This window comes from Musa acuminata, chromosome BXJ1-4 (assembly GCF_036884655.1).
Source record: "Musa acuminata AAA Group cultivar baxijiao chromosome BXJ1-4, Cavendish_Baxijiao_AAA, whole genome shotgun sequence".
NCBI lineage: Eukaryota > Viridiplantae > Streptophyta > Magnoliopsida > Zingiberales > Musaceae > Musa > Musa acuminata.
The window spans coordinates 30720334-30862542 of record NC_088330.1 but is presented as its reverse complement, the minus strand read 5'-3'; the positions used below and the strand labels follow the sequence as shown (position 1 = coordinate 30862542).

The window sequence follows — 142209 nt, the reverse complement described above, 5'->3', positions numbered from 1 at the left end:
ATACAACCAATAAAGACATTATCATATATCATCCCATTCTGTGGCATGGGCAAGATTTTATCTACCTCCCTCTATCCTTCCTCAAGCTGTGTTATCAAATAAAATTAATAGATACTTGTGTTCATCACCAAAAAAAGACCTTTACTGCAGAAGTTCCTTTGCAACAAAATAACAGACACATGACAGTAAAAGACCAAAGATTAAATGAAACTGGAAAAAGAATCTAGTAACAATAGTACAGTAGAGTCTATAGGACAAAGTTAGTCATATGTTTTACCCTAAGTGAAGGCCAAGGTTTGACTTGGGGAGATTATATAGTAACTTCTAAGGCAAGTTTTTGGCATTACTTATTGTTCTTATTATGTTTATAAAATAACAACATAAAAAATTGTAACAAATATTTTTTTTTTCAAAGTTACAGAAGTAGAAAGTTTCTATGTCTACAATTGCTTACCTTACCATCTAATATTCCTAATGAGAAATAATAAGATTGCACTCCCAACGAACTTTCTGAGAAAACACAAATGAAACATACACCATGCAAAACACAACCTAGTATTACTTCTCTAAGATGTCAATATTCTTTTATTTAAACATACTGACAAACATTAAACCATTACCATCTCATATCAGGCCAACTCAATGCTGAAGCAGGACAGGCAGACATTCAGGTATAGCCCAGTATATATAACTGTGTGTTTTTATTTAAGCTATGTATAATCACCAATAGATGGTACTTAGAAGTGATCTAGCATGTCGTGTCCTGATCCTTGTTTGGACATGCTTGATGTACCACAATATTTTTTAGTGCATAGATGTTGATGACATTTAATAACATATCATGTAGATATTCTTTGTTTAGCCATCTGACATAGTATCATCACTTTTTCTATGTTACTAATACAACAATGTCCATAAATATTCCAGTACATCAAAAAGCAAATACAGAAGAACACACACAGCAAAGAAATTCATATGTAATACTAATTTCTCGAACTGCTAAAAGAACAAAATGCTGATACTACATTTGCGAACTGTTGAAAGAAAAACATGCTGATAATTAAAGACAACCAGATGACAAACCACAGAATGTGGATAAAAGTGTCATAGCCAAATAACAGCATAAGGTACGGATACCTCAGAAGTTTCCATGATAAAAAAAAATGCTAATATAAAAAGGTAAAAAGAGTATGATCACTCTCCAATTAAATCCTTTCAGGAAGGGTTGATTCCTTCCTTCGCATTTGTTTCTCTTAAAGCCTCTCCTTTTTGGGACCATATCAAGAAAAAATTCTAATTTGCTGAGACTAGTCAACCATTCAGTTTTACTAGTCAGCTTAAAAGCTCCATACTCCAAATTACCAGTATTTTTTAACCGATCAAGAACAAAATCCATAGGAAGTCTATTGCTCTCTCTGTTGTACCAATCAAATAACATCGAACTCGAGGCAAACTTTTATCCAACCAGGTACTCCCTATTGCCTATAACTACTTACAATTGCCCATTTAATGAACGTGTACCCAATAAAGATCGTAGTGCATCAAATTAAATGACAAACAAAGAGAAGAAAAAATTGAAGATCTAACTTACTTCCAACAAGAATCCTTAAAATAAACAGATCATATCAATAGAAAACAAAACTTAAACAATGAGAGAAGAAAGCATCGGACAGAGACCTCACATAAGAGATCAAGAGATAGATCAAAGAACAAAATCTACCGAATCAACCTCAGCAAACTAGATCCGAGCAAAACCGCCAGTTCAGGCAAGAAAGCATCACCAGAAAACGCCTCCAAAAGAAACAAAACGAGCTCATCAGATCACCCATAGGCGACCAACACAACAAGAGAGCAAAATTCATTAAGTCCTGGTCTCTATAGCCAAATACCCCCAAATTTAGAAAGCCCGGAACAATAGAAAAACCAAGAGAAACCCACAAACGAAACGCGTCAAAAGAATTGAAAGAAAAACGGAGAAACTGCAGATCCAAATAAGACAAGCAAAAGATCAATAAGTAGGAGGAAAAGAAAAGAAGGGAAAGAAAGCGAGGGAGACTGAGATTACTCCTGGTAAGCGGAGAGGAGGAAGACGGACGCGAATAGAACCCTCCCAGCGAAGGAAACAAACCCCATCTCCGATCCGAAAAGGGCAGGAGAACAAAAATCTCCGATCCAAAAGGGGATGGAGAGAGATGGGAAGGGATCACTGTCTCGGTCTCTTGCTCCGATCCGCCGATTCTCGGAGGCGCAGCGAAGGATCGCAAGGCTAAATAGAGGGAGATCGCTCGGGTCCTCACCTACCTCTTTGAAAGGCCACAAGTCCATTTGCTGACGCCCAGTACTCGATCTGGACCGTCCATTCCGGTAGACTCCGCGCACGGAGCGTCCATCTAGATCATGCGCGGCGCAGGTTACTGCAGAGGGCGAGGACGATTCAAAATGCCGTGTTTGCTATGCAATCGCCCAGAAACTTCAAGGAAATATCCGCATTGCCTCTCCGGTCTACCCCAAGTCTTCTACCGCATGTTCTATCTTATGCGACACTTCACTGGCCGTCCGATTCGTTCTAGGGAGGTTGAGATAGACAGTGCTCGTGCGGACTCGTGCGTGTATGAACAGTTCGGTCGGAGTTATTCGAAATTTGAATGGATGCATCTCTAGCCGTCGGATCATATGATCGAGAGGAGCGATGACGGTGGAGATCAGCCGATGTAAGTCACGCGGCGCCATAAATTGGTGTTACGGGTTGCAGCGTCCTTAAATCGCAGTGCTACTGACCAACCTGCATCGATGGAGCCTAATTTATTAGTACAAAAGGGTTGAAAAGGTGTCTAAATGACAAAAATATCCTTTCCATGCATTTCCTACCTTTAACCGCCATTATAAATGTAAAAACATCGCGAGAAGGCCCATCCATGAACGAAGCCAGCTTCCACAACTACCATATCAATGGCGTCATTGCCGGCGTTCCGAGTTCTCGTCATTACCATATCAATAGCTGAATCCACTTTGCCCCTCACCTTCTTCGACTTAGCATGGGTAAACGCTGGAGCGGTGGAACGAGTTTTCTTCTACCAAATCCCCCACTCCACCTCCGACTTCTTCGACTCCATCCTCACCTTCTTCGCTTGCCGGCAAGATCTGCCACCCCCTCGACAAGTACGAGATCCACTACGCCGACGGCGGCGACTCTGTCCCATTCACGGTGGCGGAGTACGAGGCGGACTTCGAGGATATCTCCGGCACCCATGCACGTGACATCAACGTGCTGCGACCCTTGGTTCCCCAGCTACCCAAGTCTGACGACGGCCGAGTGCCGCCGCTGGCCTTGCAGGTGACAGTATTCCCAAACCAAGGCGCGGCCATCGGCGTGGCTGTGCACCACGCCGCATGCGACGGCTTAAGCTCCACGCGGTTCATGTCTTCTTGGGCCTCGACACGCGCGCGGTCCAAAGGCTTGGCGGGGGCCTTAGCGTCGCCGCCCGTCTTCGACAGGAGTATGATTGCAAGATCTCTTCGAGACCGTCACTCATATCATGTGGATATAAACTATGGATTCAGGGAAAAGATTGAAAGATTCTTGACAAACATGTGTGTTTGGCAGTAAAGTTGCAGTTTCATTTGAGAACAAGTTGACAAGTCAAAAAGTCAGCATTGAGCAGGAAACAGTAGATGGACATGCTAGTTAAACATTATTATAGAATTTTAGGTATTTGAATCCATCAACTGCATCAGCAGCTGCACAGTCCAAGATAAGCTCTACCAGGTCCAGTATGATCTTGGTCATCATACAAGTCACCAAGTTATGGTGGATGAGTAGTACAAGTCTGCAATACAAGGACTGGTGTGTTTCTCAGCCCTCTTCCTTGCACAGAACCTCTTCCAAGAGAAGTATACTTGTACCAAAACCAACTAGGAAAGGGCAACACTAAAATTTACCCTCGACGAAACTCAACTGTCATCAATATCACAAATATAGACTGACCCGTATGATATATTTGTACAGAGATCCAGCAAGATTGGTTTTCTTCTCGGATAAGCTTGATCGCCGCATCTTATTGAGCCACAAAAGCCATGTAAATTCTTTAGGTTCAGAGTATCAGTTTTCTCAATTCCAAATATCAATGTTTGGAATGAAGGAAACTAAGGACCAAGCAATTCGTCAAACAAACTTTAGTCAATGATGGTAGTTGTCCGATACGGATTTCTCATCAATGATATTCCATAAATTTTTTATATCAAACGCTTTGTCATAATTAGCGAGTTTTGTCTATCTCATAATATTTAAATATATTTTTTTAATAGACAAGCAATATTACTCACATCTTACTATGAGAGACGTAAATATACTACACATAAAATGATTGTTGAATTTTAGATTTTGATAATAAAATTAATTAATGAGTTTATCATATTAACATGTTTTTGAAATGAATAATGCATGAAATACTTCAATCATGGACTCGGACCACCAAGGGTTGAACATTGTGTTGGGAAATTATTGTGTCGAAAATTAAACGTCAAGCCAGAGAATTGGTCGACATACAAAAATCAAACTTTATGCTAGAGGTTCGAGCATCGTGTCAGAAGAATCAAATATTGTGTTGAAAGACAAATATTGTGTTGAAAGACTGGATGTCATAAAAAATTTGATATCCCGATGAAATAAACGATATGTCGAAAGAAAGGACGATATGTTGGATATTCGAACAAAATACCGGAACATCGAATGACACGCTGGAATAACGTATAATGTGTCGAAAGCTTTGTAAATGTGTCATATGTGTGGTTGATTTGTCAAAGTTTTGATTGAAGTCACTATGAGTCAATTTGAGTTGGTATTGGGCTTAAATTATTCTAACTTATCAAGGAAGTCATCGAGCTTAAATCAAGATCAAATTGAGCATATTAGAAGGTCAAACCAGTGGTCTAAACCAAGCCTGGGCCATAGTATTACTAGGCCCAAGCGATAGTATCGTCTAAGTCAATTGACAAGTATTGCATATACTTTATCGACGTTTTCCAATAATGGTAACATCTAGTTCGAAGGTAGTATTGCCTAGGCCAATAATAGTATCGCCAGAGCCAATATTTGCAATCTGGTTATAGCGGTAGTATCGGCCAATGTCAATGGTAGTACCGCTTGCACTTCGAAATTTTGGGGATTTGAATTTTTGACTAAATCTTAAAGCCTTTTGAGACATATAAATATCCCACTCAGGCTTAGTTGATGGAGTATTTATTCCCGAGCAAAAAATATATTGTAAACTCTCATTTTGAGCATAGTTTGAGTCTCCTCCTCCTCTTGAGTTTGATCATAATTCTAAGTTAGAGATTTTATATAAAAAAAATATGAATGTTATCTAAAAAGAAAAAACACTTAACAAGAGCCATTAAAAAATAAGATCGATAATAAAAGTAAATAGTTTTGAAAAAAGAGAAATCAGAAATAGATGTAGGTCAAGAAAACTGAACCATGATAAATTAATTTGCTTAAAAGATCGATAATAAAAGTGACCATGATAAATTAGTTTGTCGAGAAAATCGAACCATGATAAATTAGTTTGTCTCTTCCTACTTGTTCTTTACTTGTGTCATAATTTTATTTTCTTTACTTATAATTTTAATTTGTTCAATCGAAATTTTAAAATATATTAATTTATCGATCAAATTTTAAAATTAATTAAAAAATATTATTATACTAATTTACCCTGTCTCTCTGTCATTAAGTTCTTGGTATGGTAAAGCAGACATCTATAATCCATCGATTCATTTTAGAAGACAGAAATGTGAGAAAACAATAAATAGATTACCCTTTTAACAATATGCAAGAACGAATGTGTCTCTCCCCGACATAATGCATTCATCATCAGGCTAATTGGCTGTAAAATTTCATGAATCGCATCAAAAGAAATAGCATAGTCAGAATGCAATCATTGTTCTGCTGATGAGCAAACACATGAATCTCAAGAACTCGAGAAATGGTTGATGAGACAGAGCACTAGCCCTTCAGTTCCAATTGGCCATAGTCGATTCCAAAAGCACAATTCATCGGATTCTTGAGATCTCGAAACCCTAACCCTAATTCCAAGCCAATCGAGAAGGGAGAGGAGGAAGATTTTGGAGATTTGGGCGAGGCGAAGCTTTCGAATATATAACAAAAGATTTATAAGTTTCGCTTAAGCCTTTATTAAAGTGAAATATATAACAAAATTAAAATGGCAACTTTCAGTCAGTTTATATATTAAAAATTCCTTATTGTGACTAATTAAACCTATTTCCGCTAAGAGGTATTCACTGCATATAATGAATCAAATGCTCATTATTACGATTGAAATAAAATTAGCTTAGCTAGAAAGCATAGTTTATTATGATGAGATCCAAAAGTCTTAACGCAAGAGAAATATTTTATAGTTATGACGAAGTCCAAAAAGATCGTTCAGAATTTTCGTTCAAGTCAAAACGAAATAATAAATAATAAATAAAGTATTGGAACGGAAAAAGGGTGCAGACTATTTTATTTATCATAGGGTGGGACCCTTTTGTATGGACTCGTCATTCAATATCTTTTTAATGTAGTCAAAGGAATCTATTAATGCATTAACGTGTGACCCATCATAGACAATGGGACTATGCAACGAGATATGCACAATCGATGAGACCATATGTGCGCACTCGAGAGATTGTGTGATATGACTTAATACTAATTGGATGGATATTGGCAACCTTTTAACGCCTTAAACATGTAAGCAACACTTGTAGGAATGTATATATTAAAAGCCATACACGAGAGAAGAATAGATTTGTGGAATTTTGATATCAACTATTTAAATATATTGTCATCGTCAGAAGAATAATATTTTTATCGAATAGGTTTGCCACTGAATACAAAAGTAGACACGCCAAATAAAGTAGATCATGATCTTTGAACTTTCAGATTGCCGATACCGAGGCAAAACCAACTTGAATTCCTCGAGAGTTCTGGACTCAGAATGTTCTGAAACCACTCCTCGTCTCCCCACCCCTCTCCAGGAAGCTTCCTCAAAGCTTGCAAACCCAGCTTCACCTACCCTTCACCTTGGTGGGGCGGGGGGGGGGGGGGGGGGTGTCAGCAACAAGCTCTGTGGGACCTCGATGGTGAGGGGTGGCACAAGAACAAGCGGTGCAAGGAGATGGCCTGGTTCACCGCACTTGGGAAGGCGGGCTCTGCTGCCTGCCACATGTTCAAAGCATGTCCTGCTTCAGACAGTGACATGGTAGGAATTCTCACAGTGTGTCTACAGAAGCGGTGGCAGCTCAGTTCCTGATCTCGGTTTCGTTTGCTTGCCTTTGTGTTGCATCGCCACGGTCGAACATGAGGTGATGACGAGATGAAGGCGATTGGGAGCATATTCCTGTTTTACAACTCGAGTGCGGCACGTAATTGCCACTGATTTGGATTGATGTCTTCCGATTACATCACCGGGTGTCCCATCACACAGTCTTCTTCTGCAAACAAGCTCCTCTACCTTATTGCCAAGCAATATATCAAGCTAGCTTTTGCTTAGCTTGGATGCACCATTGATTTTTCACTCACAAAATATGAGAGAGAGAGAGAGAGAGAGAGAGAGAGAGAGAGAGAAGAAGAAGAATAAAAAGAAAAGTAGATGGACTCATTGAATTGCTAAGTAGACCATGAATATTTTACTACCTAGCCATGTTGAAACGTAGAAGGTAGTCAAAAATGTCAATAGCCTGGTTTGACAGGGGACTTCACACCTGTAGCTCCACTTTCATCCCTCATATTCTTTTAGGTGTGTCTTTGTGCAGACCAACTCTGCCGATTGCTTGCAAAAATCTCACAGTGAGATGTGATTTCGTATCCCTCTTTCTGAAACACTTTGGTCACCTTGATTTGTTTCTGGAGCAGAAGCAGCAGCAGCAGCTCTGCAAAAGTTGCTTCTCTTGAAGCAGAAGAAGAAGCTTCAGTTGATTACTATCTTCTCCAAAGGTTACATGGAACATGAACTGACAACATACTACAGACATATGTTTTGGCATATGAACAATGGGAACTAAGCATGATGATGCAAAATTTGCCGTGCAAACTCTGTGCTGTGCTGTCAGCTGATCCTGCCAGCTCAGTATCAATACCAGTGGAGTCAGATGGAGAAATCACCAAGAGTTATTGTGACATTCCATCCCTCTGCTCCACTAGCTTGTCGTGGTCCTTTACACACCACACTTCCCAGGATTGAAGCCTTCCCAAACCACTACTCCTGTTCAATATATATGTCTACATATATAGAAAGAGATAGCGAGAGGAAAGGCTGATCTCACATAGAGTTGTTTGTTATTGGGCCCAGTGGTGTGGGATGCTCTTCTCTGACCCGGCCGCCGTGCGAGATTGACTCACGTGCTCTTTTTAGTCATTCCAGGGGCGAGGGGGCCACCTCCTCCCACCTGGGCCCCAGCATGCGATGCCTTCGATTCGCACAAGTCCAAGTGGCCCCTCTTTTGTCCGATCCGTTCCCTCCCGCTCTCATCTCCTTCAAGTATAAGAGGAGGCGGGCTCCAGCCGTCCTTACGATCAAGCTTAGCAGTTGCACTGATACTACTGAGACAAGCGGAAGGCAGAAGCGATCTCTATCTTGTCTTCCTCTTCGATGGATTACTCTCTCTCCTTTCACTCCCATAACCAGGAACACTCATCCGAGTCCTCCACGTACTCGCCCAGGTCCTCGGCAACCGACGGCTTCGGGCTCGTCTGCCCTGACAAGCCCCTTCCGTTCGACGAGAACGACTCCGAGGAGATGCTGCTGCTTAGCATGCTCGCAGAGGCCTCAGGCAAGGCGGCGTCGTCGTCCTCGTCGGAGGTCCTTGACAGCCGCAGTTCACCCCGACCCAAGGAAGAAGAGGTGGAATCGAGAAGCAAGGTGGGTCATGACACAAAGGGAGAGAAGCCCTACCGCGGGGTGAGACGGCGGCCGTGGGGGAAGTTCGCCGCCGAGATAAGAGACTCAACGCGGCGCGGGATTCGCGTGTGGCTGGGAACGTTCGACAGCGCGGAGGCAGCTGCGCTGGCTTACGACCAGGCGGCGTTCTCGATGCGGGGGACGACGGCGGTGCTCAATTTCCCGGTGGAGAGAGTTCGGGAGTCGCTGCGGGGCGTGAAGTACGAGGAGGCGGAGATTGGGCTGTCGCCCGTGGTGGCGCTCAAGCGGAGGAATACCCTGAGGAGGAAGTCGACGAGCAAGAAGGCCAAAGGCCGGGAGGTGAGGACGGCGGAGAGTGTGGTGGAGTTGGAGGACCTGGGAGCAGAGTACTTGGAGGAGCTCTTGAGCACCTCAGGGTTTGCCAGGCCGTGGTGAACCGCAACTCTCAATCCTCGAGACCATGTTCTCTGTATACCTTTCTTGTTTCCTTTCTTCTTTCCTTCGTTCAATTGTTCCAATCCTGCAGCACAAAGAAGCTCTAAGAATTCTACTTCTTTCTCTGTTCCAGTGTAAAAGCGTTCGTGTTATGATCAGAGCTCGCAATCACAACATATCTATCATCAAAATCCTAAAAAAGATCAGCATTACAGTAAATTTTCATGAATCTAACTATTTTTTTTATTTAATATCATTAAAAACATATTTCTCCCATATAAAATATGGATTCAAACCTGAGACTTATTGCTTTTGAAATAATATACTGATCAACTCGAATGTCTCAACCTGAAACCTCTCGACAGAAACATGTAATTACTTAAAGCTACTCTTTCAATTGGAATCCGATCCATCTAGTTTCATCGAGTGTGAATAATCTAGGATCGGCTCGTGCATGCCAGTCTATAATGGTTGGCGTTCCTACTGCAATCTTTTTCTACCATAGTTTCAAAAGCAATCTTCTGCTGGTTCATGAGAAAGCCAGGTGCCCTCTGACCCACAAGGATCAGGGCACCACCACTCCAAGTCATCATCTGTTGATGGCTATGGCTGCTGTGAAGGAGATGGTGGTGTTGTCCAAGGGGGATGCATTGCCAAATTCTTGGAGTCATGGGTCATTGTCTCTACTTGTCATTTTCCATGCGTGCTGCTTCATGGAAGCTTCCCCTGCCCATTTATCCGCTGATGATTTGAATAACATTGTGGAGCGACGAAGAGTTGTGTAGGTCAAGTTGACCAGTCAAATTCAAGGTTTTTGTGCTTGCTTTGCCTGTTCCTCATTTAAATAACCTTTTCGTGCAAGCTCTTGGATTAAGCCTTGCAGAACGCAGGCGTTGAATCCCATCCATCATCAAGTAATGCTTTATATATCCAATATAAAATATATTGTTCTATATTATGCTTGATCCAGTTCATTAATTCCCTCGAGAACTACGATACTCTTCTCTTCCTCAGCTCTGAGTTCTTCTATCAGGAGAAGATACTTGACTTCAAATCCTCTCGATGCTTCTGCAAAAGCTGAGAACGTGAGATGAAAGCCTCCAGTAGTAGCCAGGATCGTACAGGGCTGCAGTCTAATATTAATACTTCCAATGATGTGAAAAAAACACAATATATCAAGGTATTTAAAGCTGCGTATGATCCAACATTAACCAAATAGAACAAAAAAAAACACAAAGTCGAACAATTAAGGGCCATATGCTTGCTTGAACATACCAAATATATTTATTTTCTTTTACAGAAATCAAGAACATATACAAAGATATATTTGATGCATAAACAAATATATATATATATATATATATATATATATTTATGTTTAATGCTTGCTGAATATTCTACTGAAATAAAGAAAAAGTTGATCGACTCAGAAAGAAAATCTAGCCAGGATCATGATCACTTCATTCTCTCTGCGTAAGCTCACTTGAAGTGACAGCCAAGTGCAAGAAAGAAAGAAAGAAAAAAAGAAAGAAAATAAAAGAATGATAAGTGCGTTCTTTCGTGGAGGGAGGCTCATAAGAACGATAATTCAAGACCAGAGACAAACAAGATATCGTCCATTGGTTGTTTTGGAGAGTCTCATTTGTTTGTTCCTTTGAGAGAACTCTCACTATAACTTTTATCTCCGGAGTTGTCTTTTCGTGCCAACTCAAGAGCAATTCTGGGGAGGTTCTTCCAAAGACTAGCCCTGTTGGATGGGCATGATTCAGTTCCCGGCTTACGTCGCAACTTAGCTTACGACACTTGGGAAGCATTTTCTTTATTGGCAACCAAAAGCATTTTTGTTTTATGTTGTTTTGCATTTGAAAATAAAATTCTACGTTATTCTATCTAAAAACTTCAATTAACATATTCCTCTCAAACATGATTAATATATAGTTTTGTTCATGAATCTTCGATTAATCAGGATATATATTGAACAAAAAATTGATCATAAAATCTTTATTTTTTTATTAATGTAATTCTATCTTAAAACTTAAGACATAATATATCATACTATGTGTATTTTATCATCGACAAACATTTTATATGACAAAACTAAGGGAACTTCATAGGGCAGTTTATCAAAAAAAAACCCCACTATTTGTTTTTTTTACTAGATTGCACCCCTTATTTGAACCTCCTAATGAATCATTTAATTTAGATTAAATTTATATAAATCGAGTCTATATATATATATATAAATGTATGCATGTAAAGTTAGGGTGGTGGACACAAAGATTATTGAATATGTAAGAGGTTATATATTAGTATTGGTGGTATGGTCTAATTTATTAGTATATATAAATTAGTTTATAGAATATTTTTGAATAACAAGCAAATAACAATATCATTTCAAAATTTGTGTTTATAATATATTTTTGTAAAACTCTTTTAAGCTCTGAATATCTTTAAATATCTATGGAACATGAAGAAATTAAGTGTCAAATATCACAAATATATTATTATATAGAACATTATCATATCAAAAATTTTAGATTTCACAATTTCATACCTGTTCAATGTATAAAGTTCAACTTCATCTAAATAAACCATAGTATTAAAGTCATATTCTTCTATAACTTTTTCCTCTAACATATTTCAGATATTTACCAATAACATCATGGGCATTATGTATATTATAATCCATATCTTGTTCAACCTTTTTTTGTTATTCTTTGCTCCACCCATTCTTATTCAAATATTTTATAGCTATCTTCATTCTCAACCATTACAAAAATCCTATTCAAATCAAAGTTAGAAAGTAGTAATTATGTCAAAGTATATCCTTCAATTTGATCTTGAACTTATTACGACTTCCCAAACAAAGTTTAAAGTTGTATGAAAATAGATCCTTCAATTTGGTCTAATATCTCATGACTTCTTTTCAAATCAAAATTAAAAGTTTGAAGTTAGGTAGAAGTGTATCATTCAATCCAACATGTATCTCATGGCGTTGTGTTTGATTGAAATTCTCTATCTCAACTTAAATATTAAATATTTCATTTCAAAAAGAATCATCCCAAATATTAAATATTGACATTGAAAATATATAATATTAAACAAATATGAGTGTTTAATATTATAAGGGATGAATGTATCAAGTTGATAAAACAAACCCAAACAACATCTCAAACCATGACTTCTGCAAATTTAGATTAACAACACCTCTCACCGCATGACCTACTTTGTGACGAACCTTTACCTTAACGAATGGGCTGCTTAGTCATAGGGAAGATGAGTTCCATGACCGTCACAATGGGAATCCATGCTTCCACGATCGATCAACATCGTCTAACGAATGAATGCTTTGGCGATGCAGCGAAGGCTTCAGCAACCCAATTACACTTAGCATCGTAGCTAGGTCAAGAGGAAGACGAGTTGCATGATCTCCACACCAAGAATCCAACCTTCGACGATCGGCGTCATCTAACGGATGCTTCGGTGACAGTGAAGGCTTTTGACGTCCCAGTTACACTCAAAGATAGCGAAAGAATTTGACGATGCAACCATGGCTTCGGTGACGTAGCCATGAAGTCTTCCACGAATGGATTGGCAACGTAGCAACGATGCCGTCCACAAATGCTTAGCAAACGTAGTAAAGAAGCCTTCCACGAATGCGTCGAAGCCTTTGATGTCGATGTAGCGAAGGATTTGACAACATAGCAGCGAAGCTATCCATGAGTGCTTCATTGACAAAGCTTCTCCACATTGGGTTGCTTCCTCACGTGAATGAGCATTTTGGTGAACTTTGCCTATCTGATAAAAAAATAATAATAATAGTGAGACCGCTTTCCAGTAAAATGCCCCTCTCTCTCTCTCTCTCTCTCTCTCTCTATATATATATATATATATATATATATATATATATATATATATATATATATATATATATAAGGGAATTAAACTACTGCACTTCTTGGAACCTAATTTTTTTGGAAATTGAGATCTCTCTAATTAGAGTTTCATAAAGTAAAAAATAATAATAGGGGTCAATATAAACATAAAAAGTTTAAATATAATATATTTTTTATTATAAAATATAAATATAGTATAAATTAGTCTGAGTTAAAAAAGAATATAAATTAAAACTTTATTAAAATTTTTTGATATTATTACAAAAACAACTTTTTTTGAAGGTATCTTTAAGAACATATCAGTTCGTATGATGATATGTGTGTTCTTTTTTTATTTTATATCATAGTATATAATTTTGAATGGTATCACTCGGTACGGGTGGTACATACCGGTCCGATGACATATTGGTACGTGGACCGTTCGTTACCGGACGGACCGTGCTACAGTGCTACGGTGTTACACTATAGCAGTACTACAGTGCTATAGAAAGAGAAAATCGTTCGATAAATCTTGGTGTATCGTTCTGTACGTTGTGGTGTACCGCTCGATACATCGATATCGTATCATGAGCCAACCTCGAAACATCGGTATGATATGATATTATATACCTTACTCTACATAAATGCAAATCGATCCAAAAGTTCAAATTCTCGCATTATATATATATATATATATATATATATATATATATATATATATATATATATATATATATATATATATATATATATATATATATATATATATATATATATATATATATATATATATATATATATACTATACTATACTATAAGTAGGGTGCATTGTAAGATTTATCCTTAGGTTCACACGCACAACGTATGAAGTCATCGTAGTTACTATTTATTATATGACAGCGAGGGACATATCATTCTGGCTGGTTTGTAAGATATGTGACGTGTATGTCCAATTCACCTCATAACAAGCATACTTTATCATATGATATGGGTTTTAAAGTGTCACACTGTGTTTTGGAAACATACTTATATTTTTAATATACAATTGAAAAAATTTAAGTGAATATATTGTTATAAAATACTTTGAATATTTAATAAATAATCGATAAATTTAACTAAACTTTAGATGTGCATTCATATAAGTGTTATTTGATAAAATTATATTTTAAAATTTTATTGAATATTTTTATAATAAATTTATATTTTAATATTTATTTAAAAGTGAATATATATTTAAATACAATAAATAAATAAATGTAATCTTATAAAAATTTTGATGGCCCAAATATATAATAACTAAAAAATATAATCATATAAATAAATATAAAATAATTTTAAAAAATAAATAACTAAAATTTCACTCTATAAAAAATATAAATTATATTAGTTTCTCATTAAATTATTTTGATAATTTTAGATAAAATTATGAAGTACATTTGAAAATTAAAAAAATATATTAATATTCCTTAAATATTGAGATGCTAATACTATCCTAAGAAGACATCAGTATAGAACATTTTTAATATAACATCTAAGTCAAATATAATAAAAAAAATTGTTAAATATTAATTTATATTTAAAAAATATATATTAGATCCTCGATACATATTTTAAATTTGATTTCAAATTTATCCCTAGTCTTGGAGACTTCAAATTATATTATATTGCTCATGTGAGTGACTAGTGTTCAATACCCTCTAAATTTGACTTGTGTCAGATACGGGTTGAATCTTGGCATGGATTCTTCCTGGTGCTGCTGACTCAGATTCGTACCCTTTGCAGACATCGGATGCCCCACACGACCTACCCACGTACTCCCCTACCTCGATCTGACGGTCTGGATCAGATCACTAGTCTCCCTTCTGTGTCTGTTGCGAAGCTTCAGCCGTCAGATCCTTGATGACCGGTCTTGGCTACTCGACCTTTCAATTCGACGGGAAAAAAAAGCTCTTTTTGCACCCAGAAAGAAGTGGATAGAGAGGAGTGAGTGGAAATCGATGTGACGAAGGAAAGAGAAACCCTACTGTATCGGGGAAGAGAGGGCGGTTCTCGAAATGGAAGAAAATTCGGAGGCGATGGGGCTGCGGAGTCTTGAAATCTCGCGATATGGGTTTCACAGCGACTTTGGGGGGTGGGTTCGAAGGGAAAGGTGGTCTTTTTAGGTGTTCTTGCGTTATCTTGTTTTCGTGGTGATCTTTTTGGCAGTTTTTGGTTTTGAGAGGGAAAAAAAGAGGGTTACTATTCCCGCTTCGTGGGGATGGATCGGAGGGCGCTGGATGATATCATCCGGCGGCTGCTGGAAGTTAGAGGGAGTCGACCGGGGAAGCAGGTGCAGCTGTCGGAGGCGGAGATCCGGCAACTGTGTGTTGTATCGAAGGATATATTTATGCAACAGCCCAACCTTTTAGAGCTCGAGGCGCCTATTAAGATCTGCGGTAAATTCTTATCATTTCTTTGATCCTGTTTATGTTTTGTACATGGACTGATTTGATAGCTCTGGTTTTTTTGAGGAAAATGTTATGATTATTAGTCAAATATGCTTCAGAGGAAAAAAGAGATTTTTTATTTCATGCCGTCGGTTGTTCGAGCTCTCCGAATCGGCAAAAAGGTTTAGAAATTTGGAAGCTTGCAGTTTAATTTATTTTTATTTCGCCTATTATCTGCTTTTCTAGCACTAGCTATGAGATTGCTACAAATTAGAGACATTTCAGTTAGTTAATTTTCTACCCTTGTCTTACCTGCTTATAGATTGATGGATTTTTTTTTATGTGCTAAATGGTAGCTAGTTTAAGTAGGACAATATCAGTATCTAAGAATGATTATTCGGAAGTAATGTATAGTGATATTGAAAGATAAAACTTTTACAAAGGGTTGATGATGTTTCCATAAAAAGGAAGTGGACATGGTCTTATCTATTGGGACTAGGATTTTTCTGTATGCACTAAAAATATTATTTCTGCAGTGTTGAGACACACGAGTTGTGTTTCTGTTTAAGTGGGAATAATGAAATATTTAGTTGGTCTAAATTCGAATTTATGACAATTTGTCATCTGATCTTTTTAGGAATCCTGTCTAATTGTATTTTGTATGTTTCTAGGCGGCTATCGATAGGTTCTTATGACAAATTATGGGGCTTGTACTTTGTAGCACCACATTTTGTCTTTGTAATTAATGACAGATGGTGATATTAGTCATCCACCTTATGATCCTTGAAATCCTTTGATCTGCCCAAAATGGCTTGCTTGTACCTTTATACACTGTTTGAATTTTCATGTCAGGATAACCATAGCAGTATTCTGGAATCTGCTCTGAATTCTTACTTAAGAATTATGCTTTATATATAGCCTAGCCCATAGCAGTTGTAGAATTGTTGGAGTACTAGGCATTAGAACAGTCATCTTTAAAAGAAATAACCAGTGGTAAAATAACATTTTAAGAGGCGACATCTAGTATGATGCTGATTTCAGTTATAGATGGTTAAGAGTAACTAAAGATTACCTTCTAGTTGCATCTTTTATTGATTCACCTACACTGGAGATGTGAAAAAATTAAAAAAATTGCTGCATAAACAATATTCTCTGCCTCCACACTCTTATCTTTTGTTACACTTGAATGGCGAGCAGTTTATGAAGTTTTTGTTTTGGTATTTACAATTCCAAACCCGTGGAAATTGATTATTCAATGTAGATGAAAGTATTTGTTAGCTATTGGCACCTATCTTTTCATGCCAAACTGCTCAAGGTTAGACCTGCTAGATTAACTCAGATCATATTCAGAGAATTTGATATGGTAACAAAACATGTTTTGGTTTTGATGTGTAACATTGAATATCTTTGTCTAGTTATTCTGATATTTGACACGCTTAGATTTATTTCTGTTTGATGTATCAATAGCGTACTCGTTGATTTGAGACTTTGATTACTTAATTTTTAAATGTTGTATTGAATGAGAGCATGGTAAATTGGCCTATCGGTATGTGGACACTAGGGGCCTTGCTTCTATCTGGCTTTGTGAAGCACAAACAGCTCTGCGCATGATTTGAGTCGAAAAGCTTTTGTACATGCTGTTTTTCCTAGTTATCTAATTTCTAGGTTCTTTCAGTGTCCTTGTTCTGTTGGCTAAACATATGTGCCGTTCTTTCATTTTGAAAACAGGTGATATTCATGGCCAGTATTCTGATCTTTTGAGGCTTTTTGAATATGGTGGGTTGCCACCTCAAGCCAATTACTTGTTCTTAGGTGACTATGTAGATCGAGGGAAACAAAGCCTAGAGACCATATGCCTACTTTTGGCCTATAAGATTAAGTATCCAGAGAACTTCTTTCTTTTGAGGGGCAATCATGAATGTGCATCTATAAACCGTATTTATGGGTTTTACGATGAATGCAAGCGCAGATTCAATGTGAGGCTCTGGAAGGTCTTCACAGATTGTTTTAATTGCCTACCCGTGGCAGCTCTTATTGATGAAAAGATTCTCTGCATGCATGGTGGTCTCTCTCCGGACTTGCATGATTTGGATCAAATTCGAAATTTAGCATGCCCTACTGATGTGCCAGACACTGGGTTGCTTTGTGATCTTTTATGGTCAGATCCTAGTAATGAGATTCAAGGTTGGGGAATGAATGATAGAGGAGTATCTTATACTTTTGGGCCTGATAGAGTGACTGAGTTTCTTCAGAAGCATGATCTGGATCTGATCTGCCGTGCTCACCAGGTTACGATTAACCCTCTCTTCTTTTTTCTTCCCTATATTATTTTGAAAAAACATCTGTACTTCTAATCTTACTTCTCTTCCTAGGTGGTAGAGGATGGATACGAGTTCTTTGCTGACAGGCAACTTGTGACAATTTTCTCTGCCCCAAATTACTGTGGGGAATTTGACAATTCTGGTGCCATGATGAGTGTAGATGAAACCTTGATGTGCTCATTCCAGATTTTGAAACCTGCAGAAAAGAAGGCAAAGTTTGGGTTTGGTGGTATGCCTGCAGCTAAAACTGGAACCCCTCCCTCTGGCACTAAGGTATGATGTATCTTTTTCTCAATAGTTATTTTTATTTCCTAACATATATTAGAATCAATGTTTGATTTTGTTGATAAAAACCACATCTGACTTTAATTGCCACTAGTTCCAATCCTGAGTAACTCTAGTTGCATAAATCATGAAAAGCTCCAGATTTATCATTGCTGTTAAGTTCCTTCTGTATCAGCAAAACATAGAAAAAAACTTGGGTATATTATATGTCCTCTTTGATGAATATATGAACATAGGAGGACAGAAATTTAAAATTTATAGGTTTGGTTACAAGTACTGAAACAAGAAGTACGTGAGGCATCAATAGGCATGATTATTCTATCAAGATTGGCATGCAGATATTTCATCTTTTGAGGAGGCTTGTTTGACATTTTAATTAGTTTTGCACTAGTTTGCCTTTAGAGTTAAATATATCAGTGAGAACGGTATCACTGGGATTTAGTCTACCTTCTTTTTTTTATTTAAATTTATGCTCAATTATTTTAGTAACTACTCTGATGCGCTTGACTGTACTTTTATGGTATATCCTGATCCACATGGCATCTTTATTTAGATCCTGTAACAAATTTGTCTACACCTTTTCAATGAGTTGTAGCACATAAATTTCTTAATGAGTGAATTCATGTAACTTAAGTACATACCCATAGGGAGACGAGTGTCTAGAAAGGTAGCGGTGGATATTGGCTCTAATGATGAAGACTCGGTACCAATCTGATGTAGAACAACTAGGAGGAAGAGAGGAGAGAAATTGGAGGGTAGAAGTGGACAGTGTAGGAAGCTCTTGAGCAGTAGAGAGACACAGAGGAGAATAATATTAATCATTTTCATTTCAAATCATCTCATGTTGATAAATCCTCTACTTGCAGAACCCAAATCATCATGAGTCTCAAAAACTACATTAATTTAACTCACAATTCCAACAAGTTAATCTCAAGTTCCAAGACTACAGAAATGAACACCTATTCCCTAGTCTTTAGGTCTTCTGCCAAGAGTAAATCTTTTGGAAAATTCTAGTTGGGTCTCCATGCAAAGTAGATCAGGAATTCTGTTTTTTTAAGCTCTCAGAGTTTAATTTATGCAATTGGATGTGATGTTTTACCTGGTTTTTCTAACTGATCTGGCATTTTTAATCTTCATGATTTCTGTTGCTTGATCTAACGTATGGCCATTTCTTGAACATAGTAGGAAGGAGTGTAAAGCGACTGTTGTTAAGAACCATTCAGTTAATTCTTCCTCATCAACTGACTTCTTTTTTGCAGTCTTCTCTTGGTGCAATGAACAATCTTTGAGAACTAGTCATGGCATGCTGCCCACTGGTCACTCTTTCAAAAAGATTCTGAACAGCGTATATGATGACCAACTGTAAAATATTCCAATTAGAACCTTTTTCCGTTTACATTGGCACATGTCTTGATGACTATGTACAATTGAATGTAACACAAACATATGGAGTTAACTTGACGCATGGCAATGAATGTGGTTGGATCGGAACAAAGGTGGAGTTGGCGCTTGAGGTAAAAAAGATAACAACCCTAGTTGCTTTCTAAGCTTGTGTATGGTGGACGCTAGTCACATGTCCTCTGAAGGAACACCATTTTGTTTCCTTTTACTTTTTTGCTTACGTGATATTCTCTGTTGCATGCTATTGTGATGTTTGTCAAAATCTCTGGAGTTATGTAAGTTTTCATTTTGATGATAATTAAAACCTGATGCATCTAATGGTCATTTAGAGCAACTAAAATTTCAATGGTGCACTGCAACCACAATGTGTCCTTGTTGCTAAAAGTTGAAGATGCATCCTGGAAGCAGTAATGTATGTCTCAAATATATCTTTCCATGTTGTTATTTTTTAATCCTAATTCTTGCACGAACTTGGGTGGAAATTATGACAATAATGCTATGAGTAGTGTCTGTGGTGGTAGATGCTGAATTTGGAGTTTCTTTGGTAACATGTTTAAGAAGGTTAATGGTATGTTTTATCATGGCAGTAAGTACTCATAAGATCATTACTAGCTTGGAGAAAGGAAAATTAAATTTCAGAATGATAATATCTGTAGTTCTTTGTATCTAGTTAACTGGACTCAAGCAGGCAAAGGTTTTAATGCACTCAGCATTTCGCAAAGCTCTTAATGATTATTTCTAATGCTGAAAAAATGGAGAATTTTCATCTTCTTTAGTGTCCCTAATAATGATGACTGTTTGGAGGACACACTCAAACTGGGATCCTATCCCAGATTGTGAAGTTTGTGTGCTGAAATTTTTTGTGATTACAATCTCTCCAGTTCAAATCTCACTCTTCTTTGGTACAAGATTTTTGGAAACCCCATCTGCTGTGACTGCAGGAGTTTATGCTGTAATCAGTCTACAGGATATAGTGCATTTCATGAGATAACACATTATTGTTGTGTCCTGTAAATTCAAGAGAAGCCTTTTTTCCACCCTAGATTGTTTGTTGTGCTTCTCTGCTGCTTGCTGTTCTTACCTTTTACGTACTAAAAGTATTTGTACTTGAAGCATGGCTGCAAACATGAGAGATTCATGGTCTCTTTTACTGCATCAAGATGACAAATTGTGATGCGGTTAAGATAAAAAGTATTTTTCCCTACTTGATTTCTCATAAGTGCATCTGGTTTCCATCAAAACCTCATTATATGCAATCCATTAGTTACATGATGCTCCTTCTGTCATGAGTTGCAGTAAAATATCCAGCAAACTCCTTATCTGTGGTCTTGGGTTGTAGTTCTTGTATCCAAAAGTTGGCTCATTTTATTGATGATTTTGGAGCACATCAACAGGGAAAATGACAGTGCTTTCAAGTTGTGGTTCTTGTATCTAAAAGGTTGAAAAAGAAGAGACTTGGATCATTTTATTGATGATTTTGGAGCACATTGACAAGGAAAATGACAGTGGCAAGCAATCTTTTCTTGAATCTCCTCAGCATGGGTCAGCCACAGGGAACAAACTCTTAAAGCGGTCTCTTCACTGTCCCATGCCTAACCTAATATTCCCCTTCGGTATCACCCTTGAGCAGAGGTCAAAGGTCAGTGAGACAACATTGTTCAGCTTTGTTGATGCTGCTCTCTACATCTTTCCAGATCTCACCAACCGACCTATTCATTCTTCACCACTTTGGATTGGAATACATCGAAACACATAATTGGTTCTGCTAATAACGTCAACATTACTTCCCCAGTTCAGCTTATAGTTGGTGTGTAGGTTTTTATAGTTTCATAGATTCTCATCATGTTTGTTTACTAATGATTTATCCTTTACTAATGCTTTAGTTTCTGAGTTTTGATGGTAACACAAATTTGATTCCTTCAAGTAGTAATGGTGATATTTGGGTCAGCATAGATAGATGCCTTCATAACATGGTCGAATGTTCTTATTTGCCACGTAGGTGTGCATCTCCCATGCAGAATTATGACGCTTTGATGGTCGTGCACGTCAAGCCAACTGCAGTCCATGTAGTTTGCTCAGTCTCCATTCTGATAACCTGTGTCAGATAAATGCAACATTATCATACCAGATGAGGACATTATTCTTTAGGCTTTCCGTGTCCCTTGAAAGGTACTTTGGTGCACTACATTGGACCAGTTTCTACAGTGTTCCCTTGGGAGTATGACCCATGAATGCAGCTGCAAACTTTGCAGGTATAGGATGTGAAACGAGTATTCTTTCAAAGCAGCTCAACTGCGGAGCCGGGTGTCAAGATCTTGCTAAGAACAGTGCCAGCAGATTCCAATACAATAGCTTTGATAAGCAACTCCTTATTCCACATTCACTCCCTTTTCATGAACGAGCTGCCATGTCTAAGACACGCATATCATCAGGTATGGGGTGGGGAGAAGAGAAACGGAAGGGTGGAATCTTCTCCTGTAGAGTAAACAATTGGAAGCAAGAAACTTTGGTTTTTATTTCTTTGGAGTTCTCTTGTTAGAACAGCAGTACTATGACAAGGAAAGCAGTTGCCAACCTTTTTGCATGAGGATGTGAGAGACAAAAAACTCATGGCAACATTGGAAGGTGGCAAACTCGACACGGTTCAGTTTGCTGAAGGTGTCAAAGATTCTGTTCTTCCTTCCAATCTCTTAGTCAATTACGAAGGAGATCTGCTTAATGTTTACTAACTGTTGCAAACCTTAGATCTGGATGCTTTTAAAAGTATGGTGTCATCATGAAATATTTGCAATTTCTCTTTCGTCTCACGATTCATCAAAACCACTGAATTGTCATCAATGGTTGCTCATCAGTGATCAACTAAATATGTGCCTTATTCTTATCGAGGGTCATTGTGCTATAATCCTTTTATTCTCTTGTTGCACCCAAATAAAACCCAATAAAAGAATGATTACTCTAAAGAAACATGATCAAGAATGCTTAAGAAATGCACACAATAGACCAATGATTAAATGAAAATCTTGATATCTTAGCATTGATGAACAGAGGCCACATCAGGAATCCTCACCCTATGGTTCAATCTAACAACTTTGTTCATCTAGATCTTCATTTCTTCATATATATCATTAGCTAAAGCAATAAAGATCAAATGCATCCTTTTATTTCTATATAGAAATCAAACTTGAAAATGACAATATTATCTATAAAAAACGTATTCTAAATCTAAACACATTCTATTGTCTAATATATTTAAAATTTTTGAAAAATCTTCGTGTCTCTAAATGAGTCTACAAAGTTTGTTTTGAGATTAAGTAATTTAGATCACATATCTTCTTAATAGGTCAATTATGCCATCAAATTGGATTATTAATTGTTATCAAAATATATCTAATAGCATGGGTCCCTAAACTAGAATGGGAAAAATGAAGATAATTTATATATAGTATTGGCAGAGTATCATTAAGGGTCACTTCTATTAACAATACATATGATTAACAGATTGTAAGAACAATGCATTTCTAATGGTTCATAATGTTGTTTTCTTCATCTATGTTGAATAGATTGCATACATGAGTCTACCAAAATCACATCAAGAATAATGCTCTATGCTCCAAAGTAGTGTTCTAATTAAGTTTCTCATATGACATTGATCTCTCATAGTTTTGACTTATGACCACATGTTAAGGAACATGTGATATGGAACACATGTTAAGTTTCTATTATGTTATTGATTTCATTATTGGTGTTTGTGAGAAGAACTAAATTAACATATAAATATAACAAAATGCTTAATAAGAACCATGTTAAAAGGAATAAGGACAAGTATGCCAAATAAATATTATACCAAACAAAATTAAAAATATAAAAAAACTATAATTAATTATGAATTACTTAGCATAAATCATCGTAAAAATTTAAATAACAACACATAATTTGAATATAACATGCTTCAAATAAATTTAAACTCATTCAATTGTGTCATCAATATGACATATTTGAACATACTTCTCATACTTTAATATCTCAATAGACCGAGACTAGATGAATTTGATTTCAAAGCTTTATTCATCTTGATCTTTGGTTTTTCATATTTATCATCAGCTAAAGCAATACGGATAGTATCTCTCATTTTCTTTCTTGATAAGAATCTAAGGTTAAAAGTTTAATAGTATGCAAAAAGAATAAATTCTAGCCGAACACAATATAATGTTTGATATATTTATAAATTATGTGAAATTACTCATGTCCCTCAGGAAAATAAATGATTATCCAATCAAATATCCTATAAAATAATGTCATGAATAAATTTTAGGGATTGCAACAATAGTGTAGCTATTCCTGTACAATTCAGGAGTACTTCCACTGTCATATAGTTTAGGTTCGTCCTTTTTTATTATTATTATATTTCCATAAAGATATATGTCGTTTCAATCATCATGGAATATATCATACTAACATAGTCTCACCAATAGAATTCAAGTTGTCCATTTCTTCAATTCAATTGATACCGGATTTAGCACTCCCTCTTGTTGGCTCAAAATGAATCATGGGGTTCCCAAGTCTAGATTATGTTCCAAACGGGAGAATGTGCTAACTACGAAGTATGAGATGGAATATATATATATATATATATATATATATATATATATATATATATATATATATATATATATATATATATATATATATATATTAGTGACTCGATTAATGACGCATTGTCACAACAATTATATTATTGCACAACCTTGGAATCAACAAAGAATAACAAGTACATTAATACACCAACACTTACTCACCATCAGATATCTTGAAACATCGAAAGCAAACCAAATTCTCCCGTAGAAAAGAGAGATAACTAACACGCACGTCGAACACCATACTTGACGACCTTCACATGAACGGAAAAGATATAGAGATGACGGAGACGATGGGTGACGGGCTCAAGGGCACTGGAACTCCTTGGGGACGTCCTTGCCACAGTAGTTGAGGAGCAGGCTGAGGTCGATGGGGACGTTGAGGTTGATGCCGAGGATGTTGGCCTTGAGGGCGGTGCAAAGGCAGACGGCGGCCTCGAGGTCAAGGAGGCCGCCGATGAGAGTACAGCACTCGCACGGCTGCTTGGGGAACTTGCCGATGCCGATGGTGATGAGGCCGTTGAGCACGTTGGCGCAGGCGGCCAGTTTCAGGGTGTCGATGGGGCATTTACCGTAGGACGGCTTCGGGGTGGGTGTGGGGCAGGTGGTACCGCAGGCACTGGTGAGTGCGAAGAAGAAGAGGTTGAGGGCAAAAAAGAGGCCAAGCGGAGCTGAGGCTTTGGACGCCATGGCTTCTCAGAAACAACTCACTAGGAACACTTGCAAGTGGTTGTGATGGATAGCTTGGAGGTGGAGTGCCGAGGTATTTATAGAGAAGAAGCTGCTGCATGTGGACATTACTTAATGCTTGGTGCAGCTGTTGCAGGGGAAGATGACAAAGGAAGCCATGTGGATGATGAAATGGATGGGCAAGGAGTTTTAGCTGGCAATCATTCTGGTGATCCGAAGGAAGCAAGTTGCATGTCGACTTGTTACCTACCTCTCATGCGGCAGTGAACACCAGTAAGTGCTTGCTTCTTCTTCTTCGTTTAGTCTTTGCATCTTCATCAGTAATAGACATGGAAATCACGTGGCCTTATTAAATTCTGAAACTTAAACTACGAAAAATAGAGAGAGTCTTTGCGTTATACAATGCTACATGTCACCCTCGATCTTCATGCTGTATCTCATGTCACGTATTTCAACCTCAACTTCTACATAGCAAGATACATATCGATACGAGTGAAGCTCCCAGTAACGACTATTTATTTCACCATGCTTTGGCCATACATGTAGCGGCAGTGGGAAACACCCGTGCGTACGTAAAGGTTTAAAGCAAGCATCAGTTGACTTTCCCAGCTCATTTTCTGTATCGATACAAACAACATACAGGACGGTAAGCAAGCATACATGATTGTGAGATCATCGTCAAAGACTTTTTTTTATTTATGTTGTTGTAGATAATAGTGATTATCCCCACAATATTTAGACTAAAACCTAACCCTACTCAAACTACGAAGCCTATAGTTTTTGCCCCCTACAAGTGAAATAAACAACAAATGCTTATAGCGGCCAACTCTCACGAAGAATATGATGATCCTGCATGCGTTTGATGCGTATTCTTCACGTACTTACTGTACAATCTAAAGATAAAACTTTGGAAAATCTTCGTGCAGTCACCATCAACGTACGTGTGAAAATTACTATCCTAAAGATTGTTTCTTGGAAATGCTCGTCCGACCTCTTGATCATATGCATCTTTCCTTTGCTGCATGGAAGAGCAGATATGTCGCAGTGGACGACAGTGACGACGTGACACATCAATTGAAGACAAAATCGTTAGTAATCCAATCAACAAACAACGCAGACTAATTGGATGGTTGATCCGGAATTATTTGAACATATATAACCGGGCTCCACATGGGGAGTACCCACCGGTGTGAACAGCGGAAAAGCCGAGGATTGGCACCGGCAACGAGACTCGGAAGCAATCCCCAATGAGGTTATTAAATGGGGTCGTACGACTCTCGTGACACCACCACAGCTTATGAATCGAGTTGTTATTTTGCTTCCCTGTGCATGGTTCCAGGAAACCACCCCGTGATGCATGGCGACAAGTAGATCGATGTCGATCCGGTTTGCATACATGCATGCATGAATGACCCTGTTAACGGACTGGACGATCTTGCAAATGAGAGGTCTCCGTCAGTTGTGATGCAGTGGGATGGAGTGGTGGACAACCTTGCAAATGAGCCGAGGTCCATCAATGTATTGATCTGGCATGCATTTAGTGCCTGTTTTAAAAAGGTCAGGTTGATGTAATGAATAATAATAATCCTGCATAAGATCCAGAATTCCAAGATGGAGTATTCCAACATTCCCTATAATAAAAGGAAGAGAAAAGAAGGGAACAAACTTTGGTATTCTGTTTCCTGATCCAATGGCTATGCGCGCTGCGAATTCATCATCAACGAGAATGGGCACAGCTTAGAAGAGAGAGCTCTCGTCCATGTCAGGAAAAGAACAAATAACACAAAAGCAGCATTCAAAAGGAACATTTTGGGTGATGGAACCGAAGTAACCACGTATCAGCAGTTCAGCTATTCATCTTGTAGTTCTCACAGGACTTGGAATAATATCTTAGGGTTCCCCACCGAGCTCCTCACGTTGATTGCCATATGTGTGACCGCATGCAGATATGCACCATACTAGGAAGTAAAAGTAAAACCAGATGTGCCAGTGTTTTTTTTTTTATCAACTCATTGCACACCTCTAGCTACAAGAACCCTAATCCACAACAATATGTTTATCGAGGATAGTGAAAGCATGCAGATGATAGATATTAAAGCATGTAATCATTATTCTTGAAAATCACTAGACTTGCAATTACATAATGTGGTGGCTTTATTTACATGTATCAATTCTACAAATTCTGGATAACAAATGGTAGCATAGTTCGACTATGCTTTAAAAGCATGTTCTGGGTATTTTTATTGCTCCTATCGAGCTTTGCTGATCTATCCTTCAATAGTATTCTTGGTATCCATGCGATAGATTTATGCACTGGCACACAAATTTATAGAGCTTCTGGTGTACTAACTTTTGGTACTAGTGATAGTTTACTAATAACAAGTGATACCAAATCTAAAGCCCCTGCTTGTCAGCTCTAGAGAGAATAAATAGGTTATAGTCACTATATTGTCAAAAGAAAATTAGAGATAAAAGAAAGGGAAGTATTGGTCCACTTCTTAATTAGAGATAAATCAAACCTTTTGCTTTTATCTATAAATAAATAAGATTGGACTTAACATGAATAAGTGGATACTGATGTTATTGAGAGATTAGTGATATGAATAAGTGGATACACGAAGTAATAATTATTGAGAGATTACTAATCTTCTCTATCTTGGTCACATGAAATTATTGAGAGTTCATATATTTTCTCGCTTCTCTTTTTAATTCACAATTCATCTCTCATAGCGGTTTTGGAAAAAATAGGGAGAGAAGAAAACGAGTCTAGCTTTCGTTACATATCGATATCTTTACAATTTTCAAATATGATAATAATGCATCTATAAATTAGATAAAAAAATTTTAAGCATCATCGAAAATAAACATCATAAATTTTGATATATTGTGCTAGTAAGAGTAGAGGCCCAAGATCTAGACAATAGTGCACCAATTTTAACAAAGTCGGTGGATTTTGGGAGCTACTAGGCGACAAATTATCATAGAGCTGTGTTTTGTCTAGGTGTGACCAAAGAGTAGGTCGATGAATGTTAATTGCCAAAGGAGCGAACACAATCGAAGGTAGAAGAGGCTATGTGATGTATTGGCAAAGACCACATATGGAGGGATCATAATCTGAGTTCATCCCACAAGAATAAGAATGCAATGGAGATGTCACCAGGAGGCGAAATGGTGCAGCGGGTTGTGGTGGAACATTTTATGGTAATGCAATACACACGAATCTAGTCCTACAAGAAACTATATCATATAGAGGTATAATCGGGAGCTATTGGGAGCTCCACTTCGGTGAACAACACGATGATAAGAAGGGCTATGGATTCAAGGAGTGAAAGTCATGGTACTGTAGAGGCGAGTCTTCCATGCATGCATCGAATTTTGCATCGGATGAAAGCCTTCGTCATTAGCATATGGGGGCTGTGTGCCACTGAGTGAAAAGTTTGAATGCAAGTACTAGTGAGTCTCATGGGAGGAACTTGATCATGCAGAGGTATGATCAGAACGACTGAAGAGTTAGACTGCTCTAGAGCCCATATTCGCTTAAGGGAGCCCGGCAAGTCAGAGGACAAGGCCAAGTAAGCGAACGTTACTACCAAGGAAGCTAAGGAGAACAAAATCGGTGTGAACCCTGTAACATGATGGCAGAGGCTATGCATGGGAGTTGCAGTTTATCTTTTCATCGACTAAAGGGAACTGCTCGAAAAACACAAAGGTGTTTAAGTAAGGGTCGAAAGGGGAGAGGAAGCGACGACGAGTTCAGAGGGGCTTAGCTACCCAGAACAAAGCATCGGTTAGAATGGAGGTGGACTCGGAGGAGTGCCATAGTGCCACAAAGACAGATCTACCGATTGCGAAGAAAGGGACGCAGCTACCAGGCGACTGACAGTAAGGGCATGGGCATGGTAGCGTCATGGTATCGCAGAGGCGGGACTTTCGTGACGTTATCGATCCCTTGTTCTCATGGAGGGAGAACGCTTGATCGTGAAAGGGGCCGAAGAGGTGGAGAATGTAGAGGCAAACTCCAAGTACCGAGACAAGACTGAAGGGCAAAGGCTAGAAAACTTCATAAGACTGGTATCAATGAGCTTATCATTAAGATAACCATAAGTGAAGGTCTTCAGGTCGATGCAAGAGTGCACAACCAAGGAATGAAGTAAGCAGTACGTGGTACTGTACCTTTGCTACTCAGTGGAGTAGGCATCAGAGATGATGGAGAAGACAATACAATCCAAGAGGTGACCAAAACTACTAGAGACTTGCTCCAAGTTAGAGTGAACTTCTTGCATTTCAGAAGTTTGATGATATTGAGAAGGTGAATCACAATAGCTAACTCAACACAAGGAGTGCAAACACTTCGAGTGCTTTAGAAGTGTGAGCAAAGAGCGGGCGAAGACTAGTAACCAGCTCGATGCATGGAGTACAACCCTCGAGGAGGTGGGCAAAGTCAAGTAACCTTTGACTTCTCAACTCTTAAGATAATTGACGAAACCAAGTATTCCAATTCTCCTATATATCTAACAGAGAAGCTTTGCAAAGGTTCAAAGACCTTTCGAAGAAACCGAATGGAAGACAATAATTATCAAATTCTTACCAATGGTGATCAGTACTACTGAGAGTAGATTATCCGCTTCATTTCCTAACAGAATGCCAATCAAAAGCAGAAGTAATGCAAACATACTTGGAAGTGATAACTAAGTGAAAAGAAGAATCGATGGACAAATTTTATGGAGGAATAACCCAAAAACTTCAAAAGTTTGTGAGATGTTGCTTGTTAAAACTCCAACAAGCATCCATCTAGTTCAAGAAGCATGAGATATTTGAGAGATTGATACATATCAAGGATGATCTTTTCCTTCATCTGAAGGATATGCAAGAATCAATAGTGATCAACACAACTCAGCCAACCCTACACTTTAGCGAGTTGAAGTAGCATGACAGATCAAAAGTTCGACTACTCAACAACAGCGGTAGTGAGCAGTTGAGAGCTAAGAGGCGCATTACAATTAGAGCAGAAGATTAAAGACTCAACAAAGACGAGGAGTTGTAGTGTCGGCAAAGGCTTCGACGAGGACGTCGAAGGAATAAGTGAGGGAGAATGTCATGGACAGAATTATAAACAGAGTGTTCGATGTAATGCTTATGTATGTCCATATCTTTTGGTTTGTCCATGCTTTGTACAACATATAGAGGGACGATCGAAGGCTTAACAATCCCATTTTAGTTAGGTTTGATGGTCATTTTAGGCATGTAAATAAATATTATATCACGTGGACACTTGTGGGGGATTTCGGTTCATAGTGGATCATTTTGGACCATTTGTTGTGCAATCGTTCAAAGTTTGTAAAGTCTGTTTATAATTTGCATTGACTATGAATTGTTTAATGAAATGATTTCTTGTGGATCCAGAGTGAGATGTTTTCTCTAACCCGTTTTCTCTTTTGTAGGTCATAAGGGACCATAGGAGGTTTCGGGAAGGCTGACCCTTATGGACGGACACACAAGAGTGCTGCACGACTTAGGCAAAACTAGCTAAGTGCGTGACATTATGGTGAGAATGTCCTTTGATTTTAGTTTAGTTTTGTGTGTGTTTTTAATGTCAAGCTTGTTGAATCTCGGATTTTGATGATAACAATCAATTGATGGGTTAATTGATCTAATCCATATTATTGAGTTAAGTGTGCAAGATTAACTACGATAACCAGAAAACACAAAGCAAGAATATCGGAGTCAAGTTCGATGGACGTTTAAGAGTCCGAAGAATCGTCGGAGATGCTGCCGGAACCAACCGAGAAGAAATCGGGAACCTGTCGGAATTTTCGAAAGTTCGCCGAAGAGGTCATCGGAGGTTCACGGAGATCACCGAGAAGGCTCAGCTACTCGTTAAAGTCATCACAAGTTCGGGAGCTTGCTGGGAGTCCGTCGGAAGAAGTTCGTCGGAAAGCTCGCCGGAACAAGACTCGACGTTCGCGGTTGAAAACTTGCTTAGGATGTTTTTGTGTTATGTAGTTCACTTGTAATTAGGATTATGATTAAGAGATAATCCTATATCCTGGTTAGGGGCCAACTGGGCCCAAATTTAGAGTTGGTTTGGGCTAAATTTGAAGCCCAACCAGTGAACCGAAGGGTCTGGCGGTGGCACGGCCAGACTGGGCGGTTGCACCGCCCAGCACCCGAGAGCCAGGCGGTGGCACCGCCCAGCGCCCGAGAGCTAGGCCGTGGCACCGCTTGGCTGGGCGGTGGCACCGCCAGCATCGGGAACCCAACGAGAATTCAAATTTGGAGCCCAAATTTGAATCCTCTTGAGGCCTATAAATACCTCTCAAATCTCAACTGAGATTACAACTTTTTGAGAAGCAATTGATTGAGAGAAAGGTCTTAGAAAAGTCTTTGCTAGTCTTGTTTTCAATTTGCTAGTGTTCACCTCCTTCTTTCTTGCTGAAAATCTGTAAGAGAGTGAACCTCTTGTAAAAGTTGTAAGAGGGGTATTTACCCTTCCCTTTCAAGAGATTTGCTAGTGGAAGGTGGGAGCCTCATCGAAGAGGGGCCTCGCAAGTGGATGTAGGTCATTTGACCGAACCATTATAAAATCGGCGTGATCTCTGGTTTGCATTTACTTATTGTCATTTATATTACTGCAAACCATTTGCACTTTAATGCTATACTGCTTTGTCTCTGTCTTACTTATCCCCTCAAGTTAAAACGCAATCGAAACGGTTTTAAACGAAAACGTTGCTTTTATCGTATGAAGTTTCCGAAAAGTGTTTAAATCGTGAAAAGTTTATCGTACTTTACCGCTGCACCAATTCACCTCCCCCCCTCTTAGTGCCGCTCCGATCCTAACAAAGCTAATACTGTAGACACTCAAGCCTCCAAATCTAATTCTTGTAATAGATCATGAAAAGAGTCGGTGCAATGCTTTCTCTCCGACCCTTCGTAAGCTAAGCTGATTAGATGTGATAGTATGAACATTAGTAAGTTAAAACTCTTTCTTATGTCTCAACAAAAGAAATAAAGTAGGAATCCCAGGATTTGATCTCATTACCAAGTTTGCCTGTACTGTTGATATTGTCTTCTTGAGTAAACAGTGACTGCACAAGTTAAAAATACCCCTTTTTTTTTGTCTCTTTCGGTTTGCATATATTTGTTCTCACTTGTATCCATACATTCACTTTACCATAAGATAGTTCTCCATTTCCTATAAAATGTTATATAGTAATCGTTAGTTTGGCAAGTTCCATAGTCCTACATCAAGAAAATCAAGCTTATTATCTCCTATTGAAATTATAAATAAGGGTCTGAGTTTTGAAGTCAGATGCACCACAAGAAAAACCTAAGTGTTTGTTTTGGGTTTAAGTCCACACTCAGTTAAATAGTTTGGGCTTATAGTTTGAGTTTTTCTTGTTTAATAGATTCGGGTGTTTTATGATCTAGGAACATCTTCCTAAGGCATTTATAATAGTCCATCTTTTATAGTAGTGATTTGCTCCTCTTTTATCCGTGGATGTAGGTCAAGGTCAATTGACCGAACCACGTAAATATGCTGTTCTTGTCGCTTTTATTCTTTCTGCTTTATTGTCTTTGTTAGGTTTCCAAAATTATCCTTTGGTAAATTTCCTGGGGCTAGCTCTAACAAACTGGTATCAGAGCTTGGTTTCGGGATCTTTGGGCAATAATGACAATAACAAAGATCGTTGTCGAGAAATTCAACAGAAATATCAACTTCGGCATGTGACAACTCAAGATGGAGGCAATTCTGGTTCAAGACAGAGTTGATTTGGCACTACAGGGAGCTGAGAACATTTAAAATGGTACGTCAAAGGAATATTTTATGAGTATGGATAAGAAGGCCCGATCCAGCATTATTCTAAATCTCTCTAATGAGGTTTTACGGGAGGTAGCTACGGAGACTGCGGCTAAGAGCATGTGGGACAAGTTTAAAGCCTTGTATATGAAGAGGACAGTAGAGAATCGTCTCTACTTAAAGTATAGTTTGTATATGTTGGGGAATCTTCGGGGCGACATCACATGCGCAGCGGAAGAACAAGAAAATAAAATCCCCGATTCTCAAAGAGATGTTTGTCGTCGTGCGAAGATTGATGCGCAAAATTCGTGAAACTTAAAACTGCGTATAGTGTAGATTATGTTACCTAGGGAGATCGTATATCCCTGTTTCCTTGCAGATCTTTAGGAGAGGGTGAAGGAGGTCAAGCGTCCTCCTCTCTAGCGGTGATCCACACAGCAGGGCTGCGACGACGCTCCTCAAAACTCCAAGCCTGCTCTGATGTGGAGAGGGGGAGGAGAATAGGAGAGGCAAGCAAAGGCTCTAGCCTATGAGGCTCTGAATCCCTCCTATTTATAGAGGTCCCCTATCAAACCCTAATGGGTCCTCCCCTAGTGGGTATTGGATCTGTATCCAATAAGACAAGGGCTCCGTCGGATATCTCATATCCGAACCTCTACTAATCGCAATGCCTACGATATGTGTGTGACCCTTTAGGCCCAATATCAAGCTGGCCGTGAGTCATACCTATCAGAACTCCTTCTAACTCAATGAATTATTATCTCTGTAATAATTCACTTGACTCATCGACTACGGACGTACTAGGCCACTACGCCGTAGTCCCCGGACGATATAGGGGAATCCAATCCATTGGACCTGTCTGTCCTCAGTTACCGTGTACCTATAATCCCTCATCCATCTAATATCCTAGAGACCGTATATCGAGCATGGTGCTATCAGACCCATACGGTTTCTACTCGAGTCTCACTCTAATCGGATTCTCCTGGAGAAACCTTTCTCTCTCAACCCGAATGACCCTGGCCAGGGATTTGTCTGAGCAAGAACACATGGGATATTCCTCTCATGACGCCGAGAGTGGATGATCCTCTATCGACACTCAATAGCCCTCGTAAGGTCGACTACCACTCCCAATGACCAGCTGTACTAGATCTGGGACAGCCAAACCTATTAGTCTGGTATCAAAGAGTGGAGCACTCATATAGGATATCCTTGGTGTCTCAAGTCTAAGGACCAGATCCACCACTAGGACTACGTAATCGTTGTCTGACAATAAGGCATCATCAACCATCCAACATTCCGTAAGCAGATCAATCAGTGAACTCATTCTCCAATGAGCACCTATACTGTATCCCTATTGTCCCTACACGAGCAGCTATGAGACCAACTACATCCATCATATGGACGGGTATACAGCACACCAGTCTGTCCGGTTATCACAATGTCCCTCTCGAGTAACCTATGACCGGGATTATTTATGATCTGTGTTTAAAGGTGAATCGATCTCATTATCATGATCTCATCACGATCCGATTCCCATCGCATAAATCCAAGGACATCACAATATATATATGCATATATGCAATAGTTATAAAGTGATATACGCCAAAATATAATAAGCAAAAAGATTCTGTATCAAGTCACACGTGTCGTCACTCACGTGATTGGCTTGCTAGGCACCTATGACTAGCAATCTCCCACTTGACCTAAAGCCAATCACTTATGTGTCTGATCCCCATCAGACCCCTGTGACGCTCAAAGACAATATGAGACAATGGCTTTGTTAGTGGATCTGCAATGTTATCTTCTGATGGAACTCTTTCCACTACTACAGCTCCTCGGGTTACGATCTCTTTGATAAGCTGGAACCTCCTCAGAACACTTCTGATGAGACCCGGGTTCCCTTATTTGAGTAATCGCCCTATAGTTGTCGCAATATAAGGAAGTCGGCTCCTTGCTACTCGGCACAACTCCCAAATCTGTGATGAACTTCTTCACCCAGACTCCCTCCTTTGCTGCATCTGATGCAGCAATGTACTCCGCCTCTGTGGTCGAGTTAACAATGGTATCTTGCTTGGAACTCTTCCAGCACACTGCTCCTTCATTCAAGGTGTACACATACCCTAAATTCGACTTGCTATCATCGACATTAGACTGAAAACTTGAGTCCGTGTAGCCTTCAACCTTAAGGCTATTACCTCCATATACTAGTAAAAGATTTTTAGTCCTTCTCAAATACTTAAGAATACACTTTATTGTTTTTCTGTGCTCCGCTTGATACTTGCTCGTGACACTCAGAGCATGCGCTATATCAGGCTTAGTACATAGTATGGCATACATGATAGACCCTATTGCTGAGGCATAAGGTATCATATCCATGTTCACCCTTTCTTTTGGAGTCTTTGGGGACATACTTGTAGAAAGCAATATCCCATGTCTCATCGGTATGAGACCTCTCTTGGAATTTTCCATGCCAAACCTTTTACAATGGTTTCTATGTACCTGGATTGGGATAAGTCAAGTATCCTTTTGGATCTATCTCTATAGATTCGAATCCCCAAGATATAGGATGCTTCCCCTAAGTCCTTCATGGAGAAGTGTCTAGATAACCAAGTCTTTACTGTGGATAGCATTCCTACGTTATTCCCAATGATCAGGATGTCATCCACATATAACACCAAAAAGTGATAGCGCTCCCACTTACCTTCCTGTACACACAAGGCTCATCTTCGTTCTTAACGAAATCATAAGATCTGATTGCCTCATCAAATCTTATGTTCCAACTTCGGGAAGCTTCTTTTAGTCCATAAATGGATCTAAGCAACCTACACACCTTATCTGGGCAGTTCTTGGACACGAATCCCTCAAGTTGCATCATATACACCTCCTCCTCAAGGTTCTCATTGAGGAATGCAGTTTTTACATCCATCTGCCAGATCTCATAATCATAGTGTGCTGCAATAGCCAATAGAATTCTGATGGAATTTAGCATTGCTACGGGTGAGAAGGTTTCGTCGTAGTCAACACCTTGCCTTTGACGATACCCCTTAGCCACTAGTCTTGCTTTATAGGTCTCTACCTTTCCATCTACTCCGATCTTTTTCTTAAAGATCCACTTGAAACCGATGGGTACAATACTTTCGGGCATATCAACTAGGTTCCAAACCTTGTTAGAGTACATAGAATCCATCTCAGAATTATTGGCTTCTTGCCACTTCCCGGAGTCTATACTCATAATAGCCTCCTCGTAGGTCTGAGGATCAATATCCTCTCCTCTAATATGTCCCACATATCTCATAGGAGGATGAGATACTCTATCAGACCTGCGTAAAGTTGAAACTTGTGTATTAGGTACCTGAACAGACTCGGGCTGTAGAGTGGTGCTTGAGCTTGGTTCTCCAACCTCGCTCAACTCTATCATTCTCCCACTATCTTCGCCAAGAATATGTTCCTTCTCAAGGAACACTGCTCTCTTAGCTACAAAGATCTTTTGGTCCTCGAGATGATAGAAATAATACCCATAAGTTTCCTTGGGGTATCCCACAAATTTGCATTGCTTTGTCTTTGATTCTAACTTATCGGGGTTGTGTCTTTTAACGTGGGTAGGGTAACCCCAAATCTTAACAACCTTAAGATTATGCTTCTTCCCTTTCCATATCTCATATGGTGTAGACACTACCGACTTAGTTGAAACTCTGTTCAGAAGGTAAGCTGCGGTTTCTAGGGCATATCCCCAGAATGAGATGGGTAGGTCAGCGAAACTCATCATGGACCGTACCATGTCTAATAACGTACGATTTCTCCTTTTATAGACACCATTGAGCTGAGGTGTATAAGGAGGTGTTCATTGGGATAATATCCCATGGTCCTTGAGGAACCGAGTAAACTCTGTACTTAAGTACTCACCTCCTCGATTTGATCGAAGAGTTTTGTTACTCTTTCCAGTCTAGTTCTCCACCTCATTCTTATACTCTCCGAATTTCTCAAAAGCCTCGAACTTGTACTTCATTAAGCACATATATCCATACATTGAGAAATCATCAATAAAGGTAATGAAGTAGGAGTAACCACCAATGGCATGAGTTGACATGGATCCACATACATCACTATGTATGAGTTCCAACAGCTCAGTGGCTCTCTCTCCAGTTCCACTAAATGGAGAGTTAGTTAGTTTTCCACGAAGGCAAGGCTCACAAGTTGCATATGACACATAGTCGAATGGATCTAAATATCCATCATTTAGTAACTTTTGAATCATTCCCTCATGGATGTGACCTAGCTTACAATGCCATAGGTATGCACTGTTCACCTCATCTCGTTTCCTCTTAGACACACTTACATTCATGATATGTGGAGTAGTGTCTAGCATAAACAAACCTTTATGCAATATTCCTCTCACCAATCTCCCCTCGGCTTTGCTAGAATTTACAATAAATTATAGATGTGATAAGCAATACTGGTATCCAATACCAATGCACTATCACAAAAATCTAACAATTAGAGATTGATCATGAATGTACTTGAAGCTTATCCAAGCTTCTATTTCGCCCTCTCTGCAAGGTACTCTTTGCAGTTCCTCAGTGCTCATCTTTACCATAGTGGAAGCACTGGCCTTTGTCCTTTGCTGGGTCTTTTTTTTTAGCAACCTTTGCTTTACCTGGTCTGCCCTTGCCCTTTCCCTTCTTAAGGGACCTTTCTGCTTTCCTTTTCTTTCTGGTCTCACCAGTGTAGAGAACTGGCTTCTCTTTCTTAATAGTACTCTCTACCTCCCTCAACATATTGAGGAGCTATGGGAGAGTCATCTCAAGCTTGTTCATATTAAAATTCATTATGAACTGTGAAAAGGAATCTGGTAGGGACTGAAGCACAATATTCATACACAAGTTATCCTCTAGGACCATTCCTAGACCTGTGAGTTTCTCTATCCACTTAATCATCTTTAGGACATGGTTCTGAACCGGTGTCCCCTTAGTCATCCTAGCGCGGAAGACGCTCTTGGATATCTCATATCGCTGAGTCCTTCCCTATTCCTCAAACAATTTACGGACATGTAGGAGAATGGATCTGGCATCCATCTTTTCATGTTGTCTCTGTAACTCAGGAGTCATAGAGCCCAACATATAGCACTGAGCAAGGGTGGAGTCATCAATGTACTTCACGTAGCGAGCGATCTCATCCTTGCTTGCCCCTTCTTCGGGCGTAGGCATCACTGTATCAAGGATGTACACGATTTTCTTCGCTGTGAGAACAATTCTCAAGTTACGGAGCCAATCCGTATAATTTGGACCAGTGAGGCGGTTGACATCAAGTATGCCATGTAAGGGATTTGAAAGCGACATTTTCTGAAAATAAAGATGCAGCAGAAATGAATAACATGCAGATTTTGCAAGAAATAAACTATCAAGATATGAACTTCTATCTTAAAATGCTCCCACTATTTTACTAACGAGTCACGCGACACCCTCAGCTCGTGAAATGGAAGTCTCCGGCAGACTTCTAGTGGGGATCAGGATCCAATCAGCATCTTAGTGTAACCTCGAGGGACTCGACCAATCACACTAAGCCTAAAAGGTAGGCAACTCTTATCGATCACAACTCCTTGTGATTCCCATCCTGTTCGGCCTCCGAATCACCATGGTCTCGAGGGACTCGACCAACAATGATGCTCGGTTAAGTCAACACCTTCTTTACAAGATGAGTATGATTTGATGATATACCCTCGAGGGACTCGACCAAGCATACTATGCTCTCAGGTCACCGGTGACATCTCTATGTCGTAAGCAAGATAGCGAATCGCGATATAGGTGAGTCTCGAGGGACTCGACTAACTCAACCTACACCGGGAATCGGTTCCTACTTATAACGATGGAAGGCCTCGTGGATCAATCTAATTGCCTCACGTTTACCGACTTAATATTATCGAGAGAGATGTTTCTATGATTTGGTCTCCTAATATGACATGTCACACATATAAATATTTAATATATATCTACATCGCATGCAAATATATATACATATTTAGTATGTGTATAAGCAATCACACCAGATGATCATGGACCACAACCTAATATGATTAGGCCTGAGCCAGTAGGCCTAATCACTCACATCAAGATCTATGTGTGCAACGGTGCATCTCCATGCCCTATGATCGTCCATCTCGTCCTCATCGGTTCCGTCAACATCTTGATGCATCTTCATGCATCGCGATTGTCTGTCTCGTGGGTCCCGCTATCACATCCACGCTCCTGTTGTGCTTCCTCATGTGATTACAACTTAATCATAGGCACGCAAGCCCAACAATAAATGAGAAATATAATGGAGGCTCGCAGACCTCAATAATAATAATCACAAGTACACACATCACACGGTCCATGATCATCCGTTCACACACCATACATTACATGTATAAATAATCATCATGATGTAGGACTACTAGATAATGATAAAAAATAATAATCAACTAAACCTTTTAATTAATTAGTATTTTATGAAATCAGGGACATATAGGGAATTTATGAATGCATAGGGGTATTTTCGTAATTTAGATAAAAGACATAAACTTGAATTTCTCAAATTCCGAGAGGCAAAACTGTCTTTTGCCCAGAAAACCATAGTGCCCTACTCCCCTTTGTTGTGGTGGGGCGGGGCGTTGCCCTCGCTTGCAAGCGGCACGCCTGCTGGCGGCGCTGCCGCTGCGGGCGGGCGCCCCCACGGGCGGTTCTGCCGGTGGGGCAACGCCCGCAGGCGGTGCTGCCCCTACAGGTTGGCGCCCCTACGGGCGCCGCCGCCTCAGCGGGCGGTTCTGCCCATGGGGCAACGCCCACAGGCAGTGCTGTCCCGCCGGGCAGCCACCCTTGTGGGGGGGTTTCCACCCGCGGGAGCAGCGACGGCAGGCGCCGCTGCCCATGGGCTGCCAGCCCCGCCAGACACAAGCCTGCTGCAAGCAGGCCGTCGGTTGGTTGTTGCAGACGCAGCCTCTGTGCTTCTTGCCTTCGGCTGCGCTGCACGCACGCAGCAACAGTTGTTGCCCTTCCTTGTTTTTACGTCAACGATTTTGATATCAAAATTCTTCCTAAACACAACACACGCAGTTCAAAACCAATCATTCGCACGAACAACCTGACTCTGATACCACTGTTGGGAAATCTTGGGGGCGACATCGCATGCGCCGCGGAAGAACAAGAAAACAAAATCCCCGATTCCCAAAGAGATGTTTGTCGTCGTGCGAAGATTGATGCGCAAAATTCGCGAAACTTAAAACTGCGTATAGAATAGATTGTGTTACCTAGGGAGATTGTATATTCCTGTTTCCTTGTAGATCTTTAGGAGAGGGTGAAGGAGGTCAAGCGTCCTCCTCTCTAGCGGTGATCCACACAACAGGGTTGCGACGACGCTCCTCAAAACTCCAAGCCTACTCTGAGGTGGAGAGGGGGAGGAGAATAGGAGAGGCAAGCAAAGGCTCTAGCCTATGAGGCTCTGAATCCCTCCTATTTATAGAGGTCCCCTGTCAAACCCTAATGGGTCCTCCCCTAGTGGGTATTGGATCTGCATCCAATAAGACAAGGGCTCCATCAGATATCTCATATCCGAACTTCTACTCATCGCAATGCCTATCATATGTGTGTGACCCTCTAGGCCCAATATCGAGCTGGCCATGAGTCATACCTGTCAGATTATTATGTGATGTATGATGTGTGGACGGATGATCATGGACCGTGTGATGTGTGTATTTGTGATTATTATTTTTGAGGTCTGCGAGTCTCCATTATATTTCTCGTTTATTGTCGGGCCTGCGTGACTATGATTAAGTTGTAATCACATGAGGAGGCGCAGCGGGAGCGTGGATGCGATAGCGGGACCCACGAGAAGGACGATCGCGATGTATGAAGATGCATCACGATGTCGACGGAACCGATGAAGACGAGATGGACGATCACAGGGCATGGAGATGCACCGTTGCACACATAGATCTTGATGTGAGTGATTAGGCCTACTGGCTCGGGCCTAATCACATTAGGTTGTGGTCCATGATCATCTGGTGTAATTGATTATACACATACTATATAAGTATATATATTTGCATGCGATGTAGATATATATTAAACATGTATATGTGTGACATGTCATATTAGGAGACCAAATCTTAGAAACATCTCTCGATAATATTAAGTCGGTAAACGTGAGGCAATTAGATTGACCCACGTGGCCTTCCATCGTTATGAGTAGGAACCGATTCCCGGTGTAGGTTGAGTTGGTCGAGTCCCTCGAGACTCACCTATATCGCGATTTGCTATTTTGCTTACGACATAGAGAAGTCACCGGTGACCTGAGGGCATGGTATACTTGGTCGAGTCCCTCGAGGGTATATCATCAAATCAGACTCATCTTGTAACGAAGGTGTTGACTTAACCAAGCATCATGGTTGGTCGAGTCCCTCGAGGCCATGGTGATTCGGAGGCCGAACAGGACGGGAATCACAAGGAGTTGTGATCGGCAAGAGTTGCCTACCTTTTAGGCTTAGTGTGATTGGTCGAGTCCCTCGAGGTTACACTAAGACGCTGATTGGATCCTGATCCCCACTATAAGTCTGCCGGAGACTTCCGTTTCACGTGCTGAGAGTGTCGCGTGACTCGTTAGTAAAATAGTGGGAGCATATTAAGATAGAAGTCCATATCTTGATAGTTTATTTCTTGCAAAATCTGCATGTTATTCATTTTTGCTGCATCTTTATTTTCAGAAAATGTCGCTTTCAAATCCCTTACGTGGCATACTTGATGTCAACCGCCTCACTGGTCCAAATTATACGGATTGGCTCCATAACTTGAGATTTGTTCTCACAGCGGAGAAAATCGTGTACGTCCTTGATACAGTGATACCTACGCCCGAAAAAGGGGCAAACGAGGATGAGATCGCTCGCTACGTGAAGTACATTGATGACTCCACTCTTGCTCAGTGCTATATGTTGGGCTCTATGACTCCTGAGTTACAGAGATAACATGAAAAGATGGATGCCAGATCCATTCTCCTACATGTCCGCAAATTGTTTGAGGAACAGGGAAGGACTCAACGATATGAGATATCCAAGAGCCTTTTCCGCGCTAGGATGACTGAGCGGACACCGGTTCAGAACCATGTCCTAAAGATGATTGAGTGGATAGAGAAACTCACAGGTCTAGGAATGGTCCTAGAGGATAACTTGTGTGTGGACATTGTGCTTCAGTCCCTACCAGATTCCTTTTCACAGTTCATAATGAATTTTAATATGAACAAGCTTGAGGTGACTCTCCCAGAGCTCCTCAATATGTCGAGGGAGGCAGAGAGTACTATTAAGAAAGAGAAGTCAGTTCTCTACACTGGTGAGACCAGAAAGAAAAGGAAAGCAGAAAGGTCCCTTAAGAAGGGAAAGGGCAAGGGCAGACCAGGTAAAGCAAAGGTTGCTAAGAAAGACCCAGTAAAGGACAAACGCCAATGCTTCCACTGTGGTAAAGATGGGCACTGGAAGAGGAACTGCAAATAGTACCTTGCAGAAAGGGCGAAACAAAAGCTTGATGAAGCTTCAAGTACATTCATGATCAGTCTCCATTTGTCTGACTCTTATGATAACACATAGGTATTGGATACCGGTAGTGCTTATCATATATGCAATTCGTTGCAGGTTCTGGCAAGGCCTAGGAGACTAGAGAGAGGCGAGATGGACCTTAAGATGGGTAATGGAGCAAAAGTTACTGTAGTAGTTGTTGGCGAGGTCGCCCTACATCTGCTTAGTGGAGCTTTTATTGCATTAGATGCATGTTATTTTGTTCCTTCTATTATCAAAAACATTACCTCCATTTCATGTTTAACAGTTAGTGGATATAAATTTGTTTTTGAGAACAATGGTTGTTCGATATTATTAGATGATAAGATCATCACGAAAGAAACATTGCATAATGGTTTATTTATGTTAGACACTACTCCACATATCATGAATGTAAATGTGTCTAAGAGGAAACGAGATGAGGTAAACAGTGCATACCTGTGGCATTGTAGGCTAGGTCACATCCATGAAAGAAGGATTCAAAAGTTACTAAATGATGGATATCTAGATCCATTCGACTATGTGTCATATGCAACTTGCGAGCCTTGCCTTCGTGGAAAATTGACCAACTCTCCATTTAGTGGAACTGGAGAGAGAGCCACTGAGTTGTTGGAACTCATACATAGTGATGTATGTGGACCCATGTCAACTCATGCCATTGGAGGTTACTCCTACTTCATTACATTTACTGATGATTTCTCAAAGTATGGATATGTGTACTTAATGAAGTACAAGTCTGAGGCCTTTGAGAAATTCAGAGAGTATAAGAATGAGGTGGAGAACCAGACTGGAAAGAGTATCAAAACTCTTCGATCAGATCGAGGAGGTGAGTACTTAAGTACATAGTTTACTCAGTTCCTCAAGGACCATGGGATATTATCCCAATGGACACCTCCTTACACACCTCAGCTCAATGGTGTCTCTGAAAGGAGAAATCGTACGTTATTAGATATGGTACGGTCCATGATGAGTTTCGCTGACCTACCCATCTCATTCTGGGGATATGCCCTAGAAACCGCAGCTTACCTTCTGAACAGAATTCCAACTAAGTTGGTAGTGTCTACACCATATGAGATATGGAAAGGGAAGAAGCATGATCTTAAAGTTGTTAAGATTTGGGGTTGCCCTGCCCATGTTAAAAGACACAACCTCGATAAGTTAGAATCAAGGACAGAGCGATGCAAATTTGTGGGATACCCCAAGGAAACTTGTGGGTATTATTTCTATCATCTCGAGGACCAAAAGGTCTTTGTAGCTAAGAGAGCAGTGTTCCTTGAGAAGGAACACATTCTTGGCGGAGACAGTGGGAGAATGATAGAGTTGAGCGAGGTTGGAGAACCAAGCTCAAGCACCACTCTACAGCCCGAGTCTGTTCAGGTACCTAATACACAAGTATCAACTTTACGCAGGTCTGATAGAGTATCCCATCCTCCTGAGAGATATGTGGGACATATTAGAGGAGAGGATGTAGAGGATATTGATCCTCAGACCTACGAGGAGGCTATTATGAGTATAGACTCCGGGAAGTGGCAAGAAGCCATGAATTCTGAGATGGATTCTATGTACTCCAATAAGGTTTGGAACCTAGTTGATGCGCCCGAAGGTATTATACCCATCGGTTGCAAGTGGATCTTTAAGAAAAAGATCGGAGTAGATGGAAAGGTAGAGACCTCTAAAGCAAGGCTAGTGGCTAAGGGGTATCGTCAAAGGCAAGGTGTTGACTACGACGAAACCTTCTCACCCGTAACAATGCTAAAATCCATCAGAATTCTATTGGCTATTGCAACACACTATGATTATGAGATCTGGCAGATGGATGTGAAAACCGCATTCCTCAATGGGAACCTCGAGGAGGAGGTGTATATGATGCAACTTGAGGGATTCGTGTCCAAGAACTGCCCAGATAAGGTGTGTAGGTTGCTTATATCCATTTATGGACTAAAGCAAGCTTCCCGAAGTTGGAACATAAGATTTGATGAGGCAATCAGATCTTATGACTTCGTTAAGAACGAAGATGAGCCTTGTGTGTACAGGAAAGTAAGTGGGAGCGCTATCACCTTTTTGGTGTTATATGTGGATGACATCCTCATCCTTGGGAATGATGTAGGAATGCTATCCACAGTAAAGACTTGTTATCTAGACACTTCTCCATGAAGGACTTAGGGGAAGCATCCTATATCTTGAGGATTAGAATCTATAGAGATAGATCCAAAAGGATGCTTGGCTTGTCCTAGTCCAGGTACATAGAAACCATTGTCAAAAGGTTTGGCATGGAAAATTCCAAGAGAGGTCTCATACCGATGAGACATGGGATATCGCTTTCTACGAGTATGTCCCCAAAGACTCCAGAAGAAAGGGCAAACATGAATATGATACCTTATGCCTCAGCAATAGGGTCTATCATGTATGCCATGCTATGTACTAGGCCTGATATAGCGCATGCTCTGAGTGTCACGAGCAGGTATCAGGCGGATCCAGGCTTGGAGCACTGGAAAGCAGTAAAGTGTATCCTTAAGTACTTGAGAAGGACTAAGGATCTTTTACTAGTATATGGAGGTAATAGCCTTAAGATTTAAGGCTACACTGACTCAAGTTTTCAGTCTGATGTCGATGATAGCAAATCGAATTCAGGGTATGTGTACACCTTGAATAGAGGAGCAGTTTGCTGGAAGAGTTCCAAGCAAGATACCACTGCTGACTCGACCACAGAGGCGGAGTACATTGCTGCATCAGATGCAGCAAAGGAGGGAGTCTGGTTGAAGAAGTTCATTACAGATTTGGGAGTCGTGCTGGGTAGCGAGGAGTCGATCTCCCTATATTGCGACAACAACGGGGCGATTGCTCAAGCAAAGGAACCTAGGTCTCATCAGAAATCTAAGCATGTTCTGAGGAGGTTCCACCTTATCAGAGAGACCGTAGCCCGAGGAGATGTAGCAGTGGAAAGAGTTTCATTCGAAGATAACATTGCAGATCCACTGACAAAGTCGTTGTCTCAGATTGTCTTTGAGCATCACAGGGGTCTGATGGGGATCAGACACATAGGTGATTGGCTTTAGGTCAAGTGGGAGATTGCTAGTCATAGGTGCCCAGCAAACCAATCACGTGAGTGATGGCACGTGTGACTTGATACAGAATCTTTTTGCTTATTATATTTTGGCGTATATCACTTTATAACTATTGCATAAATGCATACATATATTGTGATGTCCTTGGATTTGTGCAATGAGAATCGGATCGTGATGAGATCACGATAATGAGATCGATTCACCTTTAAACACAAATCCTAAATAATCCCGGTCATAGGTTACTCGAGAGGGACATCGTGATAACCGGATAGACTGGTGTGCTGTATACCCGTCCATATGATGGATGCAGCTGGTCTCATAGCTGCTCGTGTAGGGACACTAGGGATACAGTACAAGTGCTCATTGGAGAATGAGTTCACTGATTGATCCGCTTACGGAATGTTGGATCGTTGATGATGCCTTATTGTCAGATAGCGATTCCGTAGTCCTAGTGGTATATATGGTCCTTAGACTTGAGACACCAAAGATGTCCTGTATGAGTGCTCCACTCTTTGATATCAGACTTATAGGTTTGGCTGTCCTAGATCTAGTACAGCTGGTCATTGGGAGTGGTAGTCGACCTTACGAGGGCTATTGAGTGTCGATAGAGGATCATCCACTCTCGGCGTCATGAGAGGAATATCCCATGTGTTCTTGCTCAGACAAATCCCTGGCCAGGGTCATTCGGGTTGAGAGAGAAAGGTTTCTCCAGGAGAATCCGATTAGAGTGAGACTCGAGTAGAAACCGTATGGGTCTGATAGCACCATGCTCGATATACGGTCTCTGGGATATTAGATGGATGAGAGATTATAGGTACACGGTAACTGAGGACAGACAGGTCCAATGGATTGGATTCCCCTATATCGTCCGGGGACTACGGCGTAGTGGCCTAGTACGTCCGTAGTCGATGAGTCAAGTGAATTATTACAGAGATAATAATTCATTGAGTTAGAAGGAGTTCTGATAGGTATGACTCACGGCCAGCTTAATATTGGGCCTAAAGGGTCACACACATATGGTAGGCATTGCGATTAGTAGAGGTTCGGATATGGGATATCCGACGGAGCCCTTGTCTTATTGGATACAGATCCAATACCCACTAGGGGAGGACCCATTAGGGTTTGACAGGGGACCTCTATAAATAGGAGGGATTCAGAGCCTCATAGGCTAGAGCCTTTGCTTGCCTTTCCTATTCTCCTCTTCCTCTCCACCTCAGAGCAGGCCTGGAGTCTTGAGGAGCGTCGTCGTAACCCTGTTGTGTGGATCACCACTAGAGAGGAGGACGCTTGACCTCATTCACCCTCTCCTAAGGATATGCAAGGAAACAGGGATATACGATCTCCCTAGGTAACACAATCTACTCTATACGTAGTTTTATGTTTCGCGGATTTTTCGCACCAATCTTTGCACGACGACGAACATCTTTTTGGGAATCGGGGATTTTGTTTTCTTGTTCTTCCGCTGCGCATGTGATGTCGCCCCCAAGATTTCCCAACAGTATATGCTTCGGATGACTGAAGGTACATCTATACTCTCACATTTGATAAATTTGATTCATTGGTTATGGATTTGGAGAATATAGATGCAAAAATTGATGATGACGATAAGGCCCTATTACTTTTATGTTCTCTTCACCAATATTTTAAGCATTTCCGTGATACTATGATTTATGGAAAAGAAAAATTTCGTATCAGAAAATTAAATATGCACTAAAATCTAAGGAGCAGATAGACAAGGATATCACTCGGGAAAGTAGAGGGAATCAGGCTGAGGGTCTGGTTGTCAAGGGTAGAATGAATAAAAGAGAATTTGACAGTAGTAGATCTAAATCCAGACATAGAAATTTGGAATGTAGATATTGTCATAAAATGTGGCACATTAAGGCTGATTGCTTTAAATTGAAAAATAAATTAAAACAAAAGAAAAAAATTGTTGAGAAAACTATTGAATCCGCTGAAGCTAGTGTAGCAACTGATGAGAATTATGGAAATATTTTCTTTGCTATTGATGACAGGACGAGGTTTAAAAATGAATGGATTTTAGATTCGGGTTGTTCTTATCACATGTGTCCTAATAGAGATTTGTTTTCCACATATGAATCTTGTAATGGTGGAATTGTTTTGATGGGCAATAATACAACATGTGATATTGTTGGTAGAGGAACAATCCGAATTAAAATGCATGATGGTATTGTGAGGACGCTCACTAATGTTAGACATGTTCCTGATTTAAAAAAGAATCTCATTTCTTTAGGCACCCTAGAGACCCTTAGGTGTAAATACACAGCTGAAGGTGGAGTTATGAAAGTTTCTAGAAGTTCCCTTGTTGTTATGAAAGCTTGTAGGTCTGGTAGCTTGTATATTTTGCAGGGAACTACTGTCACAAGCTCAGTTGCAGTCTCGTCATCATCATTGTCTGATTCTGACATCACCAAATTATGGCATATGCGTTTGGGTCATATGAGTGAAAAATGTTTGAGCATATTGAGCAAAAGGGGGTCTACTTTGCGGACAAAGTATTGGGCCATTGGATTTTTGTGAATAGTACATTTTTGGAAAGCAGAAAAGAGTCAGCTTCAATTCTCCGACAGTTCACAAAACGAAAGGTACTCTTGACTATATTCATTCAGACCTTTGGGGTCCAACTCATATTCAGTCTAAGGGTGGTGCCAGGTATATGTTGACTTTCATTGACAATTATTCCAAAAAAGTTTGAGTTTATTTTCTGAAGCATAAAAATGATATTTTTCTAACCTTTAAACAATGGAAGACTTTGATTGAGAAGCAAACAGGTAAACAAATTAAGCGGCTTCGAATAGATAATGGCATGGAATTTTGTGAAAGTGACTTTAATGAATTCTGCAAAAATGAAGGAATTGTTCAGCATCACACTGTTAGGATGATGCCTCAACAAAATGGTGTGGCCGAACGTATGAACAGAACACTCTTAGAGAGAGCAAGGTGCATGATCTCAAATGCAGGGTTGACAAAGGACTTTTGGGCAGAGGCGATTAATACAGCCTGTTACATTATCAATCGTGCTCCGTCTATAACACTTAACTTTAAAACTCCGGAGGAAGTTTGGTCAGGTACTCCTACTGATTACTCTGATTTAAAATTTTTTGGGTATCCAGCATATATGCATATAAATGAAGGAAAAATAGAGCCTTGAGCTAAAAAATGTATTTTCCTTGGGTATGCTTCTAGGGTGAAAGGATACAGATTATGGTATTCTGATCCCAAATCCCCAAAATTTATAATCAGTAGAGATGTTACTTTTGATGAATTGTCTATGTTATCTTCCAAAGAGGAATCTACTAGTTGTACAAATGATAGTGCGCAGAAGCAGGTGGAGCTTGAGATTGATAGTTCAAATTCTTTTCAATCAAACTCTTCTACTCAAAGAATGCCAGTAGATGGTCCCGAGTCTACTGACGCAGATGATCCAGAGGAAGAGCAATATTCCATAGCCAAGGATAGACCACGGAGAAATATTCGACCACCACAAAGATATGCAAATTTGGTTGCATATGCTTTATCTGTTGTAGAAGAAACAAGTGAAGTTAGTAAGCCTACTTCCTACTCAGATGCAGTTTCTTGTGATAATTCCACTAAGTGGTTGATCACGATGAATGAAGAAATTGAATCTCTCCATTAGAATAGAACTTGGGATCTTGTGAAGCCACCTTCGGGTAAGAAAATTATTGGATGCAAATGAGACACTATTGCGGAGGGAAAGGTCATTGTTTAGAAAATTCATACGAAAGACAATCTAGTTGATATGCTTACGAAGCCTCTTCTGGTTTACAAGTTCAAGCAGTGCTTGGACTTTGTTGGTATTCATTGTTGGTGATTGCCCATTGGGGCATTTGTGAAGAAGGTGGAGCAAGTTTTGTTGGGACATGCCAAAGTGGAGATTTGTTAGTTTGGCAAGTCCCATAGTCCCACATCGAGAAAATCAGGCTTGTTATCTCCTATTGGAACTATAAATTAGGGTCTTAGCTTTAAAGTTAAATGCACCATAAGTAAAACCTAAGTGTTTGCTTTGGGTTTAAGTCCACACTTGGTTAAATAGTTTGGGCTTATAGTATGGGTTTTTATTGTTTAATAAATTCTGGTGTTTTATGACCTAGAAACATCTATCGAACCAACCATGTAAATCTGATACAGTAACCATAAGAAACGCAACATTACCACCATAAGAAATAACATTACCGTGCCGTAAGATGTTTGCCAAAGCATGGGTGGGTGCATGCAGGACAGGAGACGAGGTTTTTCTTAATCCCGAATCCTACCTTAATAATCCTCAATTTATGCACTTATTATCTCGAGCTTAAAAGTGTTTCCACAGCATGGCTTCTAATATATTAGTTGCAGGTAATAAATATTAGCTCATTTAAATTTTGGATCACAAAAGAAGAATTCTTGAACATTGACATCATTTAGCATAGCCACAGCTTGATAGGTCATCAAGTTTTTTATTCTTTTTCTTTTGGCACATACATAGGTTATATGGTTGACTTAAAACAATCTCTCGCTTTGACTCTCGGGCATTGAATCTAAGACTGCTGAAGAAGGCACTGTAGTAGAGCCAATCTTGCATCACCTTCTTGGGTAACATACAAAGGTAGATGTTTTCGACTTACCATGTTGGAGGAGCTTATAGTTTGACTGACCCCCATTAATTTCACTTGCGATAAACATCAAGGATAAACCTCGATCAAGGAACGCAATCCCATACCTTTGATCGTGTAGCTCGAAAAACCAGCGTCCGTAAAGATCTTACGCCATTCGTGTTCCTCCCTTTGCATCCCTCCACTGACTACCATCATCAGCATGTCTAAGAACAACTGTGACTCCCTCGACTTATCACACCTGCTGGCTTCGTCTCCCTGGAGAACAATGTCGATTACGATGACTTTGCCTCCGTTTTGCTTGGATGGTATTGCCTCCCTGCAGCGTTTTAATATCTTCACACATTCCGCATCTTTCCAGTCGTGCAGGATCCACTGCAGCGTATAAAGTTTGATCGATACATAAGCTTATACAGTCTTTCTCCTGATGCATTAATCTTCTACTGCATAACACTAGTAGTAGCTGCTTTCATTCTTGACTAAAGAGCAAAGACAAACTGTCAACTGTGAATTGCCATAATCTTCTACTGCATAACACAGTAGCTGCTTTCATTCTTGACTAAAGACCAAAGACAAACTGTCAACTGTGAATTGCCATAATCTTCTACTGCATAACACTACTAGTAGCTGCTTTCATTCTTGACTAAAGAGCAAAGACAAACTGTTAACTGTGAACTAAAAAACAAGGAACAAAAAATTCCTAACTTGTTCTCATGTTTTCTTCCCAACTAAGTGATTCCCTTCCCTTTTGACAAATCTATTCTAGGATAAACTCGATTTCTAAATAAATCAAATTAACAAATAAATATATCGAAATGCTTTTATTTTACTGTGTTTTCTGTTTTCTAGAGAAAGCTGTAGAACACACAATATATATGACATGTGTTGCTTCAGAAGAATTAGGAATTGGAAAGTTTGCTGTAGTGTTGCGCGTACCTTGAGTAACATAATGTCAGCCGATGGTATATGGTCGAACATGTTTCCCCCAACAACAACCATGTTGTTCGGCGTGCGGGCGGTCGCGGCCGCGGCCACGACGTGGGGCAAGTCGAGGACGGTGCACTTCATTTGCGGGAAGGCCTCGGCCACGATCGCCGCAAGGGTGCCCGTGCCGCCACCCACGTCCACCATGGACCGCGCTCCCTCCAACACCTCCGCATGCTTCTTTACCAACACCTGTCCCACCAGCCGACAGTCGCTCGCCATCGCCTCGTTGAAGACGGCCGCGAACCCCGGCTGCTCGCGTGCCGTCTCGAAGATCCCCTTCCCGTGGGTCGCGGCGAAGGGCGTGGGCGCCCTCCCGTGGAACCACGTCCCCAGCGAGTGCCACGACTGGACCACGAGCGGGTGGAGCATCCCCACCACGAACGGGGCCGCCGCGGTGTGCTCGGAGCTCACCAGGAGCCTCGACCATGGCGTGAGGGCGTATACATCGTCTTCCTGCTTGGCGAAGCAGCCGGTGTGGACCAGCATGCGCATGAGGCGTCGGAGGTCGGCGACCCTGGCGGGAGGGAGGCTGAGGGCGGCGGCCAGCTGAGGGAGAGTTGCGGCGCCGCCGTGGGCGTGAATGGCGTCGGGGACGCCGAGCTCCACCGCGCACTTGACGGACATGGAGGTGATGAATCTAAACGTGTGGTTCCACACCTCGCTCTGGGCCTCAAGCTCCTCCATGATGCCCACAGCAACAGGGTTCTCCATGCTCTTCGGTACAGGGCTCTCCACTCTCCACGATGCTCCCTTATCCTCGGACCAATAATGTGATAGAAATAATAGAAGATAAGAACAATTATTGAAAAAGTTTTATTGAAAAAGTGAAGAAGTTTAAATACAGGATACCAATCTTGGATCGATGCAAAGAATGATTTACAAGCGAGAAGCTTCATGAGTAGGACAAGAGCAGATTGCTGCTATTGCAATTGCTGTTGTTGTGAGAGCACAAGCGTTCCCTTTGTTCTCCTTAAGTCCGCTCTTCGTTCTCTTTAAGTGCGTCGACTGTTGACAGATCAGCGAAGGCTACCGATTTACAAGCGAGAGGCTTCATGAGTAGGGCAAGAGCAGATTGCTGCTACTGTTGCAATTGGGCGAGCTCAGCGACGTTGGTCGATAGCCAAAGACAAGAGCGAAGCTTCTTCACTTTTCTCACTGCTCTGATACCATGATAGAAATAATAGAAGATAAAAATAATTATTGAAGAAGCTTTATTGAAGAAGTGAAAAGTTTAAATACATGTTTTCTCACCTATTTATATAGATTATGAGAAAAGATTTTTCTCGATTTTCCTCAACAAAATAGAGAGATTTCCTTGAAAAATCTTATCTTCTAATGCAAATACATACTTACGTAAGTTATCCTTGCAGCAGCCCAAAATGTAGAAAATGATTGCGTGCAGAACACGAAGTGACTCTATAATGGAACAAATGTGCGTTTAAACAATAGGGAACGTAACATTTCCGTCATCGTTCGTATCCGACTTTGGCATATTCGATGACCCCAAATGCACGGAGTCCATGAACAGCTAATTGGGTACCACAAATTTTGTTGCGAGAAATGGCCCTCGAGAAGACTTTTCTGTCTTCGGATTGATTCCACCCAGACGAATCATCGGTTCAAACGAGTGGTGGGGTGACTCCGACGAAAAGAAAGCCACGCATCTCCGGCGCAGATGGAAATGACACGATTTCACCTTAATATATTTGTCATATTGCCTGCATTTACTCGGTCGAGTTGATTGATTTATCATCATTTACTTACTCACGTAGTCTAATTAACGGCATCTGTCTTATCGTTGATGATAAATCGAATTTAGATAGCTAGACAATCGGGTTTGGATTTGTATTTGGATATCATTCGCTTACCCGACCCGTTTCCATCGCTGAGCGATCGTTCTCAGTCTGGCACTGCAACCGTAAGCAGAGCGAAATTAATTCGGCAGCAGAAATTTCACGTCCGTAGTCGCCTCCGACGATCTTCACCTCAATCGCGGTTTCTAGTCGGTGGATCGCACGGGTTTTAGTGCTACGTGCACACGAGAAGCCAATCTGAGGGGAGAGGGAGAGAGATGACCAAATCAGCAACGGACGAGAGGAGGGTTCATAGGATTAGTCAATTTTAATTCTGTGTTTAATCTTGAAAGCCTTGATTTCTGAAAGCCAAGGGGATGCAGTTGATGACAGTCAACCGTGACCAATTGGATTCAGTGAGACTGCTTATCATAGGCTAATTCTTGATGGCCTGACACAAAATGGGTCTACCAGTTCCCCATCTTACATTCCCATGAAATATATCCTAGTCGATTTTAGATGATTTTTTGCTCATCTTACGGTTGCAAGGTCAGGGTTTGATGGTTTCATATGCTTGATCTTCCTGTGGAGTGGTCAGTTCAGGATGACTCCAAACGAACCTCTCTTAGATCTCTAGATCCTAATCTGAGACTATATCATCATCTCCAATTTAAGTCTTACGGTGCCGAGCTTTCGTGAAACAAAAAAACTAAGGTCACACGCCTTATTATTTTATAAGAAGAAAGCACGAATGTTCTGAAGAGGGTCACACACATGTGACATCACATACACTTATTTTGCTTATTATATTATTTGGTATTTTATCACTTAATATTGTTGTTTATGGATCTTTGCAATGAGAATCGAATCGTGATGAGATCACGATAATGAAATTGTTTCATCTTTAAACACAGACTTTAAATAATTCTAGTCATAGGTTACTCAATAGGGACATCGAGATAACCGGACGGACTGGTGTATTATATATCACTCCATATGATGGAGATCGTTGGTCTCATAGCTGTTCGTGTGGTAACATTAGGGATATAGTGCAAGTGCTCAATAGAGAATGAGTTCATCGATTGATCCACTCACGGAATGCGGGATGGTTGATGATGTCTTATTCTCAGACAGTGATTCCATAGTTCTAGTGGAATATATGTTCCTTAGACTTGGGACACTAAGGATGTTCTGTATGAGTACTCTACTATTTGATATTAGACTCATATGCTTGAAAGTTCCAAATCTAGCATAGTCGGTCATCAAGAGTGGTAGCCAACCTTACAAGGGCTATTGAGTATCGATATAAGATCATCCGCTCTCAATGTCATGGGAGAAATATTCCATGTGTTCTTACTCAGACAAATCCCTAGATAGGGTTATTCGGATTTAGAGAGAGAGTTCTCCGGAAGAATCCGATTAGAACGAGACTTGAGTAGAAACCGTATGGGCTTGATAGCACCAAACCCGGTATACAATCTCTAGGGTATTAGATGGATGAGAGACTATAGATATATGGTAACTAAGGATAGACATGTCCAATGGATTGGATTCCCCTATATCGTTTGGGGACTACGGCGTCGTGGCATAGTACGTCTGTAGTCGATGAGTTGAGTAAATTATTATAGAGATAAAAATTCATTGAGTCAAAAGGAGTTTTGACAGGTATGACTCATAGTCAGCTCATTACTAGGCCTAGAGGGTCACACACATATGGTAGGTGCTACGATGAGTAGAGGTTCGAATATGAGATATCTGTTGGAGCCCATATCTTATTGGATATCCAATAAGCCCCTGAATTATTGGATCCTATGAATGAGATCTAATAAGAGCCAATGAGAGATTATTGGGTAGAGACCCACTAATCTAAGTAGCATGGGTAGTTGAATGGAGATCTAATACCAAATATGGTAGGATCTATTAATGTTAAGTTAATAGGGGGTCTCTATAAATAGGAGGGAACCAAAGGGTCATAGGCTATGTTCTTTTTGGTTGACACCTCCTATTCTCCTCTCTCCCTCTCCTCCTCATACTATAGCTCATATTTGGGACATATGGACTGTCACCTCCTATTCTCCTCTCTCCCTCTCCTCCTCATACTATTACCTATATTTGGGACATGTGGACAGCAAAAAGGGGTAACCCCTTCTTGATTGTATAGTGCACGTAACGATGAGGAATATGCAGTGATTTGATGAGCGTTTTCGCAATCCTTTCATGTGGATCACCACTAGAGAGGAGGACAGTTAACCTCCTTCATCCTCTTCCATAAATCTATAGATTTTCAGGGATATACAATCTCCCTATATAATATAATCTCCCTTGTACGTGTATTTTTTCAGTTTTATGGATTTTTACGTACCATTTGAAAGACGATGAAACTTTATTTTCTATGAAAAACCTATGATTTTTATTTCTGTTCTTCAACTGTGCATGTGATGTACACTTAATTTCATTTTATCGAACATTCTCGTTAACTTAACTCTGTCTCTTTTATAAGGGATAGAAACGTGTTAATCGTAGCAAAATGATCATACAAAGGAGAGCAACTGCTGAGCAATGGTATTTGTTCATTTTTGAGCTAGAAATGCCAATTCTGGTTTGATCGAGGAGAAGGCTAACCCCAAAAAAAAAAAAAAAAGGAAAAAAATAATATATTTATGACAAACTATTCAGTTAGCATAGGGTAGATTAAGATGGGATGAAAGTAAAAAAAATCGATTGCCAAGCCGTACATGATAGGAAACTCTAAGTACATACCTAGTTGTTTACCTTTCTTCTAGAATGTGCTACTTTTGGGGTGCTAACGTGAGTTTTTAGTTGAGAGTATGATATTTGATTTATATAAGATCCATATGTTTAGATATTATCTTATACATCTACAAAGTCATATGCTTTGGAAGAAACTTATACAGTTTAAGAAGGGATTTTTATTACTAAAAGGATTTGGATCTGGGACCTATGAATGAAGATATTCTTGATACTCACAAAGAAAAGGAAAAGTGACTTAGACAAAAAGAAAAGTGACTTGGAAGTTATCATGTAATAGAACTCCGCAGATCATCTGTCAAGTGGCTTACGCTCCTCGTCAAGTGGCCATCCTCTGAATGAACTAGACATGATAATTTGTCATCATCCGACTCGAGCAACCATGCCTTCAAAGTTGCATTTTTCTCATTCCACAAAGATCTTGGAAATAGATGATGGACCACCATTCTAGATAATGCTGATTTTTTCAAAGAACTATTGAATCATAATTTATATTCATGAGACATAGGATAAAAAAGAAATAGGATGAAGGTTTGCATATGTTATAATAAATAATATACTAAACAAAACTAGAAATATATAATTAAGTATGAATTGCTCAGCATAATTCATCAAAAGATTAAAGTAAATAACTCATACTTGAAATATGCCTCAAATAGATTTCAACTCCTTCGATTGTGTTATCAATAGGATGTAGCAACGATGGACCACATCAATAAATAGGATTTATTCATCTTGATCTTTGGTTCTGCCCAAGGAATACAGATCATATCTCACCTTTTCTTTATCTATGGGAATCAAATGCTAAAAGTGTGATGCATATTGTTTAATGTTATATGTCATTTGATATAATGAAAATATATCATTATTGTTACTCCTCTTCTTCAAAATCAAAATCATATAGAATTTTTGTTTAACGTAATAGAAATATGTGGTCATTCTACCTGCTTTGTCTCCGAGCTCAAAATCAACTAGGTTTTCTGTTTAATGTAATAGAGATATGTAGTCATTCTTGCTACTCATCTTCTCCAAAGATCAAAATGAAATATGTTTTTTATTTAGTATAATAAAAATATATCATCATTCTACCTTTAATATTTTTAAAAATTAAATCTCATATAATATATTTTTAACATATAAAACATTGATATAACAGTGATATATCATATTCACTTACCAAAGCTTATATTGGAAACCTAACCTCACCAAGATCATTGATAGGTGATTTAGAACCTAAATCTAACTTATTACTTAGATACTGAACTTAATCTAATTTAAATAGTTATTTCCTTATTTGAACTCATTTCAAATTCGAGCATCTAAACCTACTATTGCCGTCGTCATCCCCTAATAAAATCAGTGTATAGAATATCGATAAATTTCATTATCTGCGTATTGATTCTTTTAGTCGAATCCGTCCAAATTAGATTAAAAGAAATCAAATTTGGATCGATTGGATAGACTTAATTGACACGAACCGATGGCACGAATCACGAGGCGGCTTCTGCCCCACATGAAAAGACCAATATTCGGTAGTCGCTGTCGACGGTGCACAGGCTGTCCCAAAGTTATACATGACGATCACTCACACTTCGTCTCCATGTACATCCGAGCAAAACAACAAAGGCTCCATGTGGACCACCAGAAACGTGCCATTGACGTCTCGTGGTGTTGATCTCTCTCAAAACCATGTCCGCAAGGTGGCCATACATGATTGAACCTGCGAAATGACCTCTCGTTTCCCTCGGAACGCAGGATCTGATTCATCTCTTCGGCAGCTGAAGTGTCTCTGATCTGATCTGAATGGCCATGTCCGCAGGTTCTGATTCATCTCCTCTTAGTAACGCCATCGATGACGCTGTTGGAGGACGGAAAGGAGACCCACCACTGACAAGCAGCAGGTAGAGAAATGTGCACGTGATCACCGTCAGCAAGGCTTCGCAACACTGAAATGTCCGAATCGGAGGATATCCCCAAGCACCACGCCATCTTCGTGGCCGCGCCCTTCCAAGGCCACTTTACGCCGGCTGCCAACTTCGCCGTCAAGATCGCCGCCAGGGGTTTCATCGTCACCTTCGTCACCACCGAGGCCTTTCACCACCAGCGCACCGCCTCCGGTGCGGTGTCCGTTGACGGCCACGAGGTCTTCGCCGACGCCCGCTCGATGGGCTTGGACATCCGCTACGAGCTCGTGAGCGACGGACTGCCCGTGACCTTCGACAGGTACATGCACCGGGATCAATTCTCCGATGCCTTCTACCACCTGCTCCCCGTCCATGTCGAGGAGCTGATGCGGAAGCTCCTGCTCGCGGAGCCCCCCATCGACGTCCTCATCTCCGACACCTTCGCCGTGTGGCCATCGACCTTGGCCAAGAAGTTTGGGCTGCCTTATGTCTCCTTCTGGACCGAGCCGGCGCTCGTCTTCGCCATCTACTACCACATGCACCTCCTCGTCGAAAATGGCCACTTTGGCTCTCCTACCGGTTGGTATACATCCTTTGCTACGAACGTTCTCCTTCGTGATGGATCGATCGAGCTTCTCATGTTTGTACATGGTGACCGAACAGAGACTCGCAAGGATACCATCACGTACATACCCGGCGTGCGGTCCATCGAGCCGACGGACCTCGTGTCATTCTTTCACGCGCCGGAGGCGTCATGGCGGCTGCTCAGGAACGCCGGTAAGGCATTCGAGGAGGTCAAGGGGGCCGACTTCGTGCTGTGCAACACGGTGCAGGAGCTCGAAGTGGAGGTCATCGGGGCGCTGCAGCAGGAGTGGCCATTCTACGCCGTGGGGCCCATCGGTCCCGACTCCGGCGAAGGCGGGGCAGCGACCAGCCTATGGCCCGAGCTGGATTGCTCGCAGTGGCTCCACTCCATGCCGCCGCGTTCCGTGCTCTATATTTCGTTCGGAAGCATCGCCGAGGTTAGCAAGCGGGACATGGACGAGATCGCTTACGGAGTCCTCGACAGCAAATCCAGCTTCATATGGGTGCTTCGGCCAGGAAGCGGGAGCACGGAGGGCACCCCACTTCCCGAGGGGTTCATCGATGCATGCAAAGGGAGGGGGATGGTGGTGCCGTGGTGCCGTCAGAAGCAAGTCCTGCTGCACCCGGCGGTGGGCGGCTTCCTGACGCACTGCGGGTGGAACTCGATCCTGGAGAGCATGTGGTGCGGGGTGCCGATGCTGTGCTTCCCAGTGTTTGCGGACCAGCCGACGAACCGGAAGATGGTGGTGGAGGACCTGAGGATAGGGATCGATGTCGGAAGTATCGGCGAGGTGAGCAGGGCGGAAGTCTCGAGGAGGATCGACAGCCTGATGGGAGGAGGAGTAGGCGGTGCGCTGAGGAAGGAGATGGAGGAAGCTCAACGGGCGGTCAAGAGTGCGGTGACTCCGTGTGGTTCGTCAAGCAAGAACATGGAGCAGTTCACTGTCGATCTGCTGAAACATCTGTCGGAGAAGAAGCGAGAGCAATAGACGCGTTGGTGTGATGGACATGGAAACTGTCCTAATTTTTTGCTGCTCGCGGATCTACTTTTGATGTTCGATTGTTGAAGAGGCGAGTGGTTCTCAAAAGGATGTTTGATTGTTCCCATGATAATGGATCAGTGTTTGTTTTTGTGGACGTCACCTCATTTTTTCATTCTCATCTCTCGTAACTTAGTCCCATAACTCAATTCAAAAAAAAAAAATTCAATTAAGACTAAAAATATATATTATTCTATAAATTTAAAATTAAATACTCTATCATTCATGCTTGAATGAGATATTTATAACAATCAATTTTAAAAATATAATTAATAATTTAAATATTATAATTTTATGATATATATTATTATTGACTTTGAATAATATTATGATTGTAATTTTTGACGTGGAGTCATAATATTAGACTTCGACAATACTATCATCATCATAGATGGTACTATCGTTAGTAAAGTTGACAAAGTATAATCAGCTTTATCGGCTACTCCTCACCCTCATGCAGTTTAAGTTATGTATTTGGTCGAGTCTAATTTTGATCCAACTTCAAACCCAATAATTACTATAAAATTTTATGATAAATGGACTCTAATTCAGTTTACTATTTATAGTAACCATTGATATTATTTAATATAATAGAAATATATAGTCATTCTTACTACTCATCTTCTGTAAGATCAAAATCAAATAAATTTTTTTTCTAATATAATAAAGATATACTATTATTCTTTATTTAATAGCATCAAAGTCTAAACCTCCTGTTGTCATCGTCATCCCATAACAAAATCATAATGTATAGAATATCGATAAATTTCACTATCTGCATATTGATTTTGACAGTCGAATCCGTCCCAATTCGATTAAAAGAAATCAAATTTAGATCGATGGGATAGATTTAAGTAACACCGTCAACCAGGGGGCCACCAACTCACGAGGCTTCTCCACTACACAACACGGAAAGGGTCAAATACCATGTGCGGCACTCGCCGTTGAAGGGACACATGCCGTCCCGAAGTATTATTGACGTTAATTCGACGAAGGCCCCACGAGGCTTCCCCACCGCATCGAAAGAGTCAAATGCAACATGTGGTTGAATGTACACGTGCCGTCCCAAAAGTCTTATTGACGTTAACTCGCACCATCCGAGACGACGAAGACATGGTGATGATGTCTCCTCGTGTTCATCTCTCTCAAAACCATGTCGACATACATGATTGAACCTTGGAGTGCAGGTGATCTACAATTCATTTCGATTGTGGCTGTACTTGTTAGAAGTCTCGGAAGTTGAGTTGTATACGCTGACCTCAGATGCTGTCTCCATTTATCGTTTTTATGAACGGTATTTTTTTATATTATGATCAAAATATTTTCTATAAATCAAATAAGGATAGACAACAACAGTTGATTCTGTTTGACTCTATTTTTTAGACTGAATTTTCATATGAACTACATCAGATTGGTTTAAAATAAATTAACTATTTGATTTATTTAATTTAGTCTAAATTTATATTTTTTTTTTCTAAATTATCTCATTAAAACCCAATCGACAAATTTAACAAGAACATGGAAGACGTTGGTCGTTGCTAACCTTCTTGTCATTAGTCATCGTCATCGTTGGCAACTGAAATATTATTCCGTAATCTAGTGATCAAAAAGTCATAGTCGACACCTTCCCACTTGGCCTCGGTAGTCGTGATGACCTTCGTCGATAGGACAGGAGGCCATCGTCCTCATCTCGATGAGCGTTAGTGGCCGCAAGATCCATTGCCGGGGCAGGAGATCAGGCTCATTTTTCCACTAAGCCTTGGTGGTCGCGATCAATATTGTCGGGCAAGATGTCACTATTAGTGTCACCAACGGGGTAGGAGGTCACTGTCGTCTTCCCGTCGACAGAATATCCACCTTCCCCCTGGTTGTCTTTGTGGTTGGTTATTAAGCCTGGGCCATTGGTGGGCCAATAGAGTTGTAGCCTAGTCATCATCTATCGTCAACAAAGCCTTGTGGAGTCTCATTGATCAATGGTTCATCGTTACAACCCCATTTAGTTTTTATGTACTTTTACTGAATCGTTACATGACTGACCATTGTATTGGTAAAGTATTTATAGTATCACGATATTATTCTTCACAGTCATTGAAGTGCCGACTACATTGACCCATCGTTTAGTGCATCATCGAATCATTCGTTGTAATAACAAAAAATGTATGGTATGAGATGAATATATATTCTAGTTTAGTATTATTAGGTCAGAAAGAAAAAAAAAAAAAAAACAATAATAGAATCAAGATATAACGACAAGATCCCTACAAGGTGTTCAATATATCAACAATTAGATCACAATCAATGGTTATGCAAATTTACGTCGGTTGTACAAGTTGACGTTATTGAGTGTCGTATCTTCAATCTTTTTGTATAGTGTAGTTTTTGTTTTTTTTATTACTTACATTGGCTATAGAAGGCAATTTTTTATGCATAGTATACATATACAAGCATATCTATATAATTTTTTGGCAAATATGTCACAACATTACGAAACATTGTAATTTTTTGCTAATTTTGAATCTGAAGTTATTATTTTACAGTTAATGTTACAATCTTTGTTATATTTACATTTTAGTTGAATTGATGTTACCATTTTGCTAATTTTTGAAGTGGATTTTAATTTAGTTATGATATTCTTTAATTGAGTTATACTTGAGTTATGAATTAGATACAATTATGATTTATCACTAAGTATCAAATTCCATTAAATGCACTAAAATTATTAAAAAAATAATTTTAATTGTCTTTACAATCATGTCATAGCAGATAAGTTTCGATCAATTTGATTAAATTTAACTCTAGTTATATTTATGTTACACTCAAGTTACACTTGATCATAGTGTAACATTACCCCGTTGCGATGATACTGTTAAGCAAATAGTGATACTACCTATATCTTGTGGTCTACTGACTTTGGGTGATGACATTACCCTAGACCAAGCGATAGTATTGTCCAAAACTACAATACCCTTTTTGAATATTTTAAAATTATTTAAAATTCAGAAAAATAAAAAAATAATATAATAATATTAGAATCATATTATGATAGTTATACAGAAGTTTAGATAGGCTTGATAAAATATTTTTGAGTTATAGTCGAGTTATACACGTGTTACACTTGAGATCACAGATTCAAAATGCAAATCTCCTATTTGGATAATTAATCATCTTAAAGTCAAAATAAATTAGAACAAATGATACTAAACATACTACAATCATATTAGGATATTTATAGAAAAGTTTCATTAAGTGAAAATATTTTGAATTACACTCAAGTTGTACTCGATCATACATACAAAACATAAATATCTTCTTTAGACAATTAGTCATCCTAAAATAAAAAAAATAGAAAATATGATACTAAATATATTAGAATCATATTATGAAAATTATAGAATAGTTTGGTTAGGTTTTGTAAAAATATCTTGAGTCAGACTCGTGTTACACTCAAGCTATACTCAAGTTACAAATTCAAAACAGAAATCCCCTATTTTGATAATTAATCATTCTAAAATAAAAAAAATATGAAAAATAATACTAAACATACTAGAATCATATTATGATAGTTACAAAGAAGTTTCAATATATTTAATGAAAATTTTTTGAGTTACACTCTGTTGGGAAGAAACCTGTTAATGCGGAATAATTCTTTCCCTCTTTGTGTATCAAAATAGGTTCCTCATCAAAATACCAACTTGATATCCAAATGAAAATATCAATCAGCACAGCATAAACAATAGAGCAATAAATCAATCACACAGTGAGACCAAATCTTTTTAACGTGGAAAACCCAATGTGGGAAAAACCACGGGACCGTAGTCCACCTCAAACTTCCACTATCAATAATGATGATAACAGGTTTACATTAGGTCTTCTCTAGAATAACTAGAGGATCAGAATAACATCAAGAACATAGATCTTGGCTCAAGAATACCATATCTTCATCACATAGGTGGATCTCCTCCAAAGAGAATTCTAGGTCTCACAGAGTGGATATCGCAGGAAAGTACCTTAGAGAGGGTAAACTGTAGATCAACACCGTTAGGATTGTAGAGTTTACTGCAAGGATTCTCCACATAAAATTTGGGCCGAAACTGACAACGTTTGGCCACCGATCGTCAAGCAGAAAACTCAGAAACCTTACTTTCTCTCTCTATTTCTCTCTCCTCTTTTCTCTCTGCACGCCGTCGCTGTTCACTGTGCACGTACGCTGCACCCTGCACGCTGCACGCTGCTCTCCATTTTTCTTGCATGCCCTAATTTGCCTTACTTCACCTTAATTAGTGATTTGGGCTCAATAGGCCCAATTTGTCCAAGCCCACATATGGGCTGGACCCAACAATTCTCCCCCTCCAGCTCATATGGTGGGCTGTACCAAGCCCGCTCTTCGCCTACATGCTTCAAGCTTCTCCTTAGGCAAAGACTTTGTCAACATATCTGAACCATTCTCACTGGTATGTACTTTTTCCAACTGTAATTCTTTCATCTCAAGCACATCACGAATCCAGTGATATCTCACATCAATATGCTTGGATCTAGAATTGTATGTTGAATTCTTGGAGAGGTGAATGGCGCTCTGACTGTCACAGTAAACAGTATATACTTCCTGTTTCAAGCCCAATTCCTGTAGAAACTTTTTCATCCATAAAGTTTCCTTACAGGCTTCAGTAACTGCTATGTATTCTGCTTCTGTGGTTGATAGAGCAACACACTTCTGTAACTTAGACTGCCAAGAGACTGCTCCTCCTGCAAATGTCATCAAGAATCCCGAAGTGGACTTCCTGGAATCAGTATCACCTGCCATGTCTGCATCTGTGTACCCTTCTAACACAGGTTCATCACTGCCAAAACATAAACACAACCTGGAAGTACCTCTTAGATATCTTAATATCCATTTCACTGCTGCCCAATGTTCCTTTCCAGGATTAGAGAGAAATCGGCTAACAACTCCAACTGCATGAGCTATATCTGGCCTAGTACAAACCATAGCATACATCAAACTACCTACTGCAGATGAGTAAGGCACTCTGGATATTTCTTCTTTTTCTTTCTCACTTGTAGGACATTGTTTTGAACTCAGCTTGAAATGACCTGCAAGTGGAGAACAAACTGCTTTGGCTTTACTCATGTTGAATCTTTCAAGAACCTTTTCAATGTAAGTCTCCTGAGATAGCCAAATCTTCCTTTTCTTCCTATCACGAAGAATCTTCATGCCAAGTATTTGTCTCACCGATCCCAAGTCTTTCATCGCAAAAGACTTACTTAGCTCTCTTTTCAACTTTTCAAATTTTCCAACATCATGGCCAACAATCAACATATCATCAACATATAGCAGTAAAATAATAAAATCATCATCTGAAAATTTCTTCATAAACACACAATGATCAGATGTGGTTCTATCATACCCTTGGCTCATCATAAAGGAATCAAACTTCTTGTACCACTGTCTAGGTGCCTGTTTGAGTCCATATAAGCTTTTCCTAAGCTTATATACCAGATTTTCTTTTCTCTTGACTTTGAAACCTTCTGGTTGCTCCATGTAAATTTCTTCTTCTAAGTCACCATGAAGAAATGCTGTTTTTACATCAAGTTGCTCAACTTCTAAATTCAAGCGGGCAGCCAAACCAAGAACAACTCGGATAGAGGACATTTTCACAACCGGAGAAAATATTTCTTCAAAGTCAATACCTTTCTTCTGACTGAATCCTTTCACAACTAGTCGTGCCTTGTATCTCTGTTGTGAGCTATTGCTTTCAGTCCTCAATTTGTAAACCCACTTATTCTTGAGAGCTTTCTTCTCTTTAGGCAACTTTACCAAGTCATAGGTGTGGTTCTCAAGCAAGGATCTCATCTCTTCTTGCATGGCATTAACCCACTCATTCTTATTCTCATGTAGAATAGCTTCTTGGTAAGTTTCTGGCTCTCTCCCGTCAGTAAGCATAACATACTCATGTGGAGGATATCTGGTAGAGGGTTGTCGCTCTCTAGTGGATCTTCTTAATGGAATCTCAACTGGTGGTGGAGGTGCCTGTTCAGTTGGTTCAGCATCATCAACTGTAGGTGTATCATCACTGGTATTCTCACCACTATCTTCTTGTTCATCTCCCCCATGATCATCATGAACTACAGGTGAAGGAACTGGACCCAAACTCCAAGGAATATAAACAGAGGTTTCTGGCTTCTCAACATTATCACCATCATCAAACAATTGGTCTTCAAGAAACACAACATCTCTGCTTCTAATAATCTTCTTGTTCACTGGATCCCATAATCTGTACCCAAACTCTTCATGACCATATCCCAAGAAGATACATGCTTTTGCCTTATTATCAAGCTTAGACCTCTCATCTTTGGGAATATGAACAAATGCTTTACACCCAAAGACTCTCAAATGATTATAAGATATATCTTTTCCTCTCCATACTCTCTCTGGAACATCACCTTGCAGAGGAACTGATGGAGAAAGATTTATCAGATCAACTGTAGTTCTCATAGCCTCCCCCCAAAATGACTTTGGTAACTTGGCATGGGAAAGCATACACCTAATCCTTTCTTCAATGGTTCTGTTCATCCTTTCTGCCACACCGTTCTGTTGAGGAGTTTTAGGAACTGTTTTCTCAAGCCTGATACCATGGAACCTGCAATAATTCTCAAAAGGACCCCTGTACTCGCCACCATTATCTGATCGAAGACACTTTAGCTTTCTGCCAGTTTCCCTTTCAACATTGACATGAAACTCCTTGAAAGCATCGAGTACCTGGTCTTTAGATTTCAAAGCAAAAGCCCAAACTTTTCTAGAATGGTCATCAATAAAAGTAACAAAATAAAGAGCACCTCCAAGAGTTCTAGTTTGCATAGTACAAACATCAGTATGAACTAAATCAATAACATCAGATCTTCTAGATGATGGATATGTCTGAAATGCAACTCTATGTGTTTTTCCAGCTAAGCAATGATCACAAGATTTAAGAGATGTACCTTGCAACTCTGGTAAGAACTGCTTTTTAGCAAGAGTTTGAAGTCCCTTCTCGCTGATATGTCCAAGCCTCTTATGCCAAAGATCTATACTTTCACCTTTTCGAATTGCATTAATCTCTCCTTTGTGTAGCTTAGCTTCCATGACATAAAAAGAGTTAATCTTCTTTCCTTTTGCCACAATTAGAGAACCTTTAGTGAGTTTCCATTTACTTTCACCAAAATAATGTGCAAAGCCCTCATCATCAAGTCTACCTGTAGATATCAAGTTAAGACGAATATCTGGAACATGCCTTACATCTATGAGTATCAATTTGCTCCCAATACTGGTCTCCAAGCAAATATCTCCAATACCCACAATCTTAGATGTACCATTGTTTCCCATTCTGACATTACCAAAATCACCAGCAGTGTAAGATCTAAAGAAATCACCATGAGAAGTAACATGAAATGAAGCACCAGAGTCAATTACCCAATTACTGTCCTGAGCTACAAGGCTAACACAACCTTCATCACAGACAATAGTGATATTACCTTCAGCAGCAACTGTATTGGTCTCTTTCTCATTTTTCTTCATTTCATTCTGTTCTCGCTTCCAAAACCTACACTCTTTCTTCATGTGACCTGGTCTGTTACAGTGAAAACATTTGATATCTCTTCTAGACTTGGATCTTCCTCTATAACCATATGGATTTCTGCTATGACTTCTTCCACGTCTTTCTTGTTTTTCAGTAACAAATGCACCAGAAGAAGATTCACCCTGTTCTTTCCTTCTTGCATCTTCATTTAGCAAACTGTCTTTAACCATATCTATGGTTAGAGTCCCCTCTGGCGTGGAGTTACAAATAGTCACCACATACGTTTCCCAACTTTCTGGTAAAGAGCTGAGAAGTAATAATCCCTGCATCTCATCATCTATATTCATTTTCATAGCAACCAACTTGTTTGCAAGACTCTGAAATAGGCTTATGTGCTCAATAATGTTACCACCATCTTTATACTTCAAATTTACAAGCCTTCTGAGGAGAGAAATTCTATTTCCCACTGTTTTTTTCGCAAAAAGATTTTCTAACCTTTGCCAAACAACATCAGCTCTGGTTTCATCTGAAATATGCTCATGCAAATTTATATCCATCTATCTTCTAATATAGGCAATAGCTTTTCTATGTTGAACTTCTCATTCTTCATCGTCCATAATAGAAGGTTTATCTTTAACCTTGATAGGCTTGTACAAATCTTTGCAATAGAGCAAATCTTCCATCAGACGCCTCCAAGTGGAATAATTTGATGAGTTCAATTTAATCATACCATCTGACTGCTCCATTTCAATCACACAAGAAAACTAGCACCAAACAACCTGATGCTCTGATACCACTTGTTGGGAAGAAACCTGTTAATGCGGAATAATTCTTTCCCTCTTTGTGTATCAAAATAGGTTCCTCATCAAGTTGGTATTTTGATGAGGAACCTATTTTGATACACAAAGAGGGAAAGAATTATTCCGCATTAACAGGTTTCTTCCCAACACACTCGAGCTACACACGATCACATATTCAATCAAAAGCATCCTATTTGGACAATTAGCCACCATAAAGTCAAAACAATTAGGATAAGTGAAACTAAACTTATTAGATCATATTAGGATTGTTATAGGGAAATTTGGATAGGTTTGAGAAAGATTACTTGGGTTATACTCACGTTTAACTTGGCTTGCACTTGATCACAAATTCAACTCGAAGCACCATATTTCAAAAAGAAAACATTCTAAATTCGCACACAAGTGAGAACTATCACAACCACATATAATGAATCATAATAGAAACACTTATTCAATAATTACAAACCAAACACATGAAAACAACTCACAACAACACTAATCAAATTGCCAAGATGATATCATATTGTTAAACAATTTATATAACAATAGAGTCCATCATTAGATGTTCCACTACTTAACTCCATTATTTTAAAATCATTTAAATAACTTTTTCTTCCTAAAAAAATATAAGCTTTGTTTTAGGGCTAGATATAGTTTCAGCATATGCTACTTATAGACTATTGACGGAGTAGCCCTTGATCAATTCTTGGATGTCACATAATGCACTATGGAAGAATGGATCATCAATGGATCCAAATGAATAATCCTCTACCCCTAGGGTCACAAGATGGCAAAGTCAATGATCTTCAAGTATCTTTTATAATAATTTAATTTTATTTTCGTTCTTTCTACACTTGGCATATTCTTGATCTTTACCAAAGTATGTCATATATATAGTTTAATATATTAAATAATATATCTTAAATATATAAATAAAATTTTTAAATTATTATATATCAATAATATTAAGCGACAGTTGATGAGACTCAATAGTGGTTAGGGTGAGCACTTAATATATCTCCATAACATGCATATATAATAGTTATAAAGAATGTCTATATTTCCAAATGAACTCCTAAGTTAATAATTATCTTATTTTCAATTATTTACTATAATCTTAAGTCGATAATATTCTAATTACTAACAAACCATCTCTATAGTCATGGATGATTAGGATAATTGGATGACATAAACATATCAACATGCTCATATAGCCATACCTATAAAAAAAATTAGCAAAATTAAGAATTAAAACTAATATGTATTGACCTTTTCATATGTACATAGAAAAATAATATTCGACTTATAATCAAAAGCGGTGCACAACCTCTCAAATATTCAATCATCGTGGTGCCACCCTCAAGCTTCAACTTCTTTATACAAATACCCATAGTGGAAATCTTAATGACAAAGTAAGAATATAAAGTCATCGCCCAGTTATAGTTTGTAAACGAATTCAAATCATCAACATAAGATAGTAACAACATGAGGGATGAAGTATAGTTTGTTTGACCAAAAATATAAAAATATGTAAAATATATAATCAACAAAAGTCAGCAATGCCAATATCATTATCACTAGACACCGATCTACACATCATATCTATATTTTATCTACAAGGAAGCTGATCTCTAAAGTATTTCTCAAATATATAACCCAAACTTGTTACTTCAACATCTACAACTTATCTACAATTGGGAACCCCCAAATCGTAGTAACATTGCTCGGCCTAAACTTAATTGGGACAATGCCAAAAGTAAAAGTGGATCCCTCTGTCCCATATTGTAAAATACTATATAGAGTACATCAACACATAGAACTGTTAGGAATATTTATTATATGATAAAAATGTGTCCTCATAAAAACATGAAGATGACACAGCTTAAGGGAAATATATATAATGTCACATCGATTCCTACCAATAGATTAACAGACAAAACATCTAAAATGATCGATGTAACAATGATTATTAACTATATATTATAGAGGAGGTGACGTAGCTGAGGAAACATGGAGTGGCCACTAAAGGGGTGACATAGGAGGGGGTAATGTAGGACTGGATGACAATGCTTGAATACTTCCACTAAGTTTACTAATCTAGACCCATGACATTGACATCTCAATAACAAAAAATTTACCAATAAAAATCCTCTTTTAGTTTTAGATTATCAATCTTCTCTTGTTTTACCAACTAAGCCCTTACACAGTGTTCACATTGTAAGAAGTATCACAATGTCAATAAGATTAGCACACATACTTGCATCAATGAGACAAATTAGTTTTTTAAAAAATTTCATTTGTTTTAAAGGAGAAGTTTATCGTCGGAGAGGAGAGGATGCCGTCATCGACAAAGACATTGTCGTTGGTATCCAAAGAGGTAATGAGGTCGCTACCGATGTGAATACCAGAGAGGAGCATAGGAGTACGCCATCGAAGAGAAGCAAAATAGTCTGTCATTACTACTGAGAGGAGGATGCCACCGCTATTCACAAATATCAAAAATGAGCAGAGAAGTTTGCCACCACCAAATAGTGGAGATGTTGTCGCTTTTCATAAATACGGGAGAGAAATATAGGACTTTGTCATTATCATTCTTTGTCGGAGATTGCAGAGGAGTTTGTAGTCATTAGAGAGGATGCCACCACTATAGAGGAGCAAAGGAGGGAGAGGATCGCTAATCATTGCCAATTACACTGGTATGGTGCAACCATCATATAAATCATTTATCATTTGATTCAAACTTGACTTAATTTGCTTTGCAAGATCCAACCCGAATCCATTTGAACTAGACCGCAATCATGACCGAACCGAACCAGCCCTTCCATTGGTCAGATTTGAATCAGGCTTCTCAATTGAATAAAAAGGATCAAACCAATTTTGGGAGTATTTTTGATATTTTAAATAAAACGGTGCCCAGTTAAAAACCAAATACAAAGGCGCTATTAAACCTTTATTATTGAAGATTTTTCTGAATAATTTATCCTCGAAATAATCTAATTTGAATTTTATATTTAATATGTTGGATTGAGTGATGTGCAGGTGGTCACCGTCCGCAAGGTTTCACAGCAAAAACAGTAAAAGAAAAATGGCCGATTCGGAGGGAATCACCAAGCACCACGCCCTCTTCGTGACCGTGCCCTTCCAAGGCCACTTCACGCCGGCCGCCAACTTCGCTGTCAAGCTCGCCGCCAGGGGCTTCATCGTCACCTTCGTCACCACTGAGGCGTTCCACCACCAGCGCGCCGCATCCGGTGCCGTGTCCGTTGACGGCCACGAGGTCTTCGCCGACGCCCGCTCGATGGGCATGGACATCCGCTCCGAGCTCGTGAGCGACGGCCTGCCCGTGTCCTTCGATAGGACCTTGCATCGGGATCAATTTTCCGATGCCTTCTACCACCTGCTCCCCTCCCATGTCGAAGAGCTGATGCGGAAGCTCCTGCTCGCGGAGCCCCCTATCGACGTCCTCATCTCCGACACCTTCAACGTGTGGCCTTCGACCTTGGCCAAGAAGTTTGGGCTGCCTTATGTCTCCTTCTGGACCGAGGCTGCGCTTATCTTCGCCATCTACTACCACGTGCACCTCCTCGTCGAAAATGGCCACTTTGGTTCTCCTACAGGTTGGTATACATCCTTTGCGACGAACACTCACCTTCGTGATGGATCGATCGACCTTCATGTTTTTTCATGGTGACCGAACAGAGACTCGCAAGGATGCCATCATGTACATACCCGGCGTGCCGTCCATCGAGCCGACAGACCTCGTGTCGTTCTTTCACTCGCCGGAGGCGTCATGGCGGGTGCTCAGGAACGTCGGTAAGGCATTCGAGGAGGCCAAGGGGGCCGACTTCGTGCTGTGCAACACGGTGCAGGAGCTCGAAGCAGAGGTCATCGGGGCGCTGCAGCAGGAGCGGCCATTCTACGCCGTGGGGCCCATCGTTCCCGCCTCCGGCGAAGGCGGGGCAGCGACCAGCCTATGGCCCGAGCTGGATTGCTCGCAGTGGCTCCACTCCATGCCACCGCGCTCCGTGCTCTATATTTCGTTCGGAAGCATCGCCCGGGTTAGCAAGAGGGACATGGACGAGATCGCCTACGGAGTCCTCGGCAGCAAATTCAGCTTCATATGGGTGATTCGGCCAGGAAGCGGAAGCTCGGAGGCCAGCCCACTTCCCGAGGGGTTCATCGAGGCATGCAAAGGGAGGGGGATGGTGGTGCCGTGGTGCCGTCAGAAGCAAGTCCTGCTGCACCAGGCGGTGGGCGGATTCCTGACGCACTGCGGGTGGAACTCGATCCTGGAGAGCATGTGGTGCGGGGTGCCGATGCTGTGCTTCCCGGTGAGGGCGGACCAGCCAACGAACCGGAAGCTGGTGGTGGAGGACCTGAGGATAGGGATCGACGTCGGAAGCATCGGTGAGGTGAGGGGAGCGGAAGTGTCGAGGAGAATCGACAGCCTGATGGGAGAAGTAGGCGGTGCGCTGAGGAAGGAGATGGAGGGAGCTCAGAAGGCGGTCAAGAGTGCGGTGACTCCGACTGGTTCGTCAAGCAAGAACTTGGAGCAGTTTACTGCGGATCTGCTGAAACATCTGTCGGATAAGAAGCCAGAGCGATGATGGTGTTGGTGTGATGTACAAAGGAAAATGTTCCTAACTTTTTACTGCATCTGAAACACTACTTTGGATGTTTGATTGTTGAGGAGGCGAGTGGTTCTCAAAGGCTGTTTGATTGTTCCCGATGATACCAAATCCCATTTTTTTGGACGTCACTTCATTTATTTAGCTAGATTGTGGTACCGATGTGTGATGAAGATTCGAAGAGGCCTAATGTATATTCTCATGTAACTTTCATCACATATTCCGCTCAATGAGCATCCAAAATGTTCAACCTAAGTTAACAATAATACCAGCGCATTGGATCTATGTGTCAATTGAGTTGGAACAAATATGGCATTGGTCAACGATAGAGTTTGACTTGCCTCACTATTCACTTACAACCTTGGTAAAAAGGAAAGGACACGTTCACCGAGTTCCTTGTTGGGTCTATGGGAAGTTAGACATGGATGATTTCATGGAGTAACCATCATCACCTCCTTGTACCTATTTTGATGGATGAGGACGAAGGAGCTATGTGTCTCTTTTCCCAATCAACATCAACGTCTTGGCTTTTTTCCCAGCCGAAACTGTGGGGTTATGATCATACAAATGCAATAAAGATGTAATCTTTTCCCAACCAACATTGTGGGGTTATCATCTTACAAATTGCAATAAAGAGGTAATATCTATCTTTCTTTTGTCAACATCAATGTCTTGCACAATTCCAAGTGTCCCGTATGCTTCATATGATGATAAGAATTCTTCTCCTTTGTTGTACATTCGTGTTTTCTCTTTTGTTTTTTGGTGTCAAAATTAGCATGCAATAGTAGAGGAAGCAGAAGACGCCAGAATCTAAGCACCGGTGTAGAGTTAACGACACAAGGAAGGCATTAATTCTTCATCAACAAAACAAGCCAAAAATCAACAACAAAAAGCTAAAGAGAAGAGAAATGCAATCGAGCACGGCATGAGATGTTCGTGAGAGGATTAGCTACAGTTGTATTTTAGGTTTAACCAGAAGAAAAAATGAAAGAAAAATACACTACTTATTAAATCAAAAACAAAATAAATCCTATCGTATCCTTTCTTTATTGATCTTTCTTTTCGTCTCTAAATCTAGGACTTTTAATGTAGGGGATGAGTGAGATATGAGATGGGAAAAACAAAAGGCGTCATCAAAGGTGATAAGGTCAACAAGTTTGAGAAAGACAAGGGGTAGTAATAAAGATATTAATTTATCTACATAATCATAACTTGATTATATTTTAATTAGTTTGAATAATAATTTAATAAATTTAAATAAATAAATATAAAATAATTAGACAAAGAAAACTAAGAGACGTTAAAATACTCATTCGTGGAAAGTCGAAAATTAAGTATGTCAAAAGCTAGTCTTAAATAGGATATAATAAAGGGCTAAATCAATCCTATTTTTCAAATTAATATATTACTAGGGTAGGAAATATTTTTCTCATAAATAACCCTTAACACAATTGAAAATGATATAATGTTATTAGCATTGGACGGTGAAATAGTGGTCGAGCGAATGGCATGGTAGAAATGTTCACGCATAATATGGTAGTTATCGATAGGGGCTACATTGACGATGATCGATAGCGTTGTTACCATGAATGTGATGGTATTGTCATGATGGTTGAAGATGAAGTCGGTGATGGGAAGGAGGGAAAGAGAAAGAATGGATAGGGTAGGATCTCTCTTGAGGACTCTCTCCTCACTTAAGCCTCTCACGTAATATTCTTGATAATTATGAACACTAAACTCTTCATTCGTTCATTCATTAACTCCAAAATGTAAGGGTTTACAATGCTTTTATAAGAATGAATATCTTTTGAATGAGAATCGCATATCTCTTTCTGTAAAAGAAGTTGGTAAGGATCCATAAGATTAAAATAAGTTTCCACCCTTGAATAAATGTCACATACCTTCTTTTAGAAGAGTGATGGGTAGGGATCAATTGGATGAAGATAAATATCTACCCAAAGTAGTTAGAGATTCATAGAATATAAACATATGTTTATTCCAAAATTTTCTATCATGTGTATTTTAAGATACATGCATAACATCCCTTTTAATAACTCATTTAAGCCTAAGTCCAAAGCCTAATACAAATATATCTCATGCTCAAATCCTATTATAATCTAATAAAAAACTAAAAATATATAAGATAGACCAGCATTTACGCTCATATAACTCTAAGCATCCTCTTAGACCACTGTAATAGTGTGGTGATGGTCTGAATCCTATCAATTTCTTAATCTCGATCAGGATGAACCAAGACCACCAACAATGATGACTTCATGCATGCAAGGCCAAATAGAAAAAAAAAAATGGATAGGGCCCTTTTAAGTAGAAAACCTAATCATTTTTTCTTCAATATTATCCCTAATAAGTCTAATATATATAATTTATGACTTATGGATAATATTAATTTCTCAATTTAATTATTTATTAAACTTCTTATTATCTTAAATGATAAAAATATTAATCTAACCCTGAAATTACTTATCATTATATATAAAAAAATTAAATCTAAGTTAATCATAGTATCTATTTATTGGATCTCACTTCCAATGGTTGAATGTCTCAACTGGGTTGAGACAAAAATTAGCAGTAGAGAAGCTAATTATAGATTACCTTTTGTAATTAGCTATAATCAGTATTCTGATCTCTATAATTTAAAAAGTAATATTGAGATATCTACACTTAGTAAAAAGTGAAATATTTAATCCTAATTCTCCTAATCCTAATTCTCCTCACGTCATCGATTTTGTCAATGGAAAAAATTACATGTGTTATCATATGAAAAAATAATGTGAATGAAAAGATAAAAAAAAAATTATATTATCATTTAAATTATTAATTTTGTATAAATCTTTCTTTCTCTCCGGCTCCGGTTCGAGAGGCTTTCACATAAACTTTTTATCGGTTCCCTCCCCTTCGATTCTTAACACTTTCGATCAAGAGAATATGCATTCTAGTCGAGACAGACCACCCAACCACTGGTCGAAATGTCGATGGTGTTCCTCTCCACCAAATCCACCAAGTTAAGCTTGGCAGGGTCATTCATCGGATCATAGTTGTCGAACCCTTGCTCGATGATGAAGTTATCGCCATGGAGGTGCAACTTATCGCTCTCCACCCCTAGAACGCTCGTGTCCTGCATCACCAACTCGACATCGGTGTTGAACAGAAGTAGCACAAGCTTGGTCCCATTACTCACAATCGTGTTGTTTGGCAGAGCTCCAGTGTAGTTGAATGGAATTAGGGCAACGACAGGGAAGGTCGGGGTGTAGACGTCGTTGGACTTCCCAGTGAATTGTGCATAGAGGAGAGCCGTCGTGGGTGGCCACGAACTTGGTGTTGTTGGGCCCTTGACACGTCTGGTTCTTTGGGCACGGTCTCATCCTGAGCCCGACCATGAAGTAGAAGTGTCGACACACTCGCAGGAAATAGAGTTATCGCCGGATTACATAACTTGCCGGTGAAGTTTTCGCCAGAGGAAGTGCCATTGAACCATGGGGCTTGTAGAGCGGGAGGTTCTTATCAAAGCCGATGATGGATGAACCATGGGGCTTTCGGTACTCAAGCACAGCGGCGACCATGGAGTTGTCGAACGTGCCAGATCCAGTGGCATAATGCTTAGCCATCATGAAGATGGTGGCGTTGGGGTAAGGAGGCTTGGCATAGAGGAGGATGTTGGTCGTCTGGCCCGATGAAATCAGGATAGTCTCAGCATCGAAGGGCTTCACATAGATGGCATCAACATCGACGACGGTGACGGAATGGTTGGTGATACTAAAGAAGAGCTCCTCATTGATTGCAACGTTGGTCATGCACAAGAGGTTCGTCTTTCCTGGCTTCACCTTAAGCTTGAATGTATCAACAATGGTGAATATCCATGTTGTCAGTACGCCAAACACTTTGTATGAAAGCCTCTCGAGTTTGAGCCGAAGAGGAAAGAAAGATTTATATGAAATTAATAATTTAAAAGATAGTAAAATTATTTTTTTATCTTTTTTATTCTCATCATTTTTATACGTGAATATGAGCTAATTAGCCCAATAGTGAGTTAGGATTTAGAGAATCTAACTTGTGCTATAGCTAAATTAGATCTTGATTAGTCCTTTTATAGAATCTAACTTGGTTGAGACATAGAGTTTGACTCTTACCGCATAGCTAAATTCATCTATACACTATTTTCACAAATACTTGGCCTTGGTAAAGGATATAGTTAGACTTGCGTTGCTATTGATTGATGTGTCGGACATGATTGACTTCCCACACTTCTTTTGCCCCTCATTTGTGCTATACTGTATATTTTATTATTTTTTAATCTGAGAAAATGTACTCATAAGTATTATCGACAGAGGGTAAGAAGGAAATGTAGAGGAAGAAAATATTATATACGCTTAGCATCACTATCACTTCTTAAGCTCACATAAATTTAAAATGTTTAAGCTCAATCAAAATCTATGTTTATGAGGTATAACCTAATGGTGATAGTAGCATTTAACCAAACTAAATCACTAATCTAAAATGCTTAAACCAAACTTAATAGTAGTATATCTTCAGTTTATTATGATTAAATTTAATTCTTAACCCACTTCAAATGTGGGGCTAAATCAAAATCTTATAGTAAGCAAAAACTCTAATATAATTTTGCCAAAATTCTTATAGTAATTTTACACCTTAATTATTAGTTTGATAGTTGTGTACTAAAGGGTCATGGTTTTAAATCTCATTCGATATATTTTTGAAGGTATAAGTAAACTTATCCGGTGAAGATTTTAACAATCGCAAGGTCTTGAACTCGAATTTTACCTTCGTTATTTATCGCTTGAAAAAAAAAATCATCTCAAAATGGTTAGAAATATCATGGCATGTTATTGTTGTTATAGTAAACTTCGATTATACTGATCAAATGTGAAGCATTTTCAGGCTATCTGAAGATAATTGTGTAAACATAGTCTATCTTATAAGGTTTTCCCCGTCAGAGACCATCACATATAAGGAGGTGGTCATTTAACTTTTGGTTTCTTATTATAGGGGTAACAACACATTCAATATGTTCTTGTATTGTTCAGATCCCACATGATGGATGGGATCCACATAAATGATGCCATTGTTTCTATTCTTTCATTTTTCTTGTGCAAAGATGATACGGAATCAAGTTCTTGTTGGATTTATGCACCTAAGTATTCGTTTTGGCCATCTTAAATCATGCTGTGGCAGAAAACAATGTTGATCATTGATGAATCTGCAAAAGGAAACCCATGCAACAGGAGGTGACCATGTTCAAGTAGAACGAGCATGAAATAAGCCTACCAAGCATCTTGGCTTCCTCTGAACCATCCACGCCATTGCCAGCTAACAAGCTTTGGCCACCGATCTCATCCTTCACATGGCTTCTCTTGTCATCTTTATCCTCGACAACTGGACTGCCTGACTCCTCATAGAGCTTCTTAGGCTATATATACTTCACCTTCGCGCATAACTATGCCCATCACAAGCACTTGGTAGTAAGAGTAGTCTACTTGGGTGCCTCGGTAGCAGAAGCTAGCCATGGCGTCCAAAGCCTCAGCATCAGTTGCCCTCTTCCTCACCCTCAATCTCCTCTTCTTTGCCCTCACCACTGCCTGTGGCACCAGTTGCCCCACACCTACACCGAAGCCCACCCCACGCCCATCCTACAGCAAATGCCCCGTCGACACCCTGAAACTGGCCGCCTGCGCCAACGTGCTCAACGGCCTGATCACCGTCGGCGTCGGCAAGTTCCCGAAGCAGCCGTGCGAGTGCTGTACTCTCATCGACGGCCTCCTTGACCTCGAGGCCGCCGTCTGCCTGTGCACCGCTCTCAAGGCCAATATCCTGGGCATCCACCTCAACCTCCCCATCAACCTCAGCTTGCTCCTCAACTACTGCGGCAAGAAGGTCCCCAAGGAGTTCCAGTGCCCTTGAGCCTCCCTGTCATCTCTGTCGTCTGTTCCCGTAGTGCATGCTTGCTTGTGAGAGTACTTCTCGCGTATTGTATGTTTGTTTGTGGCTCCATTGGAGCTTCTTTGGTTTGCTTGTGGGGTTGAGCCAGCAGCAAAGCAAGAGAGCCAGTGAGGAGGTGTTGATGTGATGCAACCTTGCTGCTTGGTGTCATCCATTGTTGATTCTTTCTTAATTCAAAGCTTGTGCAATTGTTTGGGACAATGGGTGCCTTCAGCTAACAAATACTGACTAAATCATTAACTATCTGTGGAGGATTTATTTTCTTGTATTTTAATTTAAAGATAAAATGAAGAAGAACATAAACCAAGTTATGACTAATTATTCTCATTTCTTTTACCAGGGAGAAGTAAAGGTTTTAGGGTTCAGATCATGCTAAGTGAAGGCAAATCTGTAGTTCAAGGGCATACACTTAGGGTTCCAGATAGAAGATGCATGACATTGGTGCAATTGCAGGTTTCTGTGTTGCTTGTTTTTTGATGTCTTTTCTGATATCACATCTCACCCAGCTGTGCCACAAGACAGCAATGTTAATGATCAATGAGGTTGCAAGAAATAAACAAATAAAAACAAGTTACTGTATTGTTGTATCCTGATTCAAGCGGAGCATAATGTTAGAAATAATTCCACTTGTCATTCACATGAGCCACAATGCATGTCTTTTTCGCAGTGACAGCTGAAGAACATGATAAGGGTCTGAAAACATTTGACGGATTTTTTAAGGTGTAGTAGTTCCTTATGGATGTAAGTGGCCACTATCACAAACCAAGGGCTTAATAATGTATTTAGATGGCAAACCCATGTCGATACTATGTAACCCAATTCCTTAATAATCACTTAGTGAAAATAATCCATAACAAAATCATTAATTGATTATGACATCATATATAATGATTAGAGAGCTCTTGATTGGAAGACCAAGAATCTTATACATATATATATATATATATATATATATATATATATATATATATATATATATATATATATATATATATATATATATATATATATATATATATATATATATATATATATATATATATATATATATATATATATCGTATGTGATAAGGATGTTAGTCAATAATCCTAAGGTCAATATGAGCTATTATGTTATAATTGTAACATTAATTGATGATCGAAGATTTTATGTAACTATCTTCTGAATTAATTGTCCACTTTAATTCCCATGATCTTCTAAAAAAATATCCCTAAGTGTATCCTCTAACCCATATGAGAAAAGCATATATTTTAATTTTAAAAATTTTAAATCTTTATTTACTTAAATATTGGATGAATATTTGTTTGGTACGTCTCAAATGTAATTTTTGTAGGATCACTAGCTGAATCCTCTATCTTCACCATATTCATGTTAAGTTTAGTTTGTATCCACCCTCTATTATATGGCATTTATCTCAACCTCAAAATAGACAAATATTCTTGTAAAGGTAAAAAAAGGTTCTCATTCCTAAAACTTATTAAGTAATGCTTGAGAAACTCCAATTCGATTAATAAATACCATTAATTTAAGGAGTCCACGCAATCGCATCATGTTGTTGAGAAAGGACAGAGTAATGTTTTATTATATTTGTGTGAATGAGGAGTGGAAAATGAAGTTTTCTGATGCCAACCTGAACATGGAATTGTAGCTATTCCTGTACAATTCAGGAGTCCTTCCACTGTCATATAGTTTAGGTTCGTCCTGTTTTATTATTATATTTCCATAAAGCCATATGTCATTTCAAACAACATGGAATATATCATACTAAAATAGTCTCACCAATAGAATTCAAGTTGTCCATTTCTTCAATTGAATTGATACCGGATTTAGCACTCCCTCTTGTTGGCTCAAAATGAATCATGGGGTTCCAAGTCCAGATTATGTTCCAAACGGGAGAATGTGCTAAGTATGAAGTATGAGATGGAGAAGAGCTATTAGACTGGCTATATATATATATATATATATATTAGTGACTCGATTAATGACGCATTGTCACAACAAATATATTATTGCACAACCTTGGAATCAACAAAGAATAACAAGTACATTAATACACCAACACTTGCTCACCATCATATATCTTGAAACATCGAAAGCAAACCAAATTCTCCCGTAGAAAAGAGAGATAACTAACACGCGCGTCGAACACCATACTTGACGACCTTCACATGAACGGAAAGGATATAGAGATGACGGAGACGATGGGTGACGGGCTCAAGGGCACTGGAACTCCTTGGGGACGTCCTTGCCACAGTAGTTGAGGAGCAGGCTGAGGTCGATGGGGACGTTGAGGTTGATGCCGAGGATGTTGGCCTTGAGGGCGGTGCAAAGGCAGACGGCGGCCTCGAGGTCGAGGAGGCCGCCGATGAGAGTACAGCACTCGCATGGCTGCTTGGGGAACTTGCCGATGCCGATGGTGATGAGGCCGTTGAGCACGTTGGCGCAGGCGGCCAGTTTCAGGGTGTCGATGGGGCATTTACCATAGGACGGCTTCGGGGTGGGCGTGGGGCAGGTGGTGCCGCAGGCACTGGTGAGTGCGAAGAAGAGGAGGTTGAGGGCAAAAAAGAGGCCAAGGGAAGCTGAGGCTTTGGACGCCATGGCTTCTCAGAAACAACTCACTAGGAACACTTGCAAGTGGTTGTGATGGATAGCTTGGAGGTGGAGTGCCGAGGTATTTATAGAGAAGAAGCTGCTGCATGTGGACGTTACTTAATGCTTGGTGCAGCTGTTGCAGGGGAAGATGACAAGGGAAGCCATGTGGATGATGAAATGGATGGGCAAGGAGTTTTAGCTGGCAATAATTCTGGTGATCCGACGGAAGCAAGTTGCATGTCGACTTGTTACCTACCTCTCATGCGGCAGTGAACACCAGTAAGTGCTTGCTTGTTCTTGTTCGTTTAGTCTTTGCATCTTCATCAGTAATAGACATGGAAATCACGTGGCTCTTATTAAATTCTGAAACTTAAACTACGAAAAATAGAGAGAGTCTTTGCGTTATACAATGCTACATGTCACCCTCGATCTTCATGCTGTATCTCATGTCACCTATTACAACCTCAACTTCTACTTAGCAACATACATATCGATACGTGTGAAGCTCCCAGTAACGACTATTTATTTCACCATGCTTTGGCCATACATGTAGCAGCAGTGGGAAACACCCGTGTGTACGTAAAGGTTTACAGCAAGCATCAGTTGACTTTTCCAGCTCATTTTCTGTATCGATACAAAAAACATACAGGACGGTAAGCAAGCATACATGATTGTGAGATCATCGTCAAAGACTTTTTATATATGTTGTTGTAGATAATAGTGATTATCCCCACAAAATTTAGACTAAAACCTAACCCTACTCAAACTATGAAGTCTATAGTTTTTGCCCCCTACAAGTGAACAAATGTTTATATCGGCCAACTCTCACGAAGAATATGATGATCCTGCATGCGTTCGATGCGCATTCTTCAAGTACTTACTGTACAATCTAAAGATAAAACTTTGGAAAATCTTCGTGCAGTCACCATCAACGTACGTGTGAAAATTACTATCCTAAAGATTGTTTCTTGGAAATGCTCGTCTGACCTCTTGATCATATGTATCTTTCCTTTGCTGCATGGTAGAGCAGATATGTCGCAGTGGCCGACGGTGATCGACGTGACACATCAATTGAAGACAAAATCGTTGGTAATCCAATCAACAAACAACACAGACTAATTCGATGGTTGATCCGGAATTATCTGAAGATATATAAACGGGCTCCACATGGGGAGGACCCCACCGGTGTGAACAACAGAAAAGCCGAGGGTTGGCACCGGCATCGAGACTCGGAAGCAATCCCCAACGAGGTTATTAAATGGGGTCGTACGACTCTCGTGACACCACCACAGCTTATGAATCGAGTTGTTATTTTGCTGCCCTGTGCATGGTTCCTTGAAACCACCCCGTGATGCATGGCGACAAGTAGATCGATGTCGATCCGGTTTGCATGCATGCATGGATGACCCAGTTAACGGAATTGACGATCTTGCAAATGAGAGGTCTCCGTCAGTTGTGATGCAGTGGGATGGAGTGGTGGACAACCTTGCAAATTATTGATCTGGCATGCATTTAGTGTCTGTTTTAAAAAGGTCAGGTTGATGTAATGAATAATAATAATCCTGCATAAGATCCACAATTTCAGATGGAGTAGTCCAACATGCCCAATAATAAAAGGAAGAGAAAAGATGTGAATAATTATATATTATCTTCTATAATTAATAATATTATAATATCTATATTTTGAAAGTAATATTAGAATTTGTCCATGTGAAATATTTAATCTCAATTCGCTTTACGTTATTAACTTCTTTCACACAAAAAATCGCACATGTTATCACAGTACAAAAAAGATGTGATAAAAATATAATTTATTATATTTTAAATTATTAATTTTATATAAACTTTTTTTGATTTCCTTCTCCCCTCCTCTTTCCAACCTGATTGCTTGCCCATCACTTGCCCTCTCACCTGTCACTTGCCCCCTCACTCGACGCACTTGCTCGTTCGTTGCTCGTTTGTCGCTCCATCATCCCCGCCCTGGCCGGCAACGATATTGTCGTCTGCCTCATCATCCCCACCTTGGCCGGTAGTGGTCTCATCGTCGTCAGTGAAGCTTGCTACCTGTGCATGTCATGTGCGTCTCCAATTATGCAAGAGTGGTGAAAAAGATAAAACCATTTCTACGTGAAACTTTCCTCTGTAACACAATCTAGAGAAGGGCAATGACCAAGGCGTTGCGACGCTCTCGCTATTCACCGAGATCAACGAGTTCTTCGACTCGTTGGACACAACTCTTGCATGTTCTTACAGTTGATATAGGTCGTTTAAGAATGAAAAATATCATATTTATGGTTTGTGACATTTATATTACCAACCAGACTTCATTCTCCTTAATCCTCCCGCTCTTACATGGCTGATGGATTAGAAAATTATTTGAGTGGTGTCAGTTTTGTCTGTGTAAAAAAGAGAGACGGATGTTAACTCATGCAGATTCCCTATATTTTGATTCTTGCAAAGAAGAATTTAACTTTCCAAGTTTATGAGATTGGAGGAATAAAAAGAGGAGCATGTATATTTCTTTCAAAGGCTTCACTGTGAAATTTATAATATACATATTTCTTTCAAAAGCTTAGAAGCTTTATTTAGAGAAAGCCTTATCTCAATTTCTTTTTTGGGTTTGGAATTAGTTCAATCACTTACTTCCCATAGCTCTTAAAAACTGATCCATCTTGTAGTCAATTATCAAACTAATCATGAATTATGAGTTCTTTCACAACCTAGTTTATATGCAAAGAGATCAAGCATGCAAACTGATGCCAAAGAGTTTTGCTTCAAGAATGGTCATTGGAGATAAAATCCAAGTTCTTTAGCATTGTTGCAAATCACTGAAATATATTGGCACTAGGGGACTCCCAATCCAGCATCATATCATAAGTTAATTAGTGGAACTCCTTATTGGCCAAATAATCTAGACTCTTGATCACCACATGAAAAGTTCTGAAACAACAACATACGTAGTAGGATGTTTGACACGATCAGGGAACTCAGTCTCAAAAGATTGTTCCAATTTGCCTCTTGAAATGTGAAGAATCCTGCAGTTGCATGGACCATTAGGTGCTTGCTGTTGTTAACATCCAAGCAACAGATCAATAATATTGATTTACACAATAACTAATACAACAAGACTGACATCCCACGGTGAGTCACACGACCCATGAGTTGATGCTGCCAATGAGTCAGATCCGATATAGATAATGACACATCTATTTACCGACCAAAGAACTTCAAGATTTCATTAGCACTTGTTGAAAGAAAGTTACTTAAAACAAGACAGAACACACAAAATGGTTTAAGATCTTGCATTCAAATATCATATCATTTGGGGGTAATTATAGATTACCACTGTAGTTAATCATGATTAGTATTATGATCTTTATACTTTAAAAAGTAGCAATAGGATTCCTACACCTATGAAAGTGAAATATTTAACCATAATTCTCCTTACATCGTTAACTTCATCAACGGAAAAAATCACACGTGTTATCACGTGCAAAAAGGATATAAAAGGAAAAGATAAAAATATAATTTTATTATCTTTTTAATTATTAACTTTTTATAAACTTCTCGCCGTAGTTGATTTTCTCCTCCCCTCCTCTTTCCAACCTGCTCACCCTCAGCACCTGCTCGCCCAATCTCAACTCCAGGTCTTGCTCGCTTCTAGTTTTTGCTGCTGCTGCGATCACAAAGTAGCTCTAGAAAGCAATTGGTGTTCTACGAAGCAGTCTGGTTGATGGAGTAGTGATAATGCACCATTTTGTGCAAGCATTTAGTGTATCTTTTAATCGTGTAGATCTGCAAGGAACATGAGATTCGTGCATGGCATTCTGATTGCCGCATTTGATCGAACATGAGAAAGGAATGAAAGCACCAATTAAAATATCCCACCCATATTATCTCAACACTTTTATACACTTTTTTTTTATAAGAATATGTTTACAAATTGAGGTTAAATGTTTCACTTTTAAGAATTACAATACTATTTTTTAAAGTATAAGGATCGGAATGCTAATCATAATTAATTATAAGGAATAATATATAATTAACCCTATCATTTGACTAATTTATTGCAACCATGCATGCCTGCTATGAGGAATATAATGGTAGCATAGATCGTTATGCTTTAGAAGCATGTTCATGCATTTTCATTGGTCCTATCCTGATCTATCCTTCAATAAAATTGTTGGTATCCATGCTGTATATGGTAGATTTATGCACAAACACACAGACTCATAGAGCTTCAGGTGTACCAACTTTTGATACTTGTGATAGTTTACTTGTAACAAGTGATACCAAATCTAAAGCCCCTCCTTGTCAGCTCTAGAAGGAATAAAAATAGGTTCTAGTCACTATATTGTCAAAAGGACGCATGATCAATTCTACATGTGAGTTCTATTAAAGTCCTAAAGGACGAGCCCTGGCACCACAGTAAGGTTACTCTTTGTTACCGAGGTTCAAGTAATGAAAACATCTTTTCTACTTGGAAGGGTGAAGCTGCATATATTGAACAGTCATATTGGCAGAATTTGATTGTGGCACACTTCTCGGGTCACCTCAAACACAAAATCACATGGAAGCACTGTTATTAACAAGTAATTGCAATACTACTTAATCTTTGGTAACAACAGGCTTAAAGTCAATTATTTTACAACCTCAACCTGTTCCAGGCAAATCGACAAGTGATTTTAATGAGCTACCAAAATGAATTTGGTTCAACTAGGGGGAGAAGAAACCTAGTTTGCAAGCAAACTCAAACCTGATCATTCAGGTAGCAAAAGGGTTACCTTACTGTTACACCTAGGCTTGCCATTAGAGAAAAGGAGCGACCATCATCTGTTGCCTTCTTCGTGGTCCTAAGTAAGAACATCTCAAACTCACAATATCACGTAGAAGAATTGCTATTAACTAGTATATGCATTGCCACAGTCTTTGGAGACAACAAGCCCCAAAGTTGACTATAAAGATTGATCACCCACAATAAATGAGACACATTTTTCTCAAATGACAGACAAGGTATCTCCTTCCTAGAATACAAACAAGGTGATTTCTCATCCTAATGCTGGACTTTTTTTATTTATTATTTTTTTAAATAAATTTATTTATTTAGGGGGGGATCTCATTAGTTACCAATGTATCTTAAAGAGAATAAAAAGAAAGAAAGCCAGACAAAAAAGGAAGGAGACAAATTTTAAGCTTGGTTGCTAATTACATAACAGAAATGAGAAGTGGCCTATAAATAAATTTCATCATGATCGAACATTTTACAAAAAAGAAAGCTTATCAATCAAATATCTTATTAATGAATAAAATTATTTGCCAACAAAAATTTGAAAATTCATCTTCCCCAGAAAAAGAAAAAAAATTGATAGATTTATCTTGATGTAATTTTCTTATTTTCACGGTTTTCCTTTTTATTTCATGTACTTAAGAGGTTTATAAAAAGAGCCAAAAGAGATTATAATCAGAAAGATTAACAAATGAATGAATGAAAAGTGTATTCCTATTATTACATGTCAGAATCAGATTTGGTATCAAAACATGTATCCTGTATCATATCATCACCCTTATTTCTCTTCCTTCTCAACGGACACACCGACTCAAAAACTAACATGATCTAATAAGGCCAATTGCACTAGGACAACAATCAAGTCAGAGTATCAGCAGAGGTTGGAAATTTCAAAGCTGGAACATTGTACACTCACATAATAGTGCACTAGGCATCTGTTTACCTTTAATAAGATCCAACTACAATGACACATGAGTGTCTAACAACATACATATGCCAATATTGAAATCAATATCCTAAGCATGTGGAATGTACGCTACGTAAGTGGTATCAAACAACCCAAGAATATGACAATGTACGCTCATGACAATTCAATTGAATCTCCAATACATCCTAAGACTCATTTACTACATAGGCATCCCTACAACCTGTGCCACTGCTCATACAATAACGAACAGCCATGTACCACCAAGGTGTCACAATGCATACTTACCTACTACATAAGCAATTTTGCGAGAAGACAAGAGTGTCCAAAAGCTTGCATTTTGCATTATGCACTCCAATGATCAGGGAACATGTATAATAATATATACATGCATCTGTGTCTTCACATGTAGATGCGGATCGAACACTTTGAGCCTCCTGAATGACACATGGTCGACCAAGCACCCAAGAAATTGGCCATAATAAAAATGACAAATTGTATGTTGCCTAGGCACCCTAAGACAGATTTATTACCTAGGCGTAACCAACCACCATGCAACTACCTCTAACACCAATGACCAACTATGTAACACCTAGATGTCCCAGTGCACATTTGACACCTAGGTGATAACTCAACCATTCAAACAACTAGTCTGAAGGAGTGATCACTACCTAGGTGGTAAACCAACTACCCAAGAAACTTCCCGAAAACACTAATGATCTACCATCTATGGCCCAGGCATCTTGAGGTGCATATCCTACCTAGGAGGTAACAACCAACCACCCAAACGACTGCTTGGAACAACATGACAACAATGATCGACCATATGATGAGAAAACTACTAATAGTATTCATGTGATGGAATTGACTAATAAAGCATCAGGACAAGTTTCATCCAAATCATAAACAAATGTAAATATGTGATGCCTGTTTTACATAATGACCCGTCCAATTTATTTGACATTTGCGAAAAACTTGTAACTTCAAAACATATCCAGTTTTCGAGGACAAAACCTTATTTCTAATTTTTTTATTAGGTGCTTAAGTTAACTGAGAGTATAATCTAATTTGGTTTTAAATAATAAACTGATAAAGTAACACAAAACTAAGCTCTTATGTGCAAAAACCTTGTGCTCTTAGTTCAGTTGGCTTGTAATCTCAACCAAGTTCCTTCTGCGAACTATATTTGGCTTACAAAAGAAACCCCTTTTTATTTCCATACATAGTCTCACATATATATGTCCTGCCTTATATATGTGATGTCATACAAAAGAAATTTTCAGCTCCTTGATGAAATCTTTACAAGCCACCTGAAGGAACTACAAGGACAACCCCAATTTGGCCCTGATGGTGTTCTATGTGGAATGGTCTGTTCTGCTATTCTTTCCCTTGACTGCTTTCCAATGTAGCGAAGTATGAACTTTGAACAACATAGTGCGTGAATCTTTCTTCAAGAGTATATGATATGGAGATGAATTAGCTGTACACAGGAATACTATGCTGCTCACGGAACCGTAGGAATCATAAAGGCTATCAGCACTTGTACAATTCTTCAAATATTACAAATATTCGTTTATAGTTGGAAGTCATCCTGATGAAGTAGGAGCATCGCTGAAACTTTGGAAGACACACGTAGTCCCTAAGCTTCTTAATGAAAGATTAATGCCAATCATGATACGGTAAAAACAAAAGATTCTGGTGCTTGAGGTGACCTAATCGACGCAAAGAAGCAAAATTTAAAACAGGGCATCGATGTTCGATATAGAGAACATTGAGATTCAAGAAAAGCGAGACGACTTACTAAGGGTATCTTGGACGCTTTGTCATTCCACACGGCCAGCACCGAGCGACGCGAAGAAGCTCAGCACAGCCACGCCAACGCTTCGTACTGATTAAAATCCCAGAACCCAAAGAATCACGTATGACTCCATTCTCACATTATATTACTCATCCTAAGAAAACCAGAAACAAAATCCTAATTTCAGGAGGATCGGTGTACCTTTCCGACGGTGGGAGCGAGGCGATCTATGCAGGGCTCCGGATAAGGGGTGCCGTTGTCCCAAACCATGCCGGAGCGCGACCGAAATGCGGAGGCGGCGGATCGGGCGGCGACGCCGTTGTCGCCCATGATGCGGGATGCCACGCCGCTCAATCTCCCGGCCATTTCTCCCTCCTCTCTCACTCCCTCGAGCTTTCTTCCGTTAAGCTATGGGGCAATCGCGAAGACTCGAAAACCGTGGGCGGTTCGCTTCGATGGTTACAGTGACATATCGGATCGGAACTACACCAAAAATGAAACCGATAAAAGCGTCGGATCCAAAAGTGGATCCGAATATGAATTTTCGGGTCGGGTTCGTTGGCGGACGCACCTGCGGTGTATGTTTCATGGGCCGCAAAATCTCATCTTTGCGATTCCGAGCCCAATTGTAGGGTGCATCAACGATAGTTCAGTTGATTAATATGAGCCATAATTAAGCAAAATATGATCTTATTTCACATCAAACCTTCCTGTCTTAAATCATAAAATTTAGGTCAATACAATAAGCAATTTGCATTGTTTAGACTCTGAGAAGGGGAAACAACACAATGGGTTTCGCCTGACGACCACATTATGCAGCAATTTCTGGAGTAGTACATCTTCTATTCTGTATATATTTCATGACAACGTTGTAAGAGTATGATGCATGTAGAGAGCTCGACAACGTCGCGTTACATCTCCATTTGGGAAACCTCGAGGAAGATCAAATTTCTGATAGCTTCCTACTTATTGTGAATCGACGGTCCTCGTTGAGCTCTTGGATAGTCCATTGAAGATACGTCGGTGAGAACTCCCGTCTCATTGGATCCTACGTATTCTTCGTTGTACTCGCTCGCTCGCAATGCTCGCACTCGCTTCTCCAGCCTCGCCTACAGAAGAATACACAGATTACCACCTTGAATCCCATACAATTCGAGGAATGCATGAAGCAGGTGCAGGCATTTAAGTATCCATGTGATCTTGAACCCTCAATGAGGAGGAGACGGTGCAGGAATAGACCATGAGTGACCATATCCTCTATGCTATAATTAGCTATTGGTTCCATAACTGCAAGCATTCTAAGTACTTAATTTCTCCAGACCCATCCAAGATTGGCAAACGACTTTCTCATTTACCTTTGATTTTGTTGTTTGAGGCAGCCCAGCATGAAAGGAAGGCATTGGAACCTCTCCTCCTGCACAATCTATCGCTGTTAGGAATCCTGAAATATCCATGTTACGTGTAGAAAGATGTAGGCAAGATGGTCGAGATAATTCAAGGAGTTCTCATCTATCATTCAAGTGCAATCCAATGTACAAAGACAAGATGTCTAAGCCACTGCAGCAAACAAAACGCATATAGCCAGTATAATCTAACTAATGTGAGGCTTATCAGATGTGTATATGTTTGAAGAAGAGTAGGACTCCACTACTTGTTTCTATCGCGGTGTTTGTGGGAACAAAGTTCAAAGCTTACAAAAAGGAGGGGAGAGAGTGGCATTGGAGTGGGGTGTATCAGTTGTGTGATGGAGGATGGGTCCTTGGTTCAGCATAATCCACATGAAACCCAGGGTGCTCCTCCAGTCCACGACCAGGCACACGCCATGAAGCGTCAACAAGTGACGGGTTTGGAACAGCACCTGACACTACTGCACCCTTCTTCCCCTCGACGTCTTCTCTCGGATCATCTGCAACACCTTTGGATGAGGATGATTGAGGTGTCCTTGCCTGGACTGGAGACTCATCAAGAACGATCACCTTCGGAAAAGCCTAAACAAGAGAATGAGATTAATGGCATCTCAACAACGATAAGAAGCCTTGGTACTTGATAGTGTAAACGGAGTTGCACCAACCTCGTTGGATATATAATATGAACTGTCTGAATCTTTGGCAGTCATCCTCAGATGTCGAGCACTGCATGCGGCGATAGAAAGAGCTGACAGGAGGAGGAAGAAAAGAGCAACAGAAGACATGTTTTGCCGAGTCTGAGAGTTCGACGATCAAAGAGTATTTGTAGACGGCGGCATTAAATGCAGTCTCGCATGGGATCGACGTGAAGTGACGGCAGTGTTTCCTCTAAGAAGACATGGAAAACTATAGCAAACCAGAGAGAAATCAGAGAGAAAGGAGGAGATATGGAAGGGTGTACTGCTTTGTCTAATCCTTCCACTACTCCTCCATTGACAGAACCAGGGAAGAGGAAACTGAGAGGCTTCAGTGGGAGCATCATATATAAGAGAACATGGTGTTGAAGGAGTGAAGCCCAAGGAGGACTTGAGGGCCCCTCATGTTTCTATAGTGAGACCGAGTTAACAGGGAATTAGGCAATTTTGTCGGCTACAACAGGTTTCCTGCCCCCACTGTATACTAATACCAAGTCAGAAAACAAAGAAGTCTTACGGAAGTTGACGGCTTAAAACCCTGCAATTGTCTAGAAGTCAATGCTGGATTAAGTTAATCTTTACATATATCTATGCTGGAAGTTTAATTAGATCTGTTAAGCGATTAAGAGGACAAGTAAGAAGCAATGTTTACGTTGAGTTAGATCGAGTTGTTCGTAATAGTTTTTGACTGCCCTCAAATTGACTTTCGAGCACTACCTACCACGGTTCCTGTGGGCCATATGCCACGTGGAGAAGGGGAGGGTGGGGCCAGTGAGATCGGAGGTGGGGAACGGCGGGGGGGTGTGGAGGACGACGGCGCATACCGAGGTGGGGTTGGGGAAGGTGTGGGATGCGGGCCGAGTCGATCGGGTTTGACTCAGGCCGTGTCGGGTAAAGGGCGTGCAAAGGGCGCGAGTCACGGCGCGTCGGTCGCTCGGCTCCGTCGTCTCCACGGCTCCTCCCGCCCATCTCCTTCCTTAGAACGATGATAATAATAACAATAATAATAATGATAATTTACGGAAACTTTTGCCTGTTTACCCTCTTACAAATAATTATGTTTTCGTTCTTAAAATGTTTGATGTTGCATCTCTCTCGAATCCCTCCAAATACTAAGATCTCACGTTAAGATTCATAAAAAAAATCGCAATTAATCACTTTAGATAAGGATTATTAAATACTGTTTAAATTTAACACATTTATGTATAACAATTCAATTTTCATTAGCATATATCATTAAAATAATGCATTTTAAAAACATTATTATCAATTAAAGTTTCGTTGTAAAATGGTTCCAGAATTTGTTTCTCTCCTAATTATTGCTTTTCAAATGTTATTTTCTTTTTCTTGATGAACAATTAGGGTTCATGTCCTGTCTCTTTCAGCATGTTCTTCCAAGTTCTTAACTCTAATCCATTCCAATTCCACAGCTTAACACCCTCATCCCATCTGGGCATGCAGAATGCACACTATAAACAACAAGTCACGTAATAATAGTTGGTAGAGAAATTGAAGACAGCATAGTCAAACATGGGCAACCCTAAGAGTTAAACAAGTTCAACTACAACAGACAGTACAGCAGCAAATAGCCAAGCACACAAGTGGTCACACACAAAAAGTTCATCGGGACTCGAAGAGGTTATGCTGATTCTGAAATCCTCAAGTTGGTCAGATGTTAAACTTCTTCTGCATAGGCCGGTTCGAGGATCTCGGCCTCAGCTTCCTGCACCTCCTTCTCCGTCTTCTTCCCCTTCTTGGACTTGTAGTAGACACTCATAAAGGTCCCGATCGCCCCATATTTCTTGCGGCAGTGCTCGTATTGCGATCCATCAAACATCCGCCAGAAGTTCTTCTCGGTGAGCTCGGAGACGGCGTACTGTGGCTGGAACCCGTGGTTCTGGATCAACCATTCCTCGAGGTTGCGGACAGCTTCGGCACCGTTGAACTCCTCACCGCGGAGCACGGGACCTGGAGCATAGTACACCCCGATGTCCGTGAACATTTGGGCATAGCTCGTGTCTCCCTGTCGGTGATGATGCTCGAAGCCTGGTTCTGGGTACACCATGGTTTTCACAGGAAGCTTGAACAACCGATGTGGACAGAGCCATATCGGATAAACCTGAATGGCAACAAATGAAGGCCAACTCTTTATCAATTATATGTAGCAGGCATCACTAAATGGTAACTTGAACTGCTAATGTTCCATCAATGCAAGTTGATCCATAGCATGACACGAAATTTCTAGTTCATATATTGTCCATGGTTGGCAATATTTTAGAATCATTGCAAGTACTAAATCCAACTTAAACAAATGCATATTAGCAAAATTCCATACCATGTTACTAAGTCATGGATAATTACCTCCATTTCATTGTGACAATATTCTAGAGCATCTCCAACTTTGTACAGAGGAACCAAGAGATCCTGGATCACATGCATATCATGGTAGTAGTTCCTAACCGATTCACCTTGAGTGGCCTTGAGCAAAGAAACCTTCGGAGGCATCAACCAGCCCAAAAACCATCTGAACCACCACTGGTCTCCAAATGGCAGGATCAGCTTACCTTCCCAATACAAACATCTCGTGTGCCTGTGGTAATACTCTCTAGTGGGTATGTACTCCACAAACTCACCCTTCTTGAGTGCTGTCTGCGCGTGCTGGTAAAACCAAGGTTTAAACCACCACCCTACGTTGTTGATGACATTACCCTTCTTCTTCGCTTCTTCTTTAGAGGCATATCTCCCAGTCATGTGCACAGCCTCCGTTGGATTATAGATCATTCCCTCAACAAAGTCTGGAACCTTCGACGGATCTCCATCTCTGGGTGCAAAAGAATCCGCATAAGCCTGTGCAAGTTCCTTCAGGGTTCCACGGTATGGGGTATAGGTAAGCCTCATATATTCCTTAATGGGTATTAGTTTTATCTCAGCAGAAACTAGGAGACCGAGAGTTCCCTGCGACCAAGGGATTCCATAGAAAAGGTCAGAGTATTCGTTATCCTTTGTGCACCTCACTACTTGGCCATTCGCAAGGACAACTTCCATGGCAACAACTGTGTCGGAAAAGAGCCCATAAATGTGTGAGCTCCCCTCGATGCCATAACCATTAATCAGTCCACCAACAGTGAGATCGTCAAGCTCTGCAACGACGGCAAGTGCAAGATTCATAGGAACTGTATATCTAGTTATCTGGCCCATATTAACAAGTGGCTCCACCTTAGCAACCATTCGCTCTTTATCAACCTCGAGAATGTTTCTGAATGCAGAGAGATCAACTTCAAAATGTCTTGCGCGTTTATAATCAACATTACGCATGCCAACAGCAATATATGGTTTCCTGGCCGTGCACACAAGACCATCTTTCTGGGGATCTCTCTGCTTGAGGCGATTTACAACTTTCTTCACGTTCTCTTCATGTTCCTTCTGGCGACGCTTTTCAGATTTCATTGCGGATTTCACATCGCCCAGAAATAGTTTGAAATAGATAAAGCAAGAGACTGGAAGCACAACAAAGATGACAACAATCCATCGGAACTGGACCAGATAATCCACCAAGACTTTCTTTCTTTTGGGTCGTAGAGGTGCTTGCAGATCAGACATGATTGGTACCTGAATTTTGGCAAAACAAAATGATCAACAAACTGTTTCATTTTCTGCAACATTTGTGATCAGGTAGCTTGGTGTACTTGACTCCCACTACTATGTACCCAACTTGACTCCACAAACGTAATTGTTAAACAAGTCGAAGAGTGATGTGTGTATAAAGGTCAGAAAGACACAGATTCATTCATTGACAGCATGTAGTCATAAGCCTAATCCACATCTTTATATAGCACGATGAATGAGATGTAGATCTGGATATATGAAAACAATTTGAAATTATTTTCAAACCAGCCCTGGGCAAGGCTTGTACTAGATAAATATACATTATATAGAGAGAGTGCTCATCTGATAAAATGGAGATGCTATAGTCTAACATTGAAGGATAAGCAGACCGGTAACTCAGAGTAATAAACTTGCCACTGATATTGCTAGGGGCAATAGACACCCAACGTATAAAAATACAAAATTCTTCAAAACAGAAGAGGTACAAACGCTGATGTTTCACGAACAAAGGGAAGACAGAAACAAGAAATCAAGTCGATTTTTGCTAATATATGCTAGATCTTTGTAATTGTTTTGGATAATCATTAGGACCAACCACATGTCAGCAACAACCATGGAAAATTAAGCACCCCCAACTACAGGGTCAAAGATAAGCAACAAATTGAGAGAATGTTGGGTTGAGAAGGTCCAATGCTCAATGATCCTGATAGTTCATAGTCGAACCTCATGCAGCATGACAAAAATTTCGGACAAGCACCAGTCAGATTAAAGATAGTCACCTAAGTGGCTGCATCACTTGGATCAGTCATTTATTATTGCACAGCAAGGGAAGCAGAAAACATCTTTGAAAAATTGGATGATGTTATGCTAGAAAGTTAACAAACAGTGTTCTTAATCTAAAAATCTGAGCAATGAGTTGAGATACCGACATGCAGTCACTTATGATTGCATAGCAATGGAAGCAGAAAACATTTTTAAAAATTAGACCTACTGGAAAGTTAACAACAGTATGTTTAATCTGAGCAATGACTTGAAACTGACACCAACAGGCAGTCACTTATGAATGCACAACAATGGAAGCAGAAAACATCTTTAAAAATTAAACCGACATTCTACTAGAAAGTTAAACAACAGTATTTTTAATCTAAAAATCTGAGCAATGACTTGAAACTGACATCATACCGAGAAACCAACTTCTAAGAGAAAACCAAACAAACAAAACAAAACTTACTGAACAATGCACATAAGGGAGTGAATGCACAGAGAACAGGAAATGCTTACTAAATCAAGGCAGTAAGAGAAAAAAAAAAAAGAAGAAGAAATGATGCTGGAGAAAGAGGAAAAAGGAAAAGAACTGTTTTTTGCATGACAAAACAAAAAAACATCAGAAGATCTAACAAAACTGGAATAACTATGACAAGCGAAACAAAGTTGCAATTTTGACGATATTGCAAGGCACTATGGAGCAAGAAAGAAATATCACCCGCTTGCTAACGACAACTACATCACAAAGAAGTAGTAGCAGAACGATCCACACACAAAAGTTGAGGAACTTATAAGATCTAACAAAAGCCGATCGACAATGACGAATGGAGAAAAAGTTGAGATTTTGACCATAAATGTAAGCCACTATGCAGTATGAAAGCAAGCTTGCACACTTGTCAGCAGCAACCACAGCACAAGGAAGTAGTAGCAGAAAGAAAGATCCACACACATACACACAGCCAAGCATCATTTACAGGGTCTCTTCAAGAAGCGGAGCAGGGTAGACCTGATGATCAAGGAGGGAGGAGGACGGCGGGGGAGATGAGGAGAGCAGGCCGCCGGGGCCTCAGTCGACGGAAGCAAAGGGGCCGGCCAAGGGATTCGGGTGCTTGGGATGTGTCAATATAGCACCAAAAGATGCTCTTTCTTTTTCTCTCTCTCTCGGCCTCTCATGTTCTATATGGCAGGTGGCAGATGATTTCTTTATAGTAATATATACCCAGAAAAAGATGTCACAGCAAGTGGCATGTTCTTGCTGTCAGGGTGTTGGTTTACAACCTTAATATTAATAAAAATATTAACGAGAATTCATATCATTTTTATGAGAGTGCATTATAGTTGTACAAGAAGATACAGAAATCTACTTTTGTTGCTGCGGAAAATATTTATATCGAGAAATATCAGAGCAAATCTAACTCATTTTAACAGTTTGGTGGAGCAAAATATCATCAATCACTTGTTTATATTGCATGCCAAACATGTTGAGAATTTCTTTTCCTGCTAAATCTTTGCCTATGATGTTGGTGATTTCATTCAACAAAACATCTCTAGCTGTCAGCCACACAGTTCACAGTAAAAAAAGCATCCATCCTCTAAACTGATCATGGCAGCATGTCCACAGAGTTGTGGAAATCCTCTTTTGAGATATTACAACTTCACTGTCAGAATCAACATCACCATCACCATCATGCATTGTGCCATCACGACACCCCACTGGAGGATCAGATAGGTAGCAGAGCAAGAATAAATGGAATGAACATGATCATTAATTAACAGCAGCAGCAGCTCCTATTCATGTTTTGTGGCTATTGGGACAAAAGATGCAGCTCAGCAGCTGACAGCAAGAGCGAGAAAGAAGAGGGAGGAAAAGCTCGTTTCGAGCTGAGTCGAGGCCATGTGAAGAAGAGCTGTCACTTGCAACTCCTGATGCACCGTGGGGCAGATGATGCCGGATCTGCAGATGGGGTTTTGGATCTTGAATTGGCCGAGACCACGTGGACCTCTCTTGCTCTTCTTCAGCACCCGGTTTTGCTGCAAGCCAGCGACCGAGGACTGAGCCCCATCGCTCTGCTCCATTACCAACCTCATCTTTTTGCTGCCACGAAGACGACACTCCTCGAGCTCGAGCTATGAGTGACATCTGAGCTTCTCATTCGTCACTTGCTCTTCTTACTCATCGGTAGTTTGCTTTAGTCGATTGCTTCGACTTTGGTTTGAAACCACAGGTATTCGCTCGAGTCTATAGGATTTGGAGAAGAACAGAGACATCAAAATCAGGTATACTTTTGTTGTATTCAGCCGAGACGTGTGAATCTTCCAAATCGATACTATTTCATCTGAGTTGTGACACCATTTGCAGATTACAGAACTCGATGTAGTGCTGCACTCCGCACGATGTAATGTTCAAACAAGCTCTCATGTATGCCTCCTTTTTTACCACCTCTTGCAGCTAGCTATCTTTAGCTGGAATCTTGGAACTTAGCATGAAGCTTATTTGCCCAGCAATACGTTAGGTGGAGAGAAGGCGTGAAAACAACAATAAAACGAACATCTCTATCTGCTCTTCCAAATTGGCTACCACTATTTTCCTCATTGATAATTGAAATTGGAAATTGCTGAATAGCTAAAAATGTGAGAATTTCTACTACGTTTGGAGAACACTGTCTTCCAAATCAATTACAAGTGTAATATTCCTAAATTTATGATGAACAGGAAATACATGATGAACAGGGACTAAATTACAAAAGTGTTGTGCACCTTTGTGAGGAAAAGAGAAAGAAAGTGTGGGAGCGTGTGGGAGAGAAGAATTAAAAGAGAGAGAGAAAAGAAGAAAAAGAAAGAGGAAATCACAGAAGAAGAACAGAGGAAGAAGAAGAGGGGAAAAGGAAAGAATGAAGAGAAAGGAAGGAGGAGGAAAGGAGAAGAAAACGGAAAAATTGAAAAGGGAGAAATAAAGGATAGGCTGAGAGCAGAAGAAGAGAAAGAACAAAGAGAAGAAAGGAAAGAAAAGAAAAGATTTATAATTTGTATAATTTATAATTTGATATTTTTTATATTTTTTATAATTTATAAATTATGAGTCATTTTATTATCTCAAAGCATTGTAAAAAGATTTATATGTTGAAGATTTGAAAAGCCATATCGTTTGAACAGTTATTTGTTATGTTATAAATATTTATTAATTTATGCTGTATATATGAAAATATTCATTCAGTAGTATATTTGAAAAAGATAATAAAAATATGTAGTTTTGAAAAAATAGGTAAAAAAATTTATTTAATGTGTTATTTTTCATGAATTGACAGCTGTTTAGGGAGTATGATTATAATCGGGTTAAATATTGATATTTGTTCTATAACTAGTTTTTTATGAACCTTGATACCGAGAGATATATGTTAATTACAATATAGGGTTATACATAGTTTTGAGCGTTATCGTAAGATATAATGTAGTCATAGTCATTAATACTAGTACGATTTTTTGTTCAATCATGTACATATTAGTTATATTTATGTTTATAAACCCTTAACTATATTTTATGTTTATTTGTGAAAATTTTATGGTAGTTATATTATTTATACTTATATTTTCATTATGAAAAAAATATTTAAAGATATTTTATCTTAAAAAATATCATTAAGAAGTCATGATTTGAAATATATATGAAACCGATGTTTTGTAAATTAATGATGGATTTGATATTCAAATATCTTAAGTTTAAATTTTAATAAATTGTATCAACTTAAGAAAAGTCTATGATATCTATGCATATTTCAAAAACATATATTAAACATATAAAATATTATATATTTTAAAAGTAATATTTATTTATGATAAGTTTTAACTAGCATGTGAGTCACGATGTTTACTGAGCTATGGTTTGTCCATATGATTATGTCTTGATAAAAACATGATGGATCAATTATGAATTGAATTATATGATCAATCTATTCAACAGTTATGGTTTGGAATATGTTATATGTCCTGTGAGCTGATTAATTATATAATAATTATAATGTGAAAATTATTTGCTTAGATTCATATTTTGTATTCGAAATCCTATAGAATTACGATATTATATCATCCCAGCTTTTCACTTGGATTGGGAGCATATTTTTACACATCATAATAAATAAATACACATACACACTATATTTCCATGATAGAATTGTTCATAATTAATCAGATATGAAAAAAAAAATTTGAATTGATCTTTCGATCTAATTTGAAAATGATTATTTGTCAAAAGAATAAAATAAATACCCTTATAAGCACTCTAACAATAAATTAAAAGTCATTTCCAAACAAAAAATCATCCTAATATTTCCTCATAATATGGGCCTTGCGTCTAGCTATATATATATATATATATATATATATATATATATATATATATATATATATATATATATATAGGTCGCTTCCTCTATACAACCACCTTCTCTTTCGAGGCAAGTCAAGCTCATTCTAAGACGATCGTTTGCACTTAAGAAGACAACATTATCCATTGCTTGAATCGAATCACATTGAATCCGAGTCCATCCTTTGTGTTCTTACTTTCCTTCTAAACTCGACCCGTTCTTACTTGAATTGAATTGAATTGAACTCAATCATGGATTTTAGTGCCTCTTGGTCAACATCAAAATGACTTGGAATATGGGCCGAGTCCATGATACCTTTCTTTACTACTAAAAAAGAGGTCTTACAGGTCTATCCTTGCATATAGCTTATTTTATATACATACATATATATATACACACACACACATATATATATATATATATATATATATATATATATATATATATATATATATATATATATATATATATATATATATATATATATATATATATATACTTTGTATTCTAGATGACGTTAGAATCAATTTTCGTACCTGCCACGCCTGGTCGTCGCAATACGCGATGTAATTGACTTGGCAAGTGGGACCGGACCGCCAGCGGCACGCGACTTGGCCAACCTTCTTTGACCACCGCAATTGTGGTATTCCCACTCGTAACGGACGCGGGTCGCCCATCTCACCCGACGACCGATTAGCCAATTGGACGGAGCATTGGGCTCCACCTCACCATCATAAATGATGGGTTTGGGCGCATATCTAATTATAATTTTGCCCCCTCCGCGCTTGCCTGGGTCGTTCCCTATGAATTGGGTCTTAAGACAGTTTTAGGCGTGAGGTGTTCGACGAAATGTCCGATCGCTTTCTTAGCGGAGATTACATAGAAAGAAACGAAGTGTTCACAGCTAGTTTAGTCTCCGACCCAGACCCTCCCCTTTTGTTTGCTTATAAATCAGTCTTATCGCGCTTCCTCCGCATCCTTCTTCTCCTTCGGTTTGGTTTTGAGATTCGATGAGGAGAGAGATGGACGAGAGGTGGGAGCGATGGCTGCGGCGGGCGGTGGTGGTGGTGGTGTTCGTGCTCGCGTTGGCGGCCGCGGCGGGGGCGGAGGGAGGCGGGGGCCGGCGGCACGCGTACGCGGCCATGATGTACATGGGAACGCCGAGGGACTACGAGTTCTACGTGGCGACGCGGGTGATGATGCGGTCGCTGACGCGGCTCGGCGTCGACGCCGACCTCGTCGTCATCGCCTCCCCCGACGTCCCCCTTCAATGGGTCCAAACCCTGTAAGCTTCTTTCTCTGTATGTATGCTATTGGTTAATCGAACGGTGGAGATGGCAGTAAAACCCTTAACGAACGGCTAACTTTAGAGGTTCGATCGATTTTTTTCCCTATTTTCTTAGCATTAATATGACTATATTTCCGACTTCATTTTTCTAGCTGCCTTTTTTACTTCGTCAGTACCGAGGTTTTTGACTTCCGACATCGTTGACCACCAAGAAAGGACTCGTTACGCTACTGATTCGTGTTATTACCCCTACACTTCCTCCAAAATAACGAACTTACCTCTTAATGAACGGTGGGCATAATGAACCAACAGGAAAGAGGCAGACGGAGTGAAGGTGGTGACCGTGGCGAACCTGAAGAATCCATACGAGAAGCAGGGCAACTTCAACACCAGGTTCAAGCTGACGCTGAACAAGCTCTACGCGTGGAGCTTGGTGTCGTACGACCGAGTGGTCATGCTCGACTCCGACAACCTCTTCCTGCAACGCACCGACGAGCTCTTCCAGTGCGGCAAGTTCTGCGCCGCCTTCATCAACCCCTGCATCTTCCACACCGGCCTCTTTGTCCTTGAGGTACCATCTCCGCACCAGTCGAGCTCGAGCTTTGGCGAGCATTTCCTGCATTCAGCTTTTTCTCACATGCATTGGATTGCAGCCTTCGATGGTGGTGTTCAAGGACATGCTTCATGAGCTGGAGATGGGACGTAAGAACCCCGATGGAGCGGACCAGGGTTTCTTGGTGAGCTACTTCCCCGACTTGCTCGATCGGCCGATGTTCCACCCGCCCGCCAACGGTAGCAAGCTCGACGGAACCTATCGACTTCCTTTGGGATACCAGATGGATGCTTCTTACTACTGTGAGTTTGATCGGGAGCCCCCTTCTACTTCAAGTTGTTGGACATCAAGCAGACTGTGTGTGATTGGATCTGGTTGTTGTTATCACAGATTTGAAGCTTCGGTGGAACGTACCATGCGGACCCAACAGCGTGATCACGTTCCCCAGTTTGCCATGGCTGAAACCTTGGTACTGGTGGTCTTGGCCAATCTTGCCGCTGGGTCTCCAATGGCATGAGCAACGACGAAGCAGTCTCGGGTAGGTAAACCAAACGTAAGCAGAAGCAGAGTAAGAAAACAGTTTCGATTAACACCTTTGTGTTTTTTGCCCCGATGAGCAGATACGGGGCGGAGGCGCCGGCGATGCTGATCCAGGCGGCGATATATCTGGGAATCATGGTGGTCACGCGGCTAGCACGGCCGGGCTTGTCGAGGCTCTGCTACAGCCGGCGGTCGGAGAAGAGCGTCCCCTTCCTGTACACCATGGTGAAGGTGGCAGCTCTGTGGTCCATATTTGTGGCACACGTCGTGCCATTCTTCCTCGTCCCGCGAACGGTGCATCCGCTTCTGGGCTGGCCGCTCTACCTGCTCGGAGCAACTGCGCTGTGCTCGATCGTGACCGGCGTCTTCCTACTCCCAGCTCTTCCGGTACTCGCGCTGTTGTTGGCGATATCGGGTTCCCTGTTTGTGATGGCGTTCCCTTGGTACTCGGATGGCATCACCAGGGTTCTGGTTTTGCTTGGGTACGCCTTCTGCTGTGCTCCGGTGGTGTGGGCATCGCTGGCGAGAGTGGTGAGCGCCTTGCACAGCTTACTCGAACGGGAGGCCTTCTTTCCTAGACTGGGAGAATCGACGCCTCTGTCCGAGTCCAGCAAAGCGTATTAACCCAAAGTGAGACACTCGAGCATGTAGAGAGAGTCCACTGTTCTTTCTTTCTTTTTGGTTTTAGTTACCTGCATCCAGTTTCCTTATCCCAGCGACTGTGCTTCCTGAGACAAATGTTCGCTCGACATACAAATGTCAAATTGGAATCATCTTACAGATTAGAGAGAGCTTCAGATCAATGGTATCATTAACCCTGCATATCAGTTGGAACGCGTCTGTGACATAAAATGCAACCATTTAGTTTATAAATACAACAGGAACCTGTCTGTGACATAGGATCTTATCATATTTGCTACACCAACAAAACCGTGTATACTTATTGCTTAATACAATTACCAGCAGTTTGTGCAACATGCACTGCACACAAATAGATCCCCGTCAAGTAAAAGATTCACTGCACAGAAAGAAAAAGGATATTGAAAGGTTAAACACCATTTCACAAAAGCACATACAATATTAACATGATATAAAACTCATTAATGGGGAGGGGGGGGGGGGGGGGGGTGTGTGCACATATGAGCCTTACCTTCAGCTCTCCGCATATCCAGTCCACATTTAGATGGAAAAAGGAAAGGGTTGAATTTTCACTGTTCTGTGTCTTCAGAAATCCAGATCTCTGCAGGGACCCTTTCGAAGTTTTTCATGTAATTCCAACTGCTTAGGAAGAACAAGTTCAGTTCCTAGACCTGACATAGAGAAATATCTCCCCAGGACCATCTGAAACAGAGCAAACAATGGACAATTTGAACAAGGCAAAGCATTAAGATATCCTTCAGAAAGTATATATGACACACCATGGCAGAGTAGGCATCAATCTTCCTTTGGCGAGCAGACCTTTTTAGGCCCCTGAAAGAAAGTAAGCTTCCATCAGAAATCTGATCTGCACATCACTCAGAACAGTAAGTAATATAACCCAAGTTGGGTTCTCACACAGTGCAACATAAAGAAACCATGAGAAAAAAAAAAAAAAAACATAGTAATGTCAATAGCAACATAATAATATGGCCTGATTGGGAAAGGACATTTGATGGCTCTCCAAGTTAGCTGTATTTACTTAAATTAGAATATCATATTTTGCAACTTTACTAATGATTAGGAAAAACAACCGAATGTAAGCTATATTTAGCAATACTTTAAATATCATAAACAATCTGAAACTAATAGAAGATATAGAAGTGGTTACATGATAAACATATGTCCACAACCACAGGCCACTGTCTACGACAGCAGGTGCTTAACTCGAACACTTTTAACCTTACCATTATCTATTAAATTATTGCTTTTTTTAATAAGAAAGACAATGCAGATTAGATCAGTAAATAAAGGTAAGGCAATCATTTTCTGAATATTAAATCACTGTAAAAGAACACAAAATCACCAAATGGTAGTACATATAACCAAAGAAGAGTCTAACATTAACACCCTAGAGTGCAGTGTCCTTATCAAAGATATACAGTAACGTGTGTGAAAGCCAAACGGCTTTCTCATAAACATAACCAAATGTAGCCATCTCCAAAATATAACATTTGCATTATGTAAGTACAAAATGTAAAAAAAAAAAGGAGGATAATCTCACATGTCTATCATATAATCAAGGGCATCTAATGAAGTGCCATGTTCATCCTGCAAAAAAACTCTCCAACCTCTGCACACTTTAAAAATTGTATATGAGTGAAACAATATCAGGATAGATAAAACACAAACTGCACATAGACGATATTAGCATCAAAAATTGTTTGCACCGACTATAAGATAAACTCTTTCAGGAAAATACAAAAATATGTGCTCAATAGAAAATCCATAGCATCGAGCTAATCTAAAATGCACAACAGGGTAACAAGAAGATACAATAGAGATCATCAGTCTTAGTTATGCAATTGCAACACTGAGACAATGTCATAAACAAGTTAACCTGAAATTGTTGACTGACATGGAAAGTTGTCCCTTATCACATAACTAAGGATCTTAATTAGCAAACCAAGATACTTTAAAGCAATAGGCAAATTAATATCTAAAAAATGTGACCAGGTTCCTATTGCCATAGAATGACTAAAAAGAAAGTTTACATGGCTACCAGCTCTTCAAGAAACATATAAACCATCATAGGCTTTACATAAAAGGATTAAGATTTTTCTCTACACATTCAAAGAGCCTGCAGAAGATAAACAGGATTAGTTCTTACATAGTGTAATAACCTTTTGCTCAACAATCTGAACATTATGTCCAGAAAAATCCACAGTCCAGCCACCCAAAGTTCCTACTTAAACTTACTCAAAAGAGTCTCAGTTTAACAAAACTTAACATCCCTATGTCAGATCCAAAGGTGTGTTAGATTCAATGACTCCATGCCAGAGTTTCTCTCTTCCAACTTGTATCGTTGTTTTCATCTATCTTTAGGCTTTCCACATGATTGCATGTTTGTATCAACATCATAAGGTATATAATCCTTCAGGACAAATGAGTAGCATCTTTTTGTGTGCATGAGTATCCTTCCATGTCAAAAAATTTGGCAATAGTCTAACTAACATATCTATGTTTAACTAGGCTGCCTAGACACTCATTCCAGACACTGATCATCAATTTATGGAATACAAAAAATAATTCTACGCAAAGAAACTATAACTTCTTACCTGTTTTAGATAGAATTACCTGAACTCCTTCATTCACTCATGCAAAGTACATATTTGTATTTCAGACACGAATCTTGGGACTTCAACACAAATCAAATTCTTCCTTCACTATAATTTATGATATAGTGAATTGATGAGATTGGTGTGAACCTTTAGAGATTGTGAGGCTGCTACTTACCAATTTTAATATCACTCACTAATATGTAGAATACTATATTTTACACCTTGTCTCCCTTGTGAGATCAATCACTATGATAGGGATGAAAACACAGTTTCTTTGTCCTTATACATGAAATACTGAATAGCAAGAATCAGGCTATAATATGTTCTTTAGTATCTCAACAATGAACAAGAATCAGCAAAATTCCCTGTTTGTTCTTTGTTTGGCCATCCTCTTTGAGAACTAGGAGAAGCTATTTGTCTTCACCTCGATCACATTTTTATGCACCACAGGTCCCTATATAGATGGTAGACCTTTGTATGCATGGTAAAATGCGGATGTTAGATACTGCACTAACCACCAACCGCCATGGATATGTAGCCAGATAAGGCAAATTGTTGCAATTAAGATTGACCACAAAGCTCTCTCTAATGAACTATCACTATAAAAGGCCAATTTAGGTTACGGAGTTTCAGTTTCAGGTGCAAAGTTGTCTGATGTAAAGACAAAGGCTTCCAACTAAAGCAGTTCAAAATTTTGTGTTCTTCTACGAGTTCTGATTTCTATGCACCCTTATCTATGTTTTGACCCCTAGGTTCGATTCGGGATGTTTCAGATGTATCCCAAGCATAAAAATTTGATCCAAGCCAGCAACTCCAATGAACAAGGTAATACTCAAATAAATCATCATCATCAAGAGAACAATGAAACATATGATTTCTCCAACTATTTCAGTAATATAATTTGTTTTCACCCAACGTTTCTACGATAATGACACGAACATGGAGATCTATTTCTCTCTGGCACAAGACGGATTAGTGGGACCAAAAAGTTGGGGCAAACGGTTCAGAAGAAATTGTACTCGCAAGCAATAGAGCAGAAGATCACTCACCTCTCCGCGGCCCGTACTGCGAGCCTTCCTGCGATGCTACGAACCTTGTTTGATTGTGCCGTCTCCTTTCCGTCGTGAGATTTCGGAAGCCCAATAATGAACTCATCGACCTCCTATCCAGAACGAAAACTTTCAAATACATTCATCATCTCAATCAACACAAAACACCAATCTACAGATCTTCAAGAAAAAATCAAGACCTCCTTTTCGGCAATATCAAGCAGGCGCAACTCGAGCTTCTGACCCGTTAGCGCCAACACCTAATCCGACACCAAGTTAACCCTGAATCTAATTCGCAAGAACAAAAAGGAAATTAGGGTTTCCTGGATGGTCACGATGAGGGGCCGCGGAGAGTAGCCTTTGCCGAGAGCCAGGCCAGTCCGAGAGGCGCCCAGATCGACGCCGAGGCTGAATCCTCCGCCGCACCAGGTAGGGTCGATCTTCCGTCGGCGAGCATTGGGGAGGAACTCCTCACCGGTCGCGGAGGAAGAAGCCGAAGACCTGGCATTGACCCTAACGCTAACCCCGATCTTTCCACCAAAACGGAGAGAGCTGTAGGAAGATGATAAGGTTCCGATGGGAGGACGAGGCGGCGCTGCCACAGTTCCCATCGGCCGTTCCAATTTCTGTTTCGGCGAAAGCATAATGAAAAAAAATATATATTTTTTACAAATAAAATAATATATAATTAATGTATTTTGAGAGAGCATAGTAAATAATATTCTACATTTGAAAATAGGAATCTAAATATAATTTTATATTTTATAATGAAATTCTATCTAAAATAAAATTCTAGAATTTCGGATAAAGAAGATAGAGAAGGCTAAGATTGTATTCGCAAGTGCCATATAAGATTTGGAATATTTAAATATTATCTTGATCACATGATATTTTACACGTTAATGATTTTCATATCATAATATTTTTATTTAAACAATTAAGGAGTCATAGATTTTCTATTGATGAGATATTTTGATATAATATATTTATGAATAATGATTAAGAATTTTTTAATATATTTTATTAAAAATTAAAAAAAATCAGATTATAAATATACATGATTTATCAATAAATATTATTTGTGTGATCTTATGGCGTAAGTTATCTGATAATTTAATTGTTGCATACCATATGATTTATTAAAGTTTTGAGTAATAATATGATAAAATGAAAAAAAAAAATCATATGGTATAGTAACCTGACAATATGGAATGTTGTGTACTGATTGGTTAATTATATATTATTCTTGATACTTAACCCTATCTGTATTTGAAAAACTTATATCAGGATTTCTAAAATTTTGAGAGTGAAATAAATAATTTTATTTGTCTTGACATCGTCTACTGACAAAAAATACAACACATAGATACTGTATGCTAGTTCGTTATAAAAGTAATATGTAAAAAACTAATTTTAATATTTATTTTATTTTTTATATATAAAAAATATTAAAATTATAGAAATATTAAAATTATCTTTTTATCCATCATTTTCGTATCGATCCAATATGTCACGTGTTATGTTTTTAAGATAAATAATATTATTTATGTTTTAGAATTATAAGAATTCTAATATGTGATACTAATAGAATTCAAATATATGAAATAAAAGGATAAAAAGATAATCTATAATTAATCTATGGAAATTGCATGGCAATCAATACAAGAAAAGGTTCGATACAATAGATGACGAGAGAGAGAGAGAGAGAGAGAGAGAGAGGAGGAGGAGGAGGAACCTACATGCAGCAGGCGAAGAAGAGAAGAGGAAAGAAAAAAAAAAGTAAAAAGAACTAAAAGAATTTATTATTCATAAAAATATTTAAAGTAAATAATGAGAAGAAAATATATGATCATTCATCACATTAACATTTTATAGTTTTGCATCCATATATGATTATTAACTTATAATTTTTATATTCTTTAGGAAAGAAAGAATGATTTGTGATTAATTTTGGTTTTGTATGATTAATTTGTTTTCAAATCTTAAGAAGTATTTGAAAGTGTTTATTTAAAAGTATATGATTTGTAAGTATTAATTGAAATATCTGCTCATTTATGACATATGTGATTGTTCAAAAGTCTAATAATTTTTAGAGTAATTAGTTCTAAAAATATTATATGTTGATATTTAGATTTAATATATATATATATATATATATATATATATACTTTTAAAGAGTTACTCAAATAAGTGTTAATTATATGATATTGTGTGACATCACTCATCTATTTAGTATGGGTTTGATACATACAAAAGTTCAATACTAAAGTTAAATCTTATTTGATGAAAAGTATAAGACGTACTATTAGATTATATAGTCCTATTTAATTAGGTAAGATATATTATAGATATAATTAGATTTTGATTATGGTTATTAGTCAATAGAAAAGAAGTCCATATTAAAGTAGGATTCCTTAGGAGATTGATGGGAAGAACTCTCCTAATAATTTATCATAGACCCTTTGCTCTCGCCTATAAATAAACAGGACCTCTAGGGGTTAAGTGTGTATCAGAGTGCATCTGAGTAGCATCTCAGCAATTGAGAGATTAAGGTTTTTCTCTAAATCTCTCTCTTCCTTAATCCCCTAATCCAGAAGAGAAAGATCTAGTTCTCTTTGCATATCCTTATAGATTGATATTTCAGATTCAAAGATGAAGTGCTTATAGAGTTTATTTTTCTGAATAACAAGAAAGGTACGCATCGTAATATTGTTAGATTCAATTTATTTGATTTTAATCTTGGCATAAAAGTTTTTTCATGTTATATGATTACAGATTTTATGCTAATACTTACAGGATGTATATATGAAGTTCAATTTTGTGTACTCAATAGGCAGATTAATTTATGTGACTTGGGATTTTTTTGAATTTTGGACTTACTTTTATTAATGGTATTGTTTGAATTCAAATACCATAATCAATTCAGCATGTAATTGAATTTGTTGAACACCATTGTAGACAAATATATTATTTAAAGTAATATATTTTTATTTATCTCTATATTATGTAATACTATAAAAACTAATATGACAAAATAATGCTTAATCTTTGATTTATCGATTGTGAATATCAACATTTTCTCGAAAGACATTAGTCATTTTTATGTTTACCATGCTATGTTTAAGTTTATAAAACAAGGAAATGTTCTGATAATTGAATCAGATATAAATATATCCTATTATCATAATAATATTTTTTTTTTGGAAATAAACTTATTAGAACCTTTGCTTTGAAATTATCCACGTCGCAAGTCGTCTGTATAACGATGGGCTGGACACGTGTCAACATCTAGTTGTCCTGTTACGTTGATGCAACCAAAGAACGGCAGCGCACACATCCGTACGATGCTTGGTTCCTGTGTCGACCCGTGAACCCGCAGGTACCGACGTGGCAGTCTCTGAGAGGGAAACCCGACCGTTGGGTGGGCCCCGCCGCGTGCAGTCTCCGGCTTCGTCCTCGACTGGGATTTGCTTCCCGTCGCAATCCGCCCCGTCTTCTTCCCCGTGCAGTCACTCCAACGTTCCTAAGCATAAAAACACCCAAGCCATGCACGCTACCTTACAGAAAACACTAAACGCCATGCTTCCAGCCTCATCCCATCCTCCACTTTTCTCCGTGGAGAGACGACCGTTGCCATTCCCCCTCTCCCTTTAGCTGAAAAGTCACTACAAAGCAAAAGGATACTCCTGCCAAAGGCTCCAACCTTTTCCCCTCGTAGCCTCCTTGTTGTCCCTGTCCTCACGGTATGTGTGTGTGCAAGAGAGGAAGAGAGAAGATGTCATCAGGTCACATGATGGGTTACTGTTGTGGTCTTGAGGTTTTCCTCAGACAATAAAATAAACCAGTTGCAGTGAAGGTACCATTCCCATGCCTAGGGCTGTGTTACGATCATTGTGCAGTGGCCTGCATGTTCCTCTCCAGTCCCTACGTGTTGTCGTTATTCTCTCCCCAAGGCCTCCATTGCGACCTCCCAGCTCGGATCACTACCGTTGGCCCGACAACTACTACGACTAGTACTTATACTCGATACTGTCGTTCTTCTTATAACCTTCCTCCTCTCATCACGCGGTTCTTGATCTTATTATAGCCCCAGACACACACGCACACCTGCATCGCCACCATTAGTTCCATTGTCGCAGATCGATCTTTCGTCTGTCCTTTGAGTTGCTTGCGGTTCCCACTGGAATCGCAACTTGAAGGCTCTCCGTCTCTCTATTCTCTCTTCATTAATTGCGTTGCACTTGTTAGCATTTGGATTGGCCATGGAGTCTCTAAGATTTTTCTTCTTGTTTCTCTACCTCTTTGTGTCAGTGCACTGCAGTGCGTGTGAGCTCAATTCCACCAAGCCGCACCGGCACAAATGGTTCGAGCCCACCAGCCAGCACACCATCGTGGTGGACGCCAATGGCTCCGGCGACTTCTTGTCTGTCCAAGAGGCCGTCGACTCCGTCCCGGAGAACAACACCAAGCGTGTCATCATTCACATCCATGCTGGTTGCTACATGTAAGTAACTCTTCTTCTTCTTCTTCTTCTCCTTCTCCTCCTCCTCCTTAAATGTTGATTGTTCCTCTTTGGTGTTTGCAGAGAGAAGGTAGTGGTGCCGGCGACGAAGCCGTACGTGACGTTCCAAGGGGCCGGCAGAAACGTTACGGTGATCGAGTGGCACGACCGGGCCAGCGATCGAGGACCCAACGGGCAACAACTACGGACTTATAATACGGCTTCTGTGACTGTTTTTGCTAACCATTTCAGTGCTAAGAACATTAGCTTCAAGGTGAGTGATCGATTCATTCAGAGGTCTCGAACATGGCCTGTCAGCTCAACAAGCTATCCAAGGAGCAAGTCCTCATGGCCGATGAAACCAGAAACAAGAGCAATTTGAGTAGATAAAGTGGCTAATGAGGTTTGGAATGGCAGAACACGGCTCCAGCACCGATGCCGGGCATGGAAGGATGGCAAGCTGCAGCATTCCGCATCTCAGGCGACAAGGCGTACTTCTTCGGCTGCGGCTTCTACGGCGCGCAGGACACCCTCTGCGACGACGCGGGGCGACACTACTTCAAGGATTGCTACATCGAGGGATCCATCGACTTCATCTTCGGCAATGGCAGATCCATGTACAAGGTAAGGAATCGAAGCAGCTCTCTCTCTACCTATTCCCCTCCTGTGGTCAAAACGCATCCGGTTCTGAGCAGGATTGTCAACTCCACTCGATCGCAAATCGGTTTGGATCCGTCGCAGCTCAGGACAGGAACAGCCCGTGCGAAAGAACTGGATTCGCCTTCGTGAACTGCCGAGTGACAGGCTCAGGCAAGCTCTACGTGGGGCGAGCCATGGGGCAGTACTCGAGGATCGTCTTCGCTTACACCTACTTCGACGACGTGGTCGCGCCGGGCGGGTGGGACGACTGGAATCACAACAGCAACAAGAACAAGTAAGTGAACCCCTCCATCTTCTCTACTCCTATAAATGATCATAGTAGAAAGTGATCATCTGTTGCCTGATCTGTTCTTCCTCTGTTCATCGCAGGACGGCGTTCTTCGGCGTCTATAGATGCTACGGTCCCGGTGCAGCAGCAGTGCGTGGTGTTTCGTGGGCTCGAGAGCTCGATTTCGAGACGGCACGGCCGTTCCTCGTCAAAAGTTTCGTGAACGGAAGACATTGGCTCGGCCCTTCCGACCCCTGAGCTGAAACAGACAAACTCTTCAAACAATGGCTCACACACTCTTCAAACAATATCTCACACATTTGTAATCTCCATACAGCAAAACATAGAAGTTGATGCCATCATACCAGCAAATTATTTCATTATTTCTTCTGATCATTCCATCATTCATATTTGTATTCGAACCACGCAATAAGTGGCAAGCATGTATTTCTTGGAATAATATAGTGAGAGTTTGATGTTTACCCAAGTGATCCCAAAGCAAAGTTGACACAATATTAAACCATAAATTGTCTTTTACACGCTTTACAATTTAGCTGATTGCCCATACAAACAATCAGAAGAACAAGTTGTTCCCCACATTGTCATTTTTATGAACAACGACAATGCTGTTTATTTGTGATTCAGAAGAAATTATTTAGCGTCTGATCCGACTCATCTTCTCGTAAACCTTAACAACAATTTCTGTATAGAAACTTGCATCCACATGTTTTTAATTTAAAAGAATGTATCCAAGGACTGCGATTGTGCCTCTGTAAGCATACTAAACTCTTCAGGGAAACTCTTCCATGATCAGTAAGCTGTTGGGTCCTGCGTCATATATATCATCTGTTGCCACCAGCTTATTAGGCATGTATGGATATACAAGACAGCCACACATCAAAGCTCAACCTGATGAAGGTCATCACCCATTTTAACCCAATTAAGCTGCAGAGATGAATTGCTCCAGCAATCATCATGGACAAAGGTCATCTTCAGAGGAGTTCACTCCAGCCATTGTAGGCATGAAAATGGTGTTGTACTTTCCACTCCATGATGGTGCCGGTGAACCATTAGAGAATGAGCCTTTGTTATTTTGTAGCACTGCTGCTGCACCCTTTTTAGAGAAGGTGTTAGTATCCATGCCAGGAGAATGTTGCACAGTTACAGGTATCGGTGGCGATGATGATAAAAATGATGCTTCCTTATCTACTGTAGTAGAAGATTCAGAAACCAACAAAGCTCCTAAAGTGCTTTCTCCTGCTGTAACATCACAAGTTGCAGGCGTGCCAGGAGCAAAAAATGTGGCACCAACTGCTGGCTTAACAGATGGAGTAGAGGGTGACCGGAATGAATTTGTGAAGACCCCTCCATCCTTGTTGAATGTGTCGACGTATCTAGAAAAGAGACCAAATTAACATAATTTTTGCCACAATTAACAGTATATAATTCCTTGTAGTAAAAGTGAGAAACCCACCTAGATCTTACACCCATTCTGTTGCGGGCTGAGAATTGGTTTGGGCCAGGCGATATGGGTGGGATCCCTGAAGCATGTTGTAATGGACTAAGATAACTGGTTTCCAGTATTCCATTAGCATTGTGAGTTGGGCTCTTAAAGGCACTATTGGTGTCATTGACAGAAATCCCATTTTGGTGGGCAACTGTGGTTGGAGGAGGTGGTAAATAAGCTTCTTCAGGTTGAGGTTCAACACCCTCTTCCACCCATCTCTTGAGTTTTTCATCATAAAAAAATTTGTTTCTTTCACCCAATTTTGCCTTCATTCACAATTGAAAAGGTAAGATGTGGTTTAAATAAATATACAAGTCCTGCTCTTTCAAAATTGTGAGGCATCAGAAAATGTACCTGGCATTCTGAACGAGATCTCGAGACCCACCCTACAGTCCTCTGAAAAATCTGAGAACCAAAACGGCCTAGACGCGATGAAGCTTTGCTCTCTGAGTCAGGTGAGATTGAATCCACAGATTTGTCCTGAATGAAGTAGTAGAAAGCTCACAATATAATTCCACAAACTCAAAATGGAACATGGTCAAGAATGTAGTATAAACATTTACAATAAAGTTTGTGTTACTGTAAAAAAATTGCTGAAGGAAAGAATCTACCTGCTTTAAGGCTTTGCCAAAATCTGGCTCTGATGCACTTCTGCTGTGCATAGTCCTGCTATTTATTGCCCAATCATTCAAGTTTTCTTGGGAACTTGACGGAATTAAGGATGACATGGCCATTGTGGATTGACTGTTAGCTACTTTTGGGGCAACAGAATTATATTCTTTGCCATTTGTGCCACTCTGAGGCATTGGCGTGGTACCAATCATGCGGTGGATGGATCTATCAATTGACGTAAATAATTTACCAACAAGTTTTGCAGGGTCCAAATTTGTGCTATACCCAGCCTGAAAAAGTAATAATGAATATAAATCAAGGGAAACAAACTGGAGATTATTATGGGTAGTAAACAGTGGATTGGGAAATTGTACCTGCAGATGCATTCGCAAGCGATCCTCTAGAGATGAAAATAGTGATCTCCACATCTCAATAACAGGTGTGCGACTAGAACTTTTCAGCAGCTTCAAGGACGCCTGGCAATACCTACATTGGACAAATACCAGCTCAGGAAAATTCATCAAGAAAAGAACTAATTACAGTGTCACCAACCTCAAAGAATCAGAAACGTTCCCAACTTCTGCAAGCATGTAAGCATATACAAGCTTATATGGTTGAAATGGTAACAAGATGAACTGGGAATTCCCAAGCACCTTTGAATATTCATATAACTCTGTCCTCTGCAAGAAAATTTGTTATGTTCAATTGTTTAAGATTTAAAACATCTAAGACAAAAATCTTATCAAACATATTTCAGAATATGCCAGCTTCCATCTAAAAGTCAACAATAGACCTTAGTTTCAAAATAGATTAAAGTAGGCAAAAGGTCACATATGAAGAAGTAAAGTTGAGAAGAAATCAAACATCAAGATAAAGCATCATTTTCACATCTTTAGACCCTAACAAAATTTCGAAATACCCCAGGAAGGGAGGCAGAGCTGGGGGAAGAGATAGAATTATTAGAATCCCTAATATATAAAATCTGCATATGCAGAAAAAGGAGAGTTTAAGCCATAGTGGGGGTCCCACCAGAACCTTTTATATCAACAAAGTGGACAGTAGATTAACATGGGACTATGCATACAGATGCTATTTGCAGAAGCGTTTACTGACCCAGCATAGATAATCACTAGATTAGTTTCTTCACATCCGACATCAACATATAGCTTCATTTGGAAAAAAGATAAAGAAAAGGAAAAAGGCAAGTTTACCGGTTTACTTGTCATAGATTACAAACATTTAGAAGCATACGATCGCATATAATCACTATAACAAACTAACTCACAAACCATTACGTATGCTTAAAATCATCAGCCACATCAGTAGAAACAGGATGCAATCACAATAAAACAGGATAGGGTTCTATATCATTTGGTTAACTTTATGACCATAAAGATTATCACAAAACATTATCAAAGAAAAAACCCACAAAATACTACATAGAATCCACCAAAACTAATGATGAAAGAAAATGGGCACAACCTGGATAGCATCAGGACTGGCATATGTGCGAGGATGCTTCCAGTGATCTGCACCAAGAAGGCACATTCTTGCACTGTCAGAGTATGACTCAAAGTTAGCTTCGGCAACCAAGTAGCAGATGTGTGCAGCAGCTATCTGTATCAAAGGTACAGAGAATATTAAACATAGAAAAAAGTTAAGATCCTTAGCTAGATTTAATCAAGGATAAAATACTAAATACAAACCTTTCCTTTTTCCCTCCACAAACAATCTCCAAGATGAAGTATTACCAATTCATCATCTTTTGTTCTATTTGCGGTAATAATAGCTAGATGTTTTTCCCAGTCATCAAGCATTCCATTGGAAAGGACCTGTATTATATTGGTGACATCAGAAATCACATATACAATCTAAACAAAGAAGAGAGTTGCTCAAAATAAGTTTTACATCTTGCTTAAACATTGAGTCGAGACATGAAGTGCTTAGTCACTTTCTAGAAAAGTATCTGATTTATTGTCACCTTCATAGACTGTTCTGGTGCATTATCAGAAGTGGGAAAACTACTATCTGAGGAGTTCTTGAAAGAAAATACATCTGCAGGTTGTCCAGCAATAAGCAAGTATAATGTCCTCAAAGGTGATCCAGATATGAACTGATGATTAGCCATTTGCTTGACAGTTTCAACATAAAACTGCAAGTAATCAACCAAAACATTAACTTAAAGGAAATGGAAGCTCTTTGAAAAACATTGGAACCATTATCAGTTTAGCAAAATAAAATGTCAAATACCTTCTCGCCAAGCTGTGCTGCAAGAATAAGAGCAAGTCCCCACAACTGGCCTGCTTGTGCACATTGAAGAGCCTCCTTCCTTCTACCAAAAACAAGAAGATTCTGCACTGCAATGGCAGTTCCCTGATCAAGTGGCAGAAAGTTTTATTATATAATGTGTCAATAAAAACATTGAAAATATAAAATTTTACCTGTATATCACCTTCAGTAGGCAGGTACTGCATGCAGTCTGTGATAGAGCCATACTGCACCGAAGAAGTACCATTCTTGCTAACAGATGCAAAAAGATTAGTAATGGCAGATGCTGGACCATCGGTGTCCTATTCAGAAAAAGAAAATGTTAGCACATTGAATTCCTCATTATGAAACATAATATATTAATCCATGAGGGACCTAGATAGATCCACTTAGGCAACATGGATTATTTTGTATAAAAAGGTAAATTTTATTTGCAGTGCGTTTCACAGGCTAATAACTGCCATTTGCTACCTGTAGAGGCCAAAGTAATGATAAAGAAAATAAATAGTATCCTGATGTCTAAAACTAGCCTCTTGACTATATTAATATTTTGTTATGGAGGTGTATGACGATAAGCATTTCCAATTCCTTCCTCACCATATGATGTCCTCTAAAATCCTCTATTAAAACTAAAATCTTAAAGTATCCCTATTAGTTATCAATTTCTTGTGACGTATGCACCTTTTATGTTCCCTAATACATGGCAGCTCAAAACTAACATGTCAAGACACCATCTTGATCAAAACAATAAAAGTCTTTAAGTTTAACTAGATTAGTGTGAAAAAGATGCCTAGAGCTTCCTGTTAGTTCTGAAAAGATCACAGCACAAAGATCAATGAAGTGATGACCAGCATCAAGTCATCAACGGATTGAATGAGTGGCAGGTAGTAAGGAAGAAAGAAATCTTTACATAAAATACATCAGTAACCAATAAATCTACTTCTATGCAACCGAATGAGTATATATAATCCAACATGTTAAGTTTTCTGCATGATCAGGAAAATATCTGCAACAAGATCTCCTCATGGTCCTCTAGAACTGCAACCAAGGTAGAATGAGTATGTAGCTTGATGAGGTGGATATGGCTATATTACAAAGTTGGAAAAAGAAGAAACAAATAGCTGGAGTAAGAGGCTGTAGAGGTTAACAAAGGTATGAAAGATAAGAAGCATCCAGAGCAGATAATTTTATTCTTTATCATAAACCATGTAAGGTAATGAATGCTAACTTTTAAAGTAGTTATACAAATATAACTCAAGAAGATCACTCCTTATGCATACGTTTCTACAGCTCAAGACATGATAACTCCCGCCATAATCATAGGAATAGAAGAATATGCCACAGCCAATAAATATCACTTCTAGTAGCCCAAACACCATCAGTGGCTCAATACAGGAATGTGTCCTAATTAACAGCATATAACCTGTATTGAGTTTGCGGATATTATGCATAAGTAACAATAAATGTTTATGCACAGAAAAGTCTGAGGAACCAGTTGTTTCACATTGAGATATTTAAATATGTTGAATAAATGGCTAGTAAGTGACTGATTTATGCAATAATGGGATATTTTCTCTAGGGGAATTTCTAAAACTTCAACCACAACCCCAGCGAGATAAAGTACGTCAGTTTCCTCCTCTTAAGTAAACTTAGTGAAACTAATTGAACAAGCAGAAGCATGGCTTCACTAACTATGCTTCCACTGAGCTTTATCATCTAAATATGTAGATCCTAGAAAGACACAATAAGATTGGTTAATTGGCAGCCTACATTGTCAGTTTTTGCATTTGCATAAACTGCAACCTTAATACTTTGCTTCCAGAAATCAATCATCAAAATGATTTACTATGGATATTGCTTATACAGGTGCAAAAGAATTTACAAGAAAACCAGCAAAATGCATCTCATGGAGCATTATGAAACATGAATTTGGCAGAAAAATATCAAGTTCATAATCGGAAGTTGCATTAACTAGATACAATTAAAGTACAAAAAGATGAGCTTAAGAAGACCAATCAAATATTTACCTCAACTGATGGGTCAGAACTGAAAGGAGATCGAAGTTTCCCATAATGTTGACATAATATTTTCAGCAATGAAAGAAGCAACCTATGCAGTTCTCCTTCAGTAGCATCAACCAAGGAATGTGCTATTTTGTCATCTATCCATTTGTTCACATCCTTTGCTGAGGCATTGCCACCTATAAGTGGACCAGGAAAAGATTGCTGGCACAATGCATGGAAATAACCACATTTAGTAGTTATGGTGGTTGAATCATCAGTTTTCTTCATCAAAATATCCATTAAACCCAGAATGGAGATTGAACCCCCGATGGAATCCTTTATGAAAGAGATCAAAGCATCAGTTTCAAAAACAGGATCAAAAGACTTTATGTTGCTATCGTAGACTCAGAGCAACAAAGAACTGACATGATTTCTGTCAAACTCTTAAATTCTAAAATTCAATCAGAAAAGTTAACAGAGTAAGTTATCAGAGCTACCTTCCTTCCATAATCCAAGTTTGAGCCACAACAGCTTGCATCTTTGATGAGAATGAGTTTACCACCAAAACCAAAAGCAACCAAAGGATGCGGAGGACGCCCAGCTGAAGATCTGCCTTCATTTAGAGCATAAGAAAAACTAGAACATGGTGGACTTTCATAGCTCATTGATCGCTGAGAATGGTAGGTTGCCATTTGATTGCCTTGATGCCCATGAGATAAGTATGCCTGGAAGCTTTGGTCAACTTTTGGCTGATTAACATGGTCCATATTCTTTGCAGGCAGAAAGTTCTGGAGCCTTGTTGCACCATTACTACTGCCGTAATCATAATTTGACAGTGGTTCCAGGTCCCTAGTACCTACTTGGACATCCATACAGTTTGCTGCATGACCCATTGTGTTATATAAGTTTATTTTCTGTCGATTGTCATTGAAATCAGGGATGCCCTCGTCCACTGGTTCAGGTTGTTGCATGTTTTCTTCAACAGACTTACTCCTAGAGCCATCCCAGTGAATTCCCATAACCTGGCTGTAGTGGCCATGTATAGTACCAGTTGTTGCCTGAACGGCCGGAGTGTAAGATTGAAGTGTGTGCCACTGCTGGATGTTAGTGTCATAGTACCATCCAGGATATTGAGGATCTAACACCACATTAGGTGGATATTCAGTGCTACCATAAGAGTCCTGATTCCAGTTGGAAACATAACCAGTGGAGCTATCCTCAGCTGTTTCTGCCACCACCGAGTTAGCAGACTGTTGATAGTAAGAAACCTCTGAACTCTGGTCCATAATAATTCCATTACCAGCAGCCAAAACTTTGTCTTGATCATGTTGTTGTTCATTCATTGCATTGCTGTTTTCTGGTTCAGCAGTTGTTGCTGCATCATAATCATTAATTTGATACCACTGACCAGTGCTAACATCGAACTTCCAACCGGGATAGAGACTCTCCCAGTATTGAGCTTCATTCACATCTGGAGTTTGTTCACTCGGCAAGCTATAACACTGAGAATCTTGTTGTTCAATGGACTCGAAGTATGAGCATGCATCAGCGGCTGAATTGTCTGCAGAACTACACTTTTGGTCAACTTCAGCTTCGAGCTTGTTGCCGCACTCACCCACATTCTCCGTCGAGAAGTTTGTGTAGGATCCAAATCCATCTGAATCAAACTGCGGCGGATCAACTCTGAACGCACTCCATTGCACCTCCTTTACAGCCGTCTCCTTTGATCCAGTGTTCTTCCCCAGCGACGAACCTGGAGATCCGAACTCCGATCTGGTCTCCGTCGAACCTCCAGATGCGACCACATTGTCACGAGCTGGTAATGGTGCCGATGCCACAACCTCTTGTTGCTCGTCCTTGGAATCAAAGGTTTCAACTTCCACCCTAGAGGTAAATGAATCAGTTGATATGGGAATTGCACTGCTTTCCACCACCAAGGATCTGGGTTTGGGAGATCCGGGCCACTGCGTGACCCCATTTTCTTGACGGTTTCCATCTGTCGCTGCCAATCCAGAAACCCCCAGCCTCGAGTCCTCCAATGGAAGACCGACATCATCGATGCTCATATTAGAAAAGGCCATTTCGGTGGTTGCCTGCTCGGAAACAGATCCAGCAAAAACCAAATCATCATTATTGACGAGGTTGTCGAAGAAGTCCTCATCGGTTTGATCCGCCAACGAGAACGGAGGAGGAGAGGCCATCGGATACAAGAAACAAACACCGACGAGCTAAGGATCCCCTCCTCCTCAACAAAAAGGAAGCATTCACCTCAACAACCCTCAGATCTATTCAACTCCCATCACCACCTCCACAAATTCATCAAGCTAAAGCTCCCAACTTTTCAGCCATTATAGGTTCCTCGGAGGGAATCGGGGCCAAAGGCACAAATTAACCAAGATCCGGCGTGCGTCGTCGTTCTTACGGATTGGAAAAAGAAATCCACGAGAGAAGACACAAGAAAAAAAAAAAGCAGAAATGGAAGGTGGAAATTGGGCGACGGAGAGGAACGGAGAGTTACCAACGACGGTGAGGATTGCAGCGAATCGATCAAAGCAGCTTGGAATCGACGAGAGTGGGAGCAGCAAAAGACTGTGGTTTGGAAGCAGCCGGCATCCCACCACCCCTACGGAGCTTCTCTTATACGCGTTCGCTCTTTGATATTTTATTTTTGTCTTCTTTTTATTTACCCGCCAAAGAGGGGGGAAAAAGGGATTTCCTAAAATAAAAACATGAGTTTTTTTCTGTTACTTTTAACCTGCGGTTTGGCAGTTCCTTATTTTTTGGGATTTTTTTCCTGAAATTTGTATTCCTTAAAATGTAAAAAACATAAATTACTAAATTAAAAGAAATGTTACATTATCCTGATCTCGAATTATTAAGGATATAAAATGCATAAATAACATCCCATATCTCATCTACTTACCTAAACTTGTAGATGTAATGATATTAATCAAGATGTATTGTGTCCAAATCTTCTCAGAATAAGGTTATCCGAATATGTTAGTCAGTAAAGTATATATCAAGCCATCAAGTACTTTAAATTTAATATATATATATATATATATAATTTGTATTAAAAATTAGTTTGTTTGAGTTAAAAATAAGAATATTTTTTATAAAAAAAAATATAAATTGGAGTTTCAAATTATACTTAACTAATATAAGTTGATGGAGATTAACTATAATAATATATATGCAAGATTTTAGGGTTTTGGGGGATATTATATGCACATACTAATGTTGGTTTAAGAGCGTAATTTCAATCAAAGTCTTTTTTTAAGGAATTAATTGATTTCATGTAAACTAATTTTTATGTTTGGATACATTAAGTGCTTTCAGTATATTTTTCTTTTCTTTTCCATCTTTAAATTGAGGACTTATAAGGGGAAATATAAAAAATTGAGAAAGAAATATAAAATTGTAAAATCTAATACTTTCCTCATATAAAGTCTTTGTTGAAGGTCAATATTTCATATATATATGGTTATCCTCACCAAGCCATGGGTTGAATAAAGGGACTAGCATGCATTATGATTCAAGATTCTTTAGACTTGGAGCTATCATACTATATCTTTTGCTTCCAAGATCTTTAATGATTCTCTATTACAGTCACTTGAGAATATAATCTTATATATATATATATATATATATGTATATTGAAGTTAAATCTGCACAAAAGCAAAGGAGAAAAGACTTGAGGTGGATGAACATCCACTGCAAATAAAGATCTGCTTGTCCACCTACAATCTACAAATTATCATCACAGCTACTGCCTTCCTCATGTAACTGTGTACTCTTCTTGCATAAAAAGGCAGGGGAAGTGAAAAAGGTAGAGAGCAAAAGTGAAGCACTTGATCATCATCATCATCTTCCAAGCCTCGATACTTCATTTTGCCAAGTGATAATGACACATTATTAACAAATGCTTCTTAATTATAAACATCATAATGACACACAAATGCTTCTTAATTGAGTTATAACAGGCAGCTGTGGTCTCTGGAAGTGCAGCAATCACAGTTGAAACCACAGCAATTTGATGGACAACACTGGCGCAAATGTGAAGGATTTCCATCTCCTTTGATAAATCTTTTTACCTCACTGTGCATGCAAGAAACGTCACCATGATGGCTTCCCCTGATCACCAATCAAATCAGTCAACTCTGTGGATGCCGAATACTAATTGTTCTATGAATTCTCTCACATCTTCTGACAGGAATAGCTTTCTGTGGAACGAAGAACCTAATTTCATCTCTATGCAGCCTTCTAGTACTTTTCGTTGCCATTGATCTGCATGCGTCGACTCTTTCCCGATGAGACAACAGAGCACTGCAGTAAATCTCTGTGGCAGCTTCTCTGTTTAGATGTCGAATCTGTACCTTAGCATGAGTGCTGCATGGAAGTAATCCGTATTTAATGTCTCGGTGTTTGATAGCTAGAGGTCTTTGCCCTGTTTAAGCGTCAAACCTACTCGAGCCCATGGATTTCAAGTCAAGGATGCACGAGGCCATCTTAAGCAACATGGAGACCATGGATTTCCTACCTAAAGGAAATAAATTTCTCGTAGTTATATTGTTCAGATTATCTTGTTTTGTCCCTGCAAGTAGAGATCCATCTTATGCTGTTACGATTGAGATTCCCGGTGCAAGTGAGACGGGAAGAAAGGAAGAGAAGGAGCTGAGCCAGTAACCTGCAGTAGTGAGCAGCTATTTGAGTTGTTCCTTTGGCCATTCCAATGCTCGCTTGAAAGTTGTGTGAAGAGTGGAAAGCCCGCAACCCCACACTCAACTCTCTCTCTCTCTCTCTCTCTCTCTCCCTCTGCCCCAGTCGACAACAGCCAACCTATCTCATGATACATGTTATTCTTCTCGCCCTCCTACTTTATTCCTTTGCCACCCTCACGCGCATCATGTACACTCCAAGCTGTCCTTTAATCGCTCACGTAATTGTGGTAGAAGCATCTGCAGGAAATATAAAACAGTTCGATGCTTTTGTTGCGAGAAGCAAAAACATGCCATGGAAACTGGCAACGACGGGTAGGTGTTTTCTTTGGTATAGCAAGAGTTTCCAATGCTCCACCAAATAGCTTCTGCGGGATCCGGTTCAATTTCTTCTTGTTCCGGTTCGAACCGCCTACAAAGTGTGCAATTGGACCCAAACCGAACCGCGCACTTCGATCGAAGCCGCTCTTCGCGCAGCCCAGACCAGGAGGAGTAACGCGCAGAGAAAGCTTCGCGAAAGGATGAGAGCTCGAAGAAGGGAAAGGGTGAAGAAAAGCTTCTGCATTCCTCCCCTGTTTGAGGGCAATATCAACAACATAATCAAATCACCAGCTTTATCCAGTGTTAGACTGGAAGAGGAGGAGTTGAAGCTTCTTAGTTTATCTCAAAACTTCGACACTTTTTGTGTTTCTGTGTCTTTAGGCTTAGTTTGCTCTCTCTTTGTGCTGTGGGTAGAGAGAGAGAGTGCTTAGATTGCATGCTTGCCACACGTTGAGGTAGGGAAAGGAACTTCAGTATCGGAAATGGCGGATAGCTCAACGTCGTCGTCCGCTGGCGCCGGCAGGTTAAGGTCGATAAGGCCGAAGCTGCGGACGTAGTTGGTGACGGCGGGGACAGGGGAGGTGCTCGACGGCGATTTGTTGGTGACAGAGGACACAAAGTGCGACCTCTTGTGGCCGCCGAGAGCTTGGCCGGAGCTGAAGACTCTGAAGCAAAAGGGGCACTCGTAGACTCTGGCATCGGAATTGGTGTCGACGCCGTCGGTCGAGCTGGCGACACGGCGTTCCACGGCCGGGACACAGCCGTTTATTCTCTTGTGGCTCGCCCGGTGGCCGCCGAGCGCTTGGTACGACCGGAACACCTTCTTGCACGCGTCGCACTGGTGCCGACTCCTTCCCCTCCGGAGCGGGGGCCGCGATCGGGCGGCGGCCCAGGAGTCGCGGGAGAGCATCATCAGGCAGAGGGCGACGTCCTCGTCGGGGGTCGCCTGCGAGACGGAGCTCGCCGGCTCCGCATCCGGTTGATCCGGCAAAAGGGCAGTGGCCCCAAGGCGGCGCTTCTTCGTTCGGAGGCGACGGGCGCGTGGTGACTCCGTCTCGCTCTCCGAGTCTGGAACGACGACGCAGGGGCCAGCTGGCTCGTCGGCGGCGAAGGAAGAAGAGGAGGAAGAGGAGAACTCTGAGTCCACGAGCCGGAAGTTCTTCCGGAGGTTCACCCGGAGGCCATAAGAGAGTCCCACCTCCACCGCCTCCTCCTCTTCCACGTCGCCCTCCGCCGCAGCATGACCAGAGGAGACGGAGGAGTGGGAATCTCCAGGGCGGCACGACCTCGACCGAGGGGCTGTGGAGGTGACGTGAGAGCGCATGTGACGGCCAAGAGCGTAGCCGTCGGAGAAGCGGCCGAAGCAGACGTTGCAAGTGCGCCCGTCCATCGAAGCAAACAGTAGAGGAGCACCGGAGATCAACCTAAACTGGGAAGCTCTTCTTCTTCACAGAGGACGAGGAGAAGGCAAGTGTTGAAGAAGAGAGGGAGCTAAAACAGTGCAGGGTGACAAGCATTCCTCCACCACCTCACCACAAGAAGAGAAGGAAAAGGAGAGAGATGAAATGAAAAGAGGAAGAGAGAGAACAAGTGGAGTGTATCTTTCGGCATTTGGAAGTCAAGACACGGAGGGAAGGCATTAAAGACATTATGGGAACCGCATCTGCACGGTTGCATGCATCTTTCTTATCCCCTCTCCCTCCACTGTGTTTGCGACGACGGTGCACGAAACATGGGAAAGTTATCAAGGGTTCCTCCGGAATCAAATGCCATACCCATCCCTTTCTTAGTACTAAACCAACAAATGTTAATTACTTCATGTAAGTGTACATTATTTTTCTTTCTAAAAACATTGGGCAATTTAGTTTCCCCTCATATAAGTGTATATATTGCATTATAATTAATTTCCACTTTCTACTGTAAGCTAATGTTGACTTGAAATTATAAATTACATCACTGTTCTTTAAAGCGGATATGGTCAAATATAAGCAGTTACAATTAATTATGCAGCAGCTCAAAGTCAAAACTACTGTGATGACAACATCTCATCTCTTCTCTGAGTTCCAATTTATGGAGCTGCAATTTGTGATTTGTATTTAACTCAAACAAACTGAATTTGTAGTTGGAATTGGAATCAGATCAATTCTAATAGAATCGTCAGAAAAATAAATAAATAACAAAGCAAAATATAATTTGGTGGAGTCTCTTTTCGAGTTGGGTGGGTGGATGGGTGGGTCCATCGAATTTTAAGAACATATGGGTGAGACAAGTCCGGAGGACGATAACCATCAAACTGTATATGTCTAACCGGAAACTAACTGAGATCTAAACCCAATAAATTCGTGAATCCAACATGAGAAGCACACGTAGGTTATCGAGTCGAGTCTCAAATCCATAAACATGATGGGGTGTATTGAGTTGACACATTTGTTCCCATAGTGATAACGGGGAGGGGGGGAACACATGCGTGTATACGCAACTAAGAAGAATACGCAGACCAGTCCTTCATGATCATGTCGGCAACGAGTACGACATAAGAGTGCCATCAGATTGCGGTAGCTGATCACTTTCTTGACTTCAAAGACGAGCGGTCGTCACATGTTGGGTTGGACTCGGAAGCCTTCTTCAAGTGGAGTTTTCTCGTGGAATTGAAGTGTGTTGTCTTCCACACTGTGGCCATGGAGCTCTGTTGTCTTCTAAGGAAATGGCGTTCGAGAAAAGGGAAGCTGAGACAAGGCGATGGATGCCGAAAGAGAGAGGAAAAGTAGAACATATATGACTAGAAGATTTAGGAGAGAGGACGATAAAGAGAGAAATTAATCAACTCTTTGACCATGCAAATGGCTTAAAGATCATCCTGATGTCAAAGCCAACTGAAGTGAGATGTTGACTTGGTCTAAATTTGATTACCTGCACATACACTATTATAGATTGAATATAAGCTCAAAAACTTATAGATTGAATATTATCAGCATAATGATGTCAAAACTTATATCATTTTATAATTTTGTTATTAATAATATATTGTATATTTTCACTCATTTAAAGATAATGATAATATATTTATCATTGCTTTTTAAAAAAATCATATTATTAAATTTTGATGATGAAATAGTCCATTAATCCAAATAGATGCATGATCACGATGATGTCAATAGCTCTCAATCAAACTAACCAAGCTGAATGACCTTTAGAAGCCTTCTATTTGATCCTAAAAGGCTAACTGATCTCCATCTTGATTCTCAAATGTCTATTGTAGAATCTTTTGAAGCCTCAAAGATCTATTTGATCCTAAAAAGTCCACTTACTTCGATCTCGATCATGATCAAACTCATATTAGGGTAGCCTTTACTCAAATAAGGGCAATCATCAAACAAAAGGGGTATAGTAGTCCTTCAAGGAAAGTCCTAGCCGCTAGCATCCTATAAGAAAAGTCTTTAAATCCTAAAGAGAACCAAAAGAAGTCTCTTGCAAACCTCAACCTACTATAACTTTTTCAACTTAAAAAATAAGAAGAGAACGAGGAGAATAGAGATGGGGAGGGTTATATATAAGTTCCAATAGTCAAAGCTTTGCATCAAAGCTTCATCTGTTGGCAATTCAAACCTCAGAAAGAGACTTCAACGATAAAAAAGGAGAAGATCAAAACTGATCGTGACACACAAACTATCGAGAGCATCTATGTGTTGTCCAAAGACAATCTATGTTCTTATACATCCATGAGCTTTCTATCACGTTTTAAGGTCATAGTTTTAAGTTTGGTGGTTAGCACTTTAGCTTTACAAGCAATATGGTTGTTTTCTTTTGGTTTTATACTTAGTTTTTCTGCTATATTTTTCTTCTTTATTAAAACTTCTATCCGAAAAGTGATATCGGTTGACAGATCATCGAACCCGAACCTTATATAGATCAAGTGATATCAGAACAACATTCTTATAGATGATAACTATAAAACAATGATACAAAACTTTTAAAGAAGAGCTACAGGAGTTGGAGTCTAAGCCACACTCACTACAAGGAAGAAACATCGATGAGATGGTAGCCAACCATCCAACAATTTTGGCTAGCATTATTGCCTAGATGGCGATAATTGGCCCAGCATATGAAGACCGTCAAGAGCTAGATGCAAGCCAAAAATAATCCTATAGCTAAAGATAAATAAGCAAATAGTGTCACAGCAAAAGAGAGAGAGAGTCGTTTCTATCTAAGACATGCAACTACGAAGAAAATGTTACTGAATAGAACATCACAATAAGAACTCGACCCCATCACATCAAGGCTCATATCAACATACGTTCCTACGATGGCTCAATCAACACTAAGGTATTAGACTCATGGATAGATCAACTTAATATTTATTTTGATCTATATTATTATAACAATGAGGATAGGGTGATGCTTATCGACTCAAGCTAATTGAACACATGCTCGTATGGTAGAAAGCCTATCTTCAAACTAATAGCGATGAAGGCATGTCATGAACATAATTCAAAAGGCTTATACTAGAATAATTCTACCATATAGAGTATATCAAAAAAAGATGAAGGAAGTGACATTAACTACACCAAAGAAGGGACTATTTCATGCATGAATACACCATCAAGTTTTGACAACAAGTGGTGATACTCAAAATTTTTCTTAACAATCACTTGACGATGATGAAATACACCCATTGGCCTCTATGAACAGATTCATGCAGAATGGAGTCCCATCAGATTATATATTTTTTAGATCACTAATAATATGACAATGGTAATCGAGAGAATGAACCACACCTGTACTAAGAAGCTTGCGGATAAGGCTAAAGGGAGCTACCAAAAGAACTCTTCCCAAAATAATAGTCGAAGAACGATCAAATATGAATTTGAGTCTATTGCTAATGTCTATACTGAAGGTTATAGCTCAAATCCAACTCTCGATCTAGAAATTCAAAAAGAATTATTCACTCTTAAGATCTAAGTGAAACAAGAGGTCATTGATGTGATCGTTAATTTCAAAAGCCAAAAGAACCTTATCTCAATGAGCTTAGTCAAGAAGCTCGACATAGATACGACATCGCATCTGCACCCGTATCATCTTGGATGGCTTTATGATGATGTGGAGACAAAGATCAACCAACAATTCAAGATTCACTTTGCCATTACAAAGGAATTCATCAATGAGGTGATCGTGTGATATGGTTCCACTTGATATATATCAAGTTAATTTTGGAATCTCTATTTATGAGATCGAAATGTCATTTACTTTCACTAACCCTAGAAGTATAAACTCTAGAAGGATGGAAGGAAATTCTTGTCACAGGAGATGAGATTGGTTCAACGGAAGACTTGATATTCATCGGCCAAGGAAAGAGGATGGTGAATGCTCATCGAAAGCTTATGGCTCTCACTTCTACATGCAAGGCCTTCCAACATAATGAAAGAAGAGTAGAAGCCAAAAGGGGTAATAGTAACCTCAAAGCCCGAAGAAGTCCAATAAAGCCCTCGAGTCGATAAAGAACCCTATCAAAACAGTGCATAAATATGACATGGTCAGGTAAAATGACACCAACCACATCGACGAACCAAAATAAAATATTCAACCTATAGATGGAGAGAGAAAAAATTACTAAACAAGATTCAATGGGGTATCAATCGCCTAATTGAGAGAGTTATGACTAAGGAGGATCTCAATAGCTCTTAATCAAACTGGCTAAGCTCTATTGAAGGGGCTCTTGAAGTTTCAAAGTCCTATTTGGTTATGAAAATACCATTTATTTTAATCTAAATCTTGATTGGACTCAAATTAGGATAGCCCTTACTCAAATAGAAGTAGCTACTAATGAAAGTGCAATACCCAAGGAAAGTCTTTAAACCTTAAGGATTAAAGAGAATCAAAAGAAGTCCCTTGCAAAGCCTAGTCGACCCTAGCTTTTCTAATCCTGTAAGAGAGGAGAGAGGAGAAAAGAGAGAGAGGGTTTTGCACAGCTACAACCCATCTTCTAGCCACAACCTTCTTATTCAATGTTCCAAAGGCCAAAGATCTACATCAAAACTTCATCCAACTACTATGAGAAATCCCCAAAGCCTACTGCTTGCTACCTGCTACATACTACCTACTGTTTAAACCTCATGAGGAGGTTCTAGTAGCAAAAGAGAAGGAGGAGATCAAAATCAACCATGATATATAAATTGTTGAGAACATCTAAGATTCTTTAACATTTCCGATTAACATGGATGAAAAAACTCAACTTACTCATATTTAATGATTATCATTAACTAATTTAAAATTATAAATACATAAAGCATGAATTAACTAAAATATCACTTACAATAATATGGTAGTTTCAAGGAGTAATGATAATTAACTAATAGAATATAGGGTGAATTCTCGTAAAAACCTTATAACTTTAAGAAATTTTTAAAAGTTTTCACATAGCTCACCTTTTCTCAAAATAATCATTTTGTCCCCATTGTCTACCACCATCGTCCCTAGCCATGCCTTCACTCACTAGTCACCTCTCTCGTTGTAGCTGACCCATCTAGTGATGGAGACACAACAATCCTCGTCGGATCAGTGATGGAGGTATAGCCTCTACTGTCTCTCCATAGTCAACGATGGAGGTTACATGCAAAGTTCACTCTCATCGCCCTCGCTTGTGGTTGATAACGACAGGGGATTGCGAGCAATGGCGAGGGCACACCTCCTCTTTCCTCACCGATAATCGATGGTGAGAAGGTTGCCTCGTCCCTCCATGACTGGTGACAAAGGTTGTGGGCATGGATGGGCTGCCTCCTTTCCTCCTCTGCAGAGTGTCATTATCATTAGGTCCAGTGGGATTCGATAGGGGTTGCTGCACCTATGTCATTGGGTGGGGGGGATGTGTTAGTTGTTCTTATTGATGATGACATTACATGCCAACCATCGAGGGTTATTGCGCCTTTGTTGCTGCGCATTCGATAGGGGTTGCTGCACCTATGTTGTTGGGTGGGTTGTGGAGGTTGTGCCTCTATCACTAAGCAAGTATGGTGAAGAGATCCACTCAAAAATAGGGGTGGCCAACGAACGGAGGTGGTGGTGGGTCCGATGAAGGTAAGATAAAATGATCTTTTGTAGGGCATTCTACCAAAAAAAAATTCAAAGTTGGAATCCTTTATTAAAAATTCTTAAAGTTACAAGTTTTTTTTCAGAAATTCGAAATACAATATATATATATATATATATGCTAAAATTAAATCTTAGAAGAATTATAAAAAAAGCCACTAAATTTGGAGGATGTCTATATGTACAATTTTGCCTTTTATTTATTTATTTATTATCCTTTTCTTTGTTCCAAATCGTTTTGAAGCCGTTCGGCGGATCCCAACGGCTCTAACGGCGCTTTATATATTTCGAGAATTCCCCGTTGCACTTTGGTGCTCTTCACTTCTTTCATATTCCGTATTTCCGCTTTTCCCACTTCCCTCGTCGGCTCCCCTGACGCGTCTCCTTGTGTTCCTCCTCCCGTGTATCGTTCTAGCAGAGAGCCCCCATGGTCGACTCTAGGGTTTTCGTCGAGCAGCGAGGGAACCCCGCAAGATCCGAAGCGGGGATCGTCTCAAGAATCCTCCTTGAGAATTTCATGCGCCGCCGCTGGCTCGAGAGATCGAATTCGGGGATTGGGTCAACTATATTGCCTGCCAGAATGGGAGTACGCGTTGATTGCAACCTCTCTCCCTTTCTTTTTTTCTTGAATTCCTTTGTGCATTAAAGGGAATAGGGTTTGTTCTGTAGGTGGAATGGGTGCGACGATGACACTCCTATGTAAGCTAGGGCGTTCTCTTTGAAAGATTCCATGAAGATGGGATGCAGGTATACTTCATACCCTGTTCCAAATCTTTAATGCGTCATTGACAAACTTACCCCCCTTTTATCGATTTCTTGTGCTGATTTCTGGCGTGCATTTTGTTTTCTTGATGTCGGTTCTCTGTCTCTTGTCTTGTTTGTTTCTTTGTTGAGTGCGGAGTATGTGATTTAGATGTCATATTTTATTAGTAATGTAGTCATTTTGATATCCCGTTGCTTGGATGAATGATGACGCGCTTATCGCTGCAAGTTGTAGCTTTGATTGGAAAATTAAAAATTTTAAACAGCTAAGTAGATAGGCTTTCCGTCGAGTCTTCAATCTTTCTGTTACTGCAATCCAGATAATGTCTGTACTGATTAACAATACTAGTTAATTTTTTCCCCTTAATTGTTTCTTGTGTGTTCTTAATATTCTATTTCTGCCTCTTTTTCATCCAACTTGCTTGATCTTAGAGGAATTTTATTATCAGTCTCTTGATCTCAGGCTTGCATATCAATAATTCACCGAGTTTTCACTTGGTCTATTTGTGCTGATGAGATTACTAGAAACAGTCATATATGGCTATATATGTCTAAAATCTGGACAAAGAAATGGAGCATAATGATATAGTTTAGATCCAATTAGGTACTGAATTTCTATTTATTCTATCTATGCCTCTTCTTGATCCATATTATTTGGTCTCAGGGAATTTTATTATTATTATCTTGATCTCAGGCTTGAAGATCAAGAATTCTTTGAGTTTTCACTTAGTCTATTTGTGCCGATGAGATTACTAGAAACAGTCATTCATGGCTATAGATGTCTAAAATTTGGACAAAGAAATGGAACATAATGATATAGTTTAGATCCAATTAGGTATTGAAGAAAAACCTAGCACAATTACATGGTGACATTGCCCATAACATAATTTATTGTGTTTGCCACATGGTACTTCTTGTTATGGTACACTACCATGACAAATTTTATTTTTGCTAAAGAAAATTCTTTTCATGTTAGAACATTTTTTTTTTCCAATTTAAGATTGGAATTCCATTGCAGTCTAGATGTAATGATGTGAAAGGTTCATTGTTAGTTCTCTTAAACTTACATGTCTCCTTTGATAGAAAACGAAAGAAAAGAAAACAGAAGAACATTTTCTTTCCTGCTGTCTGGTTTAAAAAAATCAAGAAGAAATCCACAGTTTTTTTCTCCCAAATTTATTTGATTTTCCTACAGTTGTTGATTCTCCTAAACTTTGTAAACAGATATGATTTTCATATGTTTTTGTATTCCTTTTGCATATCTAAGTTCTTGTTTTCTTGATATGTTGTTGCACAATCAGATGATCAGAAAGTGATCCTGGCAAAATCAAATTAGAAAGAATCTAGATAACTAAGAATGTGCCCTATTGGCTTTGTTGAATAAAAAATTATCCCTTCCCCAGCAGCCTTTTTCCTCCGTTATATTTGGTTATGTACCTGATAAGCTTCCATTTAATCTGTGTTTTCTAGGATGCTATGACCTGGAACCAGTTTTGTAGGATGCTATGAGCTGGATGTTCATCTTCGAAACTCCTATAGATTTTGGGATGGCTAAAGGCTGAGTAGATATTCATCACTAAAGGAGTCCACTCCAATCAGAGTTGAAGTTACTAGTGGAATCATTTTTTTCACTCAGCCATTGAGCACTGGACCAACCTAAACTCGTTCGACCCATAAATGTGTCCACTGTTTTGATGGCTGCACCTCGGGGTTGAGTGTTTTCTTGACCTAAATAAAATATGAGAAGATTAAAAAGCTTTTGCTAGCCTAAACAGGCAACAACCACATTAATGATTGTTAAACCTCATAATGGTGCTCATTTAGTCCTTGTTCTTGTCGACCAATATCATGTTCTTCCATCGTGTATTATTTGCAAGTTTTGTTGATTCCATCTGACTTCATTGTCATGGATTCTGTTCCCCAGGGTGAAAGGAAAAAAATCGGTGCACTCAATTTCCAGGGTAATTTACCACCGCAGAGCTACTCACGATCCTCTCAATATTTATTCTCATGTCAGGTAAGTCGTGGCCTTACTCTCATGTCATGTGGTCGCAATATGTCTGTCTGTCTTTAGCTTGTCCAGTTGACTCGGTGACATTGAAGTACCCACCTGTTCTTAACAAGATGTGATTTAATGCATCCGTCGTCAACAAAACTCAACGGGTGGCGCAAAGTGGCTCCTCCCTCATTTGAAATAAATTTTGGGATCGTGCCCTTGCAATTCAAAATCCCAGGCATGGGCATGAAACAGTTGGCACGTCATTTGTTTGTGTGTCCATGTACAGTCGTCCTCGTCCCCAAAGCGAAAGGGCGGCCAAGGGGATTCGAGCCTTTTCTTACTGAAACCCCGAATAATTAGTATTAAAATTAATCACTTCGCACATCAATCATCAATCCTCCACTCAACATGCATATTTAGTATTAAAATTAGATAATCTAATTATATATGTACTTATCCATGTGGTTAACATCGTTTTTTGTTTCATTGTCTGCTTTAGTTAAAAGGAGTGGGGGGAAGTCCAAAAGGCAGCGGAAAGAGAGCGTGATTTCAACACAAATCCATGCCGTCCGTTCGGCATAGTCAATCCAACCTTAGGGTGTTCCGGTAATTATCTCCGACCAAATGTCCAAAGTCATAGTCTTATGTTTTGGTGATGGAGAAATAATATGATTATTATATACAATTTTTATGCTATATATTTATTTATTTATTTATTTTAAATTTTTTAATATTTTTAAAATATCATTTTGTAATTGAACATAAATAATCACTTCTTCTTTTTTTTTTCTCCTCCTTAGAGGACAATATAAGGGATGATAAGTGAGGTCAACACGATGATCAACATCAATGAGCATGGGTTTGGAAGCGATGATCGATGATAGATATGAATTGGGAGTTATAGATAAAAAAAATTGATGTCGAAGATAAAAAGGTCGATAGGTAACGATTGAAAAAGATATAGATAAAAAAGGATAAAATTAAAATTAGAGGAGTTCTAAAAGTAAAATATTATTTAATTAATTTTTTAAAATATAAGTAATAAAATATTAATAATAAATAAATAAATATTATTTTTAAATTTTTAGAAAAATTGAATAATAAAAAGACTCTACATAATAAGGTTCATTAATAAATACATAAAAGAAAGACGGGCTCGGCTTTGACGCTCCCCGGAAGCTGCAGACCGTCAACAAACAAAGTCCCGCCACATAACAACAAGAACTAAAACCGTTGCAGGAATTTTTTTTGTTCCACCGGTCTCCAGTGACCCTCCTGCGTGGGTCCCCGCACGGGCATCCTGCATAACCTGGCGGGTGAGCCACGAATGGGTCACGAAGTGTTGTGTTTTGTTTGTTCTGCCCGAATTAGATGCGTGCATATATATTTTTTCTCTTTTTTGTTTTTTTTGCTTAATTCCATGTCCTCCCGTCCCGACCGACTAAGCTCATGAGAAGAACAAGGCGCTTCTGCGCGTCTATTTCTCCCCGTGGAGATCAAAGTCGTGTTTAATTAAGTCGGAGCGTGAAACATTTTGCCACCGAGTTCCCTCCCTCCCTCCCTCTTCTGAAGAGATGTATATCGTTCACTTTCTATAGAGAGAGGAAACCAGATGCTTTGAACGGAAGGTAGGGGAAACGAACAGCAGCACGCGCCCCTTTGGCACATAGATAAGATGGCGATTCAGAGGGGAAGCACCCTGCTCCCCGCCGCGGCCTCCGCAGTCTCTCGCCGGAACCCTTGATGTACTATGCCCACTACCACAACCGCCTGAGGAGCTGGCCTAACACTTGGTTCGCTGCCGCCGCCGTTGACAAACCCCTCAAGCATGTGGTCTTCAAGATGCAGCTCAGTGACCAAACCCCTACCATAGAAGATCCCGCGCCGCGGCAGCGGCACGGCGGCGACGGCGGCGGCGGCGGCGGCGCCGACCTCACCGCGCTGTTCTCCGACAAGCTCCTCCTCCGCATCCTCGCTGCCGTACCGGACCCCCTCCGCCTCCCCGCCTCCCTCGTCTGCAAGCGATGGCTCCGCCTCGTCGGCCGCCTGCGCCACTCCCTTACCCTCCTCGACTGGTCCTTCCTCGACCGCGGCCGCCTCTTCCTCCGCTTCCCCGACCTCGCTGAGCTCGACCTCGTCCCTGGCTCCTTCGCGTCCCCTTCGTCCGTAGCTGCCAGGGGCCGCGTCCTGCTTTCCTGGGGTCCTTTCTCTGTCACGGTCGACACCAACGCCGACTCTCCTGTAGGTGAGTGCTGCTTCCTCGACCCGGACGTCATCGATCGCGGCCTCGAGACCGTCGCCCGCAGCTGCCCTGGCCTTCGGAAGCTCTCCCTCGTCGCCAGTGACTCGGAGGCCGGCCTCATGGCGATCGCTGGAGGGTGCGACACTATGCAGGAGCTGGAGCTCCATCGGTGTTCCGACCTAGCCCTCCGCTCCATCTTCGCCTTCAAGAACCTCCAGATACTGCGGCTGGTGGGATCCGTTGACGGGCTCTACTGCGGGCCTCGCGTCACCGACATTGGGCTCACCATACTGGCCCATGGGTGCAAGCGGCTGGTGAAGCTGGAGCTCAGTGGGTGTGAGGGTAGCTACGACGGGATCTCTGCCATAGGGCGGTGCTGCATGATGCTTGAGGAATTGACGATCTCCGACCACCGGATGGACGATGGTTGGCTGGCGGCATTATCCTTCTGCGGAAACCTGAAGACTCTGAGAATGCAGAGCTGTAGGAGGATAGATGCTGATCCAGGGCCATCGGAGCACCTCGGGACATGCCCGGCCGTCGAGACGCTGCAGATGCACCGGTGCCAGCTGCGGGATAAAAGAAGCTTACAAGCACTGTTTATGGTGTGCGAGGCAGTTAGGGATGTTGTGTTTGAACATTGTTGGGGGTTGGACAACAACATGTTCGCGCTTGTGAGCATTTGCAGGTATGTATGTTTCTTAGATTTACCCCCTAATTTGCTGTCATTTTATGATAGTAATTGTTGCCATTTCTTCGTTTTAGCATTTGCAGGTATGCATGTTTCTCTATGTTTCTTGTATTTACCCCCTAATTTTCAGTCGTTTTATGATAGTAATTGCTGCCATTTCTTGGGTTTGATGATGTAGTAATTGCTGCCATTTCTTGGGTTTGATGATGTAGTAATTGCTGCCATTTCTTGGTTTTGATGATGTGCCGGAAACTGTATGGTTCCATAGTCATAGAAAAGCACATTACAGAAGCTGAAGATCAAATTTGGTCCAAGTTATAACTTCACTCCTAGACTATTTTTCCTGGACCGCTCAGCTAACTTTGCCACTGAGGAAACTTCAAGTTTCTGATGTTTGCAATTGCCAGCAGATTGGCAGCCAGTCATGGTTAAGGCACACAGGCTGCCAATCTCCTTTATGATCAGTGCAGCACAATGTGCACCTTTTGGTGTTGTTGCCAGGGAGCTACCATATGAAGCTTGCTGCAACACAACTCATCGTCGGAGTTTAATTGCCTGTTGGTGACTATTTGTTATGTCGCCTATACTGTAGCGGTAACAGTCATCATCCTGAATCACTTTTTATTTTGATTTCTCAGTTCATCAGATCTTTATAAGTCAATCTTAGTCTTTGTCCACGTCCAAATACTAAGTCGGCTTTGATACCAAATGTCACGACTCGACTGACCAAAATGTTTAAGCTGGAGTTATCATAGTACACTCATCATATCCTTATAAGTCAATATTAATTTTTATCCATTTCCGATGTGAGATTAATTGGGGGTGTTACATAGGGCTTCTATCGATTGCTTTTGTAATTACACTTTATCTCATGCAGCTTTAAACTAAGTGTAAGGGAAATTGTTTTCTCCACAGAGATGCAGTTGTAATAGGTTTAAAGTTACATTTTGAACTAAGTCACTGCTCAATGATGTAAGGTTGGAATGGTTGGATAAATAAATCACTTTCAAGTGGTGCCAAATATGGTTTATAATTGTGTGTGTGTATATATAAACACACACACACACACACAAAGTTACTGTATATGGTTTGATGTAACTGAAGAATTTCTAACTCGTCAATTGATTCAATATGTGCATATATGCAGAAACTATATTCAAATATGTGCAGCTTTTTTGTTTAATCCATTTATTTTGAACTTGAAGAGCTGACCCCTTTGGTTGTCTTGATAACTCCACTTGCTTTCTTTTCTGGGTTCGGGGTTAAAAGTAATTGTTATTTGTGTTTCTCCAAGTCCTTACTGTTTCATCAGTTCACATGGCTAGTCCTCACTGGCAGAAACAGAAAAGACAAGTTTAACCACTGAAGTATGTACATGCTGCAAAACTTCTATGGAACCGAATGGATTTGATTTGGCTTGTTTTTAACGTATTTTCTTTTTTTTAAATTTTTTTTGAGATAAGAAATGTACTTTTATGGTGGAATTTGGATGAAGAAACAATACATGTCTACAATTTATGGTGCTTATTATTTTGGGTGGATATTCTTTGAGGAAGAGGTATTTTAAAGTTTGATAATTTTTGTTTTTGAAAAATTTGAATTTAGAAATGATGTATTTCTAAAAGTTTGAAAAATGTTATCAATTGTTTTAGTCATCTGTTTATATTGTATCGAGATCAAAACATTGAAACCGGACAACCAACTAGACCAAGGTGTGTATTTATCGAATTTGCCCAGGAATCAGTCAGACTTGGGCGGTTTTGTTAAGTTTTGGCCAGTTTGAGCTGATCCAGATGAGTACTGGACCATCTTATTTTTGCATTTTAGATTATAGTTAATATTTTCTTTTAATTCTTTGTTTTTGTTGATCACCTTATCACTTTCTCACTATGTTGCATCTTGGTTTATGGAGGCAGATGGACATAGAAATGATTTTGAATGTCTGTTGCTTTTGTAGGTGTGCCATTTTACAATATCTACTTGGGTTTTTTAATACAATATGTCCTATTAAAACTTACAGACACCACTGTGGCCATGGCAGCCATCAATCCATGCAAAAAAAAAAAAAAAAGAAAGGAAAAGGAATCTGTTATCTGCTTATATGATTTTGATGTATGATTGGAAAAATGGCTGTAGCTATTGATACCAGAATCATGCATGAAATCCCAATTTTAGAAGCTGGTGTCTCAGTTTTCTGTGTTCACGTCATCTTATAGCTGCTTTTATGGTTGGTCAGTCTTTTAACTGATAAAAGGTTAGATCTATTTCTTTGGGATGCTACCCTTATAAGATCTGACTATTGCTTATCCTTTTCCTACTTCAATCAATTTATATGGGTGTAATGGCCCACTTCTTATACCATTGATTAGGATTTTTATCTATTCTTTTCACGGAGGGGCAAAGTGGCCCAATGGTTATTTTTATGTGGATAATTGCTTATGATTTGAATTAAATTGCTTAAAATGTTATATTTCTGAAGAGGATTTAATATGTGGCTGATGATGGTTCTAGCGTTAAAATTACGGAACCTATTGTGTAATAGTACATATACCCTTAGTAGCTGGTCCGGTGCAATCAAAAGTCAAAACACTAGTTTTAGTATCTGATTTATGGCTTCATCAGCCAGCTACAGCTTATTTTATGCCTAAAAAGATTGATGTGACATTTATTTGATGCCTGGCTCTTGCTTCTATGTGTATGTGTGGGCGCATATGCATTTGATGCTTGCTAAGTCTGTGTATGTGTTTGTTTTGGTATTGTTTTTCCAAACAGTTATTGCAAGCTATAAAAGACTGATGTCTAAAACATTAAATTTTTTTTCTGTTTGTTCGTCATGAAACACTCAAATGGGCCTCTTGTCGTGTATCTTTGATTTCATTTTATATGTTAATGTTATAGATGGGTTTTCATATGCTCTCTCTGCAGGAGGGTGAAGTTTCTCTCACTGGAAGGATGCTCGCTTGTAACAACTGAAGGTTTCGAGTCGGTAGTTCTATCCTGGATGGATTTGCAGAGACTCACCGTCATCTCGTGCAACAATATAAAGGATGGCGAAGTATCTCCTGCTCTATCAAGCCTGTTCTCAGTCCTCAAAGAGTTAAAGTGGCGACCAGATAGTAAATCTGCCCTTGCAGGGACCGGCATGGCGAAGAAGGGCGCGAGATTTTTCAGAAGGTTGTGAAGTCTCAGATAGTGGTACGTTCATATACCTTCCCTCTCCTCCAAAGGAATAGAAAATTGAACCCAGTGGTCAAGAAGAGGTTGTAGAAGATTTGTGAACCAATTGAGCAGGAAACCTGTGTTTCCAAACTGATACAGAACCATCATTTTGTGGTGTAGCATGCAAAAGTAGTGTTGTACATTTCATGTACACGAGAAGAATGATGAACCAAAGTGCTTCATCGTTAATCATGTATGTGAAGCATCAAAAACTAACTTATAGTGTGTCCTAGCTATCCATGTACAAGGAGAGGATGGTTTTACAGCATCTCAACATACTACACATCAAATTACATATGACTCTATCTTCATTGGTCTCCATCTTGAAGACAACAGCCCAACTCATGGCAAATTGTGTAGGAGAGACTTAACTAGCTAAACTTACAAGCATATTCCCAATATTGAACTGTGCATTACACAGCAGCAGCATTCCATTTGAACTGCAAGCATCAAAGCAGTTTTTAGCGAGAGTTGATCCATTTAACTTTCTGCTGCAAAAGTTAAATAGATCTTCGAGACTTGATCCCAATAAATCCATCACAAGCACACTATAATCACCATCAACACTGAACTATTTCATGTTTGGAATTCCAGCTGCCAAACCAAATAAATAAAAGAAAACAATGAAGATTAAGAAAGTAGAACCAAACAATAATTTTCATTACTTTCTCATTGCAGAATCCTGAAAATTTTCCTGATAAATAGGAAAATGCATAAGAGAAAATATATGCAGGCCATTTCAGGTATTAAGTTATCCAGAGGATTAAATTTATAAACCTCGTTCAAACTACATCAAATTGTAGCTTATACACATACATTAGATGAGACTTCCACCGATGCGAGGACTCAATAGAAAATGAATATTTTTCATACTGAGCAAACATAGTATATTCTTTTTCATCATATAATTATTTTAATTTTTTAAAATTTATTTAAATATTCTAATTATATATATATAATTATAAATATATTTTTTTAATAACAGTTTGACTGTTACTAATCTATGACAGTTTGGCTGTTACTAGACTCATAAAACTTAAAAACCTATATATCTTGCAAATGATAATATAATTCACACATCATTAAGCCTATTGTGTATGGCACTTCCATAGCTACTAATCAAATAAAATTAAAATATATAATTTATAAATAATATTTATTTAACTTATCTTTAGTATTATTTATATAAAACTATTTAATAAAAAATAACTATAATAACTATCAAACATAATCCTTGATTAGCATAATCATATTCAGTCATTGACAACACATGTTTTTCTTGTTTCATGTATGTTGTCAATCCAAAATAAACTAAATTTCTAGAAAAATAAGTGTATTCATGTCCTAAATATTTATTTCAACCCAAAAGTATACGATAGATCTCCTTTGATATAGTTAATAAACATTTATTAATAATAATCTCATTTTCTTTAATACTGTACAGAGGCCTATGTTAATTGGGCCTCCCGGTCGAGCCTAATTACATGGGAACCAATTGGGCCAATCTCAACTGGGAAAGATTTAGGGCAAAATTAAGGACAATTGTGTCAAAATTGGGTTTTGGGTCAAAATTAGGTTGTCACCTCAGCCATTCACGCGCGACTTCACCGCGGTCGACGCCCCGGTGTGCACGGTCAATCACCTCCCCACCGTCTTGGCAGCGACGCTGCACCGTCGTCCGACGCAACTATCGCTGCCGGCATACCCACAGCCAGCGAAGGAACATGGCGAAGAATCCCATCGCCCTCGTCGTCGCCATCTGTGGCCAAGCGTGCAGCCGAGTTCCACCGCCTGAGGCGCTGCTCCGCGGAGCAAAAGAGAAATACCTGACCAGCTCCGCGCCTCGCCTTCTGCGGTGATCGTTCCTGCGACGACTTGTTCCGCGACGCCCCTCTCCCGCCGCGACTTCCGTTCCTTCGACGCCCGCCCCTTCACAGTCCCTCCGTCTCCGCCGTCTGCGGTTTCCACCCGCGTGGCTTGAGATGATGTGCATAGCCTGGAAGCAGGCAAGCAGAAGGATAGGTGCATTGATTCATTGCAAGTAATTTGAATATTAATTTAAAATCTAAAGTAATTATAATATATCTATTTTTTTATGATTTAAGATATTTATATTTTATCAACTCTCATATCACTCGTTAAAAATTTAGAGTAGAAGTAATATTTAGTCAGAATTAAAATATATAATATTATAATTAGGCAATAGTATTGTAACATTATTAATCCGATGTAACAAAGTCATAGATCTATAGAGAGGAGATGGTTTAGAAAGAGAGTTTTAAAGAGCTCTTTTCTATCAAGATAATCTCTAAAATTATTAAGCCACTAATATATCTTATCTTAAATTATTAAATCACATAATTAGATATTTCGAAATTATTTAAAAGTGATATATGTTAAAAAAACATAAGATGTCAAAATGTTATGGTATTAGACGTTTACCCGAGTGAAACAAGACACTCATAAATATTATATTACTTATCATAAAAATTAGTCATATAAATATTCATGTTTTTCTATTAAAATCATCAATAAATATTAGAAAATGATGATACTAATAAATATTATATTACTAATCATAAAAATTAGTCATATAAATATTCATGTTTTTCTACTAGAATCATCAATAAATATTAGAAAACGATGATACTCAGACGATATTAGAGATATCGGTCCATATATACCGGTGTGGATTAGCTTTGTTTGCCAAGAATACATACTTTACAAAATTAATTTAGAGAGTTAATGTATGATAAGTTTTTTATCCTTGTTTGATAATAAATTAAGTGCATCAAAGTTGAGATGTTCATTATCATATCTAGGCATATGCCATCAATTCAACACAAACAACTATAAGTGATAAAAGACAAAATTGATCCCACGATCTTATTATCAAGAATGAGTGAATGAGGGTACAGAATGATTTGAATCCTCAATCTTAGGGAGGGTATACTCTTACTATCAAGTATTTTTCGTTAGTTTGTTTTAATCGGTTAAAGTTTCAGCTAATATTATTAAAGTAATAATATAAATACACAACTCTAATTTAAAAAAAAAATAAACTACGAAAGGTTAATTAAATAATTATATAAAAAAATCAGAAAATAGACGCAGTAACACAAAACGAAGAGAGAATGGGTGAATCAATCGACGCAAATGTTTCACCTACAATGATCGAAACAAAAACCATTTCTGGTTACAGAGCTACCAAATAAAAACTAAATAAGATTAAAAACACAGAGTTATTTACGTGTTCCCAAAAACAAACCCATGGCTGAAGCTGCAGACAGTCAACGATTGAAGGCAGTTTCCACCCACGAGAAAAAGGAAAACGAAAGGCAGCCAAAGACGAACCACTCAGTCAGTCTTCTTCTTCTTCTTCTTCTTCTTCTTCTTCTGTAGAAGAGAAGGGACAAGAGGCAAGAGCAGCAGCAACGTCAAAAATATCATATGGGGAATCATCACCGAGCTCGTTTCACCCTCATGATCTCCTCCATCATCGTCATCATGTTTTGGTTGGCAGCATTACAGCCGGCAGATGCGGACGACGGGTGGCCGATGCCGAGTAGGTGGGTCGACCCAGATCTACTGTTGCCGTCGCTGCCTCAAAGTACTACTCTTCCGAGGCGTTCACTGGAATCATCCACT

At 39.7% G+C, this 142209-nt stretch overlaps 17 protein-coding genes and 2 long non-coding RNA genes across 23 annotated transcripts in view; 11 read left to right on the top strand and 8 right to left on the bottom strand.

Moving 5' to 3' along the window:
• LOC135652591 (uncharacterized) overlaps positions 1–2340 on the bottom strand; it is a 4723-nt gene extending 2383 nt beyond the window's left edge. The window contains exon 1 of the mRNA XM_065173637.1: positions 2066–2340. Within this exon, the coding sequence (XP_065029709.1) occupies positions 2066–2325 (260 nt within the window). The 5' untranslated portion in view covers positions 2326–2340. The remainder of the gene's footprint in view (positions 1–2065) is intronic.
• A 609-nt stretch (positions 2341–2949) lies between these two features.
• On the top strand, positions 2950–3607 carry LOC103988705 (phenolic glucoside malonyltransferase 1-like). The gene is made up of 2 exons (XM_018824692.2): positions 2950–3039; positions 3140–3607. Exons 1-2 carry the CDS (start codon positions 2950–2952, stop codon positions 3605–3607), a joined length of 558 nt encoding a protein of 185 aa, XP_018680237.2.
• Positions 3608–8564: 4957 nt separating this feature from the next.
• LOC103983138 (ethylene-response factor C3) lies at positions 8565–9482 on the top strand. Its single transcript, XM_009400351.3, has one exon. It carries the CDS (start codon positions 8646–8648, stop codon positions 9348–9350), a length of 705 nt encoding a protein of 234 aa, XP_009398626.2. The 5' UTR covers positions 8565–8645; the 3' UTR covers positions 9351–9482.
• Positions 9483–15208: 5726 nt separating this feature from the next.
• Positions 15209–19902, top strand: LOC135652580 (serine/threonine-protein phosphatase PP1 isozyme 3). Of its 2 annotated transcripts, XM_065173612.1 has the most exons (5): positions 15209–15660; positions 15756–15833; positions 17380–17939; positions 18024–18245; positions 19517–19902. In XM_065173612.1, exons 1-5 carry the CDS (start codon positions 15483–15485, stop codon positions 19544–19546), a joined length of 1068 nt encoding a protein of 355 aa, XP_065029684.1. In that variant the 5' UTR covers positions 15209–15482; the 3' UTR covers positions 19547–19902. The 2 variants fall into 2 exon arrangements, with proteins under 2 accessions (XP_065029684.1, XP_065029693.1); XM_065173621.1 differs by lacking the exon at positions 15756–15833 and having other exon boundaries at positions 15212–15660.
• Positions 19903–20821: 919 nt separating this feature from the next.
• Positions 20822–22403, top strand: LOC135652588 (uncharacterized). The gene is made up of 3 exons (XR_010502156.1): positions 20822–21297; positions 21658–21827; positions 21911–22403. It is a non-coding gene; the product is annotated as an uncharacterized LOC135652588 (long non-coding RNA).
• A 1963-nt stretch (positions 22404–24366) lies between these two features.
• On the bottom strand, positions 24367–25023 carry LOC135672509 (14 kDa proline-rich protein DC2.15-like). The gene has a single exon (XM_065180988.1). It carries the CDS (start codon positions 24980–24982, stop codon positions 24599–24601), a length of 384 nt encoding a protein of 127 aa, XP_065037060.1. The 5' UTR covers positions 24983–25023; the 3' UTR covers positions 24367–24598.
• Positions 25024–49877: 24854 nt separating this feature from the next.
• On the bottom strand, positions 49878–51803 carry LOC103983314 (trans-resveratrol di-O-methyltransferase). The gene is made up of 2 exons (XM_009400573.3): positions 50990–51803; positions 49878–50428 (listed from the first exon to the last, which is right to left on the bottom strand). The coding sequence occupies exons 1-2, from the start codon at positions 51749–51751 to the stop codon at positions 50123–50125; spliced, it is 1068 nt and encodes a 355-aa protein (XP_009398848.2). The 5' UTR covers positions 51752–51803; the 3' UTR covers positions 49878–50122.
• A 5369-nt stretch (positions 51804–57172) lies between these two features.
• Positions 57173–59228, top strand: LOC135652575 (UDP-glycosyltransferase 86A2-like). Its single transcript, XM_065173601.1, has 2 exons — positions 57173–58085; positions 58170–59228. Exons 1-2 carry the CDS (start codon positions 57554–57556, stop codon positions 59078–59080), a joined length of 1443 nt encoding a protein of 480 aa, XP_065029673.1. The 5' UTR covers positions 57173–57553; the 3' UTR covers positions 59081–59228.
• Positions 59229–70484: 11256 nt separating this feature from the next.
• On the top strand, positions 70485–72267 carry LOC103988796 (UDP-glycosyltransferase 86A2-like). Its single transcript, XM_009407470.3, has 2 exons — positions 70485–71098; positions 71181–72267. Exons 1-2 carry the CDS (start codon positions 70513–70515, stop codon positions 72086–72088), a joined length of 1494 nt encoding a protein of 497 aa, XP_009405745.3. The 5' UTR covers positions 70485–70512; the 3' UTR covers positions 72089–72267.
• Positions 72268–77583: 5316 nt separating this feature from the next.
• Positions 77584–78286, top strand: LOC135652571 (14 kDa proline-rich protein DC2.15-like). Its single transcript, XM_065173592.1, has one exon. It carries the CDS (start codon positions 77651–77653, stop codon positions 78044–78046), a length of 396 nt encoding a protein of 131 aa, XP_065029664.1. The 5' UTR covers positions 77584–77650; the 3' UTR covers positions 78047–78286.
• Positions 78287–80068: 1782 nt separating this feature from the next.
• On the bottom strand, positions 80069–80727 carry LOC135652560 (14 kDa proline-rich protein DC2.15-like). Its single transcript, XM_065173576.1, has one exon. The coding sequence runs from the start codon at positions 80682–80684 to the stop codon at positions 80301–80303; it is 384 nt and encodes a 127-aa protein (XP_065029648.1). The 5' UTR covers positions 80685–80727; the 3' UTR covers positions 80069–80300.
• Positions 80728–91760: 11033 nt separating this feature from the next.
• Positions 91761–95836, bottom strand: LOC103983665 (delta(24)-sterol reductase). Of its 2 annotated transcripts, none has more exons than XM_009400961.3 (3): positions 95509–95836; positions 92650–93897; positions 91761–92407 (listed from the first exon to the last, which is right to left on the bottom strand). In XM_009400961.3, the coding sequence occupies exons 1-3, from the start codon at positions 95509–95511 to the stop codon at positions 91964–91966; spliced, it is 1695 nt and encodes a 564-aa protein (XP_009399236.1). In that variant the 5' UTR covers positions 95512–95836; the 3' UTR covers positions 91761–91963. The 2 variants fall into 2 exon arrangements, with proteins under 2 accessions (XP_009399236.1, XP_009399306.1); XM_009401031.3 differs by having other exon boundaries at positions 95666–95836.
• A 632-nt stretch (positions 95837–96468) lies between these two features.
• On the top strand, positions 96469–97095 carry LOC135652555 (uncharacterized). The gene is made up of 2 exons (XR_010502149.1): positions 96469–96936; positions 97019–97095. It is a non-coding gene; the product is annotated as an uncharacterized LOC135652555 (long non-coding RNA).
• A 2705-nt stretch (positions 97096–99800) lies between these two features.
• LOC135652548 (putative glucuronosyltransferase PGSIP8) lies at positions 99801–102204 on the top strand. Its single transcript, XM_065173550.1, has 5 exons — positions 99801–100305; positions 100621–100879; positions 100962–101163; positions 101252–101399; positions 101482–102204. The coding sequence occupies exons 1-5, from the start codon at positions 100031–100033 to the stop codon at positions 102023–102025; spliced, it is 1428 nt and encodes a 475-aa protein (XP_065029622.1). The 5' UTR covers positions 99801–100030; the 3' UTR covers positions 102026–102204.
• A 21-nt stretch (positions 102205–102225) lies between these two features.
• Positions 102226–106355, bottom strand: LOC135652552 (uncharacterized). Its single transcript, XM_065173558.1, has 8 exons — positions 106043–106355; positions 105908–105967; positions 105708–105820; positions 103602–103670; positions 102820–102871; positions 102712–102742; positions 102552–102641; positions 102226–102419 (listed from the first exon to the last, which is right to left on the bottom strand). The coding sequence occupies exons 1-7, from the start codon at positions 106349–106351 to the stop codon at positions 102610–102612; spliced, it is 666 nt and encodes a 221-aa protein (XP_065029630.1). The 5' UTR covers positions 106352–106355; the 3' UTR covers positions 102226–102419; positions 102552–102609.
• Positions 106356–109567: 3212 nt separating this feature from the next.
• Positions 109568–111623, top strand: LOC135652537 (probable pectinesterase 68). Its single transcript, XM_065173536.1, has 6 exons — positions 109568–109720; positions 110019–110211; positions 110293–110482; positions 110626–110832; positions 110904–111142; positions 111238–111623. Exons 1-6 carry the CDS (start codon positions 109615–109617, stop codon positions 111392–111394), a joined length of 1092 nt encoding a protein of 363 aa, XP_065029608.1. The 5' UTR covers positions 109568–109614; the 3' UTR covers positions 111395–111623.
• Position 111624: 1 nt separating this feature from the next.
• Positions 111625–120163, bottom strand: LOC135652526 (protein transport protein SEC16B homolog). Of its 3 annotated transcripts, XM_065173529.1 has the most exons (14): positions 120045–120163; positions 118024–119619; positions 117551–117862; positions 115697–115825; positions 115506–115628; positions 115237–115407; positions 114962–115087; positions 114738–114872; positions 113808–113935; positions 113630–113741; positions 113255–113545; positions 112998–113123; positions 112611–112909; positions 111625–112530 (listed from the first exon to the last, which is right to left on the bottom strand). In XM_065173529.1, exons 2-14 carry the CDS (start codon positions 119605–119607, stop codon positions 112110–112112), a joined length of 3957 nt encoding a protein of 1318 aa, XP_065029601.1. In that variant the 5' UTR covers positions 119608–119619; positions 120045–120163; the 3' UTR covers positions 111625–112109. The 3 variants fall into 3 exon arrangements, with proteins under 3 accessions (XP_065029601.1, XP_065029593.1, XP_065029587.1); XM_065173521.1 differs by having other exon boundaries at positions 115506–115607; positions 118024–120147; XM_065173515.1 differs by having other exon boundaries at positions 118024–120146.
• A 2627-nt stretch (positions 120164–122790) lies between these two features.
• Positions 122791–124213, bottom strand: LOC135672508 (zinc finger protein ZAT9-like). Its single transcript, XM_065180986.1, has one exon. The coding sequence runs from the start codon at positions 123953–123955 to the stop codon at positions 122993–122995; it is 963 nt and encodes a 320-aa protein (XP_065037058.1). The 5' UTR covers positions 123956–124213; the 3' UTR covers positions 122791–122992.
• Positions 124214–129987: 5774 nt separating this feature from the next.
• On the top strand, positions 129988–138858 carry LOC103984272 (F-box protein At5g51380). Its single transcript, XM_065173504.1, has 6 exons — positions 129988–130234; positions 130318–130395; positions 132335–132427; positions 132909–133015; positions 134008–135339; positions 138268–138858. Exons 5-6 carry the CDS (start codon positions 134153–134155, stop codon positions 138521–138523), a joined length of 1443 nt encoding a protein of 480 aa, XP_065029576.1. The 5' UTR covers positions 129988–130234; positions 130318–130395; positions 132335–132427; positions 132909–133015; positions 134008–134152; the 3' UTR covers positions 138524–138858.
• The last annotated feature ends 3351 nt before the right edge of the window (positions 138859–142209 follow it).

Coding starts and splice junctions, on each gene's coding strand:
- LOC103988705 (XM_018824692.2), top strand. CDS start 2,950: ATGGCGTCATTGCCGGCGTTCCGAGTTCTCGTCATTACCATATCAATA. Junction 3,040..3,139: donor CCTTCTTCGACTTAGCATGG/GTAAACGCTGGA, acceptor CTTGCCGGCAAG/ATCTGCCACCCCCTCGACAA.
- LOC103983138 (XM_009400351.3), top strand. CDS start 8,646: ATGGATTACTCTCTCTCCTTTCACTCCCATAACCAGGAACACTCATCC.
- LOC135652580 (XM_065173612.1), top strand. CDS start 15,483: ATGGATCGGAGGGCGCTGGATGATATCATCCGGCGGCTGCTGGAAGTT. Junction 17,940..18,023: donor TGATCTGCCGTGCTCACCAG/GTTACGATTAAC, acceptor TTCTCTTCCTAG/GTGGTAGAGGATGGATACGA. Junction 18,246..19,516: donor CCCCTCCCTCTGGCACTAAG/GTATGATGTATC, acceptor TCTTTTTTGCAG/TCTTCTCTTGGTGCAATGAA.
- LOC135672509 (XM_065180988.1), bottom strand. CDS start 24,982: ATGGCGTCCAAAGCCTCAGCTCCGCTTGGCCTCTTTTTTGCCCTCAAC.
- LOC103983314 (XM_009400573.3), bottom strand. CDS start 51,751: ATGGAGAACCCTGTTGCTGTGGGCATCATGGAGGAGCTTGAGGCCCAG. Junction 50,429..50,989: donor CTGACATTATGTTACTCAAG/GTACGCGCAACA, acceptor TATACGCTGCAG/TGGATCCTGCACGACTGGAA.
- LOC135652575 (XM_065173601.1), top strand. CDS start 57,554: ATGTCCGAATCGGAGGATATCCCCAAGCACCACGCCATCTTCGTGGCC. Junction 58,086..58,169: donor CCACTTTGGCTCTCCTACCG/GTTGGTATACAT, acceptor GTGACCGAACAG/AGACTCGCAAGGATACCATC.
- LOC103988796 (XM_009407470.3), top strand. CDS start 70,513: ATGTGCAGGTGGTCACCGTCCGCAAGGTTTCACAGCAAAAACAGTAAA. Junction 71,099..71,180: donor CCACTTTGGTTCTCCTACAG/GTTGGTATACAT, acceptor GTGACCGAACAG/AGACTCGCAAGGATGCCATC.
- LOC135652571 (XM_065173592.1), top strand. CDS start 77,651: ATGGCGTCCAAAGCCTCAGCATCAGTTGCCCTCTTCCTCACCCTCAAT.
- LOC135652560 (XM_065173576.1), bottom strand. CDS start 80,684: ATGGCGTCCAAAGCCTCAGCTTCCCTTGGCCTCTTTTTTGCCCTCAAC.
- LOC103983665 (XM_009400961.3), bottom strand. Junction 92,408..92,649: donor ATTGTCACAATGAAATGGAG/GTAATTATCCAT, acceptor GTTGCCATTCAG/GTTTATCCGATATGGCTCTG.
- LOC135652548 (XM_065173550.1), top strand. CDS start 100,031: ATGAGGAGAGAGATGGACGAGAGGTGGGAGCGATGGCTGCGGCGGGCG. Junction 100,306..100,620: donor CTTCAATGGGTCCAAACCCT/GTAAGCTTCTTT, acceptor ATGAACCAACAG/GAAAGAGGCAGACGGAGTGA. Junction 101,164..101,251: donor GATGGATGCTTCTTACTACT/GTGAGTTTGATC, acceptor TTGTTATCACAG/ATTTGAAGCTTCGGTGGAAC.
- LOC135652552 (XM_065173558.1), bottom strand. CDS start 106,351: ATGCTTTCGCCGAAACAGAAATTGGAACGGCCGATGGGAACTGTGGCA. Junction 103,671..105,707: donor GCAGTACGGGCCGCGGAGAG/GTGAGTGATCTT, acceptor TAAAGTGTGCAG/AGGTTGGAGAGTTTTTTTGC. Junction 102,872..103,601: donor CTTGATTATATGATAGACAT/GTGAGATTATCC, acceptor ACTTTCTTTCAG/GGGCCTAAAAAGGTCTGCTC.
- LOC135652537 (XM_065173536.1), top strand. CDS start 109,615: ATGTTCCTCTCCAGTCCCTACGTGTTGTCGTTATTCTCTCCCCAAGGC. Junction 110,212..110,292: donor ATCCATGCTGGTTGCTACAT/GTAAGTAACTCT, acceptor TGGTGTTTGCAG/AGAGAAGGTAGTGGTGCCGG. Junction 111,143..111,237: donor CACAACAGCAACAAGAACAA/GTAAGTGAACCC, acceptor TGTTCATCGCAG/GACGGCGTTCTTCGGCGTCT.
- LOC135652526 (XM_065173515.1), bottom strand. CDS start 119,727: ATGGCCTCTCCTCCTCCGTTCTCGTTGGCGGATCAAACCGATGAGGAC. Junction 117,863..118,023: donor ACTTGGATTATGGAAGGAAG/GTAGCTCTGATA, acceptor TCTTTCATAAAG/GATTCCATCGGGGGTTCAAT. Junction 115,826..117,550: donor GTTCTGACCCATCAGTTGAG/GTAAATATTTGA, acceptor TTTTCTGAATAG/GACACCGATGGTCCAGCATC.
- LOC135672508 (XM_065180986.1), bottom strand. CDS start 123,955: ATGGACGGGCGCACTTGCAACGTCTGCTTCGGCCGCTTCTCCGACGGC.
- LOC103984272 (XM_065173504.1), top strand. CDS start 134,153: ATGTACTATGCCCACTACCACAACCGCCTGAGGAGCTGGCCTAACACT. Junction 135,340..138,267: donor GCGCTTGTGAGCATTTGCAG/GTATGTATGTTT, acceptor CTCTCTCTGCAG/GAGGGTGAAGTTTCTCTCAC.